Raw genomic sequence first — 144,179 nt, 5'->3', positions numbered from 1 at the left:
ACTAATACTGTGTTTGACCCCCTTTCACCTTCAGAACTGCCTTAATTCTACGTGGCATTGATTCAAGGTGCTGAACGCATTTTTTAGAAATGTTAGCCCATATTGATAGGATAGCATCAGCTTGCAGTTGATGGAGATTTTTGGGATGCACATCCAGGGCACGAAGCTCCCGTTCCACCACATCCCAAAGATGCTCTATTGGGTTGAGATATGGTGACTGTGGGGGCCATTTTAGTACAGTAAACGCATTGTCATATTCAAGAAACGATTCAAGCTTAGTGACATGATGCATTATCCTGCTGGAAGTAGCCATCAGAGAATGGGTACATGGTTGCCATAAAGGGATGTACATGGTCAGAAACAATGCTCAGGTAGGCTGTGGCATTTAAACGATGCTTAATTGGCACAAGACATGTGCCGATTAAGGATAATGCGGTTTATCACGATAATGAATTTGCACGATATTGTTATCGTAGGCACTTTAAAATATCGTAAATAATAATTTATTAACAATTACTAATTTTTTTAGAATGCACTCAAGAATACTTTGCCCATCAATCATATAAATGCTCAACACCGCTGTATTCTGCGTCAAAGGGACACAGCCTCAGATGTAAATGAAAAGCGCTAATGAAGTGCTGCTCAATGACAGCAGAGGACGCTGATGAACTGCAGAATGCAGCATTTACCCCGGAAACCCGCAAACAAAAGAAACCGCGTGTAGTTTTTAAAACAGCCATTCGTTTTTTGTAATCTCAATGTTGTTCATCACAGCACCAAATACTTAATAATTAAAGACTTAATAGGCTATTTATTTTCAAACTTAACATTTGTATGTTTTAATCTGCCCCTCCTTGAACTGTCACCTTATCGTGGTGGAGGGGTTTGAGTACCTGAATGATCCTAGGAGCTATGTTGTCCGGGCCTTTATGCCCCTGGTAGGGCCTCCCAAGGCAAACAGGTCCTTGGTGACGGGCCAGACTAAGAACAGTTCACAAGCCCATTATGAAAAAAATTAAAAACAAGGGCCGAGACGTCGCCCGGCATGGCGCAGGCCCGGGGTTGGGGCTCGTATGCGAGCGCCTGGTGGCCGGGCCTTCCCCCATGGGGCCCGGCCGGGCTCAGCCCGAAAGAGCGACGTGGGGTCGCCCTCCTGTGGGCTCACCACCTGCAGGAGGGATCATAAGGGGCCGGTGCATAGTGGATCGGGCGACAGTCGAAGGCGAGGCCCCCGACGACCCGATCTCTGGACACGGAAACTGGCTCTAGGGACGTGGAATGTCACCTCGTTGGTGGCGAAGGAGCCTGAGCTTGTGCGGGAGGTCGAGAGATACCGACTAGAAATAGTCGGGCTCACCTCCACGCACAGCTTAGGCTCTGGAACCACACTGCTCGAGAGAGGCTGGACTCTCTACCACTCTAGAGTTGCCCATGGTGAGAGGGCTGGAGTGGGTTTGCTTATAGCCCCCCAGCTCAGTTGCCATGTGTTGGAGTTCACCCCGGTGAGCAAGAGGGTTGCTTCCCTGCGCCTTCGAGTCGGGGATAGGTTTCTCACTGTCATTTGTGCCTACAGGCCGAATGGCAGTGGAGAGTACCCGGCCCTCTTGGGGTCTCTGGGAGGGGTGCTAGAAAGTGCTCCGACTGGAGACTCCAGCGTCCTACTGGGGGACTTCAACGCCCATGTGGGCAGTGACAGAGACACCTGGAGGGGCGTGATTGGGAGGAACGGCCCCCCTGATCTGAACCCGAGCGGTGTTCTGTTATTGGACTTCTGTGCTAACCATGGCTTGTCCATAACGAACACCATGTTCAAGCACAAGGGTGTCCATCAGTGCACTTGGCACCAGGACACCCTAGGCCGAAGGTCGATGATCGACTTTGTGGTCGTCTCATCTGACCTCCGGCCATATGTCTTGGACACTCGGGTGAAGAGAGGGGTGGAGCTGTCAACCGATCACTACCTGGTGGTGAGTTGGATCCGATGGCGGGGGAGGAAGCTGGACAGACTCGGCAGACCTAAACGTACTGTGAGGGTCTGTTGGGAACGTTTGGCTGAACCCCCTGTCAGAGAGATCTTCAACTCCCACCTCCGGCAGAGCTTCGACCAGATCTCGAGGGAGTCTGGAGATATTGAGTCCGAGTGGACCATGTTCTCCACCTCCATTGTCGACGCGGCCGCTCGGAGCTGTGGCCGTAAGGTCTCCGGTGCCTGTCGAGGCGGTAATCCCCGAACCCGGTGGTGGACACCGGAAGTAAGGAATGCCGTCAAGCTGAAGAAGGAGTCCTATCAGGCCTGGCTGGCTTGTGGGGCTCCTGAGGCAGCGGACAGGTACCGGCAGGCCAAGCGGACGGCAGCCCGGGCGGTTGTGGAGGCAAAAACTCTGGCCTGGGAGGAGTTCGGTGAGGCCATGGAGAAAGACTATCGGTTGGCCTCGAAGAGATTCTGGCAAACCGTTCGACGCCTCAGGAGGGGGAAGCAGTGCCCTACCAACACTGTCTACAGTGGAGATGGGCGGCTGCTGACCTCAACTGGGGATATTGTTGAACGGTGGAAGGAATACTTCGTGGATCTCCTCAATCCCACGACACGTCTTCCTTTGAGGAAGCAGAGGCTGAGGGCTCGGAGGGGGACTCGTCCATCACCCGGGCTGAAGTCATCGAGGTAGTTAATAAGCTCCTCGGTGGCAAGGCGCCGGGGGTGGATGAGATTCGCCCTGAGTACCTTAAGTCTCTGGATGTTGTGGGGCTGTCTTGGCTGACGCGCCTCTGCAGCATCGCGTGGCGGTTGGGGACAGTGCCTATGGACCTGCAGACCGGGGTGGTGGGCCCTCTTTTCAAGAAGGGGGACCGGAGAGTGTGTTCCAACTACAGGGGGATCACACTCCTCAGCCTCCCTGGGAAAGTCTATGCCAGGGTACTGGAGAGGAGAATTCGGCCGATAGTGGAACCTCGGATTCAGGAGGAGCAGTGTGGTTTTCGTCCCGGTCGTGGAACGCTGGACCAGCTCTATATCCTTCACAGGGTGCTGGAGGGTTCATGGGAGTTTGCCCAACCGGTCCACATGTGCTTTGTGGATTTGGAGAAGGCATTCGACTGTGTTCCCCGTAGCACCCTGTGGGGGGTGCTCTGGGAGTATGGGGTCCGGGGCCCCTTGCTTAGGGCAGTACGGTCCCTTTACAACCAGAGCAGGAGCTTGGTTCGCATTGCCGGCAGTAGGTCAAATTTGTTCCCGGTGCATGTTGGTCTCCGGCAGGGCTGCCCTTTGTCACCGGTTCTGTTCATAATTTTTATGGACAGAATTTCTAGACGCAGCCAAGGGCCGGAGAGTGTCCGGTTTGGGGACCACGCGATTTCATCGCTGCTCTTTGCAGATGATGTTGTCGTGTTGGCAACCTCAGACCGGGACCTTCAACATGCACTGGGACGGTTTGCAGCCGAGTGTGAAGCGGCGGGGATGAGAATCAGCACCTCCAAGTCCGAGGCCATGGTTCTCAGTCGGAAAAGGGTAGCTTGCTCACTTCAGGTTGGTGGAGAGTTCTTGCCTCAAGTGGAGGAGTTTAAGTATCTTGGGGTCTTATTCACGAGTGAGGGAAGGATGGAACGGGAGATTGACAGACGGATCGGTGCATCATCTGCAGTAATGCGGGCGATGTACCGGTCTGTTGTGGTGAAGAAGGAGCTGAGCCGTAAGGCAAAGCTCTCGATTTAAAGGTCAATCTACGTTCCTACTCTCACCTATGGTCATGAGCTGTGGGTCATGACCGAAAGGACAAGATCCCGGATACAGGCGGCTGAAATGAGCTTTCTCCGCAGGGTGGCTGGGCGCTCCCTTAGAGATAGGGTGAGAAGCTCGGTCACTCGGGAGGAGCTCAGAGTAGAGCCGTTGCTCCTTCACATCGAGAGGAGCTAGCTGAGGTGGCCAGCTTGGAGACATAATCCCTCCAGCGTGTCCTGGGTCTTCCCCGGGGTACCCCCGGAGGAGCTGGAGGAAGTGGCCAGAGAGAAGGAAGTCTGGGCGTCTCTGCTTAGACTGTTGCCCCCGCGACCCGGCCCCGGATAAGCGGAAGATGATGGATGGATGTTTTAATCTGGACTACAACATGCCCTAATAATTAGAACTGTTCTAATTATTTGTTATTGTTCAGTAAAACTTTGAGACATGCGACTTCATTAGTTATTCATTATTACCAAACTGACAATGAAAAATACTTATAAAGAATGAATTATTATATGAATTAAGTCATGTTAATTTCTTAGTTACTGTTTAATAACATTAAAATCAAAATAACTTTTTTAATGGACCTAAGATAAAACTAACAATGATCAGTATTTCTTAACTAACATTACCAAAACATTATACTTTCTGTACCAAATGTAGCTATTGCTCAATCTTAGTTAATGCATTAAATAATGAGATCTTATTGTAATCTGTAAGCCTACCTTTTTTTCTTTATAGCCTAATTCTTTTGCACTTTAATCTGTTTGAAAATTGTACTTTTACAGCTCTGATAAAAATCAAGAGACCACTTAACATTGATTTCTCAATGATTTTAAGTGTTAAAGCAGCACTTGGCAACTTTTGCTCTCGGGGTCCCCCTACAGTTGGGAAAAAAAAATGTCCTCAACTACTGTCGTAAGCTCTGTCATCCTACAACAGGGGATGCCATTGCCCGTGCATTTGTTGACATGACAACCCTGATAGCCCTGAACTAGTAATGCACAGGTCGTCTCATAACCTGCGGAACCCGTATGTCTATTTAATGGTCGCGGGTGCGGGACGGGTTGTAAAAATATATACAGTGGTGCGGGGCGGGCCAGATAACTTCATAAAAGAGGCCCGCGGGTTGGTGCAGCACTAACAATTTCCCTGAACACTGCAGGAGGAGTTCACATGCAGGTGTTCTTCTGGCGGCACGTGTGAAATGTCTTCATCCCAGGTACAGTCAGTGGCATATGTTTCAGCATGTCATGTGAATATAATTTCATGGGTTTTATTTTTTTCAAACGCCAAATAATCATGATGCTCACGTTTACAAGCCAGCGTCATTATAGTAGTTTATTGGTTACCGTTTTACAGAATCTATATGATACTTCAATTCAATGTTTGAGTGGTAGGTAATCACCATAACAAGCATGACAGCATCGGTCGGGCGCGCCTCCTTCAGCTCAAAAATAGTTCTTAAAGCTGTTATGCTATGGCAACACTTTTTTTTGCAACTTATTTCAATATCGTGATAATATTGTATATTGTGATAAAACTTCAGCAATTAATCACAATATGAAAAATTGATATCGGCACATGCCTAATTGGCACTAAGGGGCCTAAAGTGTGCCAAGAAAACATCCCCCACACCATTAAACCACCACCACCACCAGCCTGCACAGTGGTAACAAGGCATTATGGATCCATGTTCTCATTCTGTTTATGCTAAATTCTGACTCCATCTGAATGTCTCAACAGAAATCGAGAGCCATCAGACCAGGCAACATGTTCCTAATAATACTTTAGGTGAGTGTATATATATATATTCCTGACCCATGCATCCGAGCAACCCAGCTGCTGCCGAAGCTAGCCAGCCATGATGACGAAGAATTATTCATACTATTTGAAACCACGGCTGTTCAGGAGAACTGGGATCTGAGTGAATGGGCGCGTTTGCTGGGACCCCTGCTGACCCGTGAGCCACCACAAGCTTATTTTTCCCTACCCACTGAGAATGCTGATAATTACGATGAATAAAAAAAGAAATACTCGGACGCCTCGGGCTGTCTTCCATATTTGCAGCCCAGTTATTTCATGAGTGAGAGTTCAAGCCTCATCGCCCAGCCCATGCACAGGCGGCTGACTGGTTGCTCGAGGGAACACCCATCGCGGGTCAGGTTGCGGAGTGAGTAACGGTCCTCACTGCAGAATACAAGATCCAGGAGGCGTGGTTGGATCCAAATCCAACTCCACCCACTTTACATGCAGCGGTTCTTCATCGTCAGGTGAAACACAGCATTTATGTGAAGTTGCAGCCATAGTCAGTGGTTGACTGTTGACCGTAGTTGCTGTTAATCAATGTAAAGCCCCGTTTCCACCGAAATTACCCGGAACAATTTGTACCAGGAACTTTTTTCCCAGGAACTTTCCCTCCCCCCCGACCTGTTACTGTCTGCGTTTCTACCCGTCTAAAGTTCTGTGAAGTTTATGCAAATTAGCCCAGTGACGTGGGACTGCACGCGACTGAACCTCCCAGTCACTGATGGACAGTAATCATTATTGTGCGACACTGCAACAATAACAAGTATGGAGGAGATTCAAGCTGTGCTGCTTTTGTTGGTTATGTATTGGTTTACTAAAGAGGTAATTAACAAAACGGCGGAAAAGAGACAAGCACTGATACTAAAGCGTATTCTGAAAGCTTGTAAAGCTAGATTTAAAATAAGACAACGTATGTTATCAGCTATTACGGTCATTGACCGTGAGATGGCTGAGATGAACGCGCGTCATCGGACAGAAAAAGCAAGACTGGTAAGAAACTAAAATACAACAAAATTTTAACCAGAGTTGTGAAAAATGTTATTTTAAATTGCATCAACTTATTTTGCCACCGTTGTGTGTTTTAGATTTGCGAGTACTATCGAATGCGTCGTGTTTCGCCATTGGTTTGGGTACACAATAGAACAACGGAATGGTGGGACAGCGTGGTTCCAACTTTCACAGAAGCCCATTTGATAAAGAATTTCCGGATGTCTAAGGATACTTTTCTGTACCTCTGTCGTCAATTGTAACCTCAACTGGAGAGACATGACACAAACTACTGACATTGTGTATCCATTCAAAAAAGAATTGCTATTGCACTGTGGAAACTTGCAACCAACTCAGAGTACAGAAGCATTTCTCATTTATTTGGAGTTGGAATTGCTACTGTGTGTCACTGTGTACTAGGCATGTGCCGATATAAATTTTTCATGTTGCGATTAATTGATGAAGTTTTATCACGATATACGATATTATCACGATATTGAAATAAGTTGCAAAAAAAAGTGTTGCCATAGCACAACAGCTTTAAGAACTATTTTTGTAAGAACAAAAATAACTGAATGTTTAAATACAATAATGCACCAAAAATATATACAGCTCTGGAAAAAAAATTAAGAGACCCTCATTGAGAAATCAATGTTAAGTGGTCTCTTGATTTTTTTCAGAGCTGTAAAAGTACAACTTTCAAACAGATTTGAGTGCAAAAGAATTAGGCTATAAAGAACAACAGGTAGGCTAACAAATTACAATAAGGTCTCATTAGTTTATGCATTCACTAAGATTGAGCAATAGCTACATTTGGTACAGAAAGTATAATGTTTTTGTTAATGTTAAGTTAAGAAATACTGATCATTGTTAGTTTTATCTTAGGTCCATTAAAAAAGTTATTTTGATTTTGATTTTAATGTTATTAAAAAGTAACTAAGAAATTAACATAGAATGATTAATTCTTTATAAGTATTTTTCATTGTCAGTTTGGTAATAATGAATTAACATGTTAACTAATGAAGTCGGATGTCTCAAAGTTTTACTGAACAATAAATAATTAGAGCAGTTCTAATTATTAGGGTTGTAGTCCAGATTAAAACATAAAATGTTTAAATTTGAAAATAAATAGCCTATTAAGTCTTTAAGTATTAAGTATTTGGTGCTGTGATGAACAACATTTAGATTACAAAAACTAATGACTGTTTTAAAACTACACGCGTTTTTTTGTTTGTTTGCTGGTTTCCGGGGTAACCGGCTGCATTCTGCAGTTCATCAGCGCCCTCTGCTGTCACTGAGCGGCACTTCAGCAGCGCGTCTCCTTCACCGGTTCAGTCATGTGCAAACGCACGTTCGGCTTGTTTATATCTGAGCGCGTGTCCCTTTGATGCAGAATACAACGGTGTTGAGCATTTATACGGTTGATGGGCAAAGTATTCTTGAGTGCATTATAAAAAATATATAAATTGTTAATAAATAATTATTTACGATATTTTAAAGTGCCCACGATAACAATATCGTGCATATTCATTATTGTGATAAATCGCATTATCGAAAATCGGCACATGTCTACTGTGTACACGACTTCTGCTCATCTGTTGAGAAGGTACTCATGCAATAAGTTATTCAGTTACCAAACACAGAAAAGCTTAAAGAAATGGCAACGTATTTTGAGCGCAGATGGGGGTTGCCACAGTGTGTAGGTGCAATAGATGGGTCACACATCCCCATTCTTGGACCGGAGGAGTACCACACAGAGTACTTCAACAGAAAGGGCTGGCATTCGATCATCCTGTAGGCTGTTGTGGATGGAAGGGGTCTCTTTTGGAATGTTTTTGTTGGAGCGCCGGGGAGCCTGCATGATGCCAGAGTGCTGCGTTTGTCAGGCTTGTGGGACCTAGTGGACAGGGGTTTGTTACTACCAGATGTAACACAGAACATTTTTGGAAATGATGTGGGGTACTATGTCCTTGGTGATGCAGCCTATCCTTTAAAGAGCTGGCTGATGAAACCTTTTACAGACAACGGACGACTGACACCCCAACAGCTTGTGTACAATCAGAAAACAAGCAGAGCCAGGGTGGTGGTTGAAAATGCTTTTGGCAGACTAAAGGGCAGATGGAGGGCATTGCTAAAACAAAATGACTGCAGTACACACAAGGTCAAGTCCTTGGTGATAGCATGTTGTGTTCTGCATAACCTCTGTGAAATGAATGGTGACGAGTTCAGAGAAGAATGGGTACGAGTACTTTAAACCACCCTGACGGAGCTCTGTCATCCACTGTAGAAGCTGAGGGTCTTGACGCAAGTACAGGCCTAATGAAGTTTTTGACTAAAATGTAGTAACGAAAGTCATAGGAATGAACAGTTTTTTTGTTTTACTGGAAAAATAACTTTTAAAGGCTGCAATTACCAATTTCTTTGCTGTATGCACCTGTTATGCATTGTTTAAGGTGTACCACTTTGTTTTAATACAGTTTTTACTGCTGCATCATGGTTTGTTTTTTCATTATTGTTCTGTTAACAGTCACCCCTCATTTAGGCAGAGACAGCATTTATGCTTTTAAAATGATTGTGACCTTGTGAAAATGAAAATGTCCTTGTGACAACACACAAAACCAAGGCATCAGATTTAGATTTCTAGATGTATATTATAGAAATATTTTCAAATACATTACACATTTTATATAATAAAGCCACGTTGTATTTTTAGCATTTCTTTTTACATGGCTACATCATAAACATAAAACGCCATTAGTGCTTATCAGATTGACTGATATAAAATATTGTGCTGATAATGGGCCATTTAGGCAGGCATACATGTTATAATGTATTTGAATAATGGCTGTTACAAAACAAAAGATTCATAACAAAACAATAATGAGGGTTACGCCTCAGACATTCAAGTGTGAAACGATCACTTTAGTGAGCACAATGTAGCATTAATTGAGCTGTTCTCCTCGCCAGACATTAAACAAAAGAGTGTAAACGTGTCTTCAGGCCAACAAACTCATTTGACAAAAGACATCTAAAAAACAATCCAGACATGTTCTTAGAAAATGTTTTATAAAACAATCATAGTTTTGGACATGACATAGCCTCAGATTTTAAATAAAGCATGAACACACGTGCCTTCCATTTAGTTGGGAGGGGCACGACACTGTCAGCAGAAGGGTAAACAATTTTTATTTTCCTTTACACACTGCACACAGCAACAATTTTTAATAAAGCGACCAAAACTGCCTGCCAACTGACAGACGAACTGACAATGGCTTTCTTATTTAGGTTTAAATAGCCTAAAAGGTATTATGGTGGATAAACATTAATAAACCGTTTCCTCATAACATGTTAAAGCCGATCGAAATACAGAACATCACACAAATATATAAAAGAACATTTTGATAGATAAAGCTAAAAAAAATACCTGCCTAGAGAGGAAAAGAACACTTTGAGTGCGATTACATGCACGTACTGAAGCCGATTGTGCCGAGAGTGAAGGACGTACGCGAAGCTAAGCCCTGCGCCTCAAGATCTCACACCGCCACCTGACGCGCACATTATATACACGCGAGCTCAATTTTGAATTGACTGACAGATGAGCTGCACGAAAGCGCTCTGTGGTGCAGCAGGATTTTAAACAACTTCCTGAGTGGCCGCGGACAGGCGCTGAATGCTGCCGCCGGTGTGTGTACACTCATTGAATGTATTCTAATTTTAAAGGCGCGGTGCTCAGCTCAGCTCCCTTAAAGGGGTCGCACAACGATGCTCAGCTCAGCGCCGCGACACGGCTTTAAAATATTGAGCACCCCTATATTGCCAAAATGGTATGATCCTCGTTTCATAACACCCGCGAAGATTCGACCTTGAGATCGGTGGTCGAATCAGGCTCCGCATATCGATAAATCGAATCTTCGACTATTCGGGGTCACCCCTAGTATGAACCCAAGGTGTCATACTAGGTAGGGTTATTGCTTCAAATGACAGTATTTGTAACACATGGCATTGTCCCTGTGCAAAGCCGAGAAGATCTTGTTTGCACAAAAACATAGCTAGGTGGCTAGCTTCCAACTACACAGGGAGTTGTTTGAATCATCACCCAACGATAGATCTGCACAGGACCTAGCACAAGAAAATGCATGTCAGAAAAGTGCCAGATTAGAATTACCCTTTTCTGCTGCTTCAAGTACGGGTAGGGAGGTGCTGATAAAGGGAATTGGATTGCAGAGTTTGTCTGTTCCATTACATACAGTAGTTCTTCAGTCTGAACTGGTTAGTGGTACAGTGGTTGTAGGTGTACGACCTTCACTGCCAGTAGAAGGGATATCGGTTATATTAGGAAATAATCTGGCTGGGGGCCGTGTTTGGAGAGGTGTGCCCCCGCCACCAATTGTAACCGTGTCTCCCTCTTTAGAGGACCAAACTGCTGTTACACAGTTCCCTGAGGTGTTTGTCTCTTGCAGTCACTCGTGCTATGAGCAAAGATAATTCTGATGTCATAAAGGTTGTGGATTCTAAACCTGAAGATTTGTCAAAGATACCGGTGACTGGCCTCTCTGTTCTCTCTTCCTTCACCTCAACTGAGGAGCTGATTAAAGCTCAGCAGGAGGATGAAACTCTGAAGGAGGTGATTTCTTCTATTTTGCCTTACGAAAAAATGAGGGAAGTAGCAAGGGGGTATTTTGTTGAAGATGGCATACTACTTAGGAAGTGGTTATCTGGTAAAGAGGAATTATTCGTGTGCCGTCCTCGATATGTCTACTTAATATCCTGACGGCCAGCTAAACTTTTTCCTCACACCAAGACTCTGAAGATTAATTATTAGATCCACAGGTTTATTGGAGTTACAGAGAAAGTTTAGCTGGCCGTCAGGATATTAAGTAGACATATCGAGGACGGCACAGTGAAACGACGATGCTACGCCAGACAAAGTGGTCGACAGATACGAATTAACTGCAATGGAATTTAACAGACTAGAACCAACCGCTGAAAAATGCGCATGAAGTGCGCGAGTGTTTTCCTTCACAAACTACGGGTCGCGAAATAGGACAATAGACCCATGCGCTCTTAAAGTGAACATGACTCATAACAAAACACTCCCCGCCTGACGTGGACACACGTCACCCCACAGTCATGCACAGACTGTTTTTCCTTTAATATTTTTTAAACAGTCCATTTGCTAAACAGTCCATTACTGTGCCTCTGGAGGTAGAAGGACAACTATTTCATTGACTGGCCTGAGAAAGAGGCTAGTCCCGCCTGGTTTGATGATCTTCACCTCAACCTGGCGCACTTTCCCATCTTTGCTAGGGAAGACCTGTGTAATCAGTCCAAGAGGCCATTCATTCCTAGGTGCTTGGCTGTTCTTAAGGAGAACAACGCTTCCAGACTGAATGTTTGGCTGAGTGGACAGCCATTTCTTGCGGGCCTGCAGTGTCAGAAGGAATTGTTTCCTCCAGCGGTCCCAGAAGGTGTTGGACAGGTGCTGAACCTGTCGCCACTGGGACTTGTAGAGGTCTGCAACTCCAAACTCACCAGCAGGAGCCGGCACAATGTTCGTCTTTTGTGTGAGAAGAGCAGCTGGTGTAAGTATGAACGAGTCATCAGGGTCCATAGTCACTGGAACAAGTGGCCTGGCGTTGATAATCGCTGCGACTTCTGCCATGAAAGTGACCAGCACTTCGTGGGTGAGCTTGTCTTTCAGCTGAAGGAACATTGCGTCCAGAATCCTCCTTGCCAGCCCTATCATTCTCTCCCATGAACCACCCCAATGGGATGCGTGTGGGGGATTGAAAGACCAGATGCAGCCCTTGTCTGAGAGGTAAGTCTTTACAGCAGTATTGTCAATGTTTGAGGCTATCTTTAGTTCCTTACAGGCGCCAATGAAGTTTGTGCCGCGGTCGGAACGAATGCATTTGACCGGCCCACGCACTGAAAGGAAACGCCGTAACGCGTTGATGAAGCTCGAGGTGTCGAGAGATTCTATGACTTCAATGTGCACAGCTCTTATGCTCATGCATGTAAAGATCACAGCCCACCTTTTACTTTGAGCGAAGCCACCTCTGGTCTTGCGTGAGGAGACGTTCCATGGGCCAAACACATCAAGACCCACACTGGAGAACGGAGGATCTGTTGAAAGACGATCAGCTGGCAAGTTAGCCATTTTCTGGAGGCTGAGTGGAGCTCTGAGCCTTCTGCATGTTATGCATTGGTGGATGATGCTGCTTACTCTTTTCTTCCCTCCGACTATCCAAAGGCCAGCTGACCGGACCACCCCCTCCGTAAAGTGACGGCCTTGATGATGGATTTGCTGGTGGTGGTGTCTGATGAGCAAAGTAGCGATGTGATGCTGACCAGGAATAATCAAGGGAGTCTTTTCACTCTGATCAAGGCCTGAATGATGAAGACGGCCTCCAACTCTGAGAAGGCCATGTGTGTCAATGAACGGGTCCAGATTTCTGAGAGGGCTTGTTTTTGGCATCCTTTCCTGTTTTTGAATGCACTTTATCTCTTGGCTGTAGACTTCCTGCTGAACTACTTGGATGATTACAGCTGACGCTTTCTCTGATTCCTCAACTGTGACTACAGCTTTGCAGTAATGCCAGCCCTTGCATGCTCTGTTCTCTCTGTGAGCTGTCTTGAAATTACAGGCTATGTGAACGAGGCGAGCTACTGCACGAGTTAATGACTTCCATGTAGAGAACTTAGCAAATCGTTGTGAATCCAGTTGCTTGTTTGAAGCTGTAGTGCTCAAGGCAGACACCAGAGGACGAATGTCTGAGTCTGTGCTCGGGTCAACAAGGTCATAAGTGCTCTCAGAAATGCTGGGCTCCGACTTGGTGAGAAATTTGGGCCCACTCAGCCAGTTGGTGTGTTTCAGTTGGCCAACAGGGACGGAACGTGTTGCGTGATCTGCAGGGTTCAGGTCTGTTGGCACATAGCGCCACTGGTCTGGTCGGCAGGATCTTCGGATGCGTAACACCCGGTTGCTGACATAGACGTAAAAGCGCCTGGTCTCATTGCAAATATAGCCCAGGACTACCTTACTGTCTGAGTAGTACGTTATGGCATCAAGCTGTAGGTCTAGTTCTGCTGAGACCAAGTCTGCTAACTCAACAGCAAGCACTGCTGCGCAGAGTTCCAGTCTTGGCACTGTGTGTTCAGGGCGGGGAGCCAGCTTGGCTTTGCCCATTACAAATCCAATCTGGTTATTGCCGTTACTGTCCGTCACTTTTTAGGTAGCACACAGCACCAATAGCTTTTACGGACGCATCACAGAACACACACAGTTCTCTTCTTACCGCTGCTGATGGTGAGGCTTCTGTGTAGCGCCTTGGGATGGAAAGCTCAGCGAGCTCGGACAGAGAGGCTCTCCATGACGTCCAGGCATCTTCCATGGCTGGAGGTAAGGGTGCGTCCCAGTCACCATTCTCTGCCGTGAGCTCTCGCAGGATAGCCTTGCCTTGTACTGTGATGGGCGCAACAAACCCAAGCGGGTCGTAGAGGCTATTGATTGTGGACAAGACACCCCGCCGGGTGTAGGGCTTGATCTCACTGGAGACATTAAAAAGGAAACAATCTGTCTTGAGATTCCAGTCAAGCCCGAGGCTGCGCTGCAAAGGCAGCGTGTCTGCATCAAGGTCAAGGTCTTTGAGGTCACTCGCGTGGTCACTGGGTGGAAAGGTGTCCATGACCTCTTTGTTGTTCGCTGCAATCTTGTGAAGTCTCAGATTAGACTTGGAGAGCACATCCTGTGTCCTTGTCAACAGGCTGATAGCAGCTTGCACTGTGGGCAGGGACTTCAGCCCATCATCAACGTAGAAGTCACGTAACACAAAGTGCTGCACATCTGGGTCGACATGGTACTCATTGCAATGAACAGACTTGTGTAGACCGTGAATAGCCACTGCTGGTGAAGGGCTGTTGCCGAAGACGTGGACGTTCATGCGGTAATCCACAATGGCTTTGGAGAGGTCATTATCCTGGAACCAGAGAAAACGTAAGAAATCACGGTCTTCTTCTCTTACCAGGAAGCAATAAAACATCTGTTCTATGTCAGCTGTGACAGCGATGGCCTCTCTTCTGAACCGAATCAACACTCCCAGCAGTGTGTTATTAAGGTCAGGTCCCGTTAACAGCACGTCGTTGAGTGACACGCCGTTGTACTGGGCACTGGAATCGAATACCACACGTATTTTCTTTGGTTTCTTCGGATGATACACACCGAACGTTGGTAAGTACCACTTTTCTTTATCCAGGCTGAGAGGGGGAGCTAACTCTGCATGCCCGTTCCGAAGCATGTTGTCCATGAAGGCGAGAAAATGGTCTTTCATCTCAGGCTTTTTTTCAAAGTTACGCTTGAGAGACATGAGACGCCTCAGCGCTTGTGACCTGTTGTCTGGGAGCCGTGGGCGTGGGTTCTTGAAGGGTAATGGTGCCACCCAACTGTTGTTTGAGTCCTTTTGTAGCCCTTCATCCATTATCTCCATGAACGTTGTATCTTGAATGGAGAGAGCCACCTGGTTGTCATCCTTGGTCCGTCTGAACACCGTGCATCCAAGGTGGTCGGTTTCACAGACAGGCTGGTCCTCAGGATACGCTGGAGGCTCACTGGTGGGCTGAGTGTCACTGAACCTCTCCTTCACATGGAACACATTGGGGCATGCATCAAAGAGAGTGGGTCGTTGCAGCTCTGTGGTATTTGTGTGGAACGTGCTAATCGTAAGTGGCCTGTGAACATTGCCTAGGCACACATTTCCAACAATGACCCAGCCCAGGTCTAACTTCTGTGCATAAGGCAGGTTGTGAGGGCCATTCACCTGTTTACGGACTTTATGCATTCTGATAATGTCCCGTCCTAAGAGAAGCATAATGGGAGCTTGCGGATCAATGTCTGGGATGAAGTGTGCAACTGACCTTAAATGAGCATGATAAAGAGCTACTTCGGGGGTTGGAATCTCCTCTCTGTTATTTGGTATGTTGTTACATTCTATGAGGCTTGGCAACGGGACGCGAACAGTTCCATCCAGAGACTCCACTTCATAGCCACTGGCACTTCTGCCTGCTGATTGCTTCACTCCAGCACATGTTCTCAGTGTGTAAGGAGCGCTTGGACTTTGGTCGTTGAACATGTCGAAGAACTGCGAGCGAACCAGTGACCTGTTGCTCTGCTCGTCTATAACTGCATACAGTTTCACAGCTTTTCCTCTGTAGTTGGCTGGGAACACTTTGACGAGGCATATTTTCGTGCAGGAACGGTCTGTGAGTTCCCCTCCGCAGACTTTTGTGCATTTGTTGGTGACCTGAGACTGTGGTGAAGCATCAGCCTCCTCCCCGCCGTGCTCAAAAACAGGGCCAGCCTCCTGCTGCCAAGGTGCGGGTCCAGGGTGAAGCGCTGTGTTGTGTCTGTCACTCTTACATTCAAAACACTTGATATTGAGTTTGCAATTCTTTGCTATGTGAGACGAGGAAGAAAGACATTTAAAGCACACATTGTTTTCTTTGAGGAGTGTTTTGCGCTCGTCAATGGGTTTCTCTCTGAATGCCCGGCATTTAAGGAGAGGGTGTGGCTTTTTATGTAACAGACATAGTTTGTCACGATCGTCAGATTTCGTTGGGGGCTCGCCTGTGTCAGATGTGGCTCTGGGTGACACCTCTGACTTGTGGACGAAGACTTCCCGCTGTCTGTTCGGCTTCCATGCTGTCTTCTTTGTCCTGGGGGTCGTGTCTGTGTTACCGATGAGGCTGAAGCTTGGGTCATTTGCAATGCGTGCCTGCTAGCTGACAAAATCAACAAAGAAGCCAAAGGGAGGATAGTTCACCTGGTTTTGATGCTTGTAGGCTGCACCAGCTATCACCCACTTATCCTGGAGACAAGATGGGAGTTTCTGTACAATTGGGTTGACGCCTCTCGCTGTGTCAAGGAAAGCCAGGCCTGGCAAGTCTCCTTCCGCCTTAGCAGCCTGCAGTTCCATTAATAGGTCACCCAGCTTTGTCAGCTTATGACCATCTCTGTTTATTATTTTTGGAAAGCTGTCAATGCGTTTGAACAGAGCATTTTCTATTGCTTCAGCTGAGCCATATGTTAGCTCGAGCCTTTCCCATGCCATGGCCAGCCCTGCTTCTGGCCGGTTAATGTGTATTGCTCTTATCTGCTCAATATGCTCTGCTGACTCCTTCCCGAGCCACTTTAACAGAAGATCCATCTCCTCACTCGGTTTCAGGTTTAGCCCTCTGATGGCAGTCAAAAAGGATCGCTTCCATGCTCTGTAGTTTTGGGGTCTGTCATTGAACTGAAGCAAGCCTGTAGTTATAAGCTCACGGCAGGCTAGATACCTGACAAAGTCATTTATGTATGAGGTGCCATCATTGGAGTCTGGCGGTATGGCATGGTGTGCGAGAGTAGGCTGGGTGTTGTGATTTTGTGTTCTGAAGTGGTGTGCAGGAGGAGCACGCTCACCGCTGGACTTGATGTGGGGTAGACGAACATCTCCAAGCATCATGTTGAATGATTCGTATTTGTCCTCATATGTGCTGATGTAAGGCTGCTGTGGGATGAGACGGCGTGGAGCAGTATTGTTCTGTTGCGGATAGAAGGGACTGGCTTCAGGCTTTATTGGTTGAGGAGACACGATATGGTTAGGGACCGGCACTGTCTTTGCTTGTGTGTCACCGTTTTCGTAAGACTTCAATTCTGAATCCCTTTCTTTTAGTTGATCAAGCACATACTGTTTTGTGCGTTGAGAGGCTTCTAAAGGAACAGAGTCTATGTTCAAGTCACAACTATGTTTCTCACTCTTTACATCAGCAGCAGCTTCAAATGCCTCTGCTTCGGCAATGGCTGCAGCAGCCTCTTTTTTATGTTTTAGCATTTCTATAGACACTTCCAACTTAGCTTGTTGTAGCCTCAGATCAGCTTCCTCTTCAGCATAGCATAGGCGTGCCTTTGCTGCTTCGGCTCTCGCTCTTGCCCTGACTGCTGCACACCCGGCTGACGATGAACCAGATCTCACTGAACAACATACTTGTGAGCGTGTCCTTAACGATACACGCTGTGGGTTGTCTTGTGCTGCTGTACTTCCATGTAAACTCTCCTCTGTAGCCTGGAGCTCTGTGGCGCACGCTGCTCCAATAGCACTTGGCTGTAGAGAATGGTCCTTTGATCGTCCACTGGATGCGTGTGACGACATGTCGGCTAGCTTCACTCGATCTGTGTTATCACACTTGCTTGATAGCCGTCGTTTCACTGTGCCGTCCTCGATATGTCTACTTAATATCCTGACGGCCAGCTAAACTTTTTCCTCACACCAAGACTCTGAGGACGGCACAGTGAAACGACGATGCTACGCCAGACAAAGTGGTCGACAGATACGAATTAACTGCAATGGAATTTAACAGACTAGAACCAACCGCTGAAAAATGCGCATGAAGTGCGCGAGTGTTTTCCTTCACAAACTACGGGTCGCGAAATAGGACAATAGACCCATGCGCTCTTAAAGTGAACATGACTCATAACAAAACAATTAGGTCTGGTATCTGTTCAAGTTGTTGTACCAACATCACTGAGAAATACAGTTTTGAAAACTGCTCATGGAGATGTAGCTGGACATTTCGGGGTTAATAAGGTGTACAATCAGGTGTTACGTTACTTTTATTGGCCTCGAATGAAGAAAGATGTTCGACAGTATATTAAAACTTGTCGGACATGCCAATTAACAGGTAAACCTAGCCAGCCTCTCAAACCAGTTCCCTTATATCGGATTCCAGCTGTGGAACCACCGTTCCAACATCTGGTGATAGACTGTGTGGGTCCGTTGCCCCCATCGAAGTCAGGTAACATCTACCTACTTACTGTCATGAGTCAAAGTACAAGATATCCAGCTGCTTATCCTCTCCGTTCCATCACAACTCGTTCTGTGGTAAAGGCCTTGACTCAATTTATATCAATTTTTGGGATTCCTAAGGTCATTCAAAGTGACCAAGGAACTAATTTTACCTCTGGTATGTTTCAGGAGGTGTTGAAACAGCTTGGGTGAGGCATAATCGATCTACTGCCTACCATGCCCAGAGTCAAAGGGGTTTTGGAACGCTTCCACCAGACCTTAAAATCTCTGTTGCGGGCGTACTGTGTGGAGCTCAATCGTGATTGGGAGGAGGGTTTGCCATGGTTGCTGTTGGCAGCTCGGGAAGTATTGCAGGACAGTTTAGGGTTTAGTCCAAATGATTTAGTTTTTGGGCATAAAGTGCGTGGGCCACTTGCAGGCCTTCGTGATGGTTTACAGGAGGATGAACCTCCAGTGAATTTGTTACATTATGTAAATGGTTTTCGAAGACGGTTGTTTTTAGCAGGGGAGATGGCTAAAGAGAATTTGTTGAAAAAGCAAAAGAAAATGAAATGCTGGTTTGATAGGAAGACTGAATTCCGGGAGTTTTGTTCTGGTGATCAGGTTTTAGCTTTGTTACCAATGCGTGAGTCACCTTTCTGTGCCAAGTTTTCTGGTCCTTATACTGTGGTTCATAAAGTATCTGATCAGAACTATGTAATTTCTACACCTGAGCGTAAAAGATGTACTTCGTTGTGCCATGCAAATTTATTAAAACCATTTTATATCCGTTCGGTGGTCTCTGATTTGGCTCCGGTGGCTGTGGCAATGGCTGTATCAGATGTTGTGACACCTGATGATTATCTTTTACAGCCTTGCTTAAAGAATTCAGAAACTCTGACTAATTTGGAACAGTTGGTGCAACATTTACCTGATCAACATTTTAGTTTAATTTGCAGATGCTCCAACTCAGACGCATCTAATAGAGCATGACATAGATGTTGGGGAAGAAAAACCTATACGCCAGCGCTTTTACCGTGTCTCCCAGGATAAACAGCGGTATATACAGTCTGAAATTGATTATATGATTGAGCATAATATTGCTAAACCTTCTTTTTCCAGCTGGGCATCCCCTTGCTTGTTGGTGGGTAAACCAGATGGGACGTATCGGTTCTGTACAGATTACCGAAAACTAAACAATGTAACGAAACCTGATTCTTTCCCTCTGTCACGCATGGAGGATTGTATCGATCAAATTGGTCCGGCTACCTATGTCAGTAAATTCGACCTATTAAAGGGTTACTGGCAAGTGCCTCTTACTCCACATGCTCAAGAGATTGCATCATTAATCACTTCATTTGGATTGTTCTCTTATTCTGTGATGAGTTTCGGCCTTAGAAATGCTCCTGCCACTTTCCAGCGCTTGATGAACCAGGTGACGTCTGGTTTGGAGGGCTGCGCTGTATACCTAGATGATGTTGTGGTCTACAGTCAGACCTGGGAACAACATCTCTGCCGTGTCCGAGCTCTGTTTGAACGTCTTGCTGAGGCTCAACTTACAGTTAACCTGGCGAAGTGTGAGTTTGCCAGGGCAACGGTAACGTATTTAGGAAAAGTGGTTGGGCAAGGTATGGTGCGTCCGGTGCGGGCTAAGGTTCTGGCCATTGATAACTTTCCTCCACCAAGTACTAAGCAGGAGTTAATGCGTTTTTTAGGCATGGTAGGTTATTACAGAAGTTTTTGTCCAAACTTTTCATTTGTAGTAGTTCCTTTAACAGATTTGCTGAAGATCAAAGTAAAATTTGAGTGGTCTTTACTGTGCCAACAGGCATTTGAAAATATTAAGAGGTTGCTCAGCACGGCACCCGTCCTGGCGGCTCCACACTTTTAGTCACCTTTTCAGATCCAGGTGGATGCTAGCCAGGTCGGTGCTGGTGCTGTATTAATACAGACTGATGGAAATGGGGTAGAATATCCGGTCAGTTTTTTCTCTAAAAAATGTAATTCGCATCAAGTACATTATTCAACCATTGAAAAGGAGACCATAGCCTTGATTTGGGCATTACAACATTTTGATGTTTATGAGACAAAAGTGGTACATCTCCTACTGTGTATTTTTTCTGACCACAATCCTTTGACCTTTTTACATTCTCTGCAGAGCCCAAATCAACGACTGGTTCGCTGGTCCCTCTTTTTACAGCCTTACTCATTGGATATTCAGCATATAAGGGGTGTGGATAATATCCTAGCTGATACACTGTCCCGTGCTCCTTGTGACTCTGGTTGAGGTTGATTTACATCAGTAACTGCTCTTTCACCTTGTATTTTCTCTCACCTTAAATATTGATTTTCTTAGGTACAAAGAATTGTTGGAGAGGGAGATGCCAACTGTGAGATGGGAGAGAACTTTTGCTGAGTACTGTGCTGGTGATGGGATTTCACTTGTATTGATTGAACCGTTTTCGAAATGTTAAATTTCTGACCTTTTTGAGAACAGATTTATTAATTGATGCCCTAAGGTAAGGTCCTCTCTTTTATTAGAGGGACTGTCACGGTCTTACCGTGTTTTGCTTCTGATTGTTGTTCGTCACTGTCCATCCATGATGTGAGATTGTGGACACCTGGGCTGTGGGTATTTAAAGCGCTCTTTCACGAACTAGAGGTGTGGGGGTTGTTCTTGATTGTGTTTCTTTCTTGCAGTGTGCAGGAATGGGCTTGTGGCAGGTGCCCTTGGAGTTGAACACCTCTATCCTGAAATCCCCATTGTTCCTGTCTTCCTCGGGTTTTGATTGGATCGATCAGCGTTTAGATGTTTTTTTCTATTTAATGTTATTATGGTTTCCATAGAACTATGTAATAAATTTATATCTTTGCAATCATATCTACGTTGTGATCCTTTTTGTTACAGTTGTGAGCTGAACTGTAACACGGCCCGAATTGTGGGCGGGGTCGAATTAGCCGGCCTGCCAGTGGAGACCAGGGGAGGCAGAGCGCCCCACGGTGGTCTCGACTGGCAGAGGGAGGCCTCGACAGGGAGCGGAAGTGGAAGCAGCAGCAGCAGGCCGCCGGGCAGGATGTGTTCAATAGCCTCAGTCTGTCTAAGTGCAGCTGAGAACTGTTGGGCGCAGTCCTCAACCACCCCGCCAAATAGCCCAGCCTGGGAGATGGGAGCGTGTCCTATCAGACTCACGCATCCCAACCAGGTTAAGCCATAGATGGCGCTCCTGGACCACACAAGTGGACATCACCTGACTTAGAATCTGCGCAGTCACTTTCATCACCTGTAGGACGAGGTCAGCATCCGCGCTTAGCTAATGCACAAAGGCAGGGTCAGCACTGCGCTCGTGCATGTCTCTGAGCATCCTTGCCTGATATAGACCCCACCCACTAGTGAGGACGAGAACCTACAGGCAATGGATTGGTGCTTTGAGTCACTGTACCACACGGGGGCGCTCTAAGGACGCAGTTGCATCACAACAGAAGCCTCAAAGGGGGGGAACCCCAGTTTACCCTTTAACCACACCGCTATCGAGCGCTGTTAAGTCTGAAGTGGCGGCCGAACTATAGCAGAAAGACACTGGGGACTTCCACAACTTCGACACCTCTTCATGCACCTCCGGGAAAAAAGGCACTGACGGCCGGCAGGTGCACTCGGCGTGGGCCACCCCCAGATACCAATCATCCAGCTTCAAGCGCTCGGGACAAGGCGGAGGATTCAACTCAAGCTCGATTAGCATGGCTGTCAACTCCAGATCAGACTCGGACAAAGCCAACACTCCCGTGGGAGGCGGCACAACCGAATCCTCATCTCCGGAGGAATCCAGCCCACCTTGTGATGTGGCGATTGATATGGCGTCGTCCCCCGGCGCCCCATATGAAACGCAGGGCCCAGAACAGGAAACACCAGCGCCAACATCTGGTAGCTCCACGGGTTGCAGTACTGTTATGGCCCGAGGAATACGCGTTACGTTGGCCCACACCGACACCCTCAGATCACTCTGACGACCACCTAAAGTACTGCCTCGCGAGGAGACAGTAGATCAGGGTGTGGTAGAGGGGACTCTCGCTCCAGTATGGAGATAATTGAGTCTTGATCGCAGCACTGCGATGGTCATGTTCACACAGTGAGGACATGACACATCCATGAATGCACGCTCAGCATGCGCCAGGCCCAAGCACGTCAAACAGCGATCATGCCCGTCAGACGGATTAACATATCGACCACACCCAGGAACGGAGCACGGGCGAAACATCTTTAAAAAGATGCACCGCGTGCAGCTATTTTAGAGAGGAGTTTTACTCAGGCAGAGTGCTGAAATGCCCAGGGAGAACACACTTGCACAGATCACTGCACAGATCTGACAGGAATGCGGAACTCGCTGGAATGCGCCATGTCACCAACAGCCTGGGGAGACACTCGTCTTGAAGAGATATAATGCTTAGGAAGGCAAGTAGAACTCGTCTCCGAAGCAGAAAACATAAATGCTTGACTGCTATGCAACGCCGTTTATATCCACGCAGTGGGGCGGGTTTGTATTAGGCAAATTCCGCAGACGTTTTGGAGATGTTTTGGAGACAAAGTAAGAGAGGCCAGGTTGAGATGGTTGAGATGTTCAGAGGAGGGAGAGTGAATATATCGTCAAAAGGATGCTGAAGTTAGAGCTGCCACGCAGGAGTTCAAGAGGAAGACCAAAGAGCAGGTTTATGGATGTAGTGAAGGAGGACATGAAGGTAGTCGGTCTGAGAGAAGAGGATACAGAGGATAGGACTAGATGGAGGCAGATGATTCGCTGTGGAAACCCCTGAAGGAAAAAGCAGAAAGAAGAAGAAGAATCAAATTTATACCTCTAAAATAACATTTTTATTTCATTTTTTTGTACTGGAATGTTAAATCTAGAGGCTAATTGTAGGGAACATTACAAAGTCTAATGAAAAAACAAAATATCTGACTACTTCACAATAAATCTTTATTTAGGTCATGTATTTGCTTTTTGTTATGAATATGATGAGAGGATTTGTAGATAGCGGGATGAGTCGTGTAAAAACTTGCACTAAAATTAATTCAGCGTTTTGAGACTGTATGAAACTTGTTTTGATCGATACCGAGAGGATTCTCATTCATGGTAAATTAAACATATCATTGGTTATTGTTTTCAATAGAAATGCATGTGATTGGCTACAACACTCAACGCTGTAATGTGTTGTACTCTCACATGTAATGCGTCCCAGCGGACCGCCGGGGCAGGATGTGCCGGATAGCCTCCGTCTGCTTCTGGGCGGCCGAGAACTGCTGGGCAAAGCTCTCGAACACGTCGCCGAACAACCCAGCCAACGAAATAAGGGAGTCCAGGAACCGGGTCTTATTGGTCTCCCTCATATCGGCCAGGTTGAGCGAGAGGTGAGCACCAAGGTGGACATCGCCTGGCCAATAGCACAGGCGAGGTCCATCGCCGTCCGTAGCTCTGGGCCAGGACTACCCTCGTGCATGTCCATGAGTTTCTGTGCTTGATGCACCTGTAGCAACGCCATGGCATGCAGGGCGGACGCGGCCTGGCCACAGGACCTGTAGACCTTCGCGGTCAGACCGGAAGAGAACCTACAGGCCCTGGACGGGAGCTTTGGGTCCTCACGCCAGCTGGAGGCAGACGTCGGACACAGTTGCATCGCGACAGTCTGCTCCACCGGCGGGAGACCCTCATAGTCCCTTGATTGCCCGCCGTCAAGGGTAGTGAGGAGGGAGGAGCCACTAGGTCGCCCACCAGCGCTAAACTGTGCTTTCCACGACCTAGTCAGCTCCTCATACACCTCCTGGAAGAAAGTTACCGGGACGGGGCGCTGAGAACCAGCACGGCCCGCCCCAAGAAACCAATCGTCGAACCTAGAAGGCCCGACCTTTTCGGCGGCCCAGGAATGCATAGCGGTCAACTCTGGGTCCAACTCGATCGTTGCCACTCTCCCGGAGGGAGGCAGTACAGCTAAATCTTCATCCCCAGAGGACTGAAACTCCCCCTCCGATGCAGCGATCGACATCTGCTCATCCGCGGGTGCCCCAAAGTACACTGTCGGCCACCCATGAGAGGGACCAACGGGATCCTCCGGAAGCACCACCGGTTGCGGCGCTTGTGAGGGATTAGGGTCCCGCGGAGGCTCACTCGACGGTTTTGCCCTAACCGTGATCCTTAGGTCACCCCTGCCATCCGTCAAATTAGGTATATTCCTGCCCTGCAGGAAATCGAGCTATGGGTAGGGGGACTCCACCCTCCCGAAGGTAGGCGAGTCTCGACCTAAGCGCCGAGATAGTCATGTTCCCGCAGTGAGAACACGAGCTATCCACAAACGCTGCCTCAGCGTGCTCTAAGCCCAGGCACGTGATACAGCGCTTGTGAACGTCGGCGGGCGACAGGGAACGACCGCATCCAGAAACGCACAGGTGAAAAGACATCCTGAATAGGACGGCACGTCACCCGTGTAGCTCTTTTTGTGAGGAAAATGTGCTCTTATAGTGCTGAAGCACCCAGGGATCGACCGCAGCAGAATAACAGGTTTTGTGTGCAGACTGTTTCTGCTCTCACCAGAAAAGGAACACGTCCACGTGTGTGGTGTGTGTGTGTAGTGCAATTTGCTCAGTTTCTCAGTTTGCTGTGAAAACAGCAGCTCTCTCAGCAGCAGTGAGATTGCGGTCGCGCTGTCTTGTGCCGTCTGGCCAACACAAGCAATTTCCCAGCGGGGCGGGGTGCGATATGGAAAGCACGCACGCCAATGTTCATTGGCCCGTTTTCTATATCTCGAAGCTGATAGGGGCTCCCAGAAGTGATCCCAATTCGTCTGTCACTCCAACGTATGTCGAACGTCACCAACTGAAAGGGAATAATATATTTGTTTGGAATAATGTAACAATAATACCTCCATACTCAGGCAGCCCCAGCCAACATGTCTATGTGGGCCCCACATGGGGTTTAGCTGGGCAACATGGGCATCATCTGGGCATGGGCTCAGGATGGGCAGTTTGATGGGCTGAATGTGGGCCCCATCTTGGATAAAGTTGTGGGGCCCAGTTAGGTTGCCCATTATTGTTTATTTGAGGGTCCCATGTGGGCCACATTTGGGCTATATTTAGAATTGTAATGTTTTATTGTTTGCAGTTGGTTTTGTTTTTGTACAATTATGGGTAACAGCCTAACCCTAACAACTGATTACATTTATTGCAATTTAAGTATTTCATAAGTTTATACATAACTTCTTAATTTTTCCATTTTATTTTTTGTTGATTGTTTTAAGTCTGCAGCACTTTGAGATTTTTTGTATATTAATAAATGTAGTTCTTCCCACAAACCCAGCTGGGCTCCCTATGTGGGACCTAGATGGTTCACTAATGGGAAATGAGTACATGGGTTGAAAATGGGCAACTCAGTGGTCTAATTCATTCACAGACAAGACAAGTGCAAACACAGGGAATTCCAAAGGTGGATTGAATAGATAGCACACAAATATCACCCTTGAAATAATTTGTATTGTTATTTTGACACAATGTGACGTCAATCTAATCAAAATCTAAAAAGGCCAGCACAATTGCAATTTGACCAAAAAGATCAGGCCATTTAGTGGTAACAGGCATCAAGAGCCTGTGGATACAGAGAAAAAAGGCAATAAAAAAAGTGTATTGTGATCACAGAAAAGCGCCATACAGGGGCCATTTTAGCTTTTATTCAAAAAGTGTGTACATTGAGGGAAATATTTCCATTCTCAAATGTTTCATTTTAAATAGATCTTTAATAAATGTTTATTTTGTCACAGAACGACTAGTTTCCACTGAGCAATGAGATCTGAGGAGCTTTATCCATCTCCTCACTCAGCTGCCTGTGCTTTTTCCCTTTTTTATTTAGTGCTAATTCAAATAACAAATGCACAAATGATACCAAATATAGCAACACTTTAGAATACTGTCACAAATAATATGTAGTGCCTTCAGAAGGATTTGGTAATACTCAGTCTTAGTAGGTTACACCATGATCTTCACTTTATAATTAATTATATAAAGTCTCCCTCATCTATCACACCTGATTCAACTCATGAGCTCATTAGACTGAACAACCTGAAATGGGTGTGTCAGATATAGGGAGACATACAACATCTGCAGGGCTGGTGATACTCCAAGACAGGTTTGTAACCATAATATTTTACAACATATCTGCTTGTGATTCTTATTAAGTGGGGGTAATTTTTTTTAGGATTCTTTAGCTAACTGAAGTCTCTGAGATCCTGACACCTTCACTTCTGGAGACTCCAGGTAGGTTGCAGTTCTGGAAAATTGTGCTGCTGGAGACTAAAGAGTTTCTGATGGTTTCACACTTAATTCATCACCTTAATTCTGAATTATTTTGCAGTTAGTGTGTGTCGTTTCTTCGCCATCTGTTTTTGTCTGACGTGGGGTACCAAAAGGTGGCACAATGGTTGATTCATTTGCTTCGTCTTTTCAAAGGGCTGTTTGGAGAGCGATGACAGAGGAGTGAGGAGCTGCTCTGTTTTTCTTTTATTCGTTTGTGAAATACATTATTTTAGACTATACTTTTGTATTATAAAGTTGTAAATGTTGTCATTTTCAAATTATTCCAAATAAACTTTGCATAATAAAATAAAGCATGAACTACTGGTTTCTGTTCATTGAATACTTTTAAAATTTTAGTGTAGTTAGTGGATTACGTGTAATATTTGTATTTAGGGGTTTACTATAAGATAACCCAAACAGAAAATATAGTAGCCCATCTATATTCCCATTGTGGCCCATAAGAGCCCTACATAACACCCATCTGGATCCCGTCATCAACCCATATGGGCCCCAAATGGGTGCTACCTGGGTTACCCATATGGGCCCAGTATGAGCCCATCAAGAGATCGTCATCAACCCATTTAGGCCCCATAAGGGTTCTGTATGTGGCCCACATTGGCCCCATTTATTAGAACCCATATGGGACCCATGTTGGCCCCTATAATGAACACACAAATGGGCCCCACTTAGAGCCCACTATGGACCCATCATTTGCCCCTGTGGGCTAACACACATGGGGCCCATATGGAGCCGATGGACAAAATTATATGGGCCCCACTTGGGTTGCCCATGCAGGGCCCAAGTGACAGCCCATCAAAAACCTACATGGGGCCCACATGGCAATGTTGGCTGGGAGCTGCAGTGGTATCTGACGTCACAGGTATGGGTAGTCTATCTAAGCTACCAAAACTCAAACTAGTGAGCTCGCGGCAACAATGGTTTTTTCAGCACCTGAAGCATTACAAATAACTAATATACGGAAGCATTTCTGTTATATGTTATCTGAAGAGAAAACATTGTGCAGTGTCACAAAGAGAAAAACCCTATGGCTATTAGGATTGCTTGGGTACCAAACTATGTACTTTAAAGGGCACAACCTACCATCTATTGATATTAAATCAATAGGTACCAAAGTGCAGTGGTGGAAAAAGTACTGAATCTCAGTACTTAAGAAAAAGTACAAGTCTTACAAAACCATACTTATTTGCTTTAGTAAAAGTAGAAGTACTACAATGACAACCATACTTAAGTAAAAAGTACCTGGTTTTAAATGTAATTTAAGTATTAAAAGTTAAAGTACTTGCATAATGTATTCTCTTAATGTCTATATTCTAATAATTTAATTGAAACGCATATTTTTTCATATTTTTTAAGTTAGTTTTGGGTTAATGTAATTGTGCTTACCATCTGTTGCCCAGTTTACATTCTGACTTACAATTCAAACGGTTGTAAATCAGTGTATTGATTAATGATTCGTATCGCATGTCAAACTGCTGAAATCACGTGACATTGGCGATCCAAATCATTGATCGATTCACTGATTCATAACCGTTTGAATCTTTATTTGAGGATTGAACACAAACAAGGAAGAGAAGACAATGCTGAATAAAGACCAAAATGTATTTTCGATGCTTCAAGAGATTCTAATTAACTAACTGATGTCACATATGGACTACTTTGATGATGTTTTTATCTTTCTGGACATGAACAGTATAGTGTGTATACACTTGGATACGCTCTTGGACTAAATATAAAATATTTTAAACTGTGTTTCGAAGATGAACGGAGGTGTGGAACGACATTAGGGTGAGTCATTAATGACAAATTTCATATTTGGGTGAACTAACCCTTTAATCAAAAAACGCACAAAAACGAACAGAAACAACCAAAGGGGGAAAACAAGACTTGACTTTGACTTGACTTAAGGAGCAGGCAAACACAAAGCACAAACAACAATGATCCAGCACAGGACTGCAAACACAAGGAGAATAAATAGGGAGAAAACAAACGAGGGTAATGAGGGAAGAAGTGGGGAAAATTAACAAATAATTAGGAAAAAAGATAGGTGGGGTTAGACAATATACAGGAGAGCACATGGCACAAAAAATAAATAAATGACAAGCCATGTACTCACACCAAACATGACACAAACATGAGCACATGGCTAGTGAAAACAAAATCACAAGTCATGTTCTCACACCAAATGAGTCATGAACACACAAATATGAGAAACTCACAAGCTGCGTGTTCACACAAAACATGACAAGAAGAGCGCCTGGCCAATGAAAACAAATAACCGCTCCAAAGCAAATGAGACAAGGGCGTATGGAGTGTGAAAGGACACAACCCGTGCACACAATAAAGACAGAACAGGGAGCACAAATGTCCAAGTGACAAAACCAAGAATACTTACTTTACTTAAAATATTACTTAACAAAATTAAAATGAAGTATACTTCTTTTTTGTAAGGAGTACCATATATGGGGTTTAAGGTAAACCTGTTGATTTAAAGAGATAGTACAGGAGTTGTCAAACATACACTCTAAAAATGGCTGGGTTAAAAATAACCCAATTGGCAACCCAGCACTGGGTAAATATTGGACAGAACACATGCTGGGTTAAATTAACCCAGTGACATTTTAACCCAGCAGGCTGGGCTGTTTAGAAAACCCAAAATGTAGTCTTTTTTTTTTTTTTTTTTTTTTGCTATTCTGGGTTATTCTTGCTGGGTTGTTCTTAAAAAATCTCCTGTGCATTAGCCTACTGTAACACTAGATAATTATGAAAGAACAAATGAAGAATGCATGTTTAGACCGTTAAAACAATCATTTGTATTGCTTGACAAATGGTACAATACACAAATGTAACACATTTGACAACAATGACAACTACAAACCTAATATATTCTTTCAATTTATTCACGTTTAAATCGAACTTTTATTTTGACGGGTTGCCGTGACTTTTAGTCTCTGTATTCATGATATGACAAGAGTCCCCGTCATTACACAGAGACGCAAAACATGGAGGAGTAATATTTAAATAGTATTTAATATACACAGAAACTCATATATATTCGGCTACAGTCTGGAGCCCTGCGTGACGCGACTGAACGCAACTGCGGGACCGACCGAATATAGTCTACTTGTGAGTCGATGCTATACAGATTCTATCGTCACATTTTTAACATTTCAGTATGTACTGACATCCCTACATACAACCATGTTTAATTTTCGTAAGAGGATCATGGTTCTGTGTAATCAAAAACTGTAATCTACCGTCTCACATGCCTACCTAAACTAACACGAGTCAGTACATTGCATCGGATTCTGAGGTAAAACTTTTGTCGTCTTAACGTCATGTAACGTTAAGCTTATGAATTGTTGCCGCGAAGAAGAAAAAAAAAACTATAATTATGCTAATTAAAATTATTATTAATGAAAATATATGAACTTATCCTAAAACATCTGCAACCAGTGGCTTTGCCTTTTGCATTGTCCTTTCAAAATGATAGTTTGGGAGCGTATTTAAACGAATCAAGGCGGGAAGCACGTGAAACAACCAAATGCTGGGTAGAATCAACCCAGCAGGTTTAACCCAACGACTGGAAATTTGAAACTACCCAATGGTGTTTAAAATGTGATCAAATAAACCAACAAAAATTACCTAACAGTCTTAACCCAGCATTTTGGGTTTAAAAATAACCCAGCGTTATTTAGAGTGTAGTATTGGGATGAAAGTTTTTGCTACTTGCTACTGCTGATCATTATCTGGCATTATCATTCTAGACAGCCTTTTATTGGACAAAATTTGAATATTGAACAAGTGTTAGATGAATCATATTACACTTATATAACTTTTATATAACTTATATATTTGTATACAACTTTTCCTTGCAGTACAGAACAACACCTTAAACACCAGTCTCCCCACATCAAGCTCAAAGCACTTTGCACAAGGCCATGCCTACATTTGAGATCTCCGTAAGAATATCTCCTCCACCCTTGCAGAGGAAGACTTGGCCTGAAACATTATCTCCACCCTGCCACTGATAACCGAGCAGCTCCCTCCAAGTCGCATGCTTCTGAATGCTCCTTTATGACTCACCCTGTGGCCCAGCAGAGGTGGAGCGCCCAATATGCAGTATGGCATCGCTGAGGCTGAGTAATTTATTATGGGAGCTAAGTGTTTCCATTCATAGCCAGGGCCACTAAAAACAAGCAGGGCCAGAGTTTCTGGGGGGCCCTCTCATTAAAATACTTATGTGGTGGTGGCTGGCTGCTTGCCTGACAACCTGTTTGGGGAACCGTTTAGGTGCAATTTTAATAAATACATAATCCAATGATCATATGTACAGACACAAAAGATTATTTTGCACCTCACATGCTTTATCAAAGCATGTTTACTCAAGAGCTTATTGACTTGGCTACAATAGTGGATGTTTGCCAGGCTGATTTATGTGATTGATAGGTGAGGGGTTGCTAGGTGTCCACTTCCAAATCTCTATTATATTTGGTTCCTAGATATGTCCTGTTTTTTTTTTGTTTTGTTTTTTCAGCACACTACTACAATGTTTGAGATGTTAGTCATGTCCATAACAAATGGTATGGGATGAATTACACATCTACAGTATATTTAGTATCTACTGTATAGTGTTAGGGATTTGTTCATATCACTGACCATGAGACGTAATAGTGATTTTTTTTTCTTCCCCTGCTAAATGTTTTTAGGTGTTTTTATTGATTGTCTATAATTATTACTATACTATACTATGTACTATAATTATCTATAATACCAATTCATGGAGAATAATAATCATTAAATCATTAAAAATACCAATAATCAATAAATCATTAAAAATACCAAAATCCATTAAATCACACAACTGTATGTAATATTGAGATTATGGCGAAAAAAAGAAAAGAAAAAGAAAAAACACCCTGCAGTCAAAAAAAAACAAAAAAAAAACAGCAGTTGGCTACTCGAAACGGATATTGAGGAAAAGCAATTTGAGGCAACTGGGACTTTCCTAGATTGATTACTTCCACTTTTAAAATATATTTCTGGGAAGGTGCTTTGTCTGTTCTCATAGCATGGTCACATAAAGAATTCTGGCAGAAATGGATCATATATCATGGCAAAAAAATGAGTATTTCACAAGAGCCATGAATAAGTTGGACATTTGTTTTCATTGCCAAGACTTCAGTGTGTATTGCAGATCTGTGCATTGGTATAAAGATAAACAGTAATTAAAGTTCAGGGATAATAATAAAAAATATTATCCCTGTTTTTTGAAGCTTAATAAGAAAACTAGCAAAAGCAAAAACTGATTAAAGGTATAGTTCACCTTTTGGTGAAAATGAAAAATCTGTCATCATTTACTTACCCTCATGTTGTATGAGGGTACAACAAACCTGCATTAGTATTTTAAGTTTTGACAGAGAACCTTAGACATTTGGGTATTACCAGGTTTCTTAGTTAGCAGTACTTAAAATTCCATGTGAAAAATGCGTAAAAATTGGCTCACAAAAATGATGCACTATTTTTTAAGAGAATTTCAGCAAATATTTATTTTTGAGTGTAGTTGGCAGTGATATCCAAGATTAGTTACTGAAACGCTTGGTAATAACAATTGGAGATTTGTTAAGACTTCAGTGTGTATAGCATTGGTATAAAGATTAACAGTAATTAAAGTTCACGGATAATTAAAAAAAATGCATTTAAAAAAAAAAAAAACATCTGTTGGGTCTATAAAGTATTTGCTCTTAATTTAGCAAAAGCAAAAACTGATTAAAGGGATAGTTCACCTTTGGGTGACAATTAAAATTCTGTCATCATTTACTTACCCTCATGTTGTATGAGGGTAAAAACCTGTATGAGTTTCTTTGTTCTGCTGAACACAAAAGAAGATATTAGGAACATGTTTGTAATAAAGCCGATAGAACCATTCACTACAATAGTATTTTTTTCCCTACTAGTAGTGAATGGTTGTTCTATTGGCTTTGACTTTAGTTACCATAAGAATAAGAATCAACAATAATCATTTATTCATCTTAGTTTGTTTATTTTTTTTAACATTTACTAATAAATGATTAAAATCAAAAGCTGTATTTGTTAACATTAGCCAATGCACTGTGTACTAACTGAATTTGTATTAACTAACTTTAACAAAGATTAATAAATACTGTAACATGTACATTGTTAGTTCATGTTAGCTAATAAATTAACTACTGTTAACGAATTGTAAAGTATTACCACTAACCCTTTTAGTATTTCAAATACTTTAATTTATTAGTTAGCATGGCTTAGTAGTATTTTAAGTTGTGACAGAGAAGCTTAGACATTTGGGAATTACCAGGTTTCTTAGTTAACGGTACTTAAAATTCCATGTGAAAAAAGTGTAAAAAATGGCTCACAAAAATTATGCACTATTTTTTAAGAGAATTTCAGCAAATATTTATTTTTGAGTGTAGTTGGCAGTGATATTCAAGATTAGTTACTGATACGCTTGGTAATAACAATTGAAGATTTGTAGGTCAAAGTAAACTATGTAGAAAAAGCAAGAACTAAGCTTATAACTTATAGAACTCAACTTCATAATCAGACTATAAACATTGGAACAAAGTAAAACCACTACAGAATCAAAATCCATGCCCTCACTAAACTTTTCCCATGTGAGAGGATGAAGCTGATTGATTTACCATTAATAGAGGCACCCCTCCTCCTAAAGTAGGCCACCCCAAGTCCATCATGTAAACAGACCAGTAAGTCAAGGCCAGTAAAATCACTAGTGTCTCCACATCATCCGCTGCAAGGCAGAGCCGGATCTCAAGTACAATGACTGTGGTTGGACCAGACCGCTGCCACTTCCTCACATTGCATGGCCGCTTCTAACCACACCAGTATGTGCTCATACTCTCCATGTCTTCAGGCTACTGAGTCCAAGTAAATGAAAGGTATGTCTTTAGAGTTTATGCAGAAAATACCAAAAGAGTTTGCTGTTTATCACGCAATGGAAAGGAGGGAAGTGTAGCAAGTGTCCTTCAATGTGCCCCATATTTTCTGCAACAGATTTAAACAAGCAAACAAACATTGTACTTAGCTTAAAGGACAACTCCGCAGGATTTTTAAGTTTATCTTGATTATTATACCTTTGTGAGTACAGTCTATAGAAGAAAAAAAAAAAAAAACGAACCGGATTAGTGCTTAAAAACACGGAGCTATTACAGTTAATGCCCAGAGTCCCCACTGAGCTAAAACGGCAGCTTTGGGGGCATAAACGTAAAGGGTGTATTTGTGCCTCTTAAAAGACACAAAATGCAAATAAAATGTCTAAACATTTTGTCCAACATGAACAGGGCCCTTACATGAAAACAAGATGCATTTAGCCACTTAGCCATTGTTTAAAGGGGGGGGTGAAACACTCAGTTTCAGTCAATCTCATGTCAATCTTGAGTACCTATAGAGTAGTATTGCATCCTTCATATCTCCGAAAAGTCTTTAGTTTTATCATATATATAAAAGAAATATGGGCTGTACCGAGTCTTTCCGGAAAAAACCAAGCACCTGGAGGCGTATCGTGTGGGCGGAGGTAAAGAATGACGATTGTGCACAAAGTGGTGATGTCCTCAAGCGTGGAGAAACCCATCGCTATCTCAGCTAATACAGATAATGATCCACAATCAAATCTGAGGCTGAAATAAATTGAACAGGAGAAACGGCAACATCAGGATGTCCGTCTCTGTGGTATGTACTGTATTTAGGGGCCTTTGTGTGTCTTTACGCGCAGCTTATGAGGACATGATTCGGTTTATGGACTATTGTATGTGACTAGACCTTAGAGGTAGCAAGCAAAACGGTTTTGCACGTCAGAGTCAGACTAGTGTTATACAGAACAACAATGGAGTAACCGTTAGCGCATTTGAATGACGAAGCACGCGATCGTATCGTTTACTGATGTTTACTCATGCGACGGTAGCCAATAGCAGAGACATTTGAAGTTGATTTACTCACCGGCTGCTTCCAAAGCAGGACCGAATCTTTATCGCTGGGACCGCTCCGTCAAAAACACACTTTTTTGGTATGATTTGGTGAAGTCCTGTGACAGCAGTGACCGTGGAAATCCACTTTGCGACGCGACTGAAGCGATGCCTTGAAGCTTCATTTCTGCGTTCATATCGGTTCAAATGCAGCGCTGCCTTCCCGGAATGCTGTGCTGAAGTGTTGAAGTCGCTCGACGTCACCCATAGGAATAAAGTGGAGCGCGGCACGTCATAAGTGTTCACGGACGACTGGATCTGCACCTGAGAGACTGGTTACGGCGCACCCACCCTTCCGGGAGAAGAGCCCGTACAGCCCATACAAGGACCTTCCGATCTATTAAACGTCAAGTAGACCCATACTCGAAAAAAACTCGCCGAAACTTGTGAGAAACCGGAAGGAGTATTTTTGACACAGAAATATTCCATCAAACGCCCAACATTAGTTTTTGAAACTTTGTCTATGTTTAGGATGGGAATCCAAATCTTTAAAGGTGTAAAAAGCTCAGTATGCATGAAACAGCATTTCACCCCCCCTTTAAATTCACCTAAATAGTGTTTTAGACGGCTAGCTGTTTCTCGCACTGAAGTCCCGTGGGAATGCAGTTGTAGCCGGAAAAAAAGGCAAACAGGCCAGTTGAGAGTTGTGTGTGTAAAGCATGATTATTTTATTACTGTACATCTTTCCTCAAGCCGTGTGTGCCCAAATGGAAGGATAAATAAAGTTTACTTTACCTCCACAGTGGTTGCACCCGTCTTCGACCACAGAATGGCATTTTTCTTTAACCGGCCCTATCACTGCAAATATTTGCATTCTGTTGCCAAAATTCAGCAAGGCACAAACACGAACCATTTCTTCTTCACTTGTGAGCCAGATCGGATCATCACTCTAGTAATGTCCGGTTCACGAAGGAATCATTCTTTTTAACCGGTTATTTTTAGTGAACCGTGCCAACCAGTTCATCAAATCGGACTAAATCATTCTAAACGGATTGCGTCTCAAATCAGCGCTGATCCCACAACACTCTAAATAATGCTGGGTTATTTTTTAACCCAAAAGGCTGGGTTAAGACTGTTGGGTAATTTTTGTTGGTTTATTTGATCACATTTTAAACACCACTGGGTAGTCTTTAAACTCCAGCTAGTCCAAAATGCAGCAGCTAGAGTTCTTACTAGAACCAGGAAATATGATCATATTAGTCCAGTTCTGTCAACACTGCACTGGCTCCCTATTAAACATCGCATACATTTTAAAATCTTGCTTATTACTTACAAAGCACTAAATAGTTTAGCTCCCCGGTACTTAAGCGAGCTTTTAACACATTATACTCCATCACGTCTATTGCGGTCTCAAAACTCTGGCCAGTTGATAATACCTAGAATATCTAAATCAACTGCAGGCGGTCAAACTTTTTCCTATTTAGCTCCTAAACTCTGGAATAGTCTTCCTAGCATTGTTCGGGAAGCATACACACTCTGTCAGTTTAAATCTAGACTAAAAACACATCTCTTTACTATGGCATACACATAGAACATTTTTAACTTTCATTATTCAGATCAATTGACTGATTGTTAGGCTGCATTAACTAGGTCAGCCGGAACCGGGAACACTTCCCATAACACCTGATGTACTCGTTACATCATAAAAAGAGTGGCATCGACGCTAATGTTAGTCTCTCTTTTTATCCCGAGGTTTATCCCGGATCTGGGCCCTGTCCGGATCGGATGGTGGACCTGCCTGGACATGACCAACGCATACTGGAGTGTCTGCTGAGCCGTGTCAAATGGTGTCTCCTCCGAATTTTCCTCACTGGCACGACATGCTCAAAACCCGTCTTCGGCGCTATAATTCCGATCTTTTATGTATTCATACTCTTGTGTAATCGACGCCCATCCTAAATAAATCCGTCTCTTCCGTGATACCATGAAATTTTGAATATTCCAATCTAATATGATTTCCGACCTGTAAGGTTGCCAGAATAATAATCTTACACGGTGTGTTAATAGGCCAGAGGAGAACTGGCACCCCGACTGAGTCTGGTTTCCCCCAAGGTTTATTTTTCTCCATCATGCCCGATGGAGTTTTGGTTCCTTGCCACTGTCGCCTTTGGCTTGGCTTGCTCAGTTGGGGACACTAAAAATATGATCTAAGTTATTCAACTTATTATACAAATAAAATGTATGAATTAGGTCTTATTTAATTATATAAACTATAATACTGATCTGCCAACATTGTCGCTATATGATAAATCAAAATATGCTGATAACATCACTGTTTTCTCCAGTACGACTGTACAGCCAAATCTAATTTTGTCGCAATATTATCCTGTTTGACACTGTGAAGCTGCTTTGACACAATCGTGATTGTAAAAGCGCTATATAAATAAAGTTGATTGATTGATTGATTGATTGATAGTTTCAAATTTCCAGCCGTTGGGTTAAACCTGCTGGGTCGCAATGCTTGGTTGATTCTACCCAGCGCTTGTTTGTTCCACGTGCTTCCTGCCTTGATTCGTTTAAATTCGCTCCCAAACTGTCATTTTGAAAGGACAATGCAAAAGGCTAAGCCACTGGCTGCAGATGTTTTAAGATAAGTTCATATATTTTCATTATTAATCATTTTAATTAGCATAATTATATATATATATATATATATATATATATATATATATATATATATATATTTTTTTTTTTTTTTTTTTTTTTTTTTTTTCGCGGCAACAATTCTTAAGCTTACATGACGTTAAGAAGACAAAAGTTTTACCTCAGAATCCGATGCAATGTAGCTACTGACTCGTGTTAGTTTAGGTAATGTTAGGCATGTGAGACGATAGATTAATACAGTTTGTGATTACACAGAACCATGATCCCCTTACGAAAATTAAACATGGTTGTATGTAACAATGTCACAAGTACCGGTACTTCGGTACCAAGTACATACTGAAATGTTCAAAATGTGACGATAGTATCTGTATAGCATCGACTCACAAGTAGATATATTTGGTCCCGCAGCTGCGTTTAGTCGCGTCACGCAGGGCTCCAGACTGTAGCCGAATATATACGTGTCTGTGTATATTAAATACTATTTAAATATTACTCTTCCATGTTTTGCGTGTCTGTGTGAATGACGTGGGCGGGTGTCATATCCATAGACTGTAAAAAATTACCTCTGCTGTGTCACTGAGGACATGAGAATTTACCGTTTCATTTGAGAAAACTGTCATGAACACAGAGACTCAAAAGTCACGGCAACCCGTCAAAATAAAAGTTTGATTTAAACGTGAATAAATTGACAGAAATTAGCCATTTTTACAGTGAAGTTACTTTAGCTGATCACTTTCTGACATGAGTGACAGTCCCTCAATAGAAATAAACTAATGTCTTGAATTATATGTTGTAACGCCAATCTTTCACTGAACTGAGACATGTTTTGCTGAGGGAATTGATGAACTCACGAGCAGCTTATACTGAGCATACGAGTGTAACTGAACGTGCAGCGGTTCTCGATCAGCAGGACAGAATCGAAAACCATTACTTTTGGACACATTCGATGCTGAGAACTGACGAGCCGATGAGCAGAGCCTCTTTATACACACAATGCTCTTCCCAACTGGACTGTTTGCCTTTTTTCTGGCTACAACGGCATTCCCATGGGACTTCAGCGCAAGATACAGCTAGCCGTCTAAAACAGGTGAATTTAAACAATGGCTACACTCTAAAAATGGCGGGGTTAAAAACAACCCAATTGGCAACCCAGCGCTGGGTAAATATTGGACAGAACACATGCTGGGTTAAATTAACCCAGTGGCATTTTAATCCAGCAGGCTGGGCTGTTGAGAAAACCCAAAATGTAGTCAATTTTTACCTTTAAAGGTGAACTATGTAGTATTTTTGCAGGAAAATATCCAAAAACCACTAGGCCGGTATTATATATTTTGTTCAGTTGAGTACCTACAATATCCCAGAAGTTTCCAACTATTTGTAAATTGTGAGAAAATTGCTATTTTAACTAAGGACAGGGACGTTTCAGCATTGCATTTGAGGGAGTCGCCTGTCAATTGCGTCATATCTGCGTTACCCTCGGTTTCGGCTTTTATTTCGCAGGAGCGCTTTACTCTTAGCAGTGTGAACAAGTGAACGCACGGAGTAAAGTCATAACATCGTTTTGAACACACTTAAATGTATCTAATATGATAAACAGAGCTACATTACCTCAAAATCATAACCGGAAGAGCGGATCTGTGCAGGCGCCCGGCGAATGTGTCCCGTCCCGTTATAATAAAAGTCCCGGTATTCGTGAGGCGGGTATTTGTTTAACAATCGCTCCAGCAGCTGTGCTCAGGTCCATAACACTCGGTCCTGCTCTGCTTTAGACTACAGTAACGTTAATAACCGCATGCATGAACGTGATTTCTGCCCGAGTCCTATTTTCCACCGGCTGTGATGAGAAGACCACATCTCCCAAGATGCTGCGCTCACACTTTGCGTCATCAAACTACGATTTGTTTTGAATAGGCGCCCTCCAGTGGATGAAAGCTGCATAGTGCACCTTTAATGGATTTGCTATTCAGGGTTATTCTTCCGGGGTTGTTCTTAAAATGTCTCCTGTGCCTGTAAAACTAGACAATCATGAAAGAACAAATGAAGAATGCATGTTTAGACTGTTAAAACGATAATTTTTATTGCTTGACAAATGGTACAATACACAAATGTGTTAAAATTGACAACAATGGCAACTACAAACCTACTATATTCTGTCAATACATTCACATTTAAATCGAACTGCGTGTGTGTACGCAGAGACGCAAAACATGGAAGAGTAATATTTAAATAGTAGCCTATTTGATCTACACAGACACTGGTAAGTTATATATTCGGCTACAGTCTGGAGCCCTGCGTGACGCGACTGAACGCAGCTGCGGAAACGAATATAGTCTACTTGTGAGCCAATGCTATACAGATAGGCTATCGTCACATTTTTTAAATTTCAGTACTTGGTACCGAAGTATCGGTACTTGTGACATCCCTACATAAAACCATGGTTAATTTTTCGTAAGGGGATCATGGTTCCGTGTAATCACAAACTGTATTAATCTACGAGTCAGTAACGTTAACTACATTGCATCGAATTTCTGACGTAAAACTTTTGTCGTCCTAACGTCATGTAAGCTTAAGAATTGTTGCCGCGAAGAAGAAAAAAAAAAAAATTGCTAATTAAAATGAATATTACTGAAAACGTATGAACTTATCTTAAAATATCTGCAACCAGTGGCTGTGTCTTTTGCATTGTCCTATTAAAAACGACAGTTTGGGAGCGAATTTAAACGAATCCGGGCGGGAAGCACGTGAAACAACCAAAGGCTGGGTAGAATCAACCAAGCATTGCGACCCAGCAGGTTTAACCCAACGACTGGAAATTTGAAACTACCCAATGGTGTTTAAAATGTAATCAAATAAACCAACAAAAATTACCCAACAGTCTTAACCCAGCATTTTGGGCTAAAAAACAACCCAGCATTATTTAGAGTGTAAGTGGCTAAATGCATCTCGTTGTCATGTAAGGGACCTGTTTCTGTTGGACAGACATTTTAATTGCATTTTATGTCTGTTAAGAGGCACAAAGACACCCTTTTTTGTTTATGCCCCCATAACTGCCATTTTAGCTGAGTGGGGGTGGGCATTAACTGTAACAGTTCCATGTTGCAAGGACCAATCCATTTTTTTTTTCTTCTATAGACTGTACTCACAAATATATAACTATCAAGATAAACTGTAAAGTCCAAAGTCTACTTCATTTTAGTGTTAAACCTGTCAGTTATTTTTAAAAAGTCTTAGTCTCGTGTCAAATGTACTTTTTATAATTTTTAGTCAACCATGATCTAGTTTGTTTACTCAAGTTGCAGTAGACTGAGGCCTGTTTCACTACATGGTTCTTAGACAAAGCCAGTATTAGGCCTTAGTTCAATTGGGACTTTAACTAGCGTTTATAAACATGCCTGGGGCATGGGACTGTAGGTTTAAGCCTCGGCTGTGAAAACGGGAGTCTAAATGTCTGGGCATTTTAGTCTAGTTTTAGTCAGTAAAAACTTTTTTTTTTTTTTTACTTTAAAAACTTTACTCCTCAGCACGGCGGCATAGTGACGAGAGCTTCGGCTCGAGTTCGCCTATTCACTCTAGTATTCTCTGTCCGCGGCAGTAGAGCGACGGAACGAGAGAAGAGGAAGAGTGAGGAAAAACTCTGTCTGTCCGCGGCGCCTCCTCAGCACGGCAGCATAGTGACGAGAACTTCGGCTCGAGTTCGCCTATTCACTCTAGTAATCTTTGTCCGCGGCGGTACCGCGACGGAACGAGAGAAGAGGAAGAGTGAGGACAACTCTGCGGCAGCAGCGGAAGAAGAGCCGCTGCGGCAGCAGAGTGAAGAGAGCTTCGGCTTGATTTGCTCATGTCCTCTAACATTCTCTCTCTCCGCGGCGCTATTCAGCGCGACGGAACGAGAGAAGAGGGAGAGTGAGAAAAGCTCTGTCTTTCCGCGGCGCGGCGGAACGAGAGAGTCCTCACATAGAACAAGCCTGTAAGCTCTAGAAGTGCCGTTGCAGCGGCAACACACACACACACACACACACACACACACTCAACCAGAGCCGATCCTGAACTCCCTGGGGCCCTAAGAAAAATTCTGCTAAGACTCATTCTCTTACCTGACTCATAAGCTATGTAAACCATTTGCCATTGACATGCAGTTACACCTGACACCTTAGTGCTCCCAATACAATCCTCCCTCCTTTGAACAAAACAGTCAAAGAATGAGGTTCAAACAAACAATATTTATTGAAGAGTATTTTCAATAGAATCCTAAGATAGTACTTGCTGAAGACGGCTTTACTGTTGGTGAATCAGGCTGTACTGGGTCTGTGCTAGTACTGGCTGAGGCTGGATGTGGATCATCTGGGTCTGTGCTTGTACTGGCAGAGGATCCAGCATCTCCTCTACGTACAAACTTAAGCATAGCACTTGCAAATTATAGATACATTTTATAAGCAGCATCAGACCCATTCAAACTGGCTCCCCCAGATTTCCTTTTATACATTTTCAAATATAAAATACTATTTATAGTATGGCTTGGCTCTTGTAATGTTTAACAAACTAGTGATTCAGATATCAAGAACCTCTAAGTGATGGCATCATTCTTGATATCAAGAATTCACTTTTGTACAAGTGAACATGTAATCCCTGATATCAAAAAGACATTGTTACTAGTAAAAATTCCATACCTAATATCAAAAATTCCATACCTAATATCGTAAATAGTGAACATTTATTTATTGACATTAAAAATGCATAAATTGTGAATAAATAAAAGCGAAAATGGCTTGTCATAGGATGCTACTGTGTTTTATATTATGCATGTTAAAGCAATATTTGATTTATGGTTATTATTTACTAAGGGATGTGCCTCCATATTGACCAGCATGTCCAGCTAATTAATATCAACATTTTACATTCAATATAGCCTATAAATCAATAGTCAATCAATGTCAAATTGTCAATACATTGCTTTCCATCTTGCATAATTTGTGCAGCAGTTTAGAGTTGTAACTAAACATTGACTAATGTAGCCTATGTGCACTTATGATGAGGAGGAGGACCATCATGCCCATATATTGTTCTGTCGGTCTGGTATCCACACAGATATTTCTGCTGGAAAATGCTGGTTTCATTTCGTGCAGGCGCATATGAACGCATGTTCATGTGCGACGCGGATCTTTTCCGAGCTGCAGTAAACAAACACTGTTGCCGTTTATCACAAAATAAAAAAAACTTAATTTTATTTCTGAGGCACAAAGAAACAGAACACAGCCCTGAAAGCGGCTGGCATTAGCTAGCTAGACAGACCAAGAGATGCATAGCTTGCCTGTCCAGCTTAGGAAGACAACAGAAGAGATGCGCATCAACTTAACTTTAGGGTACTGTTATTTGCTGACATCAAACTTGGAGAGGAGAGAACACAAGTTTACCTGATTGCTGTTCCTGCAATTCACTCTCATGGTGTTTTTTTCCTTCATTTCATGGCCAGAAGGATAATTCCGCTTAATTTTATCATCAGTGTTTACAACATTGATTGACGCACTTTGACACGAGGGGGAGGCGGGGCCTTGAGTAAATTGCGGGGCCCTACGCAGCTTGCGTAGTGAGCGTATAGGGCTGTTCGGCTCTGCACTCAACATAGACACACAGAATAAAGGATATTTAACGCCGGATGGCGCAGCTGGAACGCAGGTGGCTGAAGGCGGAGACTCAGAGGGAATCCGGCATCCTAAGGGCTGCAGGAATGTTCCGCTGGTTGCTTTTCGAATGGCGGTTTGCTTGATTCCAGAGGTCAGTGACGGTGTCGCTGAAGGAGATAAAATCTGAGACCTATGGTGAATCAGGGTCTTATATAGCCTCCTATATGCTAATATAGGAGAGAAGCGCGTCGGTCAGAGAAGGAGCTCGAATCGCAAGTAAGTCTATCCGAAATACTCTGTATTTGCTGTATTGCTTGGTGTATTAATTACTAGAAGGAAGATACATTTCGTTTCTGCACTTATTTTTTTTATTCATAACTTTGTTCCGGGAGCTATTCACAAATTGCACTTTAACCAGGGCAGTTTGAAGCGCGCTGTACGTAATTGCCAGCCGTTATCAAATAATAATTGTTGGCTTTTAGCACAGGTAGTGAGTAATAGTTTGGTTTTGATTTAAGTCGTTGGCAGACCGTTGCGTTGATTAATCTTTGGGATAATTATAAGGGCGGACTGTATATTTAAAGCCGAGCAAGTTAGCCGGCCATTAGGAGAAGCGTGTCGTTCAGAGAAGGAGCTCGAATCACAAGTAAGTCTATCCGAAATACTCTGTATTTGCTGTATTGCTTGGTGTATTAATTACTAGAAGGAAGATACATTTAGTTTCTGCACTTATTCTTTTTATTCATAACTTTGTTCCGGGAGCTATTCACAAATTGCACTTTAACCAGGGCAGTTTGAAGCGTGCTGTACGCAATTGCCATCCATTATCAAATAATAATTGTTGGCTTTTAGCACAGGTAGTGAGTGATAGTTTGGTTTCGATTTGAGTCATATGCAGACCGTTGCGTTGATTAATCTTTGGGATAATTATAAAAGTGTCCACACCTGCTCTCACTCAAGCAGTGATCAGTGTGTATTTAATAAGCGTGTCAGCGCTGTCGCGGTAGCGTCAGCGGGAGCGTTCAGCCCTCGTGTGAAGACCGACAAGTGTAAAGACATCTTTTTCGACTCTACCTACGATCGACCGTAGAACGAACACAGAGAACGCACTTAAGTATTTATTTATCCTCTTTCTCCTTCTCTCTTTTCTCACAATGTGCTTTCAATACATACCCGCTATTTCTACCCCTCGCACCACTATCAGACGCAGACGGCAGCGCACTACTGCTAATCTGCGTCCTATTCCTTCCTCTACTAATATCCCTCCCTCCTTTTCTCTGGGTCTATGGAATTGTCAGTCAGCTGTAAACAAAGCTGACTTCATTCCAGCCTTCGCCACTCATTCCAATCTGAATATCTTGGCCTTGACTGAGACCTGGATCCGTCCAGAAGACTCAGCAACTCCTGCTGCTCTCTCTAACAATTTCTCCTTCTCACACACCCCTCGCCACATTGGCAGAGGTGGAGGCACAGGTTTCCTTATCACAAACAATTGGAAATACTCAACCCACACCTCTCTCTGTAATAACAACTCATTTGAATACCATGCTATTACAGTTACAGCTCCTTCTAAAATCCATCTTGTAGTCATTTGCCGCCCTCCAGGTCAATTGGGCACCTTTGTTGAGGAACTAGATGTGCTGCTATCCTCATTCCCTGAGGACGGCAGCCCACTTGTAACCCACTCAAACTTCTTAATACCTCACACACACACAAATCTGGCAACCAACTTGACCTCATCTACACACGCAACTGCACTACAGAAAACACTTTGGTCAAACCCTTACACTTCTCTGATCATTACTTCATCACATTTAATCTACACCTCACTACTCATATGCTTCCACCTCCTCTACCAGTTAGTTTCAGACGAAACCTGCGTTCTCTTTCTCCCTCTCCTCCGTCGTGTCATCCTCTCTTCCGTCACCCACACAATTCTCCTCTATGGATGTCAACACTGCAACAGACACTTTATGTTCCACTTTAACCGCTTGTCTAGATACTCTCTGCCCTCTGTCTTCTAGGCCAGCTCGCGCTACTCCCTCTAACCCTTGGTTATCGGATGTTCTTCGTGAACATCGGACCAAACTTAGGGCAGCAGAGAGAAAATGGTGCAAATCAAACGAACCATCTGACCTGAGTAAGTACCAATCTCTGCTCATTTCCTTCTCACAGGACGTCCATACAGCTAAATCTGCATAATTTCACAACAAAATCAACAGCACCTCAGACTCATGCACACTTTTCAGAACTTTCACCTCTCTCCTCTGTCCCCCTCCACCACCTCCCTTTCTGCAGACGATCTTGCCAATTTTTTCACAAAAAAAACCACACTCATCAGCAGTCAGTTCACACCTCCACACACACACACACACTTTTGAATCAGCCACATCCACAGCCAAACATCTTCTCTCCTCCTTCTCTACACTCACTGAGGATGAAGTATCTAAGCTTCTCCTCTCCAGCCATCCCACTACCTGCCCTCTAGATCCCATCCCCTCACATCTCCTACAAGCCATCTCCCCTACACTCTTACCAGCACTCACACACATCATCAACACATCTCTCTCCACCGGCATCTTCCCCACCACATTCAAGCAGGCTCGGGTAACCCCACTGCTTAAAAAACCCACATTAGACACATCACTTGTAGTGAACTACAGACCTGTTTCTCTCCTACCATTCATTGCGAAAACACTTGAAAGAGTTGTTTTCAACCAGGTCTCATCTTTCCTCTCACAGTCTAATCAACTGGACGTAAACCAGTCAGGCTTCAAAAAGGGCCACTCAACTGAGACGGCATTATTGTCATTTACTGAAGCCCTGCGGCTGGCTTAAGCTGCATCCAAATCATCAGTCCTCATCCTCCTTGATCTGTCTGCTGCCTTTGACACTGTGAATCATCAGATTCTTCTGTCCACCCTCTCATCACTGGGCATCACAGGGACTCCACTCCACTGGTTTGAGTCCTATCTCACAGGTAGGTCTTTTAAGGTTGCCTGGAGAGGAGAGGTATCCAAAACACATCACCTGACCACAGGGGTTCCTCAGGGCTCAGTGCTTGGACCTCTCCTCTTCTCCATTTACACCACATCATTGGGACCCATCATTCAGGCACATGGTCTCTCATATCATTGCTATGCTGATGACACACAGCTCTATCTCTCATTTCAACCAGATGATCCCACAGTAGCTGCACAAATCTCAAGCTGTCTGGTGGACATCTCGGCATGGATGAAAAAACATCCCCTGCAGCTCAATCTAGCAAAGAATGAGCTGCTTGTTTTCCCTGATAACCCCACCATACAACATGATTTTACCATCCAGCTAGGTTCATCTTTGATTACTCCTTCAGGGTCGGTCAGAAATCTTGGAGTAATCTTTGATGACCAGCTGCCCTTCAAAGACCACATCTCGAAGACGGCTCGGTCATTCAGGTTTGCATTGCACAACATCAGAAAAATCAGACTGTTCCTTACGGAGCATGCAACACAGCTTCTTGTCCAAGCCCTGGTCATTTCTAGACTTGACTATTGCAATGCGCTTCTGGCTGGACTTCCATCTTTTGCAATCAAACCGCTGCAAATGATCCAGAACGCTGCAGCACGTCTTGTATTCAATGAGCCCAAAAGGGCTCATGTCACACCTCTATTCATCTCTCTGCATTGGCTACCACTCGCTGCCCGGATCAAATTCAAAGCCCTGACTCTTGCTCATGGATCTTCCACAAGCGCAGCACCCGCATACTTCGACTCACTCCTACGAGTCTACACACCCACCAGAAGCCTTCGCTCAACTAATGAGCGAAGGCTTGTGGTACCATCACAGAGAGGCATGAAATCCCTCTCTAGAACTTTTTCTTTCATTGTTCCTGGTTGGTGGAACGATCTTCCGTCCTCCATACGCACAACAGAATCACTCGCTTCATTCAAAAGACAGGTAAAAACTCATCTCTTCCATGAGCACTTAATCTTACATTAAAAAATAAAATAAAATAAAAATAAAAAACCCTCTTTCCCCCTCTATTTCTCCTTTCTTCTTTCCTTTTCTGGTCTTTGCTACTCTGAGCAGTGTACAAATCTTGGTATTTGGGGCACTTTTCGTGTTTCGTTGCCTCTTCTTGACGGATCGCTTCTTGTTCTCCTGAGTTGTAAGTCGCTTTGGATAAAAGCGTCTGCTAAATGCATAAATGTAAATGTAAATGTAATATAAGCCCCCTTTTTTTGCGGTCTCTCTGGAGAGCCCCCATTAGTTCGCTCCTCTCAGCCGCCTCACCATAGGTTCCTGCAGTTGCCGCGGCCCGGCCAATCAGAGCGCTCCTCGCACCGGGCTATTACCATGCAGCTGCACTGCGCTTTACATGATACCTTTATTAATAAAGTTTTGCTTAATATTCTCGAGAAAAGGAGTTTTTCCCATACGCAATACTCGTTCCCTCTCTCTCAGGGAACCGAGGTTACGAAAGTAACCGAGCACGTTATCTAGACAATGCTGTCTCTCTAAGAAACTTTCAATTTAATCAGAAATTGTTTAAACAGTCAATAAGTGAATAAATCACTACTTACTGCTTGCAGGGATATAGTTGTAATTGCCCCTTCAGTTTAAGACGCCGAGCGAAGCTTGCTTGAAATGGACCGAACAAATAAATAATTTTGAATTAAATTGTTGTGGTATCCGATTATAATAAAATTCAACCATGACTGTTGACATTTTTTGTCTGTGGGAAGGGTAGAAAAAGTCCTCACGTACCCTGCACAGCCCGGAACATGACATTTGTGTCCATGAGAGTTGCTGTTTTTGCTACCCTCGAGTGTCGTTTACCTGCAATCCTGATGATTCGGCTCCTTCAGTTCCACCTGACAATGAACATGTTCGGATATATGCAAGTGTTGGAGGCATACATATTAATGATCCCAAGCGATTGTGTCATAGGCGGCGTTTTGTTGAGAATCACTTTCCATGGTGTTTTTCATGCACAAGATTTGCATAAAAAGTAGGAGGCAATACTGTTCAAGACAGTATGTGACGTCCATGTACTGAACTCTTATTTCAAAATGGAAAGGTAATTCAATTTTTCATTATAGGGCACCTTTAACACTTCACATTATGAGAACAGGTGAAGAAATAAAAATAATAAAAAAGAAATTCCTAATTGTAATTCCAATAATTACAAATGTTTTTTTTAATAAAGCAATAGCAAAAAACACTCTATTGTCACACAGAGGTTGCATAAGTTCATTTATTCAATCACAATTGCAAACAATAGTCAAGATCATCATTTGGATTTATTATATATTACAATTCATCACTGAGAATGTTTGATCCTCTAGCTTTGCCAAAAGAAAATGGTCTGTGTATTTAATAAATGGTGGTCTTTCTTTCTTGTCAAAATCACACACCAATCGCACACCAGGGTGGTGAGCAGATGCTTAAAGGGGGTGGGGGGTGGGGGGGGGGGTGAAATGCTGTTTCATGCATACTGAGCTTTTTACACTGTTAAAGACTTTGTTTCCCATCCTAAACATAGACAAAGTTTCAAAAACTAATGTTGGGCGTTTGATGGAATATTTCTGTGTCAAAAATACTCCTTCCGGTTTCTCACAAGTTTAGGAGAGTTTTTTTTGAGTATGGCTCCGCTTGACGTTAATAGAGCGGAAGGTACTTGTATGGGCCGTACGGGCTCTTCTCCCGGAAGGGTGCGCACACGCGTGACTAGAGCGAGAGAGGAAATGCACGCCCATTCCTAATTGGAGTCCATTAGGACCGAACTGCACCGCTCTGCGCCGCGCTCCACTTTATTCCTATGGGTGACATCAAGCAACTTCAACGCTTCAGCACAGCATTCCGGGAAGGCAGCGCTGCATTTGAACCGTTTTGAATGCATAAAAATCACGGGAAGCTTCACAACATCACTTCAGTCGCAAAGTGGATCTCTACAGTCACTGCTGTCAGGACTTCACCAGATCATACCAAAGAAGTGTGTTTTTGACGGAGCGGTCTCAGCGATAAAGGTTCGGTCCTGCTTTCGAAGCAGCCGTTGAGTAAAACTGCTTCAAATGTCTATGCTGTTGGCTATCGTCGCCTGAGTAAACATCAGTAAACGACACGAGCGTGTGCTTCGTCATTCAAATGCGCTAACGGACTCCATTGTTGTTCTATGTATAACGTTACACTAGTCTGACATGCAAAACCGTTTTGCTTGCTACTGCTAAGGTTTAGTCGCATACAAAAGTCCATAAACCGAATCATGTCCTCATAAACTGCGAGTAAAGACACACAAATGTTGACAGGCCACTAAATACAGTACATACCACAGAGACGGACGGTCCTGCTGTTGCCGTTTCTCCTGTTCAATTTATTTCAGCCTCCGAATGATTCTGGATCATATATCTATTATCTGAGATCGATAGCCATGGGCTTCTCCACGCTTGAGGACGTCACCGCTTTGCGCGCTCGTCATTCTTTAGCTCCGCCCACACGATACGCCTCCTGGCGCTCGTTTTTTTCCGGAAAGACTCTGTACAGCCCATATTTCTTTTATAAATATAATAAAACTAAAGACTTTTTGGAGATATGAAGGATGCAATACTACTCTATAGGTACTCAAGATTGACATGAGATTGACTGAAATTGAGTGTTTCACCCCACTTTTAACGTCTTGTGCCAACAGGATGTTACAATAAAAAGGTTTTCCCATGTGTCAGTTCCTCACAAGTGAGTCAGTCTAAAATGAATCAACATTGAACTGCGACTTGACTTGTTCTTCACTCCACTTTCAAGCACGGTTATGGTGAAGAGCTTCTGACTCCATTCCGAAGTTTTTTATTTTTACTCGCCAAATCAAGATGATGAAGTAGAACAGCGTAGAACTTGGTTTAGTTCTTAATTTTGGTTTTGTTTCAGCTAAACTTAAAGTTTATCATCAGGAAATCCCCAGTCTCATAGGCCCTGTCCCAAATGGCACTTCAATTTTGGTTTTGTGGACTTGTGGCAAAGGCATTGTGCACGTAGAAGACCGTAGGTTGTCCTATTCATCCTTTTAGCTTAAAGAAGGGTGCTTGTGAGCACCCCCTTTGCAAATGCTATGCACCCTCGATGTGTACTTCAGCTGAGCCCACAAGTTCACAGGCTATGCAGAGGAAAAGTGCGGACTCAAAGGAAGACCGTGAGGGTTTAGGGTGCTATTTGGGACAGGGCCAAGTGACAACAAACAAATGTAATTTTGAGTTTATTTTAGACTTGTATTGACCACAAAGAATACAGTAAATAAATATAGCATTATGGGTTTACACTAATCAACAAATATGATTGAAGTTCAGAACACATGTAACAATGGCAATAAAGCAGGATTACACCTAAAAATTACACCAGGATTACACCACTTTTCTGTTAAGGGGTTGACAACGTACAGAATCTTGTGAAATACGGAGATGTCACGTTATAACAACAACATCAAATTGATAACAGTGCTCAAACTGTGTCGTAGTTCACTTAATTTTGTTCCCCCATGTGGGGTAAGAAAGTTAAGCCATGCAAAAGGATGAAACGTGTTGTGTGTGTTTTCAGATTTTGTTTGCAGGTTGCAGATCTATGTTGACCTGAAATAAAAGAAAAGAAAGAAAGACATTTGCTGTGATACTTAATAGAACTTAACAGTCAATATTTGGAAGTAAAAATAGCAAGGAAAACCTCTATAGCAAAAGTGATTTTCAGTTGGATAATGTATAAACCTCTTGAGAGAGACCTAACATGAGATCAGAGATTGTTAAACAATGGTATGTTGCTTTAGATATGCAATTTCTAAAGCAACACAGGGGCATTCCACCCGGCAGTCAAAGCGACATTATGTCATGAAAGTGCGGACTCAGAGGAAGACCTCACCAGCAGCCATATCACCCTGTAGCCCAAGACTAGTTTCCCACTGAAGATAAGCAGGGCTGAGCCTGGTCAGTACCCGGATGTGAGACTAACTGGGAAAACTAGGTTGCTGCTGGTGGAGGAATAATAGGGCCAGCAGTGGGTGCTCACCCTGTGGTCTGTATGGGTCCTAACACCCTAGTATAGTGAAGGGGACACTATACTGTAACAAGCACTGTCCTTCGGATAAGATGTTAAACCGAGGTCCTGACTATCTGTGGTCATTAAAAATCCCAGGATGTCCTTCAAAAAAGACTAGGGGTGTAACACCGGCATCCATCATGGCCTCCTAATAATCCCCATATAATGATTGGCTTCATCACTCTGTCTCCTCTCCACCAATCAGCTGGTGTGTGGTGAGTGTTTTGGCACAATATGGCTGCCGTCGCATCATCCAGGTGGATGCTGCACATTGGTGGTGGTTGAGGAGATTCCCCCTTTCCATATGTAAATCGCTTTGAGTGCCTAGAAGAGCTCTATATAAATGTCACAAATTATTATTATTATTATTATTTCAACTTAATCCAACAACCAGGCACTATTATCATTATCAATATTATAAATCCAAACAGTAGTAAGTGGAAGCTAACCAGGTAGTATCAGGTAATTGTATCTAACTAAAGAATACTAGCTAATATAGGATGATGTAAGAGTGTAAAACCTTAAATTATATTGGTACTATTGTAGTACTGGTGTATAGTACGGACGTTAAAGGGTTACTTCAGCGATTAGCATATGGCTTTGTATCAGTAGAAACCCTGGAGTATATTCAAATACATGTGCTTTCCCCCCTTATATCCCCCTGAGACAAGAGATTTATGCATTTTATTTCTGGAAAAATTCCTCCTATGATGCAAATTGACGATATTTGACTACAGACAGCAGAGGGAGCCATTTCCGCATGTTTTTAACCTGCGCATGGGGGATGGGAGATATCACTCACAGCTCAGCTGGCAGCTACAGGCACTCATTTAAACAGAGCTATGGTGAGCAATGTAAGTCTTTTAACTTCTCAAATTAATTTCAATGAAAGTCAAGCTTGCAAAGGCATGAACTGAAACGCGCCAAACTGAACTCGCGTTGTGAATGTATGCCGCGAGTGTAGTCGCGATTACCTCAGCTCAGGCCCGATTCTACGGGGGTGCTAGAGGGTGCTAAGCATCCTCAAACGCAAGCAAAAGCACCCTCAGTTAACAGTATTAATATTGCAAAACAGATATGGCAGATTTTCACATTTGTGTCCGAGCTCTGGAAAGCGTCAAATGCATATTTACAGCGTGTTTTTGCAGCTGTGAGTGGTGTAGCCAATCACAGACACAGTGGTGAGTGATGCAGCCAATCACAGATAGGTGTTGATTTCTGGAACGCGATCAGAATCTCACCACTCGAAATTGCAGAGCTCTCATTCAGTTCGGAGTTAATGCAGGCTCGCGAAACCTCTTAATAACAAACAAAGTCAAGCCACTATGTAAGTAAGATATTTATTGTTGACAACATTTTTATACGAAACTTTGTGAGATCACGATGAACTGACAAAGCAACAGCATTGTAGTGGTCGTAGAGATCTCGGCTCTTTCGAGGCTACAGTCATTCATTGATAAAATTGACGGCCAATATTGCTTGCTGCAAAGTTTTGGAATTGACATCTAAATATAAAAAAAATAATGGTAAATATAATATAATACTAAAAATAAACTCTGCACGAGACAGAAATATCCCCCTGAGACCCAGAATAGAGGTTTGGCATCAGTAGAGGACATTATTTAGCGAATTTCTCTAACACACAGTTTTAAGTATTCTTATAGAATATACAACATTCTTGTGAAGATATTATGTCTTGGTACATTACATATATAGTCCCAAAACACATTAAAAATTCAAATTAGAAAGGAAATGGCATTTATGGCCATGTTTACACACATATTGCATTAAGTAAAATGATAGCAAATATCAAATTATTCTATATCTTTCATAACATTGAGAATCATCTTTATACAAAGTTTGGGTAAAATAAATGGATTGGATGAATGAAAAAAAAATCCCATTGTTTGTCTATTCATGTCTTTTAATTTCCTCAATAAAGGGGTTCTGGTGTCCTCTGTACAGTAGACTACATCGCATATAACATATGAATTAAAAACATAATCTAAATTCACATAACCTATTTTTGGTTCTCAGGAAGATGACATGTTAAAATACTAGTAAAGCATTAAAGTAAATTACCTGCAAATAAGATCATAAAGTTCTCAGGTTACACCGCTATGGTGGAGCCGTTGCTTAGAGCACCCTCAGTAATTTCAGAAGCACCCTCAGTGATTTGATTCTGGAACCGGGCCTGCCTCAGCTCTCACCACGAGAGCTCATCAGCTCATTTATCTGACTCCTGCAGTTAGTGCTCAGTGCTGTGATTCTCGCGTGGTGACTCACTCATTATATTGAACATACATGTTCAGTTTTAAATTGTAGTGTCTTCTCCAACTCAGTCATAATAATCAAGTTGGTGGCTTTGGGAATGGCCTCACAGGGCAGTGAAGCATTGTGGGAATTGTAGTCTTCATCCCCATGAGACAAAAATACCTTTTCTGTCTTTTCTCAGTCTAGAAGGCACCAAATTCAAAAATAATTTCACATTTCTACTACATTGATGACCCAGTTTAAATACAGATTCATCTTCCCAGCACTTTAAGGAAATACATTACACACACACACACACACACACACACACACACACACACACACACACACACACACACACACACACACACACACACACACACACACACACACACACACACACACACACACACACACACACACACACACACACACACACACGAACTGATTTCACACACAATTTATTTTTGTTTGTTATTTTATGAATAGTTATCACTTACACATAAGATATGTTAACCTGAATGAGATCCACACTGAATGAGAACACTTTTGAATAAAAACAATGGATGCCTGTCAAGTCCTACTACTCACACCTAGTGCATAATTTGCATATCGACAAGTCAATGGATTTATGCGGAGTAACCCTAATTTATTTGAATTTAGTTTTTAATTTTGAAATTAATCTAGATTAATCTGAATTAAAATGGCTCATCTGAAATCTGCCAAAGGTTTTCAGAATGAGTGTGCTACCCTTTAACATACGTTATGATAGTGGTGTAACGGTACAGACTGCTCACGGTTTGGTTTGTATCACGGTTTTAGGTTCACGGTTTCGGTACGGTTCTATATTTACTGTGTTCAGGGAAAAAAGGACAACTGTCCATTGTTGGGCAGTAGCGAGCTACAAGTAGCAACGCTACTAGCTTAACTACATTTTTCAGTAGCTTGTCAGTAGCTCAGTTACTTTTAAAACAGTGTAGCTTTTCCAGTAGCTAACTACATTACACAGCAGCGTGAGTAGCGCGACCAAAAGCTACAGAGTAGCATTACAGAGTAGCATTACAGAGTAGCGCGACCAAAAGCTACATTCCGTTTTTGGGTTCTGAATCTATCGGCAGACGAGAACGAGCAGAGCTGAGCGGTGTGACAAAAGCTCAGTTCGCAGATGCGCTTCACTCATATGAGCTGCTCAGCGGTAAAACAACATTGTAAATAAACCAAAACTCAGCAGGCTACTTGCCTCACAGACATGAGATATATCATGTGTAGGCTATAGAAAAATTGAAATGTCAACTTTTAGGGTGCTTTCACATCTCTAGTTTCGGTTCATTTGGCCCGGACCAAGGGCAAACAATTATACATTGTTGCATTTTTCAGCTTTTTTGGTTCCTTTTCACACCACACTGATTGCTTTGGTCCGAACCAGTTGAAACGAAGCAAAACGCAGGCACGTGACAACATCCACATCACTTATTGGCCATGGCGTATTTCCTAAACTGCTTTTCGATTGGTCAGAATTTACATGTGGAAAAATTCCAACAGAAGAGGCAAAGCCAGCAAACTAATAACACTATGGAGAGACGACTGCACGGGCCAGTTTTGTCCCTGGCCATAATCTACTACACTGTGTGTATTTACCACAGTATGCAAACAATGCATTTCTATAATGAAGCGCAGATGTGACGTGAAAACAACATTCTAATGACCTTTAGACAGCGAGCGTGCATCACTCGTCACTTCAAGCGGAGGCATGCATTAATTATTCTTAACTGACATGCTCATCTTCCTGAAAATATTTCCAACAATCTATCATTACGCAATAATAATGATGCATGCAGCAATATTATAGAATGGTTTAAGTATTATATAATTGATAATGCTGCCTCTGATGTTATCTGTTATGTGGGATGCTGCAAAGGCAGTTATTAGAGGGAACCTAATATCTTACACCTCTGCAAGAAAAAGGGCAACAAAGGAGCAGACAATGAGGCTAATGTCAGAACTCTCTAAATTTGAACAACTCCATTAACAGTATCCTTCAGAGGAGAAATAAAAAAAAAATACTTGAAATTAGAAATCAATTAAATATTTTTCAGATTGAACAAACAAAGAAATTGCTCTTTTACAAAGCAGAATCATTTTGAATTTGGCAACAAACCTAACAGATTATCAGCTCATCAACTTAAGAAGGAGCGTGCAGAACATACAATTAAAGCGTTTCGCAACTCCAGTGGCCAATTGACTTATGATGCAAAACTAATAAATCAAGCCTTCGTTGAATTCTATAATAAGCTTTATCACGCTGAGAACCCCTCTGATTCAAATATGCAAACATTTTTGGATTCTATATCTTTACCATCACTGGCAGAGGAGGATAAAGCATATCTAGATGTGTTACCCACCTCAAAAGAGGTACAAGAATTTATCAGGTCCTTGGCATCAGGAAAAACTCCTGGATTAGATGCATTCCCTGTGGAATTCTATAAGGCATTTTGGGCTCAAATTTAACCCCTTTTTATGTTGAATGATTTTTTTGAGAATGGGAACCTTCCTATGGGAAGGTTAATGGGAACAATGAAAACTGCTATTATAAATTGAATTCATAAGAAAGATAAAGATTTGACAGAATGTATGTCATATCGCCCAATCTCGCTACTTTCAGATGATTTTAAAATAATATATCTAAGCTTCTTGCCAGCAGGCTGGAAAAATCTTCCCTACATTATTCATCCAGATGAGACAGGTTTCATAAAAGCTAGATACGGTTCAGATAATATTCTTAGACTCATAAATATAATTGATTACTCAAAACTGAATAACTTGCAAACAGTAATAGTATCCATTGACGCCGAAAAGGCATTTGATATGATATAATGGAAATTTTTATTTTTATTTTGTTGATCAAAAACTTGTATAGTAATCCCTTAGCAAAGATTCGTACAAATAATTGTATGTCTGAACAAATAATATTAAAAAGAGGCTTTCGCCAGGGTTGTCCTCTCTCCCCTTTACTGTTTAATCAAGCAATTGAACCCCTTGCTGAAATTATAAGGAGTAGGAAAGATGTCTCAGGGGTGTGTATTACAAATACTCTTCATAAGATATCTCTGTAAGCAGATGATATTTTGTTATATTTAACTAAACCCGACCAATCTATCCCTGCAAAACTTAATATTATAAATTATTTTGGCAACATATTTGGCTACAAACTTAACTTCACCAAGTCAAACGTCTGTTTATCATCCTCTTTAGTTACTGAAAATCTTAAAAATATATCACCCTTTACTTTTTAAATATCTCGGAGTGGCAATATCACCTAACATTGAGGATTTGTTTAGCAATAACTATATTTCGTTAAATAATAAAATAAAGATTGATTATTTATATATTGGTCTCTATTGCTCATCTCCATTCTGGGAAGAATCAATGTGGTTAAAATTAATGTACTGCCATGCTTTAACTATCTTTTTCAATCTCTACCATGCTATTCAAAACTTTAAATAAGCAAATTAGCACCTTTATCTGGAATAACCACTCACCAAGGATTGCTCTCAAAACCTTATGAAAATCAAAAGAAAATGGGGATTTAGGGATTCCAGACTTTCAATTATACTATTGGGCAACACAAACAAAAATATTATAAGTTGGGTACACTACCGAGAAAATGCACACTGGACTGATATTGAGAAACAGGCTATTTACCCAGTATCATTAACATCACTGCCCTATATTATGAATTTGACATTGAAAATATTTTTTTTTTACAAATACTTACAACTTAGACATTTGATAAATGATCTCCTAGAAAAGGGTCATCTCTCATCACAACTAAATTAGAAAACATTCTAGAGACCATGTCAACATTAAAGGGAAAATTGTCTGAGATATATGTTAAGAGATAAGCTGACCTTTAACTTCATTAAAAACTGTATGGCAAAAGGATCTTGAATATATGTAACCCCTGTTTGTCTTAGTAAGATTTATTCTGGTGCATCTCCTTTGTGCAACAGATGCAAGACACATAGGGGTACCATTATGCATCTTTTTTTGGAATTGCAAAAAATGTAGTACGTTTTGGGACTGTGTACATGAGTTCTCTGTGATGGCCCTGAGGAAAACATATCTCAAGACTCCTTTAATAAATCTTTTTGTTGTGGATTTACATGAGATATCAGACCCTGTATTTATCAAAAGAGTAGGTCTGATTTCTTATGTATCTAAGAAATGCATTCTACTAAACTGGAAAAAAGAGTACCCTCCAAATTTTTTATTATTTAAGCATATCCTAAACGACACACGAAATATGGAATATTTAACATACAGTTTAAAAAACAAAACCTGTAACTTCCTAGAGACTTGGAATAATTTTATTGACCTAATAGAGATTGCCAAGACATGTGACCAACTGGGCGGCAACGTCATCAGAACGTAAAGAATTATGGGTATGTTTGGCCAGTCATACATTGCCTGACATAGCAGGCTTGTGTTCTGGCATGAAAATAATTAAAAATTAGAGAGAAAAACTTAATATAAATCACACAAAATGCAGCTACTAATACAAACAAAACATCTCTGGTAAACTAGAATAGCATAATTTGTTTGTTAAATAAGAGGCGATTTGGCGCTCGTTGCCGCTGTTATCAGTGATTCGGATTTCTCGTGCATAACGTTACTGCAGTCTTCACACAGACGAGCACTTTAATCTATCGCTTAACGTCGTTGCGTAGATTTTCTATTTTTTCTGGTGAAATCAGTAAACATAATTCGCTAAAATTGTCCCTGCTCATTGTACGTGATGATATTCGGTTTTTATGAGAAAAAAAAATGAGGGCAGATTACAAACGAAAACTTCTGACAAGCTTAACAAAGGACCATTAGGATAAGCAAAGTTTGCGACTCTATACCTTTATTCACGTGAAAAATCTGGGTACTACTATATTGTGTTTAGATGCATGAATTAAACATGAGATCTATATCAATAAAATGTATCCAACCCCATTTAATGTACAATGTTGTCAATGCCATCTTTTGGGCATTCATCATATTGCGTTGGTTTTATTTTCTTGTCCTCAAACACTCTGATCTGTTTATTTTTAAGTTACATTTATAAATTTAAAAAAGAAAATCAATTGTTTTATTGGTTGTATTAGTTTATTACAAAGGTATCTTGGGCCTCCTTACTGCTGCTATCCATGCCATTCATTGCCTTTTTTGTCACCTCTGAAACATGGCTTAGTTGTACTATTATTTTTCCACGCTGGAAAACAAACAAATGATATCCCGCTCTTAAGCTTTATGCCACTTCTATTGTGAGAATGACTATTGCAGTTTATAACACAGCAGGTAGACGGCATTTTGAAAACTGCGTTCTTCCCTCCATGCAAATAAGAAGTCTGGCGCCCGTTTGTGCCGCGGATTCCCAAAATGCTTTGCGTTTACCACTGTGAATATGTCATTGTGACGACACATTAGCGATCTCTTTATAAACCCTTTGACCCATAGACCGTAAAAAAATATGGACGACTCGACATCATCCGTTTCCGCTTGCCATATTTGAAGCTTTCAGGCAGCCTTGCACGGCACGGACATCTTGGGACCGAGTCTGCGCAGTAGCGATTTCGGGACCGGAGTTGCGCAGTAGAGCGCAGGAAGTAGAGCAGGAAGTACAGTCGCGATATCAAAAGCCCGCCCACACGCTCGCAGATGCAGAACAATTAATTATGTTGGTGTGAAATAAACAGTTATGGAAATGTAGAAATTAAAGCTAAAGCTCTAATCTGCTCCCAAAAATTTCGAAAAAAGTCCGTTAGTGCCTCAGTGACAACTCTACTCAGAGAAGCCGTCAGTCTCAGCTGTCAATCATGACGTCACCCCCCCCGTTTTTATAGCATCAAATAACTAACTCAGACTAAACTTATTTTTAAAACGAACACCTGAAATGAAATCATCGTGATGATAACTGCCTTCAGTGACATATACTAACTTTGGGGGAACATTTTTGAAGTGTAATTTTATTATTTAGTTTGCCTAGTGTCCATTAGAAAACACAGAGGGGCGGCTATACTGGGACCGGTCGCCGGGGGGCGATCGAGGCGCGAAAGCTTCAGTAAATGAGAGGGAGACTGCAGGCTTGCTTTGACCCATGTCTTTGAAATTTATACAGCACTGCATGCATACTTACCATTTATGTCCTATTATTTTATCTCAGTTATAAATGACTGTTCTCATTTATGTATACTCTGATGCTGCTTAATGTAGAACATTTTCATTGTTCTGATTGTTATGCTATATTGTGAATCAATAAGAATAAAAAACTATTGATTTTAGGCCCATCTTGATCTATTTTTCATCATTGAAATAACATTATTTCATGCATTAATATTGATTCAACGCTGATTCGGTGTTTGTCTGCTATCTGGTAACATTGTTCATGCTCTTTACAGCTTTCTACCTTACCCATAAAAATCAAATGAATTTACAGTATAAACAGTGCTATATTGAGAAACAAACTTATTTGTGTGTGTGTGTGTGTGTGTGTGTGTGTGTGTGTGTGTGTGTGTGTGTGTGTGTGTGTGTGTGTGTGTGTGTGTGTGTGTTTACCTGTGAATATTTTACCAGTAATCTGGAATTAAGCATTACATTCACAGCAGCTTCCTCATGCGACCGGTGTGCCTGTTAATGTTCATGGTGGTGCGGTCGGTAGAACAACTCAGTAGATCCAGAGCCTCGTCTTGACGCTCCAGCTCTGTCTCAGCCTCCAGGGCCAGATTCTTCAGCTGCTGGAGCATCTATACAAACACAAAACACATCAAAATCATGTAGATAAGAATAATTAATAATTTGGGTTGGTGTCCTAAGTAGTGAATTATTGATGAGGAGCCGTTTTTTTCTGTAATCTTCCTAAATAGACATTATTCATATACACTCACCTAAAGGATTATTAGGAACACCTGTTCAATTTCTCATTAATGCAATTATCTAATCAACCAATCATATGGCAGTTGCTTCAATGCATTTAGGGTTGTGGTCCGCTGGTTACTGATGTAACTGTGGTTCTATGAATGGTGGAAGACCACCAGAGCCATGGGGGAGTCAGTCACACGTGACTTTACTGATAACATGTCAGAAGCTATATCAGCTTCTGATTATGTCATGGTCGGTCTCGTCATGCTCAATCCGAGTGACCAGACTCTGGCGGTCTTCCAGCGTTCATAGAACCACAGTTACGTCAGTAACCAGCATTCTATTTCACTTATTCCAGGCCGCCAGAGACGGTCAAATATGGTGGAAGAAGAATGTAACCAAGTCACGAGGATATAAGTTCAAGTCAAGTTTCAAGTTTCACTTTATTTATCCTTAAAAAGGAAATTTAGTATGCAGCAGGATATCCACAAAAAAAAAGCTGGACAAGAGCACCACCAGATGCCAACAACATTATAACACAACACGGGACACACATCAACACAACACAACAATGGAGACACTCCATCACCAGAACCAATGACAGAAACCAATACAATACCCGAACAGTATGTCATAATAAACAATGACAGGAATGTAAAAAAAAAAAAAAAAAAAAAAAAAAAAAATAAAAAAAATAAATAAAAAAAATAATAATAATATAATAAAATAAAATATAAAATAATTCATAAGATGTCACCTAAGTGAATTCAGATTCCTAATAGCCACAGGAATAAAAGAATCCCTGGCACGTCTGGTTCTTAACATAGGTAGCCTAAAACGGCGACCTGAGGGGAGCAAATTAAACTCCCCAAAGAGTGGGTGATCAGAACAATTTAAAATGTGGTTAGCCTTACCCCGTATCCGTTTATCATATATATGTTGCAGCTGTGGTAGCTGTACCCCAACCACCTTAGAGGCAACATTTACCAACCTAGCTAGCTTATGCTTATTGGTCATTGAAAGGCCACTGTACCATGCCACAATACAAAAAGTCAAAACTGATTGAATAAAACATTGGTAAAACAAAGTCATCAGAGTCTTACATACACTAAATGATTTCATCTTCCTCAAGAAAAAAAGTCTCTGTTGGGCCCTTTTACAAGCAGCAACTGTATTGCTCTCAAAAGTTAGTTTGCTGTCAATGATGGTTCCTAAATATTTATATTCATCTACTGTCTCAACATTCATATTCTGAATAACAGTTTCTGAACCATTGTGCTGTAATCTACGAAAATCAATAATCATGTCCTTTGTCTTGGAAACGTTGATAGACAGATAAAAGTTGTCACACCACGCAATAAAATCATCAACTACAGGGCCATGCCCATCCTCATCATTCTTCAAAAGGCTCACTATAACAGTGTCATCTGCAAATTTCACACAGTGCCTGTTCTCATACTTGTTCTTACAGTCATTCGTATATAGAATAAAAAGCAAAGGTGAAAGAACACAGCCCTGCGGAGAGCCTGTGGAGGTAAGGGCTTTTGAGGATGAAACACCATTTACCCTAACACACTGTGACCTGTTCGACAGAAAATCCAGTATCCAGCCAATTAAATTGGAATTCAAATTCAAAAGAGAAGTCGATAAAGAGGAGCCTAGCATGAGTTTTTGAGGATTCCATATGTTGATAAAGGAAATTTAACAATGTAAGTATTGCATCCTCAACACCTCTGCTAGGCCTATAAGCAAACTGGAGAGGGTCTAACTGCTCCTCTACCTGCTTCAGTAACTCCTGTTTAATCAACTTCTCAAAAGTCTTCATCACCAATGAGGTGAGAGCTACAGGGCGAAAGTCATTTAAGACCTTAGGGTTCTTACACTTAGCTACAGGAATAATTGTAGAATGTTTCCAAATCTTTGGCACTGTTTGCGTCTGTAGTGATTGAGTAAAAATGACTTTAAAGATCTCACTTAACTGACCAGCACAATACTTAAGGACTTGACCACTGATGTTATCAGGGCCAGGACTTTTCCTAACATTAGTTTGTTTAAATAACGATTTGACCTTAAATACATCGATATCAAAATCAAGAATACCATCACTAACCAAATTATCACACATGTGACTGTTTTTTTCAGTAAAATCACTATTAGAAAATCTCATGTAAAAACTGTTTAATTCATTTGCTAGCTGCTCATCAGACTCAAAACCATTTAATGACACAGTACTAGTGCCTTTGTGTAGACCTGTCATTAGCTTCATTCCATTCCACACAGATCTGAGATCGGACTCACTGAATTTAGACTCAATTTTTCTTTTATACTGGAGTTTAGCCTTTACTATTTCAGCTCGCACAACCTTCCTAATTGCAGCATATGCACTTTTATCACCACTATTAAAAACAGTCCTCTTTTCTCTTAACAGATGTTTCAGTTCTTTAGATATCCAGGGCTTATTATTAGGATAGGAAACAACTGTCTTAGTTGGGATTACACTGTCCACACAGAAATCGATGTAACTGCATACTGCATCAGTCAGATCATCAATGTTGTTGGATGAGTCTTGAAAAACAGACCAATCGGTACAGTCAAAACAGCCCTGTAGGGCCAAAGCGCTCTCCTCGTTCCACACCTGTACCACACGTACCTGCACTTTGTCTCTATGTAGCACAGGTCTGTATGTGGGCAAAAGATGCACCACATTATGGTCAGATAATCCTAAAGGAGGACCTGCAACAGACTTGTAGGCTCCCTTAATAGAGCCATAGCAGAGATCCAATAGTCTGTTCCCCCGAGTAGGACAGGTGACATACTGTGTGAAACAGCTCAGCGACTTTTTACAGTTGACATGATTAAAATCACCAAGAAAGAAGCACGGTGCATCAGCAGAGATAGATTGTAGTTTTTGAGCTACTGAAAAAATGACATCAGAAGCGGATTTTATATCTGCTCTTGGGTGGATGTACACTACTGTCAAAAATATTTGGGGAAATTCCCTAGGCAGATAGAATGGTCTAACAGACACCGACAACAGCTCTATGTCCGGTAAACAAATCCGTTCGCGCACAGTGGCGCCATTGCACCACTTTGGATTGATGTACAGGCAAACACCTCCGCCGTGACGCTTCCCCGTCGTCTCCGGATCCCGGTCCAAACGGATCGGGACCCCAAAACCTTCAATGTTCACGGTCGAATCCAGGTCAGTGTCAGACAGCCACGTCTCAGTGAAAGCCATCACACAAGCGTCTCTGAACTCGCGCAGAGAGGCCACGCACGTTTGCAGTTCATCAGTCTTATTCCTTAGGGACTGGACATTAGCCAGCAATATCGTTGGTAGGGAGAGACGTTTCTTTCCTATTAGTTTTCTTAACCGTTGCCGCACTCCGCCCCGTTTCCCTCTTTTCCTGATTTGTTTACCAGGTGTAACCGGACGCCTTAAACTTTGTAGCGGAGCATTGTCACCGACTAAAAGGTCCAAACAATCAAACTCCCCGCGACTTAATAGCTGAGTTGCGTCTAGGTCCACCACATAATTGCTTGATTTAAATCCCAGGAGAAAGTCTCTTGTATATTGGATCCTGTCGGGCTTCACAAACAGACCCCGAGCGATGTTCAGCACGATTGTCAAAAGTAGGAAGAGAAATATCTCCATTGTTGGGCCCGATAAGCACGGCTAACACCCGTACACAAACTGAAGTAATAATAAATAAATAAGTAAAAAACGTAAAGACGCTACGGACAGCAAACAAACACAGACACCTGCTACCTGGTCGCCTGCAATTGAGCCGCGCCCGCGATAAGCTCAAACGTTTTCTGGCAATACAGCCGAACTAAAGGTAGTGGGAGCCACATTAAGTCTATAAATCCTTGTGAACGTGCAAGGTGATGCCCGTGTAGCCTCTGCACATATTTCTGAGAGAGGCACACCACAAAGTGCTGCCCAAGAAGTTGCCACTGAATCGAATGACACTTAATAGATGAAGGCAATTCATGGCCTGCTGAAGGATAGGCCTCATTTATAGTGTCCACCACCCAGTGAGCATGCCATTGCTTTGACAAAGATGCACCTTTCCTGCCGGGCCCAAAACAGACAAAAAGCTGGTCTGTGGTACGCTATGCGGCAGTCTCTCTCACATACCACCTCAACATATGAACTGGACATAAGGCTGCCTTGTCTTCCTGGCTTCCTCCTACACCGCCAGCCGAATAGGTTGGTTCATGAACTGAGGCGACAATAACTTGGGTTGAAATGCTGGCTTCGGCCAAAGTGTAACCTGATTGCCCCCGGCCCCCATCTGAGACACTGCGGACTCACTGACAGAGCAAGTAACTCACTGACCCTTCTGGCTGATGTTATGGCTAACAAAAATGCTGTCTTCATAGAGAGGCTTCTAATATCTGCCTGTTCCATAGGTTCATAGGGTGTTGAACACAAACTGTCCAACACCACATGTACAGTCTTGTTCAAAATAATAGCAGTACAATGTGACTAACCAGAATAATCAAGGTTTTTAGTATATTTTTTATTGCTACGTGGCAAACAAGTTACCAGTAGGTTCAGTAGATTCTCAGAAAACAAATGAGACCCAGCATTCATGATATGCACGCTCTTAAGGCTGTGCAATTGGGCAATTAGTTGAAAGGGGTGTGTTCAAAAAAATAGCAGTGTCTACCTTTGACTGTACAAACTCAAAACTATTTTGTACAAACATTTCTTTTTTCCTGGGATTTAGCAATCCTGTGAATCACTAAACTAATATTTAGTTGTATGACCACAGTTTTTTAAAACTGCTTGACATCTGTGTGGCATGGAGTCAACCAACTTGTGGCACCTCTCAGCTGTTATTCCACTCCATGATTCTTTAACAACATTCCACAATTCATTCACATTTCTTGGTTTTGCTTCAGAAACAGCATTTTTGATATCACCCCACAAGTTCTCAAGTTGGATTAAGGTCTGGAGATTGGGCTGGCCACTCCATAACAATAATTTTGTTGGTTTGGAACCAAGACTTTGCCCGTTTACTAGTGTGTTTTGGGTCATTGTCTTGTTGAAACAACCGTTTCAAGGGCATGTCCTCTTCAGCACAGGGTAACATGACCTCTTCAAGTATTTTAACATATGCAAACTGATCCATGATCCCTGGTATGCGATAAATAGGCCCAACACCATAGTAGGAGAAACATGCCCATATCATGATGCTTGCACCTCCATGCTTCACTGTCTTCACTGTGTACTGTGGCTTGAATTCAGAGTTTGGGGGTAGTCTCACAAACTGCCTGTGGCCTTTGGACCCAAAAAGAACAATTTTACTCTCATCAGTCCACAAAATGTTCCTCCATTTCTCTTTAGGCCAGTTGATGTGTTCTTTGGCAAATTGTAACCTCTTCTGCACATGCCTTTTTTTTTAACAGAGGGACTTTGCGGGGGATTCTTGAAAATAGATTAGCTTCACACAGACGTCTTCTAACTGTCACAGTACTTACAGGTAACTCCAGACTGTCTTTGATCATCCTGGAGGTGATCATTGGCTGAGCCTTTGCCATTCTGGTTATTCTTCTATCCATTTTGATGGTTGTCTTCCGTTTTCTTCCACGTCTCTCTGGTTTTGCTCTCCATTTTAAGGCATTGGAGATCATTTTAGCTGAACAGCCTATCATTTTTTGCACCTCTTTATAGGTTTTCCCCTCTCTAATCAACTTTTTAATCAAAGTACGCTGTTCTTCTAAACAATGTCTTGAACTACCCATTTTCCTCAGCTTTCAAATGCATGTTCAACAAGTGTTGGCTTCATCCTTAAATAGGGGCCACCTGATTCACACCTGTTTCTTCACAAAATTGATGACCTCAGTGATTGAATGCCACACTGCTATTTTTTTGAACACACCCCTTTCAACTAATTCAACTAATTGCCCAATTGCACAGCCTTAAGAGCGTGCATATCATGAATGCTGGGTCTCATTTGTTTTCTGAGAATCTACTGAACTTACTGGTAACTTGTTTGCCACGTAGCAATAAAAAATATACTAAAAACCTTGATTATTCTGGTTAGTCACATTGTACTGCTATTATTTTGAACAAGACTGTAATTCCTACTGGGTACACACTGGTGGCTTAAGACGCATGGCTCCCATAAGAAAAGCCCCCACTTGCCTATTTGCACCAATTGACCCTTGTTCCGTAGGATTCCGGTAAGCTGACAGGGCAGCCACAAACACTTTAAGTGTGGCTGGAGCACGTCCAGCATCCAACAAGTATTGCAGGAAGTCCAACACCACATTAATAGGACAATAAACTGAGTTGAAAGAATAATCCATGTGTCAACAGACAAACATCTTCCACGTGTTGAAGGTGCTCTAGCACTCATAACCATATTCTTTACTCCCGCTGAACATTGAGAGAGCACCATCTCAACCCCAGGGGCCATACGCACCGCTTAAGCCTGTCCAGAAAAGGATGCCACAGTGCGCTCTCCATCTGTGACAGCAGATCCTTCCATGGTGCCAGGAGTTGAGGTGGCCTGGTTAGAGATGATAAGAGGCTTAACCAAGGCATTGCTGGCCAACATGGAGCCACTAGAATGAGCCTGTGATGTCTCTCCTGCACCCGTCTCAGGACGGACCAAAGGAGCGGAATTGGGGGAAAGGCATAGAGGGGAACATCTGGCCATTCATGGGCCAGAGCAACCTGGCCCAGTGAACTTCCTTCCTCCTGCACTGCAAACCATAGCAGGCAATATCTCATTGTTCTGCTGGTGAAAAGGTCAATGGCTGCCATCCTGTAACACCTCTAAATTGACAGAACAACTTCCTTTTGCAAACACAACTCCCCCAGCTTTGGTTGGGGGAGTTGAGTTTGAAAGTGCTTGTCTTCAGAAAGTGCTTGTCTGCCCACAACAGAAGCCTTCATGCCAACCGGAGACATGATAGGTATCTGGTGCCCCCTTGGGGATTGATTAAAAAAACCACGGTGTCTGTCTTCACCAGAATGTGTCTCCCTGACAGTTTCAGCTTGAAATATTTCAAAGTGAAAAATACAGCCCAGAGCTCCAAAAGATTGATATTAACAGTCCTCAACTGTGAGTCCCACCTGCCCCGTATACGTCAGTGCTGCCAAAGACCTCCCCATCCACTGTGGGAGACATACGTGGTTTCCACCTCCCTGTGTACTGGGGGTGGCCCAATCGGCACTCCATTTCGAAGAAATTTATCCCCCCGTCAAAGTCTCAGAGAGGCATCACAACTGGTCGTGACTTGAACCAGTGTGCATCGACTAAAACGTTTGGCTATTAGCCAGTGTTGGAACAGACAAAGATTCAAAAGGCCCAGCTGAATGACAAATGCCGCCGTGGTGAGAAGGCCTGCTAGTCTTAGAAAGATGATAAATGGCAGCTTGTGGTGGACCTGGAACTTTGCTAAGGTTCTCCGCAACACCTGCCTACTGCCTTGTGTGAGGGTAGCTCTCATTACCCTGGAATCCAGTTGCATGCCCAGAAAGCACACGGACTGAATTGGAGTTAAGCAACTTTTTTTGAAAATTTACTGTCAGACCCAAAGCAGCGACATGAGATAACAGATGGTGCGTGTCGAGTTGAGCTTGCTGAGGTGAACTGGCACACAACAGCCCATCGTCTAGATACGGTAGGATCAGCATGCCCTCCCACTGAAGTGGTTCCAGTGCCATCTAAATGACGCATGTGAATACCCGGGGAGACAGAGAGGCCGAATGGAAGAACCTTGAACCGATATGTCCTGCTCTGAAAAGTGAATTGAAGAAACCTTCTGTGGTGCGGGGCAATGGGCACATGAAAATACGTGACTTTCAGGTCCACCAAGGTGAACCACATTCCGGGTTAGATTGCATGACGGCCATCTAAAATCCGTAATGTGGAAAGGTAGACACTTGAGACTCTTGTTCAAGAGCCTGAGGCCGAGAAAAATATTCTTCCGGACGAGAAAATATTTTGAATAGAATCCCCTGGAATGGATGTGGGGGTCTACTAATTATATTGCACCCTTGTCTAACAAGACTGAATCTCTGTTAAAAGTGCCAGGACCTGATGAGGATCTCGGACCAACGTTGGATGAACCTGGGTGCACACTGGAGCTCTGTGACGGAACTGAAGACAATATCCCTTCTTGAGTGTGTTGAGAAGTCTTTGCTGTTTGTAATGCCTCTCCAATGATGTAAATGAGAGGTTGAAAACAGTCCCGTCACAGACCCTGAACCCTTAGCGACAGCAGGGGGCATTTCCATTATGCCTGGGGTAGCTTCGGTGAGTAGACGTAGGGCGAGCAAGTGGCCTGAACTGAGATCCGAGTGGTTCCCTTCTCGACAATCCAGGCCAATAATCCTGTTGCAGTGGCTTGTAAGATTACCCATGCCTATGCTGTTGTGGAATGGAATGGCGAACAGGCACAAGTTGTACAGGCAGTGCAGGGTAACTCACACTGTACCCAAAATGTTGGGATCGGGATTCCGCAGGCTGTGCCCTGTGCTCAGGAGCCTCTTGAGCAGTTGGGCCAAACACCTGACCAGGTACTAGAGGGAGTTGACGAAGATTGTTGCGACATACCTCTGGAAGCTTGGACTGAGCTAGCCACACTTGCTGTCTAGCCTGTGTAACAAGCCCAAGAGCCTTCCCACTGGAAAAGGCAATTGACCCCAACGCCTGCAGAGAAGAGTCAAGCAGTTCCAATGCAGTATTATCTGGTGTTTCTGTTGACAAGGTCGAATGAAGTGCAAGTAAAAGATGAGTCATTGAATTCCCCACATGAGTCAATCCTGACACAGCATTATATACACAAACCAATAAATCATCTGTATGTCTGCATTCCGGGTTGGGGCAGCGTAACTTCTGCTTAAGGACCTCATCTGGAGATACCACCAAAGAAGAAATACACGGCTCTACGGGAGGCATGTTACAGAGCCCTTTTTCCTGGAATTAAGCCATTGCCGCTAAAGTGCGTGCTACACGATCCGGTCTGGAAGTAGTGGCAGAATGAAATGCTGAGAAAACAACCTCAGTAAAGTCTGAACAGCCAGGTATCATAAAATCCTCTGGTCGAACAACCAGACGATGCAAGAGGTTCAAAGGCCCCAGTATCGTGAAGGTAGATCAAAATTCAACTTAGCAAAGGGCCATCTTTACTGTGTCTTGCAATGAAAATGCCACTGAAGAACCAGCAGCCTGAACGCTTAAGCTCCCATCACTATGAGAGTGCTGAGACTAAGCATGCCTAGCAGAGGCCTCCTCCAAGGGCGTATAATTATCCTGCTTGTCAATAACTAAAGAATCTGAGGCTGCTAGGGACAATGTATCCAAATCCTCCCCAGCACACTCAGCTGCTGGTCCAAAGCTGGTCAATAAGTAATTGGGTCCCTGCTAGGGCTGGGCGATACGGCCCAAAAAAAAAATCCCAGATTTTTTCACCAAAAATTCGATTTACGATTTAAAACGATTTTTTTCCCCCCATCTACTTAAAATCAATCTGCAGATGACAAAGAAATTGTTCAAAACAAGTTTTAACTTTATTTTGTTTAGGTAAAATTAAATATTTGCAGCTTGGTAGAAGTGCCACCTGGGGTGCAAAACTTTCCGCATGTGAATAACCCCGACTATTCCACAGTATAAATGGGCACCATATCTTTTGCAATATACAGTATACATATCAAAGGTTTATGAATTGATATGCAGATAAAATTAACTTTTATTAACAACAGTAATGTGCAAAAAAAGTATAGGGAAAATTTAAATGTAATGCTCTTATTAAATATAGATTAGCATTGTTCTTCAATAGTCTCACACTGAACTGATCGACAGCTTCAGTGATTTTTACTGTAATTTACTGTAATACTGTAGCTTTACTTTACTGTAATTTAGTCACAATTTGAAGAAAAGTTTAGTTTTTCTTGAGACTGTGACTTCGTACTTTTCTCCATACATTAGGGAGTGGAAATCGCTAATAAATCAATAAGTGCTCTTCTGCTGGTTATAGTGGTGGGCATTTCATATCTTTTTTTAAATAAAAATGCTACAAAATGGATTACACATTTTAAAAAAATAAACTAAAAAAACATTCGACTATTTCTTTCACAAGACCCCTTTAAACTTTTAGTTTTACAAACCATCACATTAAAAATAACATTACAGTCGGATATCTAGAGCTTTGAAGTGCTGGAAATAAGTGTGAAGCTCTTGAAAACCATTGGAAAGTGCTTGAATTTCAATCTCAAAAGGTTGTACGAATCCTGAGATAAATAATGACAACAACAACAACATTAAATCCATGTGGTTTTACTACAGTACAATCGTGGTAAATGTTGGTGTTTTGTGACTGAAACCCCTGACCTTAGCTCAGCTCTGTTAGAGCTGATATCTGTGGTATATAACAGAATTCTGCGCCGACCGCTTGCGCTTCCACTAGATCACAGTAGCAATGGTGTGTTGATTTAAACAGTCTCTCACTGGATCACCAGCGCTGTGTATCGTGTCTGTCACGAGATTGGCCCGTGTGTGAGCTCGCGCTGCGTTCGTGTCAGCGCAGCTTTAAATGAGTAGCGCCTAGCGCGGTTCCGTTCAGACTTCAAACACACTTTGCAGCGGGGTATTGTTAATTGTTCTGTGAAAAACTGAACCAATTACGAATGACACTGTATGTTGTTAGACGCGATCCTTGTTGTTTGTGTACCTCTGTGGCAAACGCGCGCGGGGAGGGCTGAGCCATTACGGGAGCCCAGAGGGGGGCGTCGGCGGATTTGAAAGAGAAAACCGATTTTCATTCACAAAAATCGTCGTAAACTAAAAACTCGAATTAATCCATAAAATCGATTTATCGCCCAGCCCTAGTCCCTGCGCTTTTACTTCCTCACTTGTGTACTGAGTACCAGAAGTAAATGATCTTATGATCCAATAAATGATCCAATAAAACCTGAATTCCCTGCACAGCATTAGAAAGCTCAGCTACCTGGTGCAATAGTGTTGAATCTGGGGTCTGCTTCCTACTTAGAAGCCCCTCAGTTTTGCTAGCTGAGCGCTTGCTACCAGTCTGAACTTTGGTTTTCACTGGTGTCAAAAAATCTGACAGGTTCAAATTTTGCCAACCTCTGTCGCCTAACTTCCAGAGGCATCAAATTGCATTCTATGCAAGGGTCAGTTAAAGCATCCCTAAGATCTTCGATGCCTAGACAGACAGGGCATTGAACATGGGTATCCATAAGATCCATAGGGCCTGAACATAGACCACATGAGGCAGCCATCAGTCTATTCCTTTAAGCACAACCCTGGTCACCCAATGGGTTAATAGCAGTGATAAATATAGTACTCAACAATAAGCGCGTTAACAATGAACAATGAACAATGAACAATGAACACTAACGCCCTGGTTTACCAATAAGCGCAGCTGTAACACAATTGAATGCAAAAGATAGGCACATGCGGTGAAAACAAGAACCCTGGTTAACCAATTAGTTCTCACAACACTCACCTCAGCTCCACTGGCCGAACACCATGTTTGTGTAGACCCTGGATAACCAATGGGTTTGAAACAGTCCAATCCAATCCAACAACTTCAAATAATAATCCTACGCAATCGCGTATCTTTGTTTTCCTTGCTTTCTCGAGACACAGCTACAGCGGGGAGCAAACGCCAACTCAAAAAGCTGCGCACACTCGAGTGAAATCTCTCCTCGAGAATGACAAAGAGACTGACCGCGAGGTAATCGGAAGCTGATATAGTCACGTGTGACTAAATAAATACAACATTCTCGATGTGACGTACGAGACGCTAGCTTTTCCACCATGTTTGACCATCTCTGGTGGTCTGGAATAAGTGAAATAGAACTGATCAAGACAATTTTCTGAACTCCAAACTGAATGTCAGAATTTGAAAGGAAGGTGATTTAAGCAATTCTGAGCATGCTCTTGATAAATATCAAGAATGTGATGGCTACTTCAATCAATAATTTCGAATTGGTTTCTTGAACATGACAATGAGCTTACTGCACTAACATGGCCCCCACAGTCACCAGATCTCAACCCAATAGAACATTTTTGAGATGTTGTGGAACGGGAGCTTTGTGCCCTGGATGTGCATCAAACGAATCATCAACTGCAAGATGCTATCTTCTCAATTTTGGCCAACATTTCTAAAGAATGCTTTCAGCACTTTGTTGAATCAATGCCAAGTAGAATTAAGGCAGATCTGAAGGCAAAAGGGGGTCAAACACAGTATTAGTATAGTGTTACTAATAATACTTTAAGCGAGTTTATAGTCACTTTAGCTATTGTTAGAATTGTTATTGTTAGACATGTGCTTAGGACTACACATGACTACACAAACTGAAATATCAGCTTTTTAAACACTATTTAAGAAACAACATGTATGGGATAGTTTGAGATTTTGTGGCCGATTTGATGGATGTTAAATATGAGTGGCCAAGCAGTTTTCTGACAGGATTTCCCCATTCAAGTATATAAAACTTGTGCCCCGAGGCATTGCAATATAGTGGCTGAGTGAACAGAATTTCCTTGAAAGGGATAATCCTTTGGTTATGTTTTGGATAACAATCGTTATAGATCATAAGACTGAACAACACTAGTAATCTTTTTTATGTTCTCCTTAAATCCTACTGTGGAGAGTGACCAGTTAAAGTACTTTTTTTCTTCTTTTTTGCATTATTATAAATAGTCTGTGCATTACCATATTCTATAAAACAAGCTGCCCACCAAATCCTTTAAAAAACATATTTTTCTTCCTATCATGGCATCTTAACATGTTTGTTTTTAGTGTTTCTCAACCCCAAAACCATACTGAAAAGTGATGTGTGTGATGGTTGACCAACCATCAATTATCTCTGGTCATAGCAATAATATTGTGTTTTGAAATGATTCAACAAGAAGAGCTCCATTCCACACAGCCCTATAATAATGCACTCGATGAAAAATGGTTGACTGCTTTGCGTCAGTGTTAATGCCTGGTTTCCGCATACCATGCAGCACCTCAGCTGAGAGTGTTTTTCTACTGGCACCGCGGCCGTCTGCAGATGACGGCACTAAGACCTTAAATCTTTTTGCAGTGGGGAAATGCCTAGAGTCAGCTTTCACATCTGTGTCATAAGACCTCTGTTCATTTTCGGAACACAAATTAAGAATTTTTTGTTTAAATCCAAAGGCTCAGAAAGGCCTGCATTGGCAACAACGTAATTTCCTCCCTCAAGACCCATTAAAGGGACTAAAGACGTCATTAAAAAGCCTCTCGAAGAGAAAAGTTTGTGTGAAAAAACCCCCCCTAAATAACGACTTATATAGTGATGGCCAATAACAAAACGCTTTTTCCTGAGCCTCGAAGCTTAATGAATTAGCGTATCGATTCATCATTCGGCTACACTGATACCACAGATTCGATACACTGATTCATAACGGTTCAAAGCTTTACGAAGCAGTGTTTTAAAATCGGCCATCACTACATAAGTAGTTATTAGGGCCAGAGCACCATCGGTGCAAAAACCCTATTGGAATTGCAATGTTTCTCCTTCTTCTTCTTCTCCAAAAACGATTGCATTTTTGATGTCCTGAACATGCTCGAAAACTCACAAAACTTTACACATGCATCAGAACTGGCGATAATTTACATCTAATATGGGTTTCACATATGGGTGGAAGATCTAGAGTTTTCACTGAAGGGCGTGCCCCTGGCGGCCTGACAAAGTTGGATTTTTCACCACAGCACAGGAAGTTCCTTTAAGTCAGGCATGCAATGTCCAATTTTCCCCAAACCACACATGATTGATAGGAGTTCTGTTCTAAACACATGTCCATGCCCACATTCAGTAACAGTCATAGGTAAGTGGTGGCGCAGTTTTGTGGCTTTAATCAGCTTTAGCTCGTGTAGGTGTTAGTGTTTTAAACGTCTTTTGGGGTCTTAATTCCCCTTTGTGGTGTGCCGTTTAAACAGACATTTGCTGAGTATCTGAGGGGCGGAAGTAACTTTTTTTACGTCCTACTTTTGGTGACTGTTTTAAACTTTGTTTGAAGCAACCAGCAGCACACATTCCGGTACGACTGTGAATTCCTATTGGGATTACAATGGTGCTATCCTGCTGTGATAGACTTCAACATCAACTTACTGGGAATCTGCCTCTGGAATTACTTATTGGTAGAAACATTAACTACACAAAACTAGGCCAAACCAGGAATCAGGGGAAAAGGGGTGGTGTGAAACAGCAAACCAGGAAGCTACTGAGCAGGAATCACATCCCTATGCCTTTAGTCATACTGGCTAGTGTGCGGTCCCTCAGGAATAAGATTGAGGAACTACGAAAAACAGACTTGGTAGTCTGGTCAAAGTGGCAAGCAAGATTTCCATGAGAATTCAACCTCAACATGGGGAGTTATACATAAAACAGGTCCAGAGTAAAGTTAGAGTCATAGGCCCCATTTACACTGCATGGTTCAAGTGACCCAATTCCGATTTTTTCCTCTCGTGTGGCACAGATTGGATATGACATGTGAATGTGTAAGCAGTAAAAAAAAAAACATATGTGGTAATAAATCTGATATGATTCGGATGCGTGCATTAGCGTCTGCCATGTAAGTGGTCAAATCGGATATCCCCCATATGCGAGTCATACGTCATTGAAAAAAGGATGGAGGCGAATGACGTCAACTCAAGTGGACACAAACTGCGATCCAGTGTTGCCAAGTCTGCGGTTTTCATGCGGAATTGGGCTCCTTGGGCTAACACAGTTTTGAGTTGCAATTGAACGGGTTTTGTTGTGAAAACCTGGCAACTCCGTCAAGGGCTCTCCTCTTTTTCTCCGCCTTAAGAGAGAAATGTTTTGCCGACTTTAAAGATGTGTGGAACAGTGCAGACAGCAAAACATTGTGCAATAATTTTGTCTGCGTCCATTGCATATCGCACTGTTTTACTTCCTTTCACAGGTTAAGAACGTCTTGGGCTGTTTTCCCAGTGTACAGTGTAAATGCAAATATCGTATAAGGGTCGCTTTTGAAAGGATGATCGTCAAAAAAATCGGATATAGTCACCAAATCGGAATTGTGCATCAAGACCTGCAGTGTAAATGCAGCCATAGAGTCTCATTCACAGAATCATCCCCTAAGAACAGAGTTTGAGCTTTTGCCCTCTGAGCGGCGCTATCGAGTTCCTAGCTGCAGAACAAAGAGGATGCAAATATATTTTATTCCGTCAGCTGTGAGGCACCTTAATGGCACTTAGTACTTTATAATAACTTGCACAAGTTGCATTTTTGCACTTGATCGTTTTCTGCATTTCATTTATTTGCACATTATGTACATTGGGCGTTATTGTAAATTTCTTCTCTGCTGGTTGGCCTTTGCTGGTGAGTGTTGTTTTATGTGAGTGTATTGTATGTGGAGCATTTGCGGCAAATCCAATTTCACCTTGTGGAACAATAAAGGTACTTTGACTTTGATAGCGCCATCTGCTGACAACAGGAAGTGACACGTTTAACACTTTTATGGACTTCTAATAATATATTAACTGTGTCAAAAAGTTTTAAACAGGCTAGCAGAATGCTATAAACATAATCAACCATGTTAGCAACACTTAGCTAGGTGCTAAAGCATGCTATTAATGCAATGAATTAGGAAGTTGCTGTAACTAATGTATGCAATGTCCATTCTGCTCCAAACTTCAGACGTTTAAGAAAAGTCCTGTCCTGAAAATATTTCATCCACTCCACCTTCCAAAACTGCAAACAGGTCAAGGAAACATAAGGATCCGAACTCACGCTCTCAAAAGACACCTTCTCCCACAGGACCGGTTCTTCCTCGGTGTCAGGCCACTGCAGCAGGCCATCAGCTAGCCCCAGTTCCAGCCACCGCTGCCATCGCCGCCGTCACCCAGCCCAACTCATCTCTCTGCTCCGCCGAGCTAGAGACCGTGGGTGTTTCCAGCACTGCACCTCAGGTCACAATACCAGTTTCCCCTGTCCCAGGCAATCCTTTAAGCGTAAGTACGCTTCCGCCAGCAGCTCAAATTCAAGTACCCTTGGCCTGCAGCCCCTCCATCAATCTCTAGCGAGAGGCTGCCTCCCAGGCGGTGCAGGCCCAGCTGCCTTTTTGTCCACCTCAGATTTCCTCTTTCCCCTTTTTTCCCATTCCTCCTTTGTCGGGGGCCGACCCAAACGAGAGGTTGCCTCCGCAAGTGGTCTCGGCTCCTGGTTTCTATCCACCTAACACTTTTTCCCAAACTCTGCTCAACTGTTTTCTGCAACACCGATGCCCATTCCGCCGAATGCTACAGCTTTGAAAATTACGTTTCACTAGTACCCCTTCTGTCTCGAGATTACAGCCCTACACACCAGCTACCTCCATGTCATCCATTCAAGATCGTAGAACTCCCATACCAGCATCTAGAGCTGAATTCCCTCCATCAAAGACTGTCAATGCTACTTATGATGTTTCTCATGCATCTTCTCCACTAACCGATTTGCTTAACCCTCCGGTTGTTCCAAGTTCGCCCTCCTTCTGTGGGTGGCCCCCGATTTGGCTGGAGTTTCCAAGCTTTGGTGACTCCTGTGAGACTTTGGATGGGCTCAACTTCATCAAACAGTGCGGAAATTTTCTGGATATCAGGCCACTTCCCAGTGTGGAGCTGGTTGGAACCCTGAGCACAGTTCTGAGAGGACCTGCTCTGAGCTGCTGGAAGGCAGAGAAGAGCAAGGTACCAGATTGGCATTCTTTCAAAGAGTTATTTAAGGGTGCGCTTCTTCCAGATGATTACCTTACGGAAGTGGAAGATAAGCTAAGAACTATGGTTCAGCAACACCGTCAACGTCTGAGAGATTTTGCCTAGGACTACCAAGCACTTTGCCTGAAGTGGAAGCCGGATATCACAGAAGAAGAGATGGTGAGCCGCATCCTCAACAACATGAACCCCAGAGTAGCGGGCTGTCTAAGAGGGATGCTGAGGACAGTGGAAGAGCTGGTCAAAGTGGGCTCTATGGTGGAGAAGGATTGTATGGGTGTGAAGGATTACTGGCCGAAAGTGGACAGCCAGCATGGTAAAGAAAAAAACAATAAAAAACAACCTGAACGTCATCCATCCAAAGCTTGGCAGGACTCTCTATTGCTCAACCCCATTCACTGAACTCTCTCCTCTTGGTGCCTATAATGGTAAAAGGTAAAGACGTGAAGGCAGTGGTGAATACAGGGAGTACATACACACTGATGCAGGAAAACCTTTGGAGACAGCTAGGAGGTGATGCTTCATCTGACACTCCGTTTCCCCTCAAAGATTCATCATGGCCGATAAAAAGGTGCACCAATGAACCAGAAAACCACCTGCTATAAATTACATGATAAAGTATGCAGGGTGGAGACTTATATAAAGAGGGATGATCACCTAGCGTTTCCTATTATAGCTGGCTTTGATTTCCTGAGAGCAGTGGAGGCCATCGGGGATGTGGGCCAAAGTAGATATGGCCTGAAGTGGGAAAAGGATATTCATATTATCCCTTCTTATCTGTCCTTATTAATCTGGAGCTGTCGACATTGCCGGTGAGTGAAAGAGGATCCCATATGGCCACTTTGAGTCTTAACTATGCCTTACCTCACACCTGGGAACCACCACTCACCACCCTGCACACTGAGGTTGCTCCGAGCAGGGACTCCAACAATCAAGAGGAGTTGCTGAAACTGATGGCCACCTGGCCTTGTATCACTTCCAATGTCCTGGGAAAAACATCAGTGGAACATCACAAAATCATCCTATCTGACGAAATGCCAATTAAGTCTAGAGCATATAGGGTCTCAACTTTCAAGAAAAAGATCATTGACGACCAGGTGGACCAATTGCTCAATAACCACATCATTGATCCCTCCTGCTCTCCAAGGTCATCACCTGTAGTCCTGGTTCCCAAACCAAAATTGATAGGATTTATCGCCAAAATTATCATCTATTCACGATCATTGAAAGAACACATATCACAAATGCCCTCCATCATGCAAAGACTTGACCAGGCTTCTCTTACTCTAAACCCTAAAGTGTCACTATTTTAAAAGACAGTTAATATTCCTTGGCCACATTGTCTCAGTGAAAGGAGTGGAGGTTGATGCTGAAAAGACACTGGCCGTTGCCCAGTATCCCCAGTATCAAATGTCAAGTACAGCAACGCTCAAGAACAGAATATAATGAGATTCATCGGCCAGCCGGGCTTTGCAAACATGGTCCATACATGTCTGAGTCCAGCATGCTAAAGGTATGTTTCTGTTAGACAAGTACACATAAGCAAAATGATCTATAACAATGCAATACTATTAACTTGCATATAAAAACATGTTTGAGAGGTCACGTGATGCAACCGAGCTAGAAAGACGTGTTCCTAGATGCTCTCCGATTCTTTATTCTTAAAACACTCCTAACCCTCCAAAACAAGAAAAAGTACTCTTTTATTCTGACTCATCTACCGCATAATGGCTCTGAGATCTAGAAATAAGCAAGCTAACTCGACGAGTGCAAATACTTCTTCGTGCGAAAAGGAAGACCAGCAACAAGAAGCTAACATCGACAAGAGGGCGCACGGACAAACACAACCTACTGGGAACGCTCTTATACTTCAAGAGATACAAAGTGGAAACCTGACCCTTTCCAACAAGCTGGATGCCAAAACGGCAGAGATTAACAAATCCATATCGGGGTTAAAGTCTATGCTTGATAATCTGACATCACGCATCCCTGAAGCGGAAGATCTCATCTGAGGGTCAAGTCGCCGAACTTGATTCGTGAGTGATCAAGTTGACTAAAGACAATGAATATTTGATGGAGAAGATTTAGTCACTTGAGAACTACAGCAGACACAATAATATCCGCATTCTTAAGATGCGGGAAGGCTGTGAGGGGAGCGACCCGGTCACTTTTTTCGCCAGTTGGTTTCCGACGATACTGGGCCGGGAGCACTTTCCCGAGCCTCTTATAATAGAGCGAGCACATTGGACGCTCGCGCCAAGACCACCCGCGGAGGGAAGGCCGAGAGCTTTGCTGATACGCCTGCTGAAATATCAGGATCAGAAGAAGATACTCCGTACAGCAGCAAAATTATCTAGGGAAAGCAACGGCCCCATATTGTATGAGAACTCGCCGGTGATGTTTTTCCCTGATCTGAGTGCCAATTTGGTGAAACGCCGAAAGGAATATGATCGGGTAAAGAAGGAGCTGAAGTCCAAAGGTATTCAGTTTGCATTACTTTACCCTGCTACCCTGAGGATAACGCTCTCAGGTGGGAAAAAGAAAACATTTAAAACACCAAGAGAAGCGGCAACGTTTGTGAGTGAGAACACTTGAAAACTGAAGGGAAGTGTAAACAAGTGACCTGATGGACCTTCTTAACCTAACGTTAAGCCATTGAGCAAATTGTAAGACACCAGAACTGTACGACATTGTTCCCTGTTCACCTACTTTAATGGTTACCTTATTATAGTCAGTTTTACGTTAGAGTGTTTTATATAATATTCTATATCATATAGCGGAGAGCCCCTGGGGGGCAGAAGACCTTAGATTCAAATTAGATTAGTTGTTTACGGATACAAGACCTTTCTAGATGAATTGAGGTGTGCCACACTTTTTGAAGATGGCACTAGGGGGTTCTTTAAGTTGTTTTGGGGTTAGCTTTATTTTTTGTTTGGTTGCTCCATTTATTTTTTTCCTTACAAGCTTACATATGCTCTGCTTATGGTAATATTATGAGAGGTCGAATACAATTCATAAATAGGAAAAAACGTAGTGGATAGAGTATTGAAATTTGTCAGTTTTAATGTTAAAGGATTGAATGGACTGATTAAAAGAAAAAGGGTTTTGACATATCTGAAAAAGTTAAAAGTAGATTTAGTCTTCCTACAAGAAACTCACCTCACTGCACAGGAACATAAAAAATGAAAAAAGGGAATGGGTGGGGCAGGTAATATCATCATCTTTCAATTCAAGAGCCATAGGGGTAGCCATCTTAATAAATAAAAATACACCTTTGGAAATATTTGATATTGATATTGACTCCTCAGGATGCTATGTTTTTATTTATTGTAGAATATTCTCAGAACAGTGGTCACTCCTAAATTTATACGCACCTAATTATGATGATGAATTATTCATATAGGAGGAGACTTCAGTTTTTGCTTAGATCCTATAATGGACAAATCAACAAAGGCCATCTCAAATTCAAAAGCTGCCAAGACTACTCAAACATTTATGAAAGATCTAAATTTAACAGACATTTGGAGGCGGATGCACCCTCAGACCCGGGATTATTCCTTTTATTCATGCCCGCATAAATCTCATACTAGAATCGATTTATTTCTATTATCCAACCAATTATTCCATAGAGTATTAGACTCTGAATATTTTTCCAAAACGTTATCGGGTCATTCGCCACTGACTCTGTCCATTTTGTTTCCAGATAAACCCAAAACACCATATAGGTGGCGCCTTAATCCCAATTGGGAGAGAAAGCACATAAAATATTATCCTGGCAACTGAAAGCAGAGGAAAACGCTAGAAATATTAACGCTATTCAAACTGAAACAGGATCTATCTCGTATAGTCCAACAGAAATTAATGATACATTCAAACACTTTTATTCAAATTTGTATAAGTCAGAGTTACCTAAAGACTTGACCCATATAGACAATTTTCTATCTAGAATCAAACTACAAAAAATTAGTGAAGAAGATAAAAACAATTTGGACCTCCCCTTCACGCAGGCAGAAATGATAAAAGCCCTTCAATCTAATAAATCCCCAGGAGAGGATGGTTTCCCACCTGAATTGTATAAGGAATTCAAAGATTTACTCACCCCACTGATTATGGATGTAATAAACCTTTCATCTAAAACGCATAGGCTTCCTGAATCCTTCACGACTGCTATAATTACGGTTATATTAAAAAAAAGATAAAGATCCACTAAAATGTGCCTCATATAGACCTATTTCATTACTGAACTCAGATTATAAACTGATATCTAAAGTGTTAGTAAACAGACTTAGCCTGGTACTACCAAAAATAATTAATCCAGATCAGAGCGGATTCATCCAAAAACGACTACCTGCTAATAATTTAAATCGATTTTTCAATATAATTCATTTAGCAAAATCAAGGCCAGACCATACAATTGCTGTGACGTTAGATGCTGAAAAAGCCTTTGAAAGGCTGGAATGGCTCTACTTATTTAAGGTATTAACTAAATTTGGTTTTAGGCATACATTTACTAACTGGGTGAAAACCTTATATTATAACCCCAAGGCAAGAATCACTACAAATGGACAAATTTAATCCCCATTTTCGTTAAATAGATCCAATCAATCAATCAATCAATCAACTTTATTTATATAGCGCTTTTACAATCACGATTGTGTCAAAGCAGCTTCACAGTGTCAAACAGGATAATATTGCGACAAAACAGTAGACAGGGATGCCCTCTGTCTCCGAGTCTGTTTGCCTTAGCCATTGAACCTTTGGCGGAAGCAATTAGAAGGGACCCTGATATAAAGGGCTTCAAGGTTGGACAGATAACCCATAAAGTTAATTTATTGGCTGATGATGTTCTTTTATATTTAACAGACCCTTCTCACTCTCTTACTCGATTACAGGATCTATTAGATAGCTATAGTACTGTCTCAGGATATAAAGTAAACTATGATAAAAGTGAAATAATCCCCTTAACAACATTTAATTATCACACGTATCAAGGTGCATCCACATTCAAATGGGCCCCATTTTCTCCATAATCCCCCAGGATTAGTCTCCCCATCACTTTGATCGGGAGAATTAACTGCATTAAAATGAACATTCTACCAAGATTGCAGTATCTTTTTCAATCATTGCCTATTCCTTTACCCCAAACATTTTTCAAAACTCTTAATAAAAATATAAGACAGTTCATTTGGAACAACAAAGTACCAAGGATATCTTTGGAGAAATTAACATTGAATTATCAGTCTGGGGGATTACAATCACCCAATTTTAGAAAATATTATTTTGCTGCCCAAATGAGATTTCTTCGGTCTATATCTGAGAAAGACACAATTCCATCCTGGGTTTATATCGCATTTCACTCCTTGAAAGATAACTCCTTCAGCGAATTTGTGTACAAATATAACTACCGAATTTTATCAAGAAAAACTGATAACCCAATTCTGTTACACCTTATTAAACTTTGGTATGATGTACATAAGACCATCGGCAAGGAGATAAGACTGTCACCAAAGTCACCTATAATTCAAAACGAGCTCATCCCGATGACTGTAAATAACAAGATCCTGGAAGCATGGCATCACAGTGGAATTCATACATTGGAGGATTGTTATGAAGATGGGCATTTCATGTCCTTTGAACAATTGAAGAAGAAAATACAACCTACCCAGCAATACTTTCTTTTGCTACCTTCAATTGCGATCCTTTTTGAGAAGTAATTTGAATAACAGCATGACTCTGCCCAAGCTCACGGAAATGGAGAAATTGATACAAGAAAATGGACCATCCAACCTTATTTCTAAAGTGAACTCTTTGTTGATATCTGAATGTCCTAAACCTGATTTGTATAGGTCTAAAGGAAAATGGGAATCAGACTTGAATACCACAATTGAAGACCACCTTATCACCTCATCTGCCACTATTAATGCACGGTATAGACTTACCCATTACAATTTTCTTCATCAATTGTATCTAACTCCGGAGAAGATTCATAAGTTCAAACCTGAGATATCTGATGCATGCTTCCGCTGTACAATAGAGGTGGGCTCGTTCCTACACTCTACTTGGTTGTGTGTAAAATTACGAGATTTCTGGATTGACTTTTGTAGTGTCTTGACTAAGATTACAAAAATTTAAATACCGGTTGACCCAGAATTTTGTTTACTGGGGAACTTCATGAAAATTGATAAGATGCTGAACAAGTTTCAGAAACATTTCTTGAGGATAGCTTTGGCCGTGGCTAGAAAATGCTTTGCTGTCACATGGAAGTCTGATTCCCCTCTATCTATAACTAATTGGTATTTAGAAATGAATAGATGTGTGCCTTTAGAAAAAATAACATATAGACTTAGAAAAGGATACAATACCTTTATTAAAATATGGCAACCTTATCTAGATCATGTGGACAATGTGAAATTAGATTGTGACTGACCTCAAAAACATTGCTACATTACATATATTCTATAGAATATTGGAGCACCTTTTGAGGGTGGAGGGGGGGGTATTTTTTTTTTTCCTTTTTTTCTTCTATTCTGCTTGTTCTTCTGTTTTTTGTTTTTGTAAACTGAAAAACTGAAAATAAAGTATTCCAAAAAAAAAAAAAAAAACATGTTTTACTCACATAAGTGTGTTGCACCATTCCTATCGGATCCAAATCCAGCATAAACTGGAGATTTGTTTACAAACGATTCCGCAGTGAAATTAAGTGAACATGTCTTCCCCACATGAGCTGGAACTTCATTAAAAATAAAGTTCAACCACACATTAGGATCCGAAGGAAGCTTATGTAGTGACTGTGTTATTCCACAACCAGGAATAGTGCAATATATTGCTATCTTCCTTTGCATGTTTATTGTTGTTGGCTAGCTAGCATGAGCCCTCCACAAATCAGTGGGCGGGGCTACTGGATTAGACGTGCTGTAGAGGTGTGTTTCGTAGCGCTATGACGTAAGAATGAAGCACAATAAAGTTTGCTGGGCCTGTTGTCTATTAAAGCTTTTCTTTGACTAACAAGGATTTGTTATAGCTCTGAAACTTACAGGATAATCGTAAATTACTATGACCTTTTATATATCAAAAGCTCAAGGGAAAGTTGATTTCTCAATTCAACACCCCTTTAACATTCATGAAATGCATAGTCTCTATATTCTTTACAAATTATTAAAAATATTACATATCAAATATATTACAAATCACTAAATGGTTTTGCTCCCCAGTACAGTGCCTTGCGAAAGTATTCGGCCCCCTTGAACTTTGCGACCTTTTGCAACATTTCAGGCTTCAAACAAAGATATAAAACTGTAATTTTTTGTGAAGAATCAACAACAAGTGGGACACAATCATTAATTGGAATGAAATTTATTGGATATTTCAAAACATTTTAACAAATCAAAAACTGAAAAATTGGGCATGCAAAATTATTCGGCCCCTTTACTTTCAGTGCAGCAAACTCTCTCCAGAAGTTCAGTAAGGATCTCTGAATGATCCAATGTTGACCTAAAGGACTACTGATGATAAATAGAATCCACCGGTTTGTAATCAAGTCTCCGTATAAATGCACCTGCACTGTGATAATCTCAGAGGTCCATTTAAAGCGCAGAGAGCATCATGAAAAACAAGGAACACACCAGGCAGGTCCGAGATACTGTTGTGGAAAAGCCGGATTTTGATACAAAAAGATTTCCCAAGCTTTAAACATCCCAAGGAGCACAGTGCAAGCGATAATATTGAAATGGACGGAGTATCAGACCACTGCAAATTTACCAAGACCTGGCCGTCCCTATAAACTTTCAGCTCATACAAGGAGAAGACTGATCAGAGATGCAGCCAAGAGGCCGTATACTGCACTAATGTCAATCAGTCGTATACTGCACAAATGTAACCCGTCACGGAAACCAGGGACACAAGTCGGCAGCTGTACTTTCGTGCAAAATGAGAAAGAAGCAGTTTTTTTTCAAATTATGTGATTTTCGCTTTTTTTGCAGAATCTGTTAGTTGAAATCACGAAGAAGCCTCTCCGTGTTTGAGATGGCATTAATGGTATATTTAAAAGCGTATATTTTGAGGTTGAAATCGCCTCGTTTTGTCTGTGTGTATTTTCATACTGGCGTTTGTTATTGCCCCGCCCTCCAAGGGACACGTGGCTAATTATTTATGTAGCACTCTGGCCGGCTGTAGAGATGATCTAAGCGACGATGAAAGCGGCATAATAAGACTGGATAATATCCCCTAATCTACAACTGAGCGAAGATGAAGAAGAGGAGGAATGTATCAGACTGGCGTCAGACGAGTTGGACCGTAAGAAATCAGAGGCTATATTGATAGTAACATTTGACGGGGATAAAGACAGAGAAATGGGTCAAATCTTTAACCATGGCTATAGTGTAGGGGTAGGGTGCATGTCATCAAGTTTTGACACAACTCGATCAGAGGTTCGAATCCGCCTTTTGCCACACTCTCTAACCGAGAAACACTTATTAATAAACACATGTTAGATGCTTTATTTCCACTTTTCTAATATTTTCTCAATTCTTTTTGAAAATAAATGCCTTTCCGATCTGATATGTGATGGGAAAAGGGAGTAGAGAGAGTGTGGCAAAAGGCAGATTCGAACATCTGATCGAGTTGCGTCAAAACTTATGACATGCGCCCTACCCCTACACTACAGCCACGGTTAAAGATTTGACCCATTTCTCTGTCTTTAACCCCTTTAAACAGACGCACAGTAAGACCCACTAAGAAGACCCCGGCAAACAGAAAGTGTGCCCGAACGACTTGTTTCATTGGAATCAACAAGATTTGCAAGAATACATTTCTTTTTCTTATGGGGTGTGTTTCCATAAACACCAACGTTTGTCGTTTTGTGTTCATTCTAAGAACACATACATGTTATCTCATGTTTAGACCTTCCCATACCTACCTATTGTTCTTAATTTTAATTGTAATCGTTAGCATCCCATCATTTGCCAAAAAAAACCAGTACTATAATGGGCTTTTAGATGGTAATGTTAGAATCTTTATTATTAGTAGTATGCGGTCCGATTTTTCCTATTGCGTCTGTCGTTACTAGCAACCATGCAGCTTTACAGGTGGTATGGCTTATCTAAATGAGATGTAAATGAGCCCAATTGTCACTCCCAGCAGATGAGAACAGGTGAGAACTGCAAAACTTTAGAGGCTGTTTTCTCTCGTTTAAACTTTTCTAAAGGCCTACATTCAGATGGCCACAACTTCTCCAAATATTATCAGATTTTCATGAGTTACACAGCATTGGAAAGCTTGGTGACTACACTTTCAGAAACTGTGAATAACTCAAAATGCCCCAGAACCGACTTGTGTCCCTAATTTCCGTGACTGGTCACAAATCTGGCCTTTATGGAAGATTGACAAGAAGAAAGCTAATTCTTAAAGATATCCATAAAAAGCGTTGTTTAAAGTTTGCCACAAGCCACCTGGAAGACACACCAAACATGTGGAAGAAGGAGCTCTGGTCAGATGAAACCAAAATTGAACTTTTTGGCAACAATGCAAAACGTTATGTTTGGCGTAAAAGCAACACAGCTCATCACCGTGAACACACCATCCCCACTGTCAAACATGGTGGTGGCAGCATCATGGTTTGGGCCTGCTTTTCTTCAGCAGGGACAGGGAAGATGGTTAAAATTGAAGGGAAGATGGATGGAGCCAAATACAGGACCATTCTGGAAGAAAACGATCCAATGACATCCAAAACATAAATGATCCAATGATATCCAAAACATAAAGTAAATGAGAATGATCCAAAACATAAAGCAAAATCTACAATGGAATGGTTCAAAAATAAACATATCCAGGTGTAAGAATGGCCAAGTCAAAGTCCAGACCTGAAACCAATCGAGAATCTGTGGAAAGAACTGAAAACTGCTGTTCACAAATGCTTTCCATCAAACCTCACTGAGCTCGAGCTGTTCTGCAAGGAGGAATGGGCAAAAATGTCAGTCTCTCAATGTGCAAAACTGATAGAGACATACCTCCAAGCGACTTATAGCTGTAATCGCAGCAAAAGGTGGCACTACAAAGTATTAACTTAATGGGGCCGAATAATTTTGCATGCCCAAATTTTTCAGTTTTTGAAAAACAGTCTTCCTAGCATTGTTCGGGAAGCAGACACATTGTCCGTTTAAATCTAGACTAAAAACACATCTCTATACTATGGCATGCACATAGAACATTATCAATTTCTATTATTCAGCTGGAACCAGGAACACTTCCCATAACACCTGATGTACTTGCATCCCTGAAGTGTCAGCAGAGGCTGTGTCAACTAGACTCTCCTTTGTGAAGGCCATCCCTCCCTTCCATTCCCCTCTATACATATGAAAACACATGCACGTACATACATATTCAAACGTGCTTGCCTATAGGCTGAACATGTAATGCTTGAGTACATGTCATCTGTGGATGTTTCGGGTCCGCCAACTGCGATGGCACATCAACTGCCTAGAGTTGTTAACAGTTTGTCTTGCCCTGAGCCGCTTTAAGATGCCGCTCCAGGGCAAGCACGTTCTGGTCCGTACGGACAGCACTGCGGCCGTAGCGTACATCAACAAACCGGGTAGTCTACGCTCCCGTCGCATGTCACAACTCTCCCGCCACCTCCTGTTATGGAGTCAGAAGTATCTGAGGTCACTTCATGCCACTCACATTCCGGGCCTGCTCAATCGTGTGGCCGACGAGCTCTCACGACAGCCAGTGCTTCCGGGAGAGTCGAGACTCCATCCCCAGGTGGTCCAGCTGATATGGGATCGCTTCGGGGCTGCACAGGTATACCTGTTTGCTGCCCCGGACACGGTCCACTGCCTGTTGTTTTATTCCCTGACCGAGGGGACCCTCGGCACGGATGTGCTGGCACACAGCTGGCCCCGGGGCCTACACAAATATGCGTTTCCTCCAGTGAGCCTTCTTGCACAGACTCTGTGCAAGGTCAGGGAGGACAAGGAGCAGGTCCTGTTGGTGGCGCCATACTGGCCCAACAGGACATGGTTCCCGGAACTAGTGCTCCTTGCGACAGCACTTCCTTGGCCCATTCCTCTGAGGAAAGACCTCCTGACTCAGAGACGGGGAACCCTCTGGCACCCACGTCCAGACCTCTGGAAACTCCATGTCTGGTCCCTGGACGGGACGCAGAGGTTCTAGGTGGCCTGCCTCAGGCTGTGGCAGACACCATCACTTCCGCTAGAGCTCCCTCTACGAGGCACCTCTATGTGTTGAAGTGGAACCTGTTCGTCGACTGGTGCTCTTCTCACCGAGAAGACCCATGAATCCCAAGACGTGCCCTGCCCGCTCGGGATTAGAGCCCACTCCACTAGGGGTGTAGCCTCGTCCTGGACGCTGGCTCGTGGCGCCTCGCTGACAGACATTTGTAGAGCTGCGGGCTGGGCGACACAATTTTTCAGCCTACGTGTAGAACCGGTATCTTCCCGTGTACTCACTTCTCATAGTCGGTAGCACCGAAGTGCCCGCTCTAGTGTCGGCTTGCTGCACCACTCCCTTCCTCACAGAACGGATACGTGCAGTATGGCGAACCCTGTCGAGTCCTCCGCAACCCGCGGCAGTCAGACGTGGCGGAGTGTCTGACGCCAGGTCTAATACTCGTATGCATTGTGGAACTTGTGTTAGGCTGGGTTCCATATGTAGTGACTCCCACTGCGGTCCCATATGAGTATTCTCCATGGTACGGCTCCCTACGGCGAGCCCGTGTCTTTCCCCTGGCAGAGCCCGCTCTGCCGTTTCAGTGCCGTCACTGTCCTCTGCTCAACAGGGCCAGGGCCACCCCTGGGACTCCTGTACGTTGTACTACCCACGGCCAGTCCATACTTGTAATTTCCACGTTATCCCCTTCGGGGGAGTGTGGCTTCCGCAGCGGGCTCCAGGGGCACGCTTTCTCAGCGTTATCCAATAGTCTACTGATTGGGTCTTGTGGGATGGCAGTGTGACTCTCCCTGCAGGAAATTCCCCGCCCGTTGAGACGTGGTCCGAGGGACTCCCGCAGGGCGCTGGAAGTGGTAGTAACTGTGGTATTTTCCATAGGGATCCCAATTCGTCGGTCAAGTCCGACATACGTTGAATGTGACCGACTGAAAGGGAACGTCTCGTTATGTATGTAACCCTCGTTCCCTGAAGGAACGTTCCCAGTTGCTGTACCATCACTGCAGTTCGAGCCACGGGTTCGGATCCTCAGTGAAAAACAACAGGTCGTGGCGATCACTTCCGCTTTATACCCACGCAGTGGGGTGGGGTGCGATATGCAAAGCACGCATGCCAATGTTCATTGGCCCGTTTTCAATATTTAGAAGCTGATAGGGGCTCCCAGAAGTGATCCCAATTCGTCGGTCAAGTCCGACGTACGTCTCCGTTCCCTCCTTCAGGGAACGAGGGCTACGTCTCAGTTACGTATGTTTTCAATTGTGATATAAAAAAATACAAAATACCTGCATGTAATTACATCTGTAATTAATTTCTGTAGTTACATGTATAATCATGCTGCCAATGGCCGCTCGCATTAAATTCAAGGCACTGGTGCTTGCCTACAAAGCAACCACTGGCTCTGCACCATTATACCTAGACTCACTTGCTCGGACTTACACACCCTCCCTCCAGAAGCTTGCGTTCTGCAAGTAAACAACGCCTCGTGGTTCCATCCCAAAGAGGCATGAAATCTCTCTCACTGACCTTTTCCTGGACCGTTCCCACCTAGTGCGATGACCTGCCGATCTCAATTCTTGCAGCTGAGTCTGTGGTCATTAAAGGCATCTTAAGACATCTTTTCCAACTGCACCTGACCTATTCATACCACCACACCTACCCCTAACATTACCCGTATCCCACCTCAATATCAGCAAAAGTGCTTTGTAAAAGAATATGAAGACAATACATACATTGTACTTATTTTTTGATGTAAGTACATAGTAGTTAAGGCCACCTAATATAAAGGGGGTCAAATATTGATTATTTGTTCTGCACTGACCAAGCAGGATTTAAATATATATGCCTGTATTGGCTAACGTTGCGTATGTTTAAATATTTTTGGCAAAATAAAAGCCTTTAAAACGCATGAAATGCTTATCATTGTTTTCCAGGGTACCATAGAAACAAACAAAACAAAAAAAGCGAAAATGTAACAACCAAATTGTTCTCAAACCTGTTTTAGCTCCTGTGCCTCTGCCTCAGTTACAGTGGGCTGTAGCACATGAAGTTGAAGTTGTGTCAGTTCACCAGCAGGCACCTCCACTGGCACCTCAGTTTGCGGTCCATGACCTGAAGTGACACGACACAGAATCGGCTCAAATATTTCCTTGGGATTTGTTGTTAAGATTAGAAGAATGTTGGTAAATATTAACTAAAAAGCCTGAAAAGAGTTTTTAAAGAACTGCAGTAGATGTTGGAGCATGGCTGCCACCATGTGGCAAAAGTACCATATGACTTTTAGTGTTACATCCATCCATTGTTAGAATTTGAAAGTTTTCTAATGCATAGCTTTAATTACTGTGCTTGCAAGGTACTACTGTATTGATATTTAAATATCATAGTTCAGTGGTTATCAACTCCTGGGGCCTCACTGATCTGCACATTTTGTGTCTTCTTTATTTAACACACCTGATTAAAGGGTTAGTTCACCCAAAAAAAAAAAAAAAAAAAATCTCATTAATTACTTACCCTAATGTCGCTCGACCCGTAAGACCTCTGTTCATCTTCGGAACACAAATTATGATATTTTTGTTGAAATCTGATGGCTCAGAAAGGCCTTCATTGACACCAATGTCATTTCCTCTCTCAAGACCCATAAAAGGCACTAAAGACGTTGTAACAAAGCTTATAATCACTACAGTGATTCTAAAATCATTTTATGAAGCGACGAGAATAGTTTTTGAGCGCAAAAATAAAATAAAAAATTGTGCGCAATACTAAATTTGTGCTCTTATGTAGATGTATGCCTAGTTATGAACATTTATTAGGTATATATTATTTTGAACATTTATTAGTAAATGTAAATATGTAAGCAACATATATAGCCTACATTGTATGTATCTTTACTCCATGCACTGCACAATATAAATTAACTGACTGAAATATCCTCATGTAATAAGTATATGTATGAATATCAACATTTATATGTAAATTAATTGTATGCACAATATTACTTACTAGAATAATTACAGTATTTTTTTATTTTATTGATTTATTTTATTCTTCCCCCATTATAACAGTTTCCGTGTAGGTATGCACACATACATATATATATATAGAGAGAGAGAGAGAGAGAGAGAGAGAGAGAGAGAGAGAGAGAGAGAGAGAGAGAGAGAGAGAGAGAGAGAGAGAGAGAGAGAGAGAGAGAGAGAGAGAGAGAGAGAGAGAGAGAGAGAGAGAGAGAGAGAGAGAGAGAGAGAGAGAGATATTGTGCTCATGTCTTAACATTTTAAATCCTGCATTACCTTTTCACATGGTATTTTCATACAAGGTTATATAGTCATTTGGAAATAAATAAATAATCTGCAATGTGTTCTTTAACTGCCCAGCCAGCAATGACATGTAGGGCCCAAATGGGTTAAGTATGGGTTCCATGGTTACTGTGTGGGCATGGGCTTTGGCTGGGTGAAATCAGCGGGTCCCATGTAGGTTTTGTAATATGACTCCAACATAGTAAGCCCATATGAGCTGATTACATGGGCCCCATAAGGGACAGGCATGGGCCAATTGGGCATGGATTTGAACTGAGAACACATATATGGGTCCTACATAGCATATTTATGGGCCAAGTGCACATGGGATTAAACTGGGAATGCATATATGGGTCCTGCATATAATTTCTATGGGCCAAGTGCCATGGGTTTGAACAGGGAACACATATATGGGTCCTGCATGGTATATTTATGGGCCAAGTGGGCATGGGTTTGAACTGGGAACACATATATGGGTCCTGCATGGTGCATTTATGGGCAAATTGGGCATGGGTTTGAACTGGGAATGCATATATGGGTCCTGCATGGCATATTAATGGGCCAAGTAGCCATGGGTTTGAACTGGGAACCGATATATGGGTCCTGCATGGCATATTTATGGGCCAAGTGGCCATGGGTTTGAACTGGGAACACATATATGTGTCCAGCATAGAATTTTTATGGGCCAAGTGGCCATGGGTTTGAACTGGGAATAAACATATGGGTCCTGCATATAATTTGTATAGGCCAAGTGGCCATGGGTTTCAACTGGGAACACATATATGGGTCCTGCATGGTTTATTTATGGGCTGAATGGGGATGGCTGGATGGGTTTGATCTGGGAATGCATATATGGGTCCTGCATAGAAGAGGCACAAAGTAGCTATGTAGGCCTATTGAGTTATGTTATTATTTACTGTAGAATTTTTAGTAATTTGTAGTAACCCTACATGTAGGCTAATCAAACATGTTGAGATTGAGTAATTATAACTCAATACATGCTATTCACCAAAGAACAAACTTTGCATAGATCTTTTGCCAAAACAATCCATTAGTCATTTTTGTTAGTCGTGCAAAAAATGCAAAATGTAACTTCCCAAAAATGTTTAAAAAATATATATATATAAAAATTGGTCAAAGTTTATGCTGTGTTGAATTATGCTGATTAGTAGACTCTCAGAAAGGTTGCAGGCCTACCGCAACACTTCAAATAATAGCCCTGTCCCAGATGCCGGTCCCTTGGGGCAGAAACACATATTTGGACAAATAACTAGGAATGCTCAATATTATCGGTCGATATTGGCTTTACACACCCCAAAAAAGCACCCCAAAACTCCCTCTTAAGCACCACACCCCAGTTAGCCTACCGGTTGCTGGCTAGTCCTTCAAAACATTTAAATCCCCAGTATCAAGGGAGTCATGGACCAGTGGGCAGAAAGCCTATAAACGATCATATGTTTCAATATCTGTATCGGTATCGGAAATTAAACATTGGACAATATTGGTATATCGGATATCGGTACAAAATCAATGTCAAGCATCCCTACAAATAACCCCACGATGCCTGTGCCAATGGTCTATTAGGTCAAATAAAACTCCGGGATCCTATTCAAAGTTTTACGGTACTTCATTTTTGAAGATGAGGCCAAATAGCTCACAGACAGCTACTCCCTTTATTGGCATGAATATGATGCATTTATTATAACCTCTTTGGAAATTGTAATTCAATATTTGTCAGAAAAGTATGGAATGTCTGAGCAGCCAAAATGAAAAAAATAAATACATAAATCAATATAAATAAATGAAAAATAAATAAATGAATTATAAATAAATAAATACATGTATAAATAAATATACATAGAAAAGCAAAAACTAAACAAAAATGAATAATAATTTATACATTTATTTCCATATTTATTTATTTATATTTATTATTTTATTTCTACATTTATTCATTTCTATTTTAATTTATTTCCACATTTATTTATTTCTACATTTATTTATATATTTATTTATTTATTTATGCATTTATTTATTTCTACGTTTATTTATTTATGCAGTTATTTCTTCCTACATTTCTTCCTGCATAGGGTAATGTGGAGGGTGGGGTTTACCTCAGACATAGCAATTGAGCTCAGAGTAGGCAAGAGCGAAGCATTGAGGCTACAGTGACACCTTGTGGTTGGCGGAAATACAATAAGTATAGCCTACTGATGTTGATATTAACTGTGTCCCAAAGTGAAGTGCGCGCACTTCAAAGGCCGCATTTGAAGTGCGATTACGTCATAGCGGCACTATGAAGGCTGTCCCAATGTGAAGGCTGCACCCTCTGAAGGCCGCATTTGAAGTGTGATTACATCACAGCGGCACTACGAAGGGTCCCAAAGTGAAAGCTGCACCTCTGAAGGCCACATTTGAAGTGTGATTGCGTCACAGCGGTGCGACGAAGGCTGCCGCAATTCATGAGCGACTTCAAAATGCGCCCTTCGGTTCTCAGGCAAAGGAAGTGTACAGCAGATGGAACCTTCCCACAACTTCGCAGCCTTCCCTATCCCAGAATTCATAGCACACTGGTGGTCCGCACTCGATCAGATTTTCCAGTTAAAGATGGTATAGCGGTCGGTAATTCAAGTGTAGCCTGGATACTATTGAACACAACAGCTCAAGCTCTTGAAGTAAATAAAAAGTTTTTTGCAGTCGCACACGTCCCAGTTCCCTGCCCTGAGCAACCAGAACAAACTTTAATTTCCCAATTTGTAAATGCTATTTATTCCTCAACCATTCTCTCAAGAAGAGGAATCAGTCCATTATCACCCTTTTCGCTGTTTCTTTCTTTTTTTTCATAAACTTTCTTTAAATAGCCTTCTGCGTGGGGCTGCATTTTCATCCCGCTCCCGCTATGCACCGCACCATTCCGCTCCCACGTAAAATTCACTCCGTGCTCACCCGCTATAAATTATTTTGTTCCCGACCCGACTGATCCAGCTAGATTTAGATTTTGTTTCCAGAATCTATCTTTTAAATTTCCCTTACAGAAAGAGAGACACTGGATAGGAATTGTCCGTGCAATCATTTATTTTTCTTATTGCCTAGGCTACTGAAAACACCGTAGCTAAAACAAATATCAGAGAAAAATAGGCTAAATCAAATGTGACATCTGTCACTCAGAATTATAAGAAAAAATGCAAATAAACGAAAACTGCTGACTTACATGCTAAAATAAAGTTTTTTATTTGAATGAATGAATGTTGCTCACTGATGACGGTCACCGAAAGATCGATCCTCCAAAGGCTGAATGCCTAGCCGACACAGAACAATTTAAATGGCTAGGCTATATTATTAGTTTATTATAATTTTTTATGCAAGTTATTTGTAAATTAAACAAAGAAACTGTTGTCTGTTGTTCATTTTCTTTAACTTCAAACGTAGGCTAAATTAAAGAGAAGTGGTTGTTCTATAGCCTACATTGTTTATTTTTGTAATGCACGTTATAATTTGTAGCTATACATTAAACACATTTATATTTGTTTATACATATAAATTTGTCATGTAATTTAAAATGTGTAAATGAAAATAAATTGGTCTATACATAAGCCTAAAGTAGGCTTTTTACAACTAGCCTATTTATAGACCAATAATATAACTTAAGTTTAACATCAGAAATTTAAATTATCAGCCAAACCAGAAGAAAACACTTTTCTACACTTTCATTGCGCAGAAGCTGCACTGTAAAGAATGTAGGTTGTTTTTTGTTGTTTTAACTTAAAAAAGTAAGTAACCTGGTTGCCTTAAAATTGTGAGTTTATCGAAATTAAAACTTTGAGTTGATACATTGAAGGAAATTTGTTCAATAAATAGAAACTCAAAATATTATTGTATCTGAACCAAAAAAAAAAAAAAAAGATAAATCATGAAAATAGGACTATTTGGCATGTTTCACTGCATCATCAGAAATGAAACGCACACAATTACCCAATATGATTACAAAATATTTTAATAATATTTTAATAAAGGTTGTTGAATTTCGAAAAAATGTTCATTGTATTAACTCAAAATTTTAAGGCAACCAGGTAACTTTTTTTCTAAATAATTTTTTACAGTGTGGAGCTGGACCGGGATAGGGAATAATGCACAATAGAGACTCTGGTAAGGCCTGTGCGGGACATCATCTTCTGGGAGTGCATATTTCCACTGTCCGCAGCTTGGGTGGCTGAATCGGTCAACGGCTGGCATGTCATAAAAAGAAGACAATGCATCTGAGATGATGAGTTGAATAAAAATAAGTAGGACTATTTTAAAAAAAAAAGACTTTGAGGTAATATATAAATGTTTAAAATATATTGTAACAGTTACATTTAACATAAGAAATAAACTGTTAACTAATATTTGCAATTTGACAATATTTAACCGGCTAGATTTACATGCTTATGGTCCGGTCTCCCATCGTCGCAGGCTTTGAAGCATGTCAAAACCCAATAAAAAAAAAAAAAAAAAAAAAAAAAAAAAAAAAAAAAAAAAATTTATATATATATATATATATATATATATATATATATATATATATATATATATATATATATATATATATATATATATATATATATATACACACAGTATTGTTCAAAATAATAGCAGTACAATGTGACTAACCAGAATAATCAAGGTTTTTAGTATATTTTTTATTGCTACGTGGCAAACAAGTTACCAGTAGGTTCAGTAGATTGTCAGAAAACAAACAAGACCCAGCATTCATGATATGCACGCTCTTAAGGCTGTGCAATTGGGCAATTAGTTGAAAGGGGTGTGTTCAAAAAAATAGCAGTGTCTACCTTTGACTGTACAAACTCAAAACTATTTTGTACAAACATTTTTTTTTTCTGGGATTTAGCAATTCTGTGAATCACTAAACTAATATTTAGTTGTATGACCACAGTTTTTTAAAACTGCTTGACATCTGTGTGGCATGGAGTCAACCAACTTGTGGCACCTCTCAGCTGTTATTCCACTCCATGATTCTTTAACAACATTCCACAATTCATTCACATTTCTTGGTTTTGCTTCAGAAACAGCATTTTTGATATCACCCCACAAGTTCTCAATTGGATTAAGGTCTGGAGATTGGGCTGGCCACTCCATAACATTAATTTTGTTGGTTTGGAACCAAGACTTTGCCCGTTTACTAGTTTTGGGTTTTTTGGGTCATTGTCTTGTTGAAACAACCATTTCAAGGGCATGTCCTCTTCAGCATAGGGCAAAATGACCTCTTCAAGTATTTTAACATATGCAAACTGATCAATGATCCCTGGTATGCGATAAATAGGCCCAACACCATAGTAGGAGAAACATGCCCATATCATGATGCTTGCACCTCCATGCTTCACTGTCTTCACTGTGTACTGTGGCTTGAATTCAGAGTTTGGGGGTCGTCTCACAAACTGCCTGTGGCCCTTGGACCCAAAAAGAAGAATTTTACTCTCATCAGTCCACAAAATGTTCCTCCATTTCTCTTTAGGCCAGTTGATGTGTTCTTTGGCAAATTGTAACCTCTTCTGCACATGCCTTTTTTTTAACAGAGGGACTTTGCGTGGGATTCTTGAAAATAGATTAGCTTCACACAGACGTCTTCTAACTGTCACAGTACTTACAGGTAACTCCAGACTGTCTTTGATCATCCTGGAGGTGATCATTGGCTGAGCCTTTGCCATTCTGGTTATTCTTCTATCCATTTTGATGGTTGTCTTCCGTTTTCTTCCACGCCTCTCTGGTTTTGCTCTCCATTTTAAGGCATTGGATATCATTTTAGCTGAACAGCCTATCATTTTTTGCACCTCTTTATAGGTTTTCCCCTCTCTAATCAACTTTTTAATCAAAGTACGCTGTTCTTCTGAACAATGTCTTGAACGACCCATTTTCCTCAGCTTTCAAATGCATGTTCAACAAGTGTTGGCTTCATCCTTAGTAGGGGCCACCTGATTCACACCTGTTTCTTCACAAAATTGATGACCTCAGTGATTGAATGTCACACTGCTATTTTTTTTGAACACACCCCTTTCAACTAATTCAACTAATTGCCCATTTGCACAGCCTTAAGAGCGTGCATATCATGAATGCTGGGTCTCATTTGTTTTCTGAGAATCTACTGAACCTACTGGTAACTTGTTTGCCACGTAGCAATAAAAAAATATACGAAAAACCTTGATTATTCTGGTTAGTCACATTGTACTGCTATTATTTTGAACAATACTGTATATATACATACATACACACACACACATATATACAAAAGTATTACTATTATTATATGCTCCATTTCTCTTTTTAAAATCTCCTCACGAATGTTCGCTCTCAGTTGTCACAACCTGCTAGGCCATTAACGACGCTTGGTTCATTGTTGCTAAGTCTGGAATGGGGTTGCATTTAGGCTACTGTTGCTTTGGGGTGTTCGTAGCCTATAGTCCACAGGTTAAGTTGTCTTTACTTAAGCAATATTTCTACCGCCCACGCCCTGCATTTTGGGATATTTTGGCCCATTCTGGTCATGATTCAGACCTGGCAACCATGTCCCTCGGTTCACCCTTAGTGTCGCTTTGTGCACTTTGAAGGCGTGGCCTGGCCTGGCCTGGCCTTCGAAGTGCATGTCCTTCAAAGTGCGCACCCTTCACTTTGGGACACACACAGCTATTGTCTGTGATGAAGGACTTGGATATGTATATGGCCAAAATCTTATAACAGGGGTTAAGTCATATCACCCTAACTGTAGCCTACTGTGTTGTAAAATGTCCTGGGCTAACAAACATGAACAAGCATCTTCAACAGATCTGATAACAGGGACTCTGAAATGGAAGCGCTTGCTATGTTTTCACGAAAAGGTAGCAGCGCACATATAGGCTACAGTAAAGTCCACGCAAGCATATTGATCAATGCATTTGAAATAGGGATGCTCATTTTGGTTAATTTTCCCGACCGAGTGCAACAACCGATGCTCATTACTCGATTTTAAATGCTAAGAATCGGATGAATCGCATAAAAAAAATGCAAATTGCATTATGTATAATACATAAATAAATATACAAAGAAAGCATATTATTTTTGTGTAAATTGTGCCACTCCTTCATGATGTTTGTAGTGCAAACATAATCTGAAGCATTAACTTAATATTATATTAATATAACAAAAATATATATTGTTCATTAAAATATAGGCTAAGTTAATTAAAACATCTAAAACAAATAATAATAGTTTTATTTACATTTGTATGATGATAACTCTCAATGCTCAGTGAACATGTTATACATTTTTTCAGTCAAAGAAGCCAAATAATTGGGTGACAAATAGCATGCATATAGATTATTAATTTTACAGGTAAACAAATACAGTTTTGGTAAAACTCTTATTTTGAAAAACACGAATGCATTTCCTGCCAATCCGATTTCTGTGCAAGAATGGACAACCAAAAATCAAGTCATAATTTTTTTTTTTTTTTTTCAAAAAAAAAAAAGGAGTAGTTTTCTCGTTTTTTTTTCCGTTTTCATTTGTGAAAGCAAAAACAAATGAACGAACGATACCTGAACCTAATCCAAATCTTCTGAAGTATTCATGTCTAATGAAGAGACACAATGGCTTTAAATGATGAATATATTTAACACGACACATACTGTAGTAAACACGGACGTTCAGATGATTCTTGGATGAGCTAAACATTTACAGTTTGAGAGTGGTCATTTTGATGAGCTTTCTTGCGATTAAAACTGTGACAGATTGCATTGATCATCTGAAGGACACACGCTGCCGGAACGGCACTCCTCAAAATGAGACCACAAGCATTATTTAAAGCAACACTAAGTCAAAGCGCAAATGTCATTTAAATCACCAGATCACATTTAGTTTTAGTAGTATGATTATTCCAAGCATTTTAGACGGTTCATTCTTACATACTGAGTTAATAGCGGGAGAGGCAGGGCATAGCGAGCATGGGGAGATAATAATGCCTGCATTAAAGGTTCCCTAGAATGATTTGTAACAATATGTTAAATTGTTCTCTGATATCTACATAGAGGATATGTGGCTTATTTAAGGGCAAAAATTGTCCAGATACAGTTCTACAGATCCATTTACAACCCTATAAATTGTCCCTAGGATGTAATGCTCTGTTTATGCCTTATTTGGAAGGGTCATGAATATTAATGTTGAGCTCTGCTCTGATTGGCTTATTTCAGCAACTCACAGTTCAGTAAAGCGGCTCGTGAGTCCTGATCGTCCTGACAGAACACAGACTGGCTGAATGATACTTTAAGCAAAACATCTCAAATGGAGATTGATAAAATGCAGCTTACTTGTTTATTGGTGTTTTTTGATCATCCGCGCTCGAGAAAGTGTGTGGTTGCCAGATTTCAGTAAGTAATTAAATCCCCCAATAAGAGCTTTTCTGTGAAAAAAACCTGTATGATATCAAGTGTAATACCTAAAAACAAGTCCAATCTGGCAACCATATAAACGCAAGCTCTCTCGTGCGCGCCAGTGAACTAAAAACACCAATAAACAAGTAAGCTGCATTTTATCAATCTCTATTTGAGATGTTCTGCTTAAAGTGTGTCATTCAGCCTACATTTTAGACTTGTCCTTTTTCATCAATGATATTACACGTTTATATCACGTTAGTCACAATGTAGGCTAACGTTACGCAGTGACTGTGATGTAGCCTAATCTGAAATAAAAATAGGCAAAAACATCATAGGAAACACCATATTTCAGTTCTAAAAAAGATACATATATAACTCATATTTTTACAAAATGAATAGCCTTGTCAAATGACTATCGTTTTAACTTATATGTTGGAAAAGGTGACGTTTGCTAGAAGGATCGAGTGAACTATCTAAGCAAAGTATCAAACGGTTGTATTTTGTAATACAAAATAATATTACCCTGTCATTAGCCAGACTATTTCGTTTTGAATGGTACTTGGTGTTTCCTATTATTATTGTAAGCATCTTGCGTCATCTAGACAATGCTGTCTCTCTAAGAAACTTTCAATTTAATCAGAAATTGTTTAAACAGTCAATAAGTGGATAAATCACTTCTTACTGCTTGCAGGAATATAGTTGTAATTGCCACTTTCTTCAGTTTAAGACGTTGAGCGAAGCTTGCTTGAAATAGGCCAAACAAACGAATGATCTTGAATTAAATTGTTGTGGTATCGGATTATAAACATCAACCTTGACTGTTGACATTTTTTATCTTTGGGAAGGGTACTCTCGTCTCCTGCATAGCCTGGAACATGAAGTATGTCCATGCGAGAAGCTTGTTTTGATGATTATCTCCCATTTCTGCCTGACAATGCACATGTTTGGACAGATGCAAATGTTGGGGGCGTGCATATAAATGATCCTCAATGCTTGTGTCACTGTTGGGTTTATGTTGAGAAGCACTTTTTTCCCGTTGTGTTATGGATTCACAAGATTTACATAAGAAGTATGAGGTAATGATGTTTGAGACTGACAGTATGTGATGTCCATGTATTGAACTCTTATTATTTCACCATGGCAAGATTGAAATGGCATGGCACCTTTAAAAGCGTGAGTAATGCGTGAGGGAAACAAAGTTAAAGTTTTCAGTGACATTATTACATTAATTATCTTATTACATAGAATCCTACAACGACTATACATAATGTTGAATATAATGTATAATAATGCAATGGGGGAATATGTGTAGTTGCGCCCTGTGAGTAAACAAATACAGCATATTTTTCTTTTCCATGCAGCAAACAAGCAAACAAAAAAGGTAAAAAATACATTTAACTGATAGCATTAATCAGTCAAAATTCTTAATTTCAGTTAATGGTCAAACGGTCAATATGAGCATCCCTAGTTTGTTGGGAAAATGTTCAATGAACTGAACAAAGTGTACAGGAAATATTAATACAAAATGTGCACAGCAGTGAATCCCCACGACCAGCGTAGAGAATAAAAAAAATAGCTAGTTTTTTTTCTAAACCACTTATTCTCACCCACTTTTGATTTAGTTGTTTCTTGCAAATGACAATAGGTAAATAAACAAAGACTTGTTGGCAAACTGTAAGTTTAGAATAATTTGATGCACAAAGTTTTAAGAATTCAAATTTTGATCAGTGGAAACTGCACTGGGTGTGCCGATTGTCTGAAGCCCATATAGAAACCACTGCAATTCATGGGCTGATGGCGCAGACGCCGGCAGATGCTTTTACATTGTCATATTATACTGTTGCGCGCCACCCGCTCCTCAGATTTCTTTGCTGAAAAGGTAGGCCTATCGGCAGTGCGAGGAGCTTGGCAGTGAACACAGCGTCTCATTCCATAATCAGAGAACATAGGTAATGTGAGTAACCTGAGACATTCAATTTCGCAGGTTCACTCAACACTGCGTAGCAATGACACAATGGGAACGATATACCACACATGGCAAGCTAACCCGGAGCCATGTCAAGATCCAAACTATAAAACCTGACATAAGTGTGCGGAGAGGACCAACTTGCCGTCACACAAATGTCTTTCAGAAGAGCCCCACTAAAAAGAGCTTGAGAGGAAGCCACACCTCTGGTAGATAGTGTACTCGAATGCTAAGAGGTGAAGTAGCCCATGCACCTCATAAGCCAAAGAAATAGCCTCTGTCAACCAATGGGAAATTCTCTGTTTCAATGCGGAAAGCCCACAGCAACCATTAAGGTACGTTTACACCAAATGCGAATAGAGCGTCTGGAGCGAATGATTTCCATGTTAGGTCAATGGAAAGGCGCGTTGACGCGGGTCTGGAGATCTTGCGGCGTGATAGAAGCGTTTTGTGCGGCGCGATGGACGCGATTTCGCCTCATTCGCGCGTCCAGTTCGCGTGAATAACGTGAATTTGAAGCGAATTGAGCGTCTTGCGCGATACGCGCGATACGCGCGTTACACATGAGTGGTGCTTTTTGTGCATTCACGCGTTTGAAGCGAATTCGCGTCTACGCCGGAGTTAACCAATGAGGAGCCTGCTTGCTGCTGCCACGTGATGAGAAACCCAGCATATAATTTAAAAAATACTGATATTTTGTCACTAAATGTGGTTTTAATGCTTTTCAGTTGATAATGTTTAAAGTTTGTTTAAAGTTAAAATATGTGGTTTACCTAGGATGTTTTACTCATAGACAGAGCCTATTTAAAAAAGAACACTCTTGCGTTTTTGGAGTTGTGAGATCCAGGCGATCTCCGGGCGATCTCCGGGCGATTAACCCCAGCGAGAGCAGCCTTTCCTCGGCCAGTCCTTTTGGCGTTTGCCACTGGCTCAGATGTCTATGTAGAGGTTAAACATGACATATACTTCGTCTTATGTACATCTAATGGGCGCTCTTTGGTCCAATTAATCTGTTGTTGCCTAACAAATCATTTTGGTAGGCAAATCATTTTGACTGAGGGCAAAGTGAAGTTTCATAACTTTATATTTTATTTAAATATACATGAAGTGAAGATAATCCAGGTACTGCGTGGGCTGAACAATGTGTGGCTGTTAATGCTTAATATATTTCACCTGGAGCGCCTTTAACGCGCATCTATTTCGCTTCAAATGCTCGATTTCTACGCGCGAATGGATTAAAAATGTTCACACGTCAAACTAGCTGCGGTAGACGCGATTTTGACACTAAATTCGTGTTTGGTGTGAATGTAGCGTTAGAACGATTCGCGTACCACTTCAAAGCCCGAACAAGCCAGAGCAAATTAAACTTCCTCCAATGAGGCGAAAGGTGGAGGGTGGTGACATGAGAGCGAAATGAAGTGGAGAAAATCTTGGGCACATACTCTGGCCTGAGCCTTAAGGTAACCTAAACCCGACCAGGAGCGAAATCGAAACAACCCTTGCTAATGGAGAGAGCCTGTAAGTCCCCCATTCGCTTCAAAGAAGTTAGAGCTAACAAGAAAGCCAAGATTCATTCCGCCGCTGACTCCAAGGGCTCAAAGGGATCCCTCTAAAATGACTGACAGGTCCCAGGAGGGGATACCGGGGGAGTGTACTGGTCTCAGGCGCATCAACCCTCTAATAAAGGACAAAACCAACCTATACCTTCCCAAAGGGACCTCGTCCAACTTCTTGTGCGCTGCAATAGCAGTGACATACACCCCAAGTGTAGTTGCTGCCGCCCTGGCAACACACTTCTCATGCAGGAAATCCAGCACTAAGCCCACAAGGCAGTGTGGAGGAATTTGGAGGAATAAAGCTTCCTCGTGGAGGGAGCTCCCACAATAGCAATGGTCTCCTGAACATAAACAGGAAGATCATTACTCAAAATTGATGGCCTCTGATGGGCCACACCCACAGCTTCCAAATTTCGGGACGAGGATGCCAAATCTTGCCCTGAAGCTGAGACAGCAGATCCTCTCTGACTGAAATCTCCCAGGGAAGGGAGTCCAGAAAGAGAACCAAATCTGAGAACTACGTCTGGGATGGCCATAACGGTGCTACAAGCAGGAGACGCCGCTCTCTCTTACTCTGTACAGAACTGCCGGAATCAGCTTGATGGGCCGAAATGCATACAAACGCATCCACCCCCAGCCACGCTGGATGACTAGAGAAAACTAGAGTGGGCACAAAGACAACTCTTTCAACGCGAAGAGGTCCACTTCTGCTCTGCCAAACTTCTCCCAAATCTGGGCTATTGTTTGCAGGTTCAGCATCCACTTCCCTGATCTGAGTTTCTGCCTCGACAAAAAGCCTGCTGCGAGGTTCTGGACCCCGGGGACACAGACTGACCTCAGAGACAGGAATTTGCCCCACAGGAGAAGATGATGCGCATGCGACCATGAGTGATTCACATGAGATGCCACTGCATGTTGTCAGCTCTGACAATGACGTGATGTCCCGTGAGAAAAGGGAGAAGGTGCAGAAGGGCTAAAAAGACAGCTATCAGCTATAGGCAGTTTACGTTCCAAGCTAGAACCTTCCCTGTCCAGATTACGCATTCTGGCCTGTCCTCGAACACCGCACCCTAGCTGGTCAGAGAGATGTCCATCGTAATCATCTGGCAACAGGAAACAGCCCCCATGTCGACCCCTCTTTAAGAAAAAAGATTCTTTTTTTGATGCATCGATTAATCTAGCGATTCATTTTCCTGTCCGATTCGATTTCGATTTGATTATCTCCCCATTAACTGCCTAATAGCAATTTATGCATGTTGATTTAATTATCTGAATGAAAAAAATTCCTTAACATTGCAATATATGTTTATTGCTCTTAAAATTCCAAAGTTAAAGACTATACAAGAGCAATGCAATTTAATAAAACCTTGAAAACATAAGTACACACACACAAATAAATAAGTATAAACCAAAAACAAAGAAACACAATATACTATTTTTCTATGTATGCAACTCAGCCTACAGGTTATGCCCATCGATTAAATATCAACAAGTAGGCTAATCAAATCCGGGGACACACTGAAGCGTGCCGTGAGCGTCTCGGCTGTGTGGCGTGTCCGTTTTTGTTTCGGCTCCCATGTTAACAGGTTGGAGTTTGTACACTGCCTGTGACGCGAGGAAAATGTGTGCATGCTAGAAATAGAAGAGCGCCTATTTTTCACGCGACACGCGAGCATGTTGGAAGCGTCTCTAGGCAAAATAGAATAGGAAAAGATGCTTATATATCATTTTGACACGAATACATATTAATAAATGACATTTTCATGTTTGAAAGTCTCTAGGTTAACATAAATGCAGATATAGGCTTAATTGTAATAATAAAAAACGACAATTATCGATTTTGAAATACTGCAACTGTCAATACAAAATAAAATATGCTGTAGCCTATTTTGCCGGCAATACCATAGATATGTGGTCAATAGGCTACTGCAGAAGTTGTCTTTGCTCTATCAGTAGGCTATTTATGTTCAACATTAAGAATAGGGCTTCCCTCCGCATCAACAGCAGCAGCAGTGCCGCGTCAGACATGCTTATAGTGTCCAAAGGCAGAGAAAACGCCACACAGCCCCGTGGCTGACACGCAACAGAAACGCCCCGCACGTCCGCGGCATGACAGTGAGAACAGTTACATGGGGAGTGCATTACGGGCGTCAATATTCCGTTTAAAGCTGGAATAGTCCTGGGATGAAACTGTGCTCACTTAGAGGATGGATACCCTCGGTCACATCAGCGTGATAAGACATTGAACATTTTAAATTTAAAACAGCTTATTATGTAGGTAGCCAATGTGCCCGATGCTTTCACTTGATGCAAACGTTTGTTTTTGTGATTAAAATACATAAAGTATTACCAAAACATCTGTCTTCCTGTGTGAAGAAATGTGTTAATGTAGCCGTGACAACAAAACGCGTACATGCACACCTGTGTTAAGAGCGCTTGTCCCGTGTGCGCCAACCCGCTAGCCTTGCACTTCAGGAAGTCTGAGGAGCCACTCGTGTTGCTACCATAGATATACATAATAAATAATATACTTATATTAATTACATAATATACTTTATTATGTATATCTATGGTTGCTACTACTATCCGGCACCGCCATCTTTATTTTGAGTCTGACGAATAGACGTATTTTTATAATATCATTGTCCCAGCCCTAGTCTCATGTGAAGCCGTCCCAGAGGAAGCACCGGGGAAGCTGTGGCCATAAGACCTAGAAGCCTGTCGGACACAGAGACAAGCCTGAAGCGGGCCAAGCATGTGACTAAACTGGAAATCCAGGCAGGAGCCACATGGGCTTGCATCAAAATGGAATCGAGACAGACCCCTATGAAGGTGGTCTGTTGGGACAGTATAAGCACACTCTGTGTGTTTCCTCTCAAGCCAAGATACTGAATGTGGCGAAGCACAATATATCTACGATAAGCTGGCAGCTCCCTGGACTGGGCCAGGAGAAGTCAATCATCCAGATAGTTGAGTATAAGGATGCCCTGAAGCCTCAGCGGGGCCAGAGGAACTTCCTGTGTCGCTGAACGACCTGAATGTGAAAATGCATCTTTCATGTCTATCGCGACAAACCAGTCTCCTTCCTTCCATACCAGATGTATGTGAAGTTGGACCAGTTCTGCAATCAAGATACTCTGGGTGGCAAATGTAAATGTGAAATGCTAGTGTGGTCTGTCCCAACCTCGAAAGTCGGACAAATCTCTCCTCTTTCTGACCAAAGGGTCAGGAACGACTTAAAGGTACTGGAACAGGGGGCTTGCTGCCAGACCGCTCCAGTATGAGATGCCTATGAGGTCTAGGGCGAGGAAACTGGCGACTGCAAGCTCCCTAAAACGTGGTAGGCAAGGGATGACCCGCTTACCAGAGAAATCCTTCCTGAAAGAAGGATTTCTGTGAAGTTGAGCCATAGACACCGCAGACATCTGCAGACACCAAGCCAGACCTAGAGCGTCCAACAATTTTCTTTTTATACATTTGTATTATTTATTTTTTTGCACCAAAGTTGACCCTGCTCCAAAGAACCAACAAGGTTGGTGAAGTCAGCATTAGTCAAAAGAGCAGAGAAAGGCTGTTTCTAGGATCTGAAAATGAGTTATGCAGATCACTGAAAAATGGCAGCTTCCTTCTCACTGGTTGGGAGCTAGGACTACTTAAAACTCTCATCGAGTTTAGATTATTGTGACTCGTACGAGTTTGTACGGTCAGTCGATCGCGAGGTTCTCAATAGCGCATGAAAGCACATCAATAATCTCAGAGTAGCAGATGACATACACGGCAGTATAATATGATGACGTAAGAGCATCAGCGGGGCGCCCGCGCCATCAGCCAATTAATTGGTGTGATTCTATAAGGTCTTCAGACAATCGGAACAGCCAGGGGGCATTCCCATTGTGTCATTGCTAAGCAGTGTTGAGTGGACCTATGAAAGAAAACATTAGCTATATGTCCCCTATACGCACCTACACTCCAAATGTTTACTGCACCTTCTGGACTTCCTGGTGTGGTTGCCAAAGTTGCCTGAAATGCTTCATAGTCACGTGTTATTTCAACTTTCTTCTTGTACTGCATCTCCAATACAGATAAAGCTTCGGTCATCCTGGCAGAGAGAACTCTGAAACATATGTCAGGTTTTCCAATGAAGCGTTGCCGAACACTGATCTCGTAGGGGCTGTGCACATGGATATCATCCACATCTTCCTTCTCAAAGGAATGAACTAGCTGTCCGTTTGCATCTCGAACCTCCAGAGAGGAGACCAAAACAATCAGGCTACCTGGTTTCATGTTTCCAGAGTTTCCTACATGGGAGACAATAGCTGGAATGCTGATCATGACTTTTTGGCCCTTGCCTAAACCTTTAGTATGGGACACTTTGGCGGCTGCTGCTGATTTGGCCTCCTGGTGGCTCTTCCATGGCAGTTTGCCAAAAGGCCACCAAGATGGACACTCCAGCTCGGAAAGTAGTCTGCACACAAGAGAATCAAAAGCATTATTAAAATTTGTACTGCAAAAGTACAACTAAGAAAATCATTACTTTAAATACAACAAATGACTGTGGGATATTGCAGCTGCTGAAGACATGTATCAATGGTGTGTATGGGGACAGTGGATGTTCTTGCCTTTCCAACGACTATAATTTAATTAATTTAGCTTTTATCCAAAGCAACTTACAAAGGAGGTATATAGCAAAGCAATTCATCTTAAGGTCACAACAACTGGCAACAATGCAAAGTTTAAAAAAAAAAAAATCTCTAGAATAGTACAGGCTAAAACAGGGATAATCTTAAAAGGCCCATGACATGGATTTTTTAAATTGTTCTATAATGTTTCCTGAGGTGTACTTATATTGTTATGTTATTTTTTTTGTTTTTTGTTATTTTTACATCATAAAATGTCATACTTTGGGGAAGTTCTCCAGTTCTCCTCTGGCCTATTCTGGCCTCTAACAGGTATAGTGAGGATGGCGCGTCGATCACACAAAAATATGAATATTTGAGGGATCGGAGTCATCGTGCCGAAGACTGGTTTATTTAGGATGACTTGTCGAGTAAACAATTATTGAGTATGAATATTCGAAAGATTGGAGTCGTCACGCCAGAGATGGGTTTATTGAGGATGACGTGTTGGTGAGGCAAATTCAGAGGAGACACTAATTGACACGGTCTTAGCAGACACTTTAGGGATGCGCTAGTCATGTGTAGGTGCAGGTCCACCATTTGATCTGGATACGGCCTGGATCTGGCTGACTGCAGTAAACCTTGGGAAAAACAGAGAGACTAACATTAGCGTAGATGCCACTCTTTTAATGATGTAACAAGTACATCAGGTGTTATGGGATGTGTTCCCGGTTCCCGGCTGACCTAGTTAATGCAGCCTAACAATCAGGCAATTGATTTGAATAGTGCAAGTTAAAAATGTTCCGTGTATGCCATAGTAAAGAGATGCATTTTTATTCAAGCTTTAAACTGACAGTGTCTGCTTCGCGAACAATGCTAGGAAGACAATGCTCGTTCCAGGGTTTAGGTGCTAAATAGGAAAAAGATTGACTGCCTGCAGTTGATTTTGATATTCTAGGTATTATCAACTGGCCAGAATTTTGAGACCGCAATAGATGTGATGGAGTACAATGTGTTAAGAGCTCACTCAAGTAATGGGAAGCTAAACCATTTAGTTTTTTGTAAGTAATAAATAAGATTTTTTAAGAAATGTATGCAATGTTTAATAGGGAGCCAGTGCAGTGATGAAAGAACTGGGCTAATATGATCATACTTTCTGGTTCTAGTAAGAACTCAAGCTGCTGCGTTTTGGAAGCAGCTGCAGTTTATTTATTAAGCGAGCAGGGGAACCATAGTCTGACAAGCCAGACCCACATCAAGATGTTTGGTCTGGAAACTCACCATAGACAGGGCTCAATCCGAGGGGCGGGATAAATGGTTGTCATTCAAACTCCCTCTGCACGCGATAGGATAGCGCTACACCAACCAGAGCAACGAAGGTGAAACAGAGCTTGTTGATAGATTAAACATTCACCGTATCTGGTCGGCTAAACTCCGAACACATCTTCCCTTTTTAAGAATGACTTCAGTGCCGTTCTTTGTTCTTTTCTCAGAGAAAAGCTTAACTCCAAGTCTTCCAGAATCGCAGTCAAAGCTGATTCGAAAGATCGCCGCCATTCGCCAGTTTCTGTGTTTACTAGAAGCACGCAAACGCAACTCAGCTGTCGTCATTATGGCCCCGCCCGCCGACTCTATACACGATGTGATTGGCCCGTCCAGAGTGAGGGGAATACAGCTCAGAAGGGTTTTGAGAGTTCCTAGACGACACTTGCGGGCAGAATTTGCAGCCGCTAGGGTGCGTCTAGATTTCTAGGCTAGGGGAACCACCCAGTAGAGCATTAAAATAATCTAGCCTTGAGCTCATGAACGCATTAACTAACTGTTCAGCATTTTTCATTGAAAGCATGTGCCGTATTTATTTATTTATATATATATATATATATATATATATATATATATATATATATATATATATATATATATATATATATATATATTATATATATATATATATATATATATATATATATTTTAGGGCCGGGACTTTAAAGCGTTAATTAAGATTAATTAATTACGTGACTTTAACGCGTTAATTAATTACGCAAAAAAAAAAAAAAAAAATTAACCACACTTATTTTTGCACCGCGGAACGTTTTTCAATGAATGAGTTTCGACGGACCGATTATACTGGAACACCAACTAGCGCTCGCTCCGGAGTCACGACAACAACAAACCATGGGTGCGTCTCAATCAGCTCCCTAGTTCACTAGTCAGGGCACTGATCAGGGAGTCAGCCCATTGACTTATGTCCTGATCAGTGCCCTGACTAGTGAACTAGGGAGCTGATTGAGACGCAGGGCATGAGTGAACATGAACGAAGAAGCTGATGAGACTGCTTTGCTTGGCCCCGTGGATGGGAAATTTTGTTTTAAAAAACGAAAGAATGGAAGCGTCGTCAAGAGCATGGTTGTGTGCAAGCTTATACAACAAGGAATTTGCGTATCACCGCAGCACATCGAGCCTCAAATATCACAAATATGCTTTTGCTATATTTAATGGCAAACATTGTGCTGGTCTGCTGGACTGAAATAAATAAACAATATTTTGTTGATTAAGCTTATGTATTCAGTCATTATTCAATGTTATACTAAAAATACATGTGATAAATTACTTCTCATTGTTCTCAGGTCAAATATTTATATGCAATTAAAATGCGATTAATTTCGATTAATTAATTACAAAGCCTCTAATTAATTAGATTAATTTTTTTAATCGAGTCCCGGCCCTAATATATTTGTTTTTTTTAAGATGGTAGAATGCAGTTTTACAGATGCTAGAAATGTGGCTTTCAAATGAAAGATTTGTATCAAAGAGCACACCCAGGTTCCTCACTGATGACGAGGGCTTGACAACAAGTGTTAGACAGTGTTCTAGGTTATTACTTGGGGGGGGCGGGGGGTTTGTCCAATAATTAAAAATTTAGTTTTTTTCTGAATTAAGTTGCAGGAAATGCCTATTCATCAATTTTTTTTATATCAGCTATGCATTCCGTTAATCTTGTGAATTGATAAATTTATCAGGGCGTGAAGAAATATAGAGCTGAGTATCGTCAGCATAACAACGAAAACTAACGCCATGCTTCCTAATGATATCTCCCAGTGGTCTTGTGAACTTGTTATCTGTGTGACATCTCTTCATTTACTGCTACAAACTAGAGGATGGATACCCGACCCGAGCCCGACGGGTCGGGCCGGGTTCGGACAGATATTTAGAAATGACGTTCGGGTTCGGGTCGGGCTCGGTCACGTCAGCGCGATAAGGCATTGAACCTTTTAAATTTAAAACTGCTTATTATGCAAGTAGCCAATGGGTCTGTTTAACTTGATGCAATGGTTTGTTTTTGTGATTAAAATACATGCATGATATTACCCTAACATCCGTCTTCCTGCATGCGGAAATTTGTTTATGTCGCCGTGACAACAACGCGCAACACGTGCGTGCATATTGCCCGCGGCATCCCTGTCATTCCAGTGAGCGCAACTTCAGCGCTGCTGGCAGCAGGACAGCCTTGAAGACATCCACAGTTGATGCAATCCTTTTTCTGCATAACCTTGATTAGCCTAAACTTTGATGGATAGATTATGTAAATGGATCCAATGTTGCAGTTTAGGAACCATACAGTTTGAGAAAATTGGTAAGATGACTTTCATTTCAATAAGCATTTCAATTGTGTTATGTTAATGTTTTGTTCTTTTAGCTTGGGCCATTTTTAGCAGACCTTTGATCATTTAATTTCAGTTGGCTGATTGGGCTCTGTGTAACGTTTGATGCCCCGTGTGCGCGCTGATGCGCTCGTCTGTAAACATTTCAGAATGCCTTCCTACAGCTGCTTAATAAAAGCGGGCTTTTCACACAAACAAACTACGTGTCATTAGTATATGAGGGGGAAAAAATGATTTTAACTGTCGGGCTCGGGTCGGGCTCGGACATAAATATTTGAATGCCTGTCGGGCTCGGGTCGGGTTCGGTTACTGCTCTGTCGGACGCGGGTCGGGCTCGGACAGAAAAATGCGGCCCGATCCGCACCCTACTACAAACTGATAACGGTCAGGTAAGTACACTGTAAAATATTATTTTGAAAAAAAGTTACCTGGTTGCCTTAAAATTGAGTTTGTTGAAATTAAAATTGAGTTAATACAATGGTTTTGAGATTCGACAACCTTTATTAAAATATTATTAAAAGAGTTTGTAAGCACATTGAGTAATTATGTGTGCTTTATTTCTGATGATGCAGTGAAACATGCCAGATAGTGCTATTTTCATGATTTATCAATTTTTTTTATGTGGTTCAGATAGAATAATATTTTGAGTTTATATTTATTAAACAAATTTCCTTCATTGTATCAACTCAAATTTTTAATTTCAATAAACTAAAAATTAAGGAAACCAGGTTACTTACTTTTATGCAGTTCCAATAACGACAACATAAATTTTGAGTATATTCAAAAGAATGTTGTGGTTGATAGTATTGAATGCAGAGCTAAGATCGAGTAACGCTAATAGAGAGATACAACCATGATCAGATGAGAAGAGTAAATCATTTGTAACTCTGATGAGAGCAGTCTCAGTACTATGATACAGTCTAAATCCTAACTGGAAATCCTCACAGATACCATTTCTTTCTAAAAAAGGAACATAATTGTGAAAACACTGCCTTTTTTGTATTTTTGACTGAAACAGAAGGCAAGGAGTTGATTAATTCTGTTTGGATCAAGTTGCATTTTTTTATTAAGGGGTACTTCAGCGCTGGGAAGATGAATCTGTATTTAAACTGGGTCATCAATGTAGTAGAAATGTGAAATTATTTTTGAATTTAGTGCTTTCTAGATTGAGAAAAGACAGAAAATGTATTTTTGTCTCATGGGGATGAAGACTACAATTCCCAGAATGCTTCGCTGCCCTGTGAGGCCATTCCCAAAGCCACCAACTTCATTACTGTGTCTGAGTTGGAGAAGACACTAGAGGTTAGATCGGGCTCAAAAAATCAAGCCCGACCCTACCCGAGCCCGTGCACGTTGTGTCCGAGCCCGGCCCGGCCCGACACATTAACTGTAATTATGAGCCCGAGCCCGATTTAAACCCGACCATTGTTCAATACGTGGGCGTTTTGACGAGAACGAGCCTGTAATGAGCAAAGCGCAGCGAAGCGGACTGGTGAGGCTCATGATAAAACTACATTTAGTTTTCAGTTTTCTCCACAGCGACTGTACAGCCGAATAACATTTTGTTGCAATATTTTCATGTTTAACACTTTGAAGCTGCTTTGAAACAATCGTCATTGTAAAAGCGCTATAGACTATAAATAAAGTTGACTTGACTCCGCTCAATAATCCTCAGGCGCGCGCTCATGATCCGCTCACCGGTAAACTGATGTCTGCTCAAATCCAGCTCAGACATTTATCTGTAGCTTACTTTGTTGTTGCCATTAAACAATGTGTTTTTTTCCTTCATATTTATGTTTAAATATTATAATATTATTTTTACATATTTCATCTGATTATGATGAGTGAAAAGATGCGAGTGGGTCAGAAATGATTTTTGTGGTTATATTTAGTTTAATATTAAGTTTTGTTTTGTTGAAAGCATTTTTTTCGTTTTGTTTAAATTGTATCTTAATTTTAAAAAAGGTTTCTTAGGCCAATTGCCTGGATTTAATAAATAAAAAGCAAAAAGCAGACTATAATCGTGAGGTGAAGTCGTGGGAGTGATCGCTTTCATTCCTCATGCACTGGAGCGCGCGTCTCATAAATAAACCGAAACTCAGCAGGCCACTCGCCTCACAGACATGAGAAATATGCGTATAGAAAGCTTGAAATGACCACTTTTAAACGAAACGATTCGAAGATATTTAATTAAGCAAAGTGCAGTGTTCACGCGAGCAGCTCTTGACACAAGAGCGTTTCTGTTTATAATGCTGCGCTCCATCACTGCACGAGTTGTGAGTTTAACGCGCATTTTTACACTAATCCTGACTAGTGCAACTTTGTAGCCTACACATTTGTTTCTTAGTTGTTGTATTAGTTCTTACTTTGCTAAATATAAATATATAATTTCTGATTATAGCATAGCTTTCTGCCCACCCAATTAGACTAGTAAATTAAAAATAAAAAAAACGCTTGATCACGGGCCCGGCCCTACCCGACCCGAGGATAGTGCAGAGAAATCTCAGCCCGACCCGGCCCGCGGGTCGGTTCGGGTTCGGGCTCGGGCAGAGAATCTAAACTCTATAAGACACTACAATTAAAAGCTCAACCTGTCTGTTCAATATAATGAGTGAGTCACCACGCGAGTATCACAGCACTGAGTATGCGGCATACATTCACAACGCAATTTCAGTCTGGCTTGTTTCAGTTCATGCCTTTGCAAGCTAAACTTTCATAGAAATTAATTTGAGAAGTTAAAAGACTTACATTGCTCACCATAGCTCTGTTTAAATGAGTGCCTGTAGCTGCCAGCTGAGCTCCGAGTTTAATCTCCCATCCCCCATGCGCGGGTTCAAAACATGCCGAAATGGCTCCCTCTGCTGGCTGTAGTCTTTAGCCTTTGGCCAAACATTCCCCCTATGATGCAAATATCGCCAATTTGCGTCAAAGGAGGAACTTTTCCAGAAATAAAATGCATAAATCTCTTGTCTCAGGGGGATATGAGGGGGAAAAGCACAATCATTTGAATATACTCCAGGGTTTCTACTGATACAAAGCCATATGCTAATCGCTGAAGTAACCCTTTAAAGTGGTTTATTTTTCTCCATTATGCCCTGATAGATTTTGGTTCCTTGCCACTGTTGCCTTTGGCTTGGCTTGCTCGGTTGGGGACACTAAAATTTCGATCTAAGTTTTTCAACTAAATATCCAAATAAAATAAATGTATTAGGTCTTAATTAATTATATAAACTATAATACTGATCTGCCAACATTGTCGCTAAATGTCAATGATAAATTAAAATAAGCTGATAACGTCACCGATTTCTCCAGAGCTGATGTACAGCTGAATCAAATTCTGTTGCATTATTTTCCTGTTTAACACTGTGAATCTGCTTTGAAACAATCGTCATTGTAAAAGTGCTATATGAATAATAGCAAACTTTAACGTTTTCAGTACATGATGAATTAAAGGGGTCATATAATGCTAATATGATTCTTTAGTGTCTCAATGAAAAGTTTGTAATATACTTTAATTAAAAATTAGCCTTAGTGTTGTAAGAAAACACTAATTTTACCTGGACTAAAACAATGCAGTGCATACAGCTTTAAATGATAATGAGCTTTTCTCACCCTGCCCCTCTGTTTTGTGGGGTGCTTTAACAACATTTGCGGTTAGAGATGGGAAGTTCGGTTCTTTTCTGCGAACCGTTTTTTTCCAACAAGTTCGTTTCAATGATCCGGTTAAAAAAAAAAATGGATCACCATTTTTTTTTTACGTCTTTACGTAATGACGTAATTTCTATCAGTACATTCAAACACATTCATATAAAGTATTTGTAATCAAAACTTAGTAATAATTATTATTGTCCTCATCATCATCTTGGATACATTTTTTTTATTTATGTTTTCCAAAAGCACTCAATAAAGCCACTGTCATACAAACGCATTTACATTTAATCATTTAGCAGACGCTTTTATCCAAAGCGACTTACAAAAAAGGGGAGAGCAATAGAAGCAACGAAACAAACAAGGCCAACAACCTGTAAGAGCTGTAAGAAGTCTCAATTAATTAGTACAGTACAATTTTTTTTATTTTTTTTATTTTTTTATTTCTTTTATAGCCATCTACAATAGCCACCCATAACAAAAAACTCACATACGCAAAATACCAAACACTGGATTTTGATAGCCATGATAAAAACCCATTAGGACTAAGGCTGTTGCCCCAACTGTTGTCGTTAAGCAGACTCAGTGGCCCAATGGGTTGGTTTTGTATGGCATTCTAGCTAAACGCGCAGCAATAGCCATCTACAACAAAAACTCACATACGCAAAATACAGAACACTGGATTTTGATAGCCATGATAACAACCCATTAGGACTAAGGCTGTTGCCCCAACTGTTGTCGTTAATGCAGATTCAGTGGCCCAATGGGTTGGTTTTGTATGGCATTCTAGCTAAACGTGCAGCAATAGCCATCTACAACAAAAACTCACGTATGCAAAATACAGTACACCGGATTATGATAACTATGTAACACACCCGCCTGAAAGCACAAATCCGGATGAGATACGTAGATATGACCCAGGAGTGTGCGCTTGTTGGTCGTTGCTGTGGTGATCAGTAAGTGCTATTCTGTATTGGTCAGGTGCAATTGGAAAAGATGTGTCTTAAGATGTTTTTTAAACATGGCTACAGACTCGGCAGCACGAATTGAGATCGGCAGGTCATTCCACCAGGTGGGAACGGTCCAGGAAAATGTCCGTGAGAGTGATTTCATGCCTCTTTGGGATGGAACCACGAGGCATCGCTCGCTCGCAGAACGCAAGCTTCTGGAGGGTGTGTGAGTCTGAACAAGTGAGTTTAGGTATATTAGCGCAGAGCCAGTGGTTGTTTTGTAGGCGAGAACTAGTGCCTTGAATTTGATGCGAGCAGCCATCGGCGACCAGTGCAGTGCAACATGCGCTCTCTTCGGCTCATTAAAGACCACTCTCGTCGCTGCATTCTGGATCTGCTGCAAGGGTTTGATAGTGCATGCTGGAAGCCCAGCCAGAAGAGCATTACAATAGTCCAGTCTGGAGAGAACAAGAGCTTGAACCAGGAGTTGTGCAGCCTGTTCTGATAGGAAGGGTCTAATCTTTCTAATGTTGTATAAAGCAAATCTGCAGGACCGGGCTGTTGCAGTAATGTGGTCAGTGAAGTTTAACTGGTCATCAATCACAACTCCAAGGTTCCTGGCTGTCCTGGATGGAGTTATGGTCGATGAACCAAGCAGAATGGAGAAATTTTGATGTGCTGAATTGTTTGAGAAAATAAGTAATTCTGCAAGATTGAGTTAAAGGTGATGCTCCTTCATCCAGTCAGAAATGTCTGTCAGATAGGCAGCGATACGAACACTGACTGTAGGATCATCTGGTTGAAATGAGAAGTAGAGTTGAGTGTCATCAGCATAGCAGTGATAGGAGAAGCCGTGTTTCTGAATGACAGAACCTAATGATGACATGTAGATGGTGAAGAGAAGTGGTCCAAGCACTGAGGCGCCCCAGTAGCTAGATGATGTGACTTAGACACTTCACCTCTCCATGACAACCTGTAGGACCTACCAGAGAGGTAAGACCTGAACCACTGGAGAGCAGTTCCTGAGATCCCAGTCTTCTTAAGTGTTGACAGGAGGATCTGGTGGTTAACTGTGTCAAAAGCAGCAGACAGATCCAGCAAAATGAGCACTGAGGATTTGGAAGCTGCTTTTGCCAGTCTCAGTGCCTCAGTTACCGAGAGCAAGGCAGTCGCAGTCGAATGGCCGCTTTTGCAGCCGGATTGGTTGTTGTCTAGGAGGTTGTCCTGTTCAAGAAACATAGAGAGTTGATTGAACACAACTCGCTCAAGGGTCTTTGCACTGAAAGGCAGAAGGGATACCGGTCGGTAGTTTTCTAAAAGTGCTGGATTCAGAGAGGGTTTCTTAAGCAGTGGGGTTACCCGAGCCTGCTTAAATGCTGTGGGAAAGGTTCCCGTGTGAAGAGAAGTGTTGACAATGTGAGTGAGTGCAGGAGTGATTGAAGAAGAAATGGCCTGAAGGAGGTGAGTGGGTATAGGATCAAGTGGACAGGTAGTAGGGTGATTGAAAAGGATGAGTATAGAAATATCTGCCTCGGAGAGCGGAGAGAAGGATGGAAGCGTGTTCGTGTCAGTTGTTGAGATGTGCGTGTCAGTTTGTGGTGAGAAGAACTGGTTGCTGATGACAGATGTTTTGTTTGTAAAAAATGATACAAAGTCATCAGCTGTAAGAGTTGATGAAGGAGGGGGAGGAGGAGGACAAAGGAGAGAGGAGAATATTTTAAAGAGTTTGCGAGAGTCAGAGCATTTGTTGATTTTGTTGTGGTAGTATGTTGTTTTAGCAGTGGAGACATTTGTAGAGAAAGAAGAGAGAAGAGACTGATACAAGGTAAGGTCAGTATAGTTTTTAGATTTCCGCCATTTCCTATCTGCCGCCCTGAGTCCAGAACGATGTTCACGGAGAACATCAGACAGCCAGGGGGCAGATGGGGTGGAGCGGGCTGGTCTGGATGAAAGGGGTCAAAAACTGTCTAAGGAGGATGTTAGAGTGAAGCAAGTGTCAGTAGCACTGTTAGCATCCAGTGCTGAGAACTGAGCAGGTGGAGGGAGTGAAGATGAAACCATAGTGGATCGGCGAGAGGTAGAGAGTGAGCGTAGATTACGCCGAAAGGTAATATGTGTAGGAGTACGTGTTGTACGTGTTGGGGGCGGCAGTGGCTCAGTGGTTCATGTAGATTGTCTACAAACCGAAAGGTTGGTGGTTCGATCCCCGGTTCCACCTGACCAAGTGTCGAAGTGTCCATGAGCAAGACACCTAACCCCAGCATGCTCCCGATGAGCTGGATGGCGCCTTGCATGGCTGACATCGCCGTCGGTGTATGAATGGGTGAATGTGAGGCAAAAATGTAAAGCGCTTTGGATAAAAGCGCTATATAAATGCAGTCCATTTTTCCATTTGTATCAGGAGTCAGTATGAGGTTAAGAGTGATGAGAAAGTGGTCTGAGGTGTGTAATGGAGTAACTAAAGTGTTGTCCGTGGAGCAGTTGCGTGTGTAGATGAGGTCTAATTGGTTACCTGATCTGTGAGTAGCCGTAGTAGATACTAACTTAAGGTCAAATTAAGTCAGTAGAGTGCTGAAGTCTGTGGCTAGGTGTTTATAAAGATGGATGTTGAAGTCACCAAGCAGAATCAGTGGAGTGCCATCCTCAGGGAAGCTAGAAAGTAACACATCCAACTCCTCCACAAAGTTACCGAGGTGACCTGGAGGACGATAGACCACTACCACATGGATTTTAACAGGGTGAGTAATAGTGATTGAGTGCGATTCAAATGAACTGGCCGGTAGAGATGGTAAGGGATCAAATTTCCAATCCTTTGAGATAAGCAAACCAGTACCCCCACCCCTCCCAATAGGCCGAGGAGTGTGTGAAAAAGTTAAATTGGTTGAGAGGGCTGCAGGACTGGCAGTGTCCTCTAGTTTGATCCAGGTCTCAGTTAGGGCCATGAGACTGAGCTGAGAATGAGTCCCAATAGATGAAATAAAGTCTGCTTTGTTTACAGCAGACTGGCAATTCCAGAGACCAATTGGAATAGAGAGTAAAGTAGCAGAGGATGTTAGGATATAGCGCAAATTATTAGGATTGCGGCATCTCGTGTGTACAGAGCGTGATTTACGAGTGCTAGTAGAAATAGTTGAGATTTGAAAGCACGTGGTGAATACAGATCAGAGAAAAGGCCAGATAGGAATTAGAAAAGAACCGAACACAAATAATGAAAGGAAGATGATACTAAAGTGCCTTGCCAGGGTCCTTGCTCGGGAAGAGTTGCACAGGGAAGAGTTGAGGTCTTTACACTCGTCAGTCTTCACACAAGGAGGGCTTCACACTGCCGCTTCCGCTGCAGCAGACTATCACTCTATTTATACTCACCTGAGTATCGTTATTGAAAACAGCTGGGAACGCCCCCAACAAATGCTTACTCACAACGTGGCAATGACCAAACAAATGCTAACTCCCACACACACCGCGAGAATACACCAAAACTAATAATACACACTACTGCACTACACAGACACAGTTATCCAAAAACAAATGAACAAACAATCAAATGAGAAAAGTTACAAACACTTACAGAGTAGTTGTCTATCAGTCAATCAATGCTTCACCTCTAGCCTCAAACACCTAAAACACTGATGTTTTACACAGATTAAATAAACCTACATTATCATAACATAAACTTACACATATCCTCGTTTCACCCATGCTCATATTATCAGCATCAGTTGTCTAGAAACAGCATTAGCCTTCCCACTCCGAGAGAAACAGTTCGGTTCATTCCGACGCTATCATGCATGCTCAGTATTTTTAGTTCACCGGTTCTCTGAATCGAACATGTCTGAAAGAAACAGTTCTTGATATTGCGAGCCATTGCAATATGTTTGGTCTGGACTCGATCCATAGAGGAATGATTATGCCCGAACAAAAACTGTTCGGACCAATGAAATCATCAGGGCGGGCTTTAGACGATGACGGTCAGATGATAAACATTAACGTTACCATGCACCTCATCAAAGGCACTTGGATTATATTTGTTCAAATCCTAAACGGAGGGCTTGTTTGTATGCATTCGCCTTCACTATTTATCTCTGAAATAATGATTATGTTGGTAAGTAACAGTGTATCCTTAAATTCTTTTCTTTTTTTACAACACCGGCAAAGATCGTTTATTTTAGCATACGTGCAGACAGAGTTGCAAAGTTTTACAAGTTGAGAGAAGATATGCTATTATTGGGCCGAAATTTCGTTGTGCATTCTTCAATGGAATGTTGCAATAAATCAAATCCTGTAGGCTATAAGGTAAGACCAAAGGGTTAGTTCACTCAAATGAAATTGATGTCATTAATGACTCACCCTAATGTCGTTCCATACCTGTAAGACCTCCGTTCATCTTCGGAACACAGTTTAAGATATTTTATATTTAGTCCGAGAGCGTATCTAATTGTTTGCACACTTTACTGTCCATGTCCAGAAAGGGAATAAAAACATCATCAAAGTAGTCCATATGTGACATCAGTTGGTTAATTAGAATCTCTTGAAGCATCGAAAATATCAATGATTCGGATCGCATGCCAAACTGCTGAAATCACGTGACACTGGCGAGCCGAATCATTGATCGATTCACTGATTCACAACCGTTTTAATCTTTATTTGAGGATTGAGCACAAACAAGCAAGAGAAGACAATGCTGAATAAAGTCATAGTTTTTGTTATTTTTGGACCAAAATGTATTTTCGATGCTTCAAGAGATTCTAATCAACGAACTGATTTCACATATGGACTACTTTGATGATGTTTTTATTCCCTTTCTGGACATGGACAGTAAAGTGTGCATACACTTGGATATACTCTCAGACAAAATATAAAATATCTTAAACTGTGTTCTTAAATTGTTCTCCAATATCTAAATAGAGGGTAAGTGGCTTATTTAAGGTCAAAGATTGTCCAGATACAGTTTTACAGGTCCATTTACAACCCTAGAAATTGTCCCTATGATGTAATGGTCTGTTTTTGCATTATTTGGAATGTTCATGAATATTAATGCAGAGTTCTGCTCTGATTGGCTGTTTCACTCCACTGCTACTCAATGACAGCTAACACATCTATGTTATACCATCCGTCATGGCAATGATTTCACAATAATAGCTTCTCAAATTTAAATCACGAACTGAACTGGGTAGCGCATAAATATGTTGTTTACAGTAACGTTACAGTTTGATAGTAGAGTACTGATTTAAACGTCGATTTATTTAGCCAAACAAATTAATGTAGAAGCCACTCAAAATAGTCTCTTTACTATTTTACTTAATTACTACTTATCCGCTGCAAAATAATCATACTTCAGTTCTCAAAAAGGTATATTTATTTAACAAATTGACTAGAAGCCTTGTCAAATGACTATTGTTGTAACTTAGATGGTGAAGAAGGTGACGTTAGCTACAATGATCGACTGAGCGATCTGTAAGAAACTAAACAGTAGGAGTAAACGTAGTTAGATTCTGAGTTATGTTAATGATGAAATATAGGCTCATTTAGATTTCAATCCATCAAAAGGGATCGACATATGTATCTTCTGTTGTATTTTATGACAACACTGACAGGAAATAATATAAACTTTTGTCATTTGACAAACTGTTATGTAAGCTACTTGGAGTTTCCAGTTGTTACTTTAGCATCTTGCGTTAGATCTAGACAACACAGGGGATATTATCATAATTTTGTTTTACTAAGAAACTTTCAATTTAATCAGAAATGGGTTTTAACAGTCAATAAGTGGATAAAATCACTACTTACTGCTTGCAAGAATACAGTTGAAATTGGCTTCAGTATCAAATGCTGAGCAAATCCTGCTATATTAGATAGATAATCCTGCCCAGGTTAGAAAAACTCTGTGGTGAAATGGGTCGAGCAAACAAACAACTTTGTTGCGGTATCCAATTGTAAATAAACATCAACCATGACTGTTGACATTGTTTATCTGTGGGAAGTAGGGCTGGGACTGTATGGATTTTTTTTACCGTGGTTGAAAAGCTAGAAATTCCCGCGGTTCAGTGGTAAACCTCTTTGAAACCCGTTATATAAAAAAAAGAAAGAAAGAAAAAAAAAGACGTGCAACAGGTGTGGCGCCGTGCCCCCTCTTGCGCGTCTTGTTGTGAGTACCCCACACATTAATCTTTTTCTATAGTTTGCTCTGTAAATTAAATTGAGAGTATAACTAATGCATATATGCTATTTTAAATACTGTACTGTATTCCATATATAGCCTACATTTTACAATAATAAACGCGCAAACATCCATGTCATAAGCATGCGTGTTTATTTTCCGTCAGTGAAACAACACATACAGCCTGTAAAACATTTAAATGATTTTAAGTAAATAATGGTAACCTTAAGAATATAAGAAAATTAAATATTTGTTAAAAAAAATATTTGTTTTATTGAGAATGAGATGTCGTCACGACACCGCGCCCGCCCCCTTCCGCCATTTTGGGAGGATGGTCTGCCAGGTATTGGATTCGAACGGAGACTGGAGAAGAGATATTTTGATTACCATGCACATCATTATCCAAACTCAACGGAACAAAGTTTTAATCCACCCCAGCCGATCTGAGAAAGCAGCTGCTGGAAAACATACGCCATTATTTCACCACAGGGTGTCAGTCATCGTCTTACTAGTGACCGCGATGCTGGAGTGTGTTGACACCTGAAGAACACGATCCTTTATTTATTTGTATTAAACGTTTTGAAATTCATTCTGTACTCTGTAATTTTTCATTGTCAAAAATTGTATTGTATGTAATTTACATGTTAATGCCAAAATGTAGCCTAGAAATCTCGACGCACCCTAGCGGCAGCAAATTTAATCTGCCCGCAAGTGTCGTCTAGGAACTCTCAATACCCTTCTGAGCTGTATTCCCCTCACTCTGGATGGGCCAATCACATCGTGTATAGAGTCGGCGGGCGGGGCCATAATGACGACGGCCGAGTTGAGTTTGCATGCTTCTAGTAAACACAGAAACTGGTGAACGGCGGCGGTCTTTCGAATCAGCTTTGACTGCGATTCTGGAAGACTTGGAGTTAAGCTTTTCTCTGAGAAAAGAACAAAGAACGGCACTGAAGTCATTCTTAAAAAGGGAAGATGTGTTCGGAGTTTAGCCGACCGGATACGGTGAATGTTTAATGTATCAACAAGCTCTGTTTCACCTTCGTTGCTCTGGTTTGTGGTAGCGCTATCCTATCGCATGCAGAGGGAGTTTGAAAGAACCGTTTATCCCGCCCCTCGGATTGAGCCCTGTCTATGGTGAGTTTCCAGACCAAACATCTTGATGTGGGTCTGGCTTGTCAGGCTAGCTAAAATGATTAATATTCAAAGCAACTTAGGCCTATAGCTAGTTAACTGTCCTTTTCCTCTAACGTTACATGTATGTACTGAGCATTTGGTCTACTTAAGACTGGACTAAAAGCACCAGCGCACACAAGCGTTCCTTTTTATTAGTTTAATTCATTTAGAAATGTAAACTTGTCATCAGGTATAAAATATGGTCAGTATGAGAAATATACTGTTAATAAGAGGATGAGCACTAGACTGTTGCAGGATAGTGGGGAGATATATTTATTTATTATTCAGAATGCACAAAAAATATATAAAACATTTCATGAACGTGCAAGGTAGTAAGTTAAAGCGTCTAACGTTAGGTCTCTGTTCCATTCTGCTGCAGGCAGCTCGTATGGATTGACGTTTTTTATATCATCCAGCTCCTCTAAATACCTCTGCCTGGCGCTGGTAGCGATTTCTCCCTGTAGTTAACCTCCATTTCTTTTTATTTTCCATTTTTAAATTTCTCAGTTTAAACACCGTGATAATTCCTCGAGCCGTCTTTCCTGCTCCGATCTCTGTATCGCTCTTACAGTGTTGCCCCTGGCAACCGGATCCCAAAATGGTGGACGGGCCCAAAAACCGCCCAATTTGTCATGTGACAGCAAGCTACCATGACGTATGTCCTCATTCTCAATAGCCTATTGCCCCGCAAAGATGCGTCGTGCCAGTCTGTGCTTTGAGATGAATTTGGGACAAGCTGGATAGACACCGTCTATAATATCTTCGTCTTCATGTTTTTGTCCTGATGTTGTAAAACATCTGAAGAGTGAATTTTATCTCCCACAGGATCAAGACATTTAGGCTGTAGTAATATGTATATTCCAGCAATGAGTCGACACAACAAAGCATTCCAGAGACCCCCTCTCCGAAACCTGAACCGATCGTAAAACTAATCAAGGATGCCCCAACTGGCCCAGAGACAACAGCTCTCCCCCTTTACCTGTGTTATCTCAAAACCAGCACAAGGACAAGATGAGTCACATGACGTTTCCTCTTTGTTCTACAAGCATAACAGCGGGTAGAACCTCACGAAGAAGTGACTCATTTAATATCGACAGGCATAAATTCAAATCGTTATCGGGACACAGAGTCGCTAAAAGCTTTCTGAAGGCTGCCCAACATTAGCCAGGACCCTTGTCGTCCTCCCTCCTTTCTTGACCTGCGCATTCCAAAGGCTCTTTGAACATCACACAAAGACCTCACACCAATGCAGACATGAGGAGTTGACTTAAACCATAGATTTAATAACATGAATTAATCCACCCAATCCTAATCTACCTAACCTAATCCACTTAAACATATACTAAGGTATTATGAATATTTTCATGTAACTTGTAAAGTTTCTCTGTATGCGAGACATGTATTACATATGAATCTTACATATGAATCTTTACTATCTCCTACTCCCATCATGGGAATAGCAAGCTGTTTGATGTCTATGTGATGGATAAATGATTCTCGTCGTTTTGATGCAAGGTAAATTTGTGTAAAATGTACCATGATCACAATAGGAAAGTTGGGTCCTTTAAAGTGTTTAATCAGACATTACACTAATGATATGCATGAACAGGAGAAGTGGGCAGGACACCCGCCCACAACATCTCATTGGCCGGAGACGCCCCCAAGGAGGGACCTTGGGGCCCGTTTAAAACTCCCGGGCAGCAAGATATCTTTGCTTTTTGTTTTGCTCCGCACATTACTAACTGCCATGGTTTTGCGGTGACTTCTGCTTTGATCATGCAAGCCTTTTCTGCATGCACGCAGCGTCCTCAGAGCTACCCAGAGCTCTTCATCACCACACTCAAAAACTCTGTCTGAACCTCGCCGTAAAAAACTTCCTGGAGTCTGCGCAGACGCGCCACAGAGATCCCCGTCGCGTAGCAACCAGCTAACGCCATCCAGAATCCGGCTTTTCAGCCCGCAAAACCAACTATTTGTCCCTCTGACCACAACAACTGACTACCAGCCGAGCAACGCCATGCTAAGAGGAACCCATGCTCGTAGGAGCATTCAAACGCAAGTACATGACTCTTCATTCTTGCTGAACTGGTAAAAATCATATCTAAGCGTGCAAACTAAGATTGACCTGCTAGTATACTGATTCTCAGGTTGTGGTTAAGAAATCATTGGGACTTCACTCCTTTCCATTAAAGGGTTACTTCAGCGATTAGCATATGGCTTTGTATCAGTAGAAACCCTGGAGTATAATCAAATGATTGTGCTTTCCCCCCTCACATCCCCCTGAGACGAGAGATTTATGCCTTTATTTCTGGAAAAAATTCCTCTCGTGACGCAAATTGACGATATTTGCGTAGGGCTGGACGATATGGCCAAAATTTATATCACGATATATTTCTTAATTTTGGTCGATACGATATAATTTCGATATCGATATGAACTATATAAAAGCTTTAGAAAAACTACCAAGAACTGCCACAAAGGATTTCTGTACCTACAAACTTCTGACAAATTAATTTGCCAAGTCTATGAAACCTCCTCCTATAAAACTATATAATATTTTAGAAATAAAAACGGTACAAATAAATTTATGTTCACCTTTTATTTGTATTTAGCCTTTATACGAACAAGAAATGTGAAATCACCATTAAATAAACAAGACTCTCACTTCGCAGACGCAGTTTATTGAGCATTTTCTTTTAAGTTTTAAATTTCAGTGAAGAACGATTCATAGCGCTATATTCTCCTTTTATGCAAAACTACACCTTTATCTACTGATGCACAAAAAAATAAATAAAATAAGACTCAATTCAGTGGCCTAGTTGTGCTCTGTTTGAGATGAGTGCACGCTGCTTTTTGCAAGGCTTTAAACAGGAGAAGATGATACATTTTCGCGAAGCCATGTCTGACCGTCTTTCACAAGCTTTGAAAGGTAAACGAGAATGAACGCAATAGTGTTAATGCATGGCATTGTGTGCAAATGTGGAAAGTATTAAAACAAATGTGCCACTTGCCTCATACATAAATAGTCTACATGGATTATTTGTAACGCTTGGCATCGTATTGTTAGACATTAGATTGATGCATCTATGTCGATGTAGGCTATTGTTACAGCCCTAGTCGGCACCTCTCCGGCACAAGTTTAATATCAGCCCCATTCGCACGGGATTCGTATTATCTGTGGACCTCTGGTGATTTGTAATAATTGCAGAGAATGTCTGTGATCTTAATCCCGTGCGAATCGGCCATGTCTGTAATTTGTAAAGTAAAAATTCCCCCGCAAATTAGCCTACCTACCATATTTCGCCGAACACCGAGGTCCTGTGATAACATTAGTCCTGTGTGAATCGACATCTCTGTGATTTGGCCAGGATTAGGCGGATTGTATATACTTTTTGCAAGCTTTTTTTCTCCCTGTGAGCATTTCTATCTTTATCTTTCACGAAGAATAAAGTCTGCATTCATAATGCGCACCGTTAATTCCCGTGCAGCCGCGCCCACACGGATTATACTTTCACTTTAGAATGAGTGTCAATTTGGGAGTAATCTGATTGAATGGTGTGTTTAATATTAACATCAATACTGTTCTGAATGAAAAACATAACAGAACAGTATAGTAGGCTACAATGACAATCTTGTGAAATAGGCGCTTTTACATTTAGTTTTGAAACTGAATCTTCCGCCGTATCTTCAGCTTCCTACTCGTGATAAATGAAATCTGATTCCTGCCGCTGGTCTGAGCTCAGTTCATGGCGTCTGTTCGCTTACTGAACGAAATTATATTTATTTATTAGTCTACTGTAAAATAATCAAAACGATATCGATGCCTGTTTATGATTTCATACAGCTATCTATAACGAACATATCCGGGAGAAGTCAGTAAATTCGAGTAAAATCACAGGCTTTGCTTATCCCGTGCGAATGTGCCACGCAAAACTCAGATGTGGAGGAGTCATTTCTAAATCACAGAGGTCCCTAGATAATACTAATCCCGTGCGAATAGTGCTTTAGATAGACGAACCACTTCCACGCCACTAAAGAAAGTTAGTCTTTCTTCTCTTATCAACTATTTATTTCTCCTTACTTGTGGAAGCTCGATCAGTCACATTTGTGTTGCGGTCAGGGAAACTCTCTTTGTAGCTAAAACTTGCCACGTTGGATCTATCAGCCTACTACTGCTGAGCACTGGCTGCGTGTCCGTGGTGTAGGCCTACGTCATCACGCAAGAAGCCAATCGTGTTCTGCTCTTTCTGATGGCATGCGCCCTGAAAGTCAGTCATATCGAAATATCGGAAATGCGTTTAAAAATCATATCACCGTTATTGAAAAAAATTATATCGCGATATATATTGATATTGAATTATTGTCCAGCCCTATATTTGCGTCATCTTTGGAATGTTTGCCCAGAGGCTAAAGACTACAGCCAGCAGAGGGAGACATTTCCACGTTTTCAACTCGCACATGGGGAATGGGAGATCACACTTACAGCAAAGCTTTCAGCTGCAAGCATTAATTTAAACGGAGCTATGGGGAGCAATGTAAGTGTTTTAACTTCTCAAATTAATTTCTATGAAAGTTAAGCTTCCAAAGGTTTGAAAGTTAAGCTTCTAAAATTGATATTATTGCCGTTGTAATGGGTAATATCTCGATTCAGGATTGATAATGTACTCTAATTTCAACGTATTGCTGGACGAATAGTTGATGAAGTGTTAAATATTAATTTTTAATCCGTTTATATGTATCATGGTTCCTTTTACTGTAATTCAATACCCCTTTGAGTTATTTTATCCGAATCATTTCCTACATATTGATGGAGATAAATGCTGGTAGTTTGAACTAAATTATTTACACAAAGACATGTACACTTGTGACGGTATCTTTTCTATTTATCTGGAAGATAGATAAGGATACGGGAAAACAAGGCTGTTTTATTGATATGTAACGTTACGACCACACAACAGGACATTGTGTTTAATGAAGTTGAACTCTAGTTTGTTGTTTTGCGTTTCTTTGTTTGTATTGTTAAAACCTGCAGTGAGAAATTTTAAATTGCCTGTTGTGACAAAAAGTCGCCTTACAGCGCACAGGACAGGAGTAAGTGTGTTCCTTACTTCCTCCTTTAGGCCTCAGTACAGCTAGATTGATTAAATATTGCGTGTCCCAATTTTTAAGACAACAGCTGCTTGCATCGATGTTATAGCTAAAGTGTCTAACTATTGCGTGTTCCAAGGTTAAGACAAAAAGCTTCCCAAAGTCAACGTTTTAGCTAGTGAGATTTAATATTGCGTGTTCCAATGTTATCGACTAAGCTAAGTCTCCCTAGGCCGACATTAGGATAGCTTACTAATGCGCCCACTCATATCTAATCACTTGGTGAAATCAGATACCATTCCTCGTGTAACACTGTGTCCGAGTTGATTTTAAAGGGAGTAACCGGTGTTGAAATCTTGATCAAGTAAATGTGTGCAGTCAATGCTGTATGCCCAGTGAAACTGACACATTTAGATCCGCCGAGATCGCAATAACGTTATTGTTTATTATTTTAACCGGAGTGAATCTGCCGGTCAATGTTTCCCTCGCTCACCACAAGCTGAGGATGTAAGCACCACGTTGCAAAAACGTCCAGGAGCGCCCATTGTTTGTACAAGTTTGAAATCCCCCGCCATTTCAGTCAATGTGTATGAACCGCATCTGCATGCAGTAACCCGCATGTAGGTTGAACTGTGTTTGTTGCGTATCGCCACAGAAACCGCCGTGGAATAGAAGTCATAAAGGATTTCCGAGGTAACCTTGAAGTGCGCATGCGCTCCATATGGTAAACAACTCCGGTGTAGCTAAGCTAGCAGCTGTGTGCACGAGTAAGTCTATGCTAAAGACATTAGCCTCATAGGTTAGCAGATAGCAATAGCTTTTGTCGCACCGTGAAGCTAAATGCAGTGTGTTTGAAGCAGTGTTGGAGAGATTTAACCCTTTCACATCTTAACTCTAACATTTTATAACTCTTCCAATCTCTCCCTCTTTCTATCAAAGGAATACTGACTCGTATTTAATTTGTGACTAATAACTGTCACAAATAACTACTATAATTAAGTGTAATCACCTTATATTCACAGTATTATAGTCGCAATTTTTCTTCTCTTCAATTGTTTAATAGGAAACTTTAACCTTGAAAAAGGTTAAGCTAACCGGTTATCAATTGAATCAGTCAGTGTATTTGTTTTATTTTTATTTTACTTTATTATTTTACTGTACCTTATTTTACTTTTATTTCATTTTTATTTTAGGTGATTTATTCACTCCTCCCTTAGACTGCCCTGAGCGGTTCCCTCGAATATTGATTACTATTACCATTCTGCTTCCACTGTCGTTTTCATTTTATTTTAAATGACGATGAGGTCCATCGCTTGTTTGTTGTAAATAAAAGGGGGGTGATAAAATGGAATATTTATTAATAGAAGAAAAAGAATATTCAATTGAACAATCTTTTTTTTTTTGTTTATTAATTAAGATTTTTATTTTCCATTTTTTTTATTTTTTTTTATTCCTTTACTCATATTGCCCGTATTACTTGCTGTTTTGCTCATCCACTATCCCTTCTATCTTCATTAGGAGTAGCAAAGTTTCTAACATATTTATTTAAAAATGAATATGCAAACAAACACTGTGAGTTTATTATAAAAGTAGAAACCATTTCCTTTTAGACATTGCTTTATTTAGGTGTTAACCAAATAAAAGCAGTTTACACTCACAAATAGGCATAGTAAACGAGCATAATAACAACTATTGGTTGGTCAGATCCACCTGTCAACCGAGTCAGTCTCCCTTCCCTCATTCTCTCCTGACTTCATCTTTTCCTCCTACCTTTTCTCCTTCTCATCCATGCCATTTCTGGAGCCGAACCTATGAGAATCAACCAGTGATTATAGAAACCTGTCGTAAACATTTCTTGTTTGTAATTTCAGGTTCTTAACCAAGTGTGCGAATTCTTCCTCCGTTCATCCAGACGATCTCCTCAAATTCTTGGCATCCGAGCCAACATAAGCCAAATAAATTGATAAGAGGAACGACACTTTCCAAAAAAGGAAAGGGCATTAACTGTTGTATGGTGTCAATCCCACAAGAGAAAAGAAACACTATTATTGTCGTTAACATTTTCTTCCTATCAAGGGGAAGATATAACAACAATAATACTTCCTAATTACATTGTAAAAAATAAAAAAAAACATTTATCTTCCCTAAAGTTTTTTTTTTTTTAGTTTTTTTCTTCATTATTACCTGGATATTTTCCTTGCTGTGTCTCTTCTCTCTCTCTCCTTTACTTCTCCCTCCATAGCTGGGTCCCTCAAGTCGTACGCACTATCCTCTCCCACAGAGACTCTAAGTTAGCAGTACACTTCACTAGAGGCCCGCTGTCCCAGCAAGCAACACCTTACTGCCCATCACACACTTGGCTCAAACACCCTTAACGATCTGTGTCAGGCTCTTCTCCAGGTCTCTCTGCTGTGTGCCAACATACCCCGCACTACTGACCTTGTCGCCCACTGGGAGGACTTAGAGACATGGCTGAGTGCAGTGACAGACAGCCTCTTACCCCAGGCTGTTGACAAACTACGGCAACACACCTAAAGCCGGGTGCACACTGTGCGATTTTGGCCACGATTTGGCCGTCTGGGACAAATTTAGCAAATCCTAAAAGATTCCTCAGATCCTAGGCTAAAATCTGACGTCTTTGGTCGTTAGTTTGACATGTTCACCGGCAGCCGATTAATGAGCGCTGCGATCAAATTTTACCTCAGACGAAATTCTGGCAGTGTCAGAAGATTTGGCACACAATCCGACAGTCAAATATCTCCGTTTTTCAAGACAAACTATGACCAAAACGAGTACTAGAGATTTCTTTGTAGCCAGCATTTCAGTCCCACATGTAATGCAGCTCACTGTCACTGAACGCGCCATTCATTGATGATATAAAGCTCTGGTTGAGTTTTCTTGCGCACGTCCGTTTTTAGCGCGCCTTAACTATCGTGCAGTATGACATTAATGTCAACTGAGATCTTACAGTGTGACATGGCGATCATGTTCGTACAGTCTGACAAGGGACATTCGCAAAGGATTTTGAAAAATCGCACAGTGTGCAGGACCCATTAGAGCAACTGGATGCCAATATGTCAGACATCATGGCACAAGATCCAACCCACAGCTACAACCACAAAGAGCTAGCCAAGATCACCGGATCCCTGAACGAAAGAAGACCTCCAGAAAGAACTGACCTGCGCCAAACGATGCGTAGACCAGTTAGAACTGGAAGCACTGCACCAACAGACAGAGTCTGGTGAGATGGAGCAACGCAACAAAAAAGAAATTGAAAAGCTCCTAGAAACATTAACAAGCACCATCCAAGATCTAGACTGGTCAAAGTCTTCACAAGATGATCTGGCCACTGAGCTACAGTATGCAGAGCAGCTACTGGAAAATCATCTTGACAAGTCACGAGATGAGATCGCCGTCTGAACCGACAGCTGGACAATGTTAAAGAAGAGTTTGACTCAATCAAAGAGGAACTCAAGCATGCTTACAAGCTGCAGCCGGGGCCAACAAGGACAAGACGTCCTATGATTTCTCCCCCACCTAGTGGAGCTGCGTCCCCCAGCCTGGGACTGCCACACCACAAGAAAAGTGAAGAAGCAATACTGAAACCTTTTCCAGCTTTCTCTGAGGAGCGCCACCCTGCTTCCATAAAGGTCCTTTCACACCAGACGTGTAACGAAAAAGCGTAACGAATAAGCGAATATTTCGCGTCAAAACCATTCACATCAGCCGCGACGCGAATTTGCGACATTTCAGAGCTCCAACATTCCAAAACATTCGCAGCGACAGCTGAGAAAACACGGGCACTTCATCATTCAGTGAAGACGAGCTTTTCATTTTATTTAAAGGACCGAGAAGAAGGTTTTGGGTGCAGCCAGTCTAATGAACAGAGAGTCTGAAGGTGAGGATGCTAATCTTGAACAGGAGCTAAAACTTTATCATGGCCGGTTCAGCACTTACTTTCTAAAGTCTGTGGGACAATTTGTGATCTCTTCCAGAAATGGCAGCGCATCTGACGAGACAAATTGTGCACTTCAGGGAATCAATCGATCCGAGCAGATGTTTCCAGTCGAGTCACATGTAAACATTTCAGTGCCGCAGACGTAGCCTACTGATGGCAACACGTTCACTTTCCATAATCGCGGACACAATGTTTAGAAAAAAATCAACTATTTATAAAAGGTAATAACTTATAAGTTATTATATTAACTTATAAGTTAAGTTATTGCTGTCTGTATCATACAGTGGGCAAACACAGCTGCAGCTGTACAGCGTACAGTTGTAATCTCATGAGAAATGCCATGCCTGGCAAGGTTAAAGTTGATTGAATAGCTCGTGACATCAACTGGACATTTCGTCATCTTTGTTTCCTTTTATGTGATTGGTTGAAGCCGTTTTTGTCGCCGCTAGAGTAAAAAAATATAATAAAAAACGACATTGAAACAGAAAAAAATAAATGTTGTTTTTCTGCCTCAGCACATTCGCGTTCGGTGTGGAAGCGCTCATTACACAAACAGCTAATCAAAAAAAAAAAAAAAACATCGTGCAAATGATTCACACGTCAAAATCGCATCCAGTGTGAAAAGGCCTTAAGACAGGGGTCCCTCCGAACAGACCATGAAGCTGCCGATGGCCTGGATCCAAAAGACCTTGACAAACTAGCCAGAAACATAAACCGTTTCACCCCAGACGTGGCAGGATGTCAGGATGTTCAGGCTTTACCTACAAGACATTGATTTTCATCTGGAGATGAGATTGAATGTGACTGACAGAGATAGACTCTATTTGCTCCAAGCCACATCCAGTACTGAGGTGCGATGCTTCTTGGTTAGACAATCTGCGCACACCAAGTCAGACTACCAACTCCTCAAAGAAGCTCTCATCCAAGAGTTTACAGATCCTGAGGCTGACCCAGGACTGATAACCACTCTAGAAACCAAACAGAGCCGGCATGAGAACCCACATGCCTATTACAACCGACTCAGAAAAGCGTACTTCGGTACACATAATGAACCTAACATGGAGGAGGACCTCCACTTCAAGACCCTTTTCCTGAGAAACTTGCTTCCAGAAGTAAGCCATCACCTAGGCGTCCTGGCCTGTCCCTGAACATAGACTACACAACAGTTGAGGGACTTGGCACAGAAAGCCTATAGCAAACAGAAGATGGACTCAGAAATGGGGACCAAGCAACCAGCAGTCTGAGTTCAACACACAACACCAAGGTCTGACCCTAGAGGGCACCCCACGTCACGACCGCATCGAGCCGTCACCAGAGAACCTCCTGTCACCACAGAACAGGACTCTCATGCCAGTGCCAGACCCAAACAACCAGATGACGGCTGGCACAAGCAAAGCAGCGATTCAGAAGAATTCATGCAGCTACTCATGAAAGAATTCTTCAAACACAATGAAGAGGACAGAAACATGACGGCATGACCAGCCGCAAAGAAAAGTAATGACACAGCCCAGAGCACCAACCACCTAAAAGGGGGAAGACCAAAAGTGACTGACACAGATCAAAGCTCACTATACACCACACCACATTTAATAACACATTAAATTGTTTTCTAGGCACTCGATAACTCAAGTTTTCCAGACAGGGCACATCCACCCTGGTGAGATTGTCCCCCTAACAAAGAAGTTCTTCTCCCACAGGTGTCGTCACCAATGCGCCTTTCCTTTCATTTATGCCTTTCCCTTTTCATCACTCTTATTTGAACTGAAGTTGAAACTGACAGAGAATTGAGTCTAGAACTAAAATAGCAGGATTGACCCAATACCTCCGTTATGTCCAGAACATGGATTGCAGAGTCCCATGAGCTACCCGCCATGACACTCTTGCAACTGAGCAAGTGGTTGCACGTTTTAATTACGCCCTTACCCTTGCATCGCTCAACCAAGCATTAAAGTTACTATGAAAGCCGTCAAGCACCGCCATAGTTACTGATTAGTTGCGCCATAGACCGACCATAATCCTGTCTAAGAAATCAAATTCTTATCCCTGAGTTCAGCTAGTATGGAGTGTTGTGTTTGCATGTTTGCCTGTCTCTCTAGAACCGATCGTAAAACTAATCAAGGATGCCCCAACTGGCCCAGAGACAACAGCTCTCCCCCTTTACCTGTGTTATCTCAAAACCAGCACAAGGACAAGATGAGTCACATGACATGTTTCCTCTTTGTTCTACAAGCATAACAGCGGGTAGAACCTCACGAAGAAGTGACTCATTTATTACCGACAGGTAGGGCTGGGCGATATGGCCAAAATTTCATATCCCGATATAGCTCATTTGATATCCCGATAACGATATTCATAACGATATAGCAACCTTTCTATTAATTCAGTTTATGAATAGTCTATACAAAATTGCAATGTGGAAATGCAGTTTGAAATGATATACAAAACAAATAAAGGTAGTATGGACTACATTTTTATTTTATTTAGAACCTTTTTTTAAAGCAAGACTGTTAGTAAAGTTAACACCTGCCTAGGGATGTTAACCGATGAACGTTTGACCGATGGCTGACCGTATCAACGTTAACCGATCAAAGTTGTCGGTTAAAATAAATAAAAAAGTGATCTCTAAATTAGGCTATTATAGACAGTGGACTAAACGCTACTACAGTTGGCCGTCTCATTCCAAAATCTTTTTGTGTGATTGAACATATCCCTCGCGCTCAATTTTTCATAACTCGCCTGTTTGTACTTAAACCAATAAAAACATTTGAAGCGAGGTCACAGCGTTTGGGTTTGCGCGCTCACAAGGTTTGCAAAAAGTAAACACTCGAGGTTAGAGCCAGAGCAGACGACAGTATGAAGCGTGCATTTCGCTTAAGATGGGCTTACATTTGGAAATATATTACATCTTCATTTCAGTGGTAACACATAAGGTGTTGATCGTCTTTCTTTATTATTGTTAGCAGTAACGTTACCTCAAACTAAAGCGGCGTCTCTTCGGAGCTGTCATTTTCTTAAATGAGCCGCGGCAATGATTCAAATGAGCTTCTAAGGCTGGACAAACGCCTTTATTTTCAACGCGATCACCTTGTACCCAAACCATTTCGAAACTAAGGAGCCATTTGTCCTCTGATTACAAACAAGCTCCTCTGCGGCGCGTTTGGGGGACTCGTGTTTTGCGCTGTGGGGGATTTTAAAAAAGTGACGTGAGTGGAAGGGAGGCTGCAGCGCGCGTGTGTGTGAGTGAGAGAGCGAGAGAGAGACAGAGGGAGCGCGTTTATGTATTGCATGTGCATGCCGTGGCGTGAGGTGCATCTTGACGTAAAATTCTGCCATAAACGCCTTATCGTGGCGTAAGCGATAGAGCCTTATATAAAACGATAGACATTTTCTATCGTCCAGACGATATATTTCGTCATATCGCCCAGCCCTACCGACAGGCATAAATTCAAATCGTTATCGGGACACAGAGTCGCTAAAAGCTTTTCGAAGGCTGCCCGACATTAGACAGGACCCTTGTCGGCCTCCCTCCTTTCTCAACCTACGCATTCCAAAGGCTCTTTGAACATCACACAAAGACCTCACACCAATGCAGACCTGAGGAGTTGACTTAAACCATAGATTCAATAACATGAATTAATCCACCCAACGGCGACTTAAACATATACTAAGGTATTATGTATATTTTCATGTAACTTGTAAAGTTTCTCTGTATGCGAGACATGTATTACATATGAATCTTTACTATCTCCTACTCCCATCATGGGAATAGCAAGCTGTTTGATGTCTATGTGATGGATAAATGATTTTCGTCATTTTGATGCAAGGTAAATTTGTGTAAAATGTACTGTGATCACAATAGGAAAGTTGGGTCCTTAAAAGTGTTTAATCACTTCTTCGTGAGGTTCTACCCACTGTTATGCTTGTAGAACAAAGAGGAAACATGTCATGTGACTCTTTGTCCTTGTGCTGGTTTTGAGATAACGCAGATAAAAGGGAAGAGATGTTGTCTTTGGGCCAGTTGGGCATCCTTGATTAGTTTTACGATCGGTTCAGGTTTCGGAGAGGGGGTCTCTGGAATGCTTTGTTGTGTCGACTCACTGCTGGAATATACATATTCCTACACTCACAAGTCACGACCATAGTGAACATGAACGAAGAAGCTGATGAGACCGCTTTGCTTGGCCCCGTGGATGGGAAATTTTGTTTTAAAAAACGAAAGGATGGAAGCGTCGACAAGAGCATGGTTGTGTGCAAGCTATACAACAAGGAATTTGCATATCACCGCAGCACATCGAGCCTCAAATATCACAAATATGCCTTTGCTACACTTAATGGCAAACATTGCGCTGGTCTGCTGGACTGGAATAAATAAACAATATTTTGTTGATTAAGCTTATGTATTCAGTCATTATTCAATGGTAAAAATCCATGTGAAAAAATTACTTCTCATTGTTCTCAGGTCAAATATTTATATTGGGCATTTTCCCAAAATATTGTATTCGAATATTTGGGCTCATAAAAATCGAATATTCGAATATTCGTTTATTTAAATTAGGTATTTTGAGAAAATGAGAGATGTTTCTTTCTTTTTTTCTCTAAACACGTCGTCACCATTTCTGAACAAGCTAATGATTAGGCAATGTACACAACACGCTTACGTTATATCTTAAGGTTTTTAAAACATTAAACAGTGTGTAAAAAAATGCCTAAAGAACAAAAGCATTATAAGCTCAAGGAGCACGAGCGCAGAGTGCGTCAGTTAGCGTGACGTACACACACACACACACACACACACACACACACACGTCAATAGGCTATAGCCTACCGACCTGTGTGTGTGTGTGTGTTTGATATGGCTGATGTGTTTACTTTGTATTGTTTCACATTTTCATGTAGGGATAAACTATAATATTATTGGATTATGATATTATTCTCGGGTGAGAAAACGCGCCACTGACAGGCGTTGCGGAGACAAAGATAACGGTTAAGTGAAGTTTGAGTGAAAAACTTTGTGTTTTCTGTTCATAAACCCTCAAAGAACTTTAAAGGAAGCATTTGTCTCGAGATCATTTTGCTATCATAAGTTATCTCACTCGCACTCGGGGTAACTTAGCTACAGATGAGCTTACCTGCACTCCTGAGCAGTGATCGCTCATTCCACTGGTGTTTGGATTTCATGTGATTCTCGTTTGTGGTGGTGATATTATTATAACTCAGTTTCAGTAATTGATTTCATCAAAAGTAACTCCATTTTGTGCATTTTCATCATAGTGCAAACAGCATTTTCAATTTTCATCGAAGTAACGTTAATTCCAAACATTGCGAGGCAGACGACGACATTGTGATCAAATGCACTTAAATTATTAACCTGCTCCACAACGCCACCCAGTGGATTGAGATATAACTGCGAGATTTAGAGGGATTTCTCCTGGATTCACTGTGTAGCCAGTTGCTTGTGACTTTTTATTTTATGTCATCCTACTTTCATTATTTTATTTTACCTTACCTTATTTGTGTTGAAATAAATATTTTTGTAAATGTTTTAACTTCATCACAACTTAATGTTACCCTTTCATTGTTATTTATGTTTAATTTTCAATGGTTCCAGTCGGGAGTTCCTACCAATTGTTGTAGGTGGGGCCTTAATTAGTGGCGCACCTTAGGATGCGTTATCGCTTCCTCTTTAAGCGTTCGCGCTCAGTCTGACTGTGACTGCAGACGGGGAAGTGCGGCAAGGGCATGCTTAATCGGCGCCAGCCAATTAACAAAATAAAATTCGAATAGTATTTTTAGTTTTCGAATGTTAATTACAGATCGAATATTCGACTATTCGAATATTCGTGCACACCCCTAATTTATATGTGATTAATTTCGATTAATTAATTACAAAGCCTCTAATTAATTAGATTATTATTATTTTTTTATCGAGTCCCGGCCCTATTTTTTATACAAAAAAAAAACAAAAAACGATAAAGTGAACCTGCTTGTTTTTCTGGCAAAAAATATGAAGGCTGGAATGTAAACTTTTTTTTTTTTTTTTGCGGTGATGGCGGTGACGATCTCAGACCCGCGGTAGGCATCACGTGACCGTGGTATTGCGGTAAAACGGTAACTGTCCCAGTCCTAGTGGGAAGGCTATGAAAAGTCCTCATATCCCCTGCAGAGCCTTGATCATGACATTTGTGTCCATGATCTGCCGTTTTCTCTATCCTTGCGTGACGCTTGTTTATCTGCTGAACCCCCGACGGCTGCACACTTGTTCCGCCTGAAAATGAACATGGACTGACATGCAAGTGTTGGGGCATACATATTAAGGATCTCAGCGACACAGTTGGAGTTATGTTGAAAATAGCCTGTTTTTTCATGGTGTTTTTCACAAACACGATTTACATATGAAGTAGGAGGCAATGGTGTTTGAGACTCACTGTATGTAATGTTCATGTACTGAGCTCTTGTTATTTAACTATGGCATGGTTACATTAAAGCTGTCCTAGAATGAAAAATTTAATTATGTTTTTAGTGCATTTTTCGGAGATGGGGTGGGTTTTTGAAATAATTTTTGACCGCTTTGGGATTATGGCACGGCAATGGAAAAAAAGTGTTCAGAATTTGGTTTATTTGTACTTTCTATTTTTGTACATTTATATTCTGTAACTCAATAAAAATGTCATCACAAAAAAAGAGTATCATTCATGTCTGTAGTACAAGTTATACTCTTAAAAATAAAGGTTCCAAAAAGGGGGTTTCACAGCAATGTCATAAAATAAAAAAAATTGGTTTCCCAAAGAACCTCTGAGTTAACAGTTATTCTAAGCACCCTTGAGCACTGGAAAGGTAATAAAAAAAGTATTATGATTAAAAGAACCATTTATTCTTAGTGTGAAGAACATTTAAAAAATCTAAAGAACCTTTTGTGAAATGGAAAGGTTCCTTGGAATGTAAAACCATAGATGCCAATAAAGAACATTTATTTTAAGGTTATGCACAAGTTGAATATTTAGCATAAAACATACTTATCTGCCACGCTCAGGTCTGATTCAATCTTGTCCAGGCCCTGAATCATGTTGTCAAACTGCTCTCCCTGGTGGTTCAGGACTTTTCCAGTATCCTCCAACCTCCGTTGGGCTCCAGACATTAGGCTGATCAGCTCCTGGCCCTTACTCAAAGGAGCTGAAGCTCCTTGTGGCTCTGTGGGTGACAGCAGCCGTTCCCTCCAGAAGTGCTCTAGCACATGGTAAACGGCAGTACGGCAAGGCCTGAGAGACCCAAACCAATGCTTGATGTTTCCTTGCTCTAATACAGTAAGAGCACTAAAAATAAAGCTGGAGGACTCCATCTTGATCTCCATGATTTGTGAAAGCCTCAGGCTAGTCAGATTCTCTTGTTTCTGCTCAGAGGTGAAGCGCAGGGTGGTGCGGGTTAAGGAGAGAATGCCATTGGCCCAGCGTTTCTCACTGTTGATGTAATAAGAGCCAGGCCAACTATGGATGGATATTTCCCGGCTCATCTTTTTGTGATGATTTTGCACAGCTGCCCTGACTTAGGGAGCTCACCTGTCAAGTGAGTGATGTAAATAATAAATTAGTAAGTAATCATCGTCAGACACTTCTTCCTGTGTTTCCCACACATAGACTAATTTGTGGCGGCGCGCCACAGAATCATCACCAGCCACCACATATTGCGTTGTCATTTTTTTATTTTTAATGCTATTTAAAGGGGTGGTAAAACACATTATCCAAGGCTTGATTGTGTTTGTGGAGTGCACTGTAACGTGTTTATCCTTCGGTTTAAAAAAAGGCATTATTTTTTATACATTTTACCTTTATTCTACACTGCTCTGTCCCTCCTTGTAGAAACGGTCTGATGGTTTCCGGGTTTTACGAAGCTGGTCCCTCAAAAATACGCAATGAGCTCGGATTGGTTAGCTGGCCCAGCTGTGTTCTGATTCACTATATATGTGTATTTGATCATATATATATATATATTATATATATATATATGTGTGTGTGTGTGTGTGTGTGTGTGTGTGTGTGTGTGTGTGTGTGTGTGTTCAAAGCCGAATTTATCATTATTACTTCAGTGTCACATGATCCTTCACTAATCATTCTCATTTGAGGAACTGATGATCAACACACATTTATTATTATTATTATTATTATTATTATCTGTTGTGCTCATGTGCTCATGGTGCTGCTTAATTTTTGTGGAAACCATCTAAACATTTGTGGTAAAATTAAAAAAAGAGAGAAATGAATACTTTTATTGATCAGACATGGATTAAACTGATCACAAACGATATTTTTAATATTACAAAAGAAAATGTATTTAATAAATGCAAATAAATGCTATCCATTGACCTTTCTATTCATCAAAGAATCCTGAAAAATAAAATATCCACAACATTTTTAAGCAGCACAACTGTTTTCAACACAGATAATAATGATAAATGTTTCTTGATTATAAAATCATCATATGAGAATGATATGTGAAGGATCATGTGACACTGGAGTAATGATGATAAATTCAGCTTTGAACACATAAATAAATTACTATATATTCACATAAGAAAAAAGCTGTTTTAATTTTTAATAATATTTAAAAATATTAATAAATAACTATTTTTGATTAAATAAATGCAGCCTTGGTGAGCAGAAGATACTAAACATTAAAAGCTGAATTAACTTTATTGTCAATAAATAGGCTTCATTGAGATGGCTTGAAAACACACATAAATCATATATTGCCGCAATCGCCTGATTGTCGTCGTCATGTTTCATCACTTATAACGATTGTTTTCCTTCAGCTGCAGCTCCAGTATGAATTACTTCTACGAATCCGCTTTTGGACTTTCTGTAAGAGACAGAGCGCCCTCCTCATATTTAGATACGAATACAATCATGCATAGATTATTTTTTGTCTCTGAATTTAAATCTTGATGTATTCACGTTGGTTTCTATGTAAATACACTTCCCTGTGACCTCAAGAAGCGCACTATCAACCGAGGTTAGAGAAAGCTGTTTTTAGCGTCCCTGTGAAATTGGGGACGAAAATACATTTTATTAAAAGTGAGGGGGACACGTCCCCCGCGTAATCTACGTCTGTGCCTTTACCAGTAGGCCTTTAAGTTTGTGGATCTATAGTGATTTGTACTGAATGGCACCTGTGTATATTTAGAACAATTATAGCCAAATATCTGTTGCAAGAACTATTAACCCAAAACAAACACTAAACATTGGCTTTACTATATTAGCCAAATCAAACACAGAACCACATTAAGCATGCCTGTAGATAAAAATTAAACAAGCATGTAGATAAACAATACAAAAAAGCTATAATCAATGAATAATTTACACTAATTCCATGCAAGTTCACTGTTGAGATTTCAAAAAAAGTTTGTAACATTAGCAGTTTGTCAAATAACGTTAAGAATGAGCATTTAACAAACTGGTTTGCAGAGCCAAACAGCTTTGTCATTTGTTTACTTGCTTGCTACAATGTATAATTAACAATACGAACTACAGGAAAACACATTGACGAAAAATAAATCATACATAACAGGTTGTGGCCCGTTTTTAAAGATGGAACTGCTGCGTTGTGTAAATCCTGCATTGAACTTGCAATGGTTGTGGAAGCTTTCCTCCATAATATGTGCAGCACAGAGAGCGAGATTTGAGTAATAATTATGAGGGACCGAGTTAAAAATCAATTTTAACCACTGATCCCTAACTACCCCATCCCTAGGAAGGCTAAAAAAGTGGACCTGCAATCCAGATGAAAATAACAGTTTCATCAGCATTGAGGCAACAACACTCCAGCCTAATAACTATACCACAACTTTTCTCCTGAGCAATAAAAAATGGCCTCGCCATTAAAATATTTAATATTCTCGGGGAGGGGTTTATGTAAATATTGGGGTTAGTTAGGGTGTTTTACCACCCCTTTAAAACACATATTCGTTCAGCTGCATTTCCTTTCCCTGCTCTCCCTCCGTCTCTCGGGCATCTCCCTCACTCACACACACACACACACACACACTCGCACACGCACACACACACGATTGTAAGTCTCGGGGTTGCCAACTCACATATTTATTGAGAGACACACGCTTTCAGTCTCTCTCTCCCTGCCTCCAAACCTGTTTTTGATATGAAACAAAGTCTAAGCTTTACATTTTTTTTTTCAAGTTTTAATACGAAATTCAAACAACAAATAGCGTTTTGGTGCACTTATTGTGGCATTTTACAGTTAAAGCCAGAGCAGTTGAATAAGAGAGTTGTGGCGTGTTCATCACGCGGAGGGACACAGGGTTACATGGATCATGGCTCTCAAATGTTCTAAACAAACCAGCGCTTGTCTCAAGCAGGCACCTTAACTATTTTTCCTTAAATAAATGTCTATATTTTAGTTTAATAATATTTATTGAATATTTTGAGGATCTCTTTTGGTATTACATACTATTTGTGCAATTATGGTCCATCAATGACCACTTAAAATATGTTTCTTCTAACATTTGTATTATTTATATTACAATTACTTCAGTAATTGAGGTTAAAATAGATCATTACAATGCAAAGAGGAAAATTAGAGTCAATTTGTGGCTGGAAAAATAATAATTTTGATTTGTAATTCCATTACCCACTGTGCCTGTATGGCTCTTTAATAAAGTTGCTCAAAGTATTGCAGATCATAACTGCTTGCATATTTTTAGGTTTTGCATTTGAATAAATGTTTAGACATGTTCAAACACTAGATTTCTTTAAATGTAGAGATTTTAAAACGTCAATAACGTTATTCCCTGCCACCACAAATTGCTTTCGTATCTGTGGGAAACACTGCCTTCTATCTGCATCAAAAGTATATTAATTTCCTTACCCTCATATCCATTCTACATGTAAAATTTTCTGATGTGGAACAAAAAAGTATGATGTTCCATTCATTGCATTGAAAAGATCAGCTTTAACATTCTGCAAAAACTCCTTTTGTAATTTATAGAAGACAGGAAACCATACCAGTTTGGAATGACACAAGGGTGATGATGACAGAGAAGACACATTTGTCAACATTTTGGGAGAAGGAACAAACCCTTTTAATTAGTGGTTTTCAACCAGAGGACAGGGGTCCACTAGGGGGCCCCAGCAAACGGGGTCTGCGGGATGCAAAATTATTTTAAATTAAAAAAAAACTAAATTATTATTTTATAAATATATTAAAACAAACTAGCTTAATTAATAAACCAAAATATAAAAATTGTGAGATTTTGAAGATGAATGTAGTCATAAATAATTTCTTCATTTTTATTTAAGATCACAAAATTAATTATAGTTGATCACACACACACACACACACACACACACACACACACACACAAACACACACACACACACACACACACACACACGAGTGGTGCCCTATCTTTCTGGGACTCGCCATAGACGTAATGGTTTTTATACTGTAACCATATATTATATCCCCCTACAGTACACTAAACCCCACCCATCACACAGAACTTTCTACATTTTTAAATTTTCAAAAGAACTCATTATGTATGTTTCATACGCTTTTATACCCATGGGGACCTCAATTTACGTCCCCACAGAGACAGGAGTCCCCATAAGTCTTTGTGCATTCAGGTCCCCACCAGGCTAGAAACACACACACACACACACA

General features: G+C 41.4%; 1 protein-coding gene across 1 annotated transcript; it reads right to left on the bottom strand.

Moving 5' to 3' along the window:
* Nucleotides 1-50,132: 50,132 nt before the first annotated feature.
* snap47 (synaptosome associated protein 47) lies at nucleotides 50,133-140,036 on the bottom strand. The gene is made up of 5 exons (XM_067452140.1): nucleotides 139,526-140,036; nucleotides 107,220-107,722; nucleotides 90,040-90,155; nucleotides 59,829-60,016; nucleotides 50,133-50,515 (listed from the first exon to the last, which is right to left on the bottom strand). The coding sequence occupies exons 1-4, from the start codon at nucleotides 140,017-140,019 to the stop codon at nucleotides 59,870-59,872; spliced, it is 1,260 nt and encodes a 419-aa protein (XP_067308241.1). The 5' UTR covers nucleotides 140,020-140,036; the 3' UTR covers nucleotides 50,133-50,515; nucleotides 59,829-59,869.
* Between the last annotated feature and the right edge of the window lie 4,143 nt (nucleotides 140,037-144,179).

The sequence above is a fragment of the Pseudorasbora parva genome, chromosome 9, assembly GCF_024679245.1.
Source record: "Pseudorasbora parva isolate DD20220531a chromosome 9, ASM2467924v1, whole genome shotgun sequence".
Classification (NCBI taxonomy): Eukaryota; Metazoa; Chordata; class Actinopteri; order Cypriniformes; family Gobionidae; genus Pseudorasbora; species Pseudorasbora parva.
The sequence above is the reverse complement of the archived record's forward strand: the minus strand, read 5'-3'. Positions and strand labels throughout refer to the sequence as shown.

What these genes read in the sequence shown, in the direction of transcription:
- snap47 (XM_067452140.1), bottom strand. Translation starts at nt 140,019, where the DNA reads ATGAGCCGGGAAATATCCATCCATAGTTGGCCTGGCTCTTATTACATC. An exon ending in GACCTGAGCGTGGCAGATAA is followed by an intron (nt 107,723 to 139,525) that starts GTATGTTTTATG and finishes TCTTGTGTGCAG; the next exon opens with ACTACTTTCCGAGCTGGAGT. An exon ending in AGGCACAGGAGCTAAAACAG is followed by an intron (nt 60,017 to 90,039) that starts GTTTGAGAACAA and finishes GTGTTTGTATAG; the next exon opens with ATGCTCCAGCAGCTGAAGAA.